At 37.5% G+C, this 113117-nt stretch overlaps 7 protein-coding genes, 1 long non-coding RNA gene, 2 other non-coding genes and 1 pseudogene across 15 annotated transcripts in view; 3 read left to right on the forward strand and 8 right to left on the reverse strand.

Moving 5' to 3' along the window:
* The window catches only part of LOC137723028 (uncharacterized), a 3473-nt gene extending 2861 nt beyond the window's left edge, over positions 1-612 (reverse strand). The window contains exon 1 of the mRNA XM_068462182.2: positions 96-612. Within this exon, the coding sequence (XP_068318283.2) occupies positions 96-332 (237 nt within the window). The 5' untranslated portion in view covers positions 333-612. The remainder of the gene's footprint in view (positions 1-95) is intronic.
* Positions 613-3650: 3038 nt separating this feature from the next.
* LOC148697556 (uncharacterized) lies at positions 3651-4814 on the reverse strand. The gene is made up of 2 exons (XR_015961702.1): positions 4496-4814; positions 3651-4054 (listed from the first exon to the last, which is right to left on the reverse strand). It is a non-coding gene; the product is annotated as an uncharacterized LOC148697556 (long non-coding RNA).
* A 3807-nt stretch (positions 4815-8621) lies between these two features.
* Positions 8622-10755, reverse strand: LOC148697557 (uncharacterized). Its single transcript, XM_088691953.1, has 4 exons — positions 10671-10755; positions 10008-10520; positions 9389-9531; positions 8622-9068 (listed from the first exon to the last, which is right to left on the reverse strand). The coding sequence occupies exons 1-4, from the start codon at positions 10753-10755 to the stop codon at positions 8622-8624; spliced, it is 1188 nt and encodes a 395-aa protein (XP_088548079.1).
* A 12150-nt stretch (positions 10756-22905) lies between these two features.
* Positions 22906-23465, forward strand: LOC148697558 (uncharacterized; annotated as a pseudogene).
* Positions 23466-31439: 7974 nt separating this feature from the next.
* On the reverse strand, positions 31440-36270 carry LOC137723587 (BEL1-like homeodomain protein 9). The gene is made up of 4 exons (XM_068462784.2): positions 34796-36270; positions 32492-32856; positions 32337-32397; positions 31440-32215 (listed from the first exon to the last, which is right to left on the reverse strand). Exons 1-4 carry the CDS (start codon positions 35678-35680, stop codon positions 31673-31675), a joined length of 1854 nt encoding a protein of 617 aa, XP_068318885.2. The 5' UTR covers positions 35681-36270; the 3' UTR covers positions 31440-31672.
* Positions 36271-48500: 12230 nt separating this feature from the next.
* On the reverse strand, positions 48501-57125 carry LOC137721792 (uncharacterized). 6 transcript variants are annotated; one of them, XR_015961703.1, is made up of 7 exons: positions 56991-57100; positions 56336-56435; positions 51740-51819; positions 51576-51630; positions 51280-51334; positions 50418-50463; positions 48501-49785 (listed from the first exon to the last, which is right to left on the reverse strand). XR_015961703.1 is itself a non-coding variant. In XM_088692682.1 (7 exons), exons 3-6 carry the CDS (start codon positions 53401-53403, stop codon positions 49734-49736), a joined length of 303 nt encoding a protein of 100 aa, XP_088548808.1. In that variant the 5' UTR covers positions 53404-55801; positions 56336-56435; positions 56978-57125; the 3' UTR covers positions 48501-49556; positions 49700-49733. The 6 variants fall into 6 exon arrangements, 3 of the variants coding, with proteins under 3 accessions (XP_088548808.1, XP_088548806.1, XP_088548807.1); XM_088692682.1 differs by lacking the exons at positions 51576-51630; positions 51740-51819 and adding an exon at positions 53254-55801 and having other exon boundaries at positions 48501-49556; positions 49700-49785; positions 56978-57125; XR_015961705.1 differs by lacking the exons at positions 50418-50463; positions 51280-51334 and having other exon boundaries at positions 48501-49556; positions 49700-49785.
* A 7832-nt stretch (positions 57126-64957) lies between these two features.
* LOC137722516 (glyoxal oxidase-related protein) lies at positions 64958-66883 on the forward strand. The gene has a single exon (XM_068461531.2). It carries the CDS (start codon positions 65181-65183, stop codon positions 66792-66794), a length of 1614 nt encoding a protein of 537 aa, XP_068317632.2. The 5' UTR covers positions 64958-65180; the 3' UTR covers positions 66795-66883.
* Positions 66884-69440: 2557 nt separating this feature from the next.
* LOC137723631 (protein NRT1/ PTR FAMILY 5.6) lies at positions 69441-73997 on the reverse strand. The gene is made up of 4 exons (XM_068462827.2): positions 73728-73997; positions 71505-71722; positions 70730-71274; positions 69441-70510 (listed from the first exon to the last, which is right to left on the reverse strand). The coding sequence occupies exons 1-4, from the start codon at positions 73867-73869 to the stop codon at positions 69646-69648; spliced, it is 1770 nt and encodes a 589-aa protein (XP_068318928.2). The 5' UTR covers positions 73870-73997; the 3' UTR covers positions 69441-69645.
* A 16645-nt stretch (positions 73998-90642) lies between these two features.
* Positions 90643-91581, reverse strand: LOC137733511 (uncharacterized). The gene is made up of 2 exons (XM_088691954.1): positions 91324-91581; positions 90643-91230 (listed from the first exon to the last, which is right to left on the reverse strand). Exons 1-2 carry the CDS (start codon positions 91579-91581, stop codon positions 90643-90645), a joined length of 846 nt encoding a protein of 281 aa, XP_088548080.1.
* A 6747-nt stretch (positions 91582-98328) lies between these two features.
* On the reverse strand, positions 98329-99770 carry LOC137723740 (uncharacterized). Its single transcript, XR_015961706.1, has one exon. It is a non-coding gene; the product is annotated as an uncharacterized LOC137723740 (transcript).
* Positions 99771-102877: 3107 nt separating this feature from the next.
* Positions 102878-102948, forward strand: TRNAG-GCC (transfer RNA glycine (anticodon GCC)). The gene has a single exon. It is a non-coding gene; the product is annotated as a tRNA-Gly (tRNA).
* Positions 102949-113117: the final 10169 nt, after the last annotated feature.

Raw genomic sequence — 113117 nt, forward strand, 5'->3', positions numbered from 1 at the left:
TCAATAATGCTTGAAAACACAAACCCAAAAAACCCAATATCACAAAACTATAATAATACCACCAAAAAATTCATTGAAATTAATAAGAACAGAACCTGAAAGAGGATGGTGAGGCGAGCAAGAGGTGCAGTGCAGGTTTTTCCAAAAGCACCGGCGATACCGCCGGCTAAGAGCTGGTTCACCGTCCCTATCTGGGACTGCTGATTCAGAGACTGCTTCGCCTGGCTCTGCTGCTGCAAGAATTTCCTGGCGCCCCCATCTACCACGCCTCCCTGCGCTAAATTGGAAGCTCTCTGCTTTCCTTCCACCACCACCCCAACTCGAGCTTCCATATCCAAAACTGTCTCTCTATCTTTCTCTTTCTGCCTCTCGAAAGCTTCAATCTTTTCCCAGTCTGCGAAACTGGGTCGGCCGAACTTGGCTGATCTCACATGGGTTTTGGCGGTTTGAAGAGAATCTTATAGAATCCGTGGAATTGGGTGAAACTATGCAGTCACGGAGTTGGAAAAATCAGGGAAGGAGTCCAGAGAGAGACCCTTTTGAGAAAAGCGGAAACCCTAACTAGGGGTTTGCGGACTTTTGGTTTGTGTTTACATAATAAATAGGTTATGTACGGATCCTTTAACGAGAGTATTTCCATTAAAAAAAAAATAAAGACATCATTTTGACCGTTAGATTTGATTTTAAAGAAATTGTATGGTTAGATTATGTGACTTGTGATTTAATCACAACCACACAATTTTATTAAAACAAATCCAACATTCAAGAAGGTATCCCTAATTTTTTTTGAAACCATTCAAAATGCAAGAAGAGTATGTGAAATTACAACGTGTGGGAATAGAAATTGCAATGTGACCAACATTCAAGTTACTTCTAGAAAGCTGAAATTCTCCCTCATGATTCATATGACCAAAGGAAATAAAATAAAAAAAAATAAAAAAAAAATCAAGAACAAAGAATCAAGGGTGTAGTCAAAAAATTTACGATTGAAGGGCTAGCTAAAAAGTATAAAAAATATATATTAAAAAAAAAATTATATTCACACAACTCAAATTAATTCTCTCATACTTTTTAAATTTTTTAATATTTTTCTATCAAGGGTTAGTGGTATGTAGAAAATATTAAAAAATTAAAAAAATGTGGAAGAAGTAATTTGGGGTATGTGAATATAATATCTCTTAAAAAAATGGCTCTACGATAATCTTACGAGTAATGCTAAGGAAACTTAATTTGAAGACTAAATTTTGAAAACTAAAGGACATAGAAATTGATAATTGGTTTATTACTTAAACGTTAATAATCGTGCTCATTTTTATTTGTAACACATCATTTAGTTTGCAATTTTAGTCTCTAAATTTAGTCTTCCTATCATTACTACAATCTTATAAGCAAAACTCATCCAATTATTCTATTTTAATCGACCTTTAACATGACAAATACATATAAAAATAAACATACAAAAAAATTTAATACACTGTAAAAGTTTTTGAAATTAATAAAATTTACGCATAAAATAATTTAAAATTTGAAACATGCAACGAGCTGCTTATGAAGGGAATTAAAAGTACAATTGAAGTAAGTAATTATTGTCGTGGTTAACCATAGATGGATAGATATGAAGTGTAAAATAGATTTGGTTATTTAGGAAATAGATAGTAAGTAAATAAATGAAAAAGATGCATAGGTGGAAAGGAATTGAGCTCTTGCATGACAGACTAAGTTCAAACCTCGTTGATGACTAATCAAATATCTAACAAAATCTATCATTTGACCAAAAAAAAAAAAAATAGTGAAATGCATATAAAAATAAATAAAATATCAGTGTAATTGGTTTGTATTCACAAGAGCTATCTAGACTATATTGGCTCCGCCCTTGCAAAGAATGTCCCTCGCGAGTCTTTTTCTCATATCATTTCCCCACTATTTGCTCTAAAATTTCCATTAACTTGACAAGCTTTCAATGTAAATCGAGCTCTTTCTTTGATTGAATCAAAGTCAAAGGTTTTCCTTCACATAAATTTTCAAGTTTTCAATGAGCTCTTTCCTTCAATGTGAATTTACCATTGTTGTCGGGCAACAATACCAAATATGTCGGGCAAACTTTCAAATTACCCCCACATTTTTCTCAAAAAATTAAATTTCCTCTGAATTAAAGGGTTTGCTTGATGAAATATTGTAAAATTGGTCGGGTAAAAACACTTTTCCAACATTTTTTTCGCTAAAAGTTAAAACTACGTGGACATTTCTATGCATATTTGCCCAACAAACGGGTTAGTTTGATTGATAAGTATATTTGGTCAAAATACACGTGTCACAATTTTAAAACCTTTGCCCGACGAATGGGTTCGTTAGGCATCTATCTAAAGTTTAAAATTAGGCCTAGAACCTTCTTCCTTGCAATGTTGTTATTCTGTGCTCTCTCTTTCTATGTGCTCTCTCTCTGCCCTCTCACCCTCTCCCTCAATTTGCCCTCTCGCTCACTTGCCTTCTCGCAGACTCCCTTCTCTCTATCATGTTCAACTTCCGAAATTACCACTCCTTGATTTATATGAGTAACATGTGGAAAATATTGGGTTTTGATGAAGGAAATTTGTGAAATTGGTAGGAAATTTATGAAATTTGTAGGAGATTTATGAAATTGGCAGGAAACATTTGTGAAATTTGTGAAATATTAGCAATTTATAGGAAATTTTTTAAATTTGTTAAATTTGAGAAAGTTGTAGGAAATATTTGTAGAGAATATTAAATATGTGTAACTTTACAAGAAATGCTAGAAACTTGTGGAAAATTTGTGAAAAAATTGTAGGAAATTTCTTAAGTTTGTGAAATTTGTAATTTTGTAAGAAATGTTACAATTTTGTAATTTTTATATGAAATTTATGAAATATTGTCATTTAACAATGTGATTTTGTATGAATTTTGAAATAATGTAATTTTGTAAATTAGTGTTAGCTTTATTGTGATTTTATTCAACGAATGTCATCGTGATTGTTCATAGTGGTCAGCGATTTGCCACTGGTCATAATGACTCGGCGGCAGAGATGGCTGATATTCCATTGTCAGGAACCAGCAGTACCCAGGTGGCCACGGCCGAGTCAGCGATCAAGTTCACTCCATTAGCTTTATCGGTCCGGGAACCCAGATCTGGCAGACGTATTCACCAGTCGGAAACAGCCTGGGGCTGTGCCAACCCAGCACCCGTTGGTGAAATGGTGGAGGCTAATGCCAATTCGGCGACCATGCCCCCGACAGAGACAAAGAACTCTCAACTGAGGACATCAACGAACGGACCTGAAAGCCAATAGTCTATTGACGCAAAATAGGGGCCATCATCCGCACCTATGAGCACAGGCTGGGCCAGGCTCAAATTTGGAGGAACCTGACCCTACTCGTTATAAATTGTAACGGGACGAACCGAGTAGAGAGATTTTGAATTTTGAAACTAGACCTAACCCAGCTCATTTCAAACGGGCAGGTCAGCCTGGGTCCACGGGTTCAAATCTTTTTTTTTTTCTTTCAAAAATACATTTTTATAAAACTGCATTGCAATGCACAGCAGCACAGACGTTTTCAAAAATTACAAGAGTTGTTTCAAGCTTCTGCACAGACAGATTAAGGAGCTATTCCAAATCCAAAAAAAAACATAAACATTAAAACCGAAATAACATTCGCATTAACATCTACAATGGCATCAAACTTCCAAAATGATGAGGTGATACATGATGATCAAAGAAGTTGCATTACCGAAAGGAGAACTGCAGTCTCAATTCCTTGTACATCTTTGAAGGTAACATATGCAATTTGGGACCGCTCAGTATCACTACATGAGCATTCAATAAGACAGATTCAGACAAAGATAATGAAAGACAATAAATCCATTAAACTAAATCAATCACCCAACCTCATCATTTCGACATAAAAAAAAACATCACCAGAAAAAGAAAAGAACTCATTTATGTCTCTCTCACTTGCACCCCAAGGAAAGATTGATGGCCTTGAAGGTTGTTACTTGCAACAGAATGATAACATGAATCTTTTATCCAAACATCCAACACTGAAAAACAACAAACTCGAAATGAATCAGATGGAAAAATTAACACACACGGCTAAAGATTAATTCTTTTAAGTAAAAGTGTAAAACTAATAGAGGAGTAGCTTGTTCTTATTTTGCATGTTGCATCAATTGTCTTTTACTGATGTAGCAGAGCAATGAAAGCCGCAAACACAGATTTCCAGTGATAAAGCTCTTTGTCCCGTCTATTGGATCTAAAATCCATACATAATCTGCATACTTCTCTTTACATCTCCACCCATTTTCTTCTCCATAACTCTATCATATCTTCTCCAATAGCACAAAATCTAAATATTCGAAATTCATACACTAGCACCAAACCAAATTCGAAAATCATACACAAGGAGCAAATCAAGAACCCAAAGTCCCAAAACCTAGAAAACCCTAATTTATTTTTCAATCCTAATCCCAAAAATTGAATACCTTTTGTGAGATAGACCGTCAGGTGGTGGTCAGAATTGAGAGGAGCTGGTGGTGGTGGTCAAGGTCGACTTCAAACGGGAAGGAACTCAGCTATCGAGATTCGAGAGGGAGTCTAAGAATCAAAAAGGAGGAGAGCCAATCAGTTTGAGAGAGAGAGAGAGAGAGAGAGAGAGAGAGAGAGATCGAGAAAAGGAGAGTCGCTAAGTCTGAGAATTGACGATCAAATTCGAAAGGGAGAACTGAGCTGTGGAGATTCAGTCCAGGAGGGAGAGATTAAGAACCGGAGAAGGTGAACTGACAGAATTGTGTGTGTGAATGGTTTGTGTATGCATGTGTGAGAATTAAACGGTGGATACTTAATCTCCACTATTTGACGGTGGATACGGTCCGGGTAGGGCCCCGTGTCCTCAGAAATTTGTACTCGCCCCTCCCCACCCCGTTTTTGTGTAAAAAATATATGGAACCGCCCCGAACCCAGATCGAACCGTTAGGACCTGCCCCGCCCCATCTGTCCAGGACCCGTTTGCCCACCCCTAGCACTAGGTGTCCCATGCTTGCCCTTATATGGAGGAATCTCGCCCCTAAGGTTCAGGAGGCGATGAAGAAAGAGATCTTGATAACTTTTTTTATGTTTGTTTAGTTTATTATTTTATTACTTTAGCTTGTTTTTTTTTTTTTTAACTATTTCAAGTCAACTTAGAGATTGACAAGGAAGTGCCGGATATGTCCTGGTACATAAACTGAGTATGGTTTGAGCAGTACAAGGAGTGGAAGTATGAGCTGCACATGTACTACCAGACTTACGCATCTCCAGTTGAAGCTCAACCGATTCACCCCAGAGTTTGCGAAAAGGATAGACGACTGGCACTGGCCTTACAGCCATTTTTAGAGCCCGAAATTTCTAGTAAGATTTTTTTTTTTTTTATATATAATTTCATTTCAATTTTCTGTTTTTTTTTAATCTATTTTGTTTTTAATTTAGACTGATTTATTTTATTCACAGCGAAAAGAGAAGGCAAATAAGGGTAACCAGGAAGCGAAGCAATATCTCCATTGTTCTCTATCCCTTACTTTCCGCATCGAGGAACGGTGTGAGAAGGGTTAGCTTTTCCAGGAAACCAAGACCTAAGGGAATACACGTGCCAATTATGGCAACTACGTGGTTGAAGACATTTATGTAAGTATTCCATTCAAAATTTTAATTTCAAATTTCATTACACCTAAAAAATTTTAAATTATGATTGATAATTTTAATTGGTTTACCTTTTTTTTTTTTTTTTTGTAGGCTTCTATGTCACTGAAGAAGGATGAGTACCTCACCAACCTCTCTTAGCAACAATCGAACACGCTAATGGAGCAATTGACACCTGATCCAAATGTGTATCTACAGTTGCTAGTAGATGGGCTTAGGCGACGAAAAGGCCGAGAGTTTCGCATCTTAGAAGCAGGTCGAGTTCGGGAGCTTAGGAAATATTTTTCATCTATCTCTCAGCCTCTAAGCAAGACGTCTTCTAGACTCCATCAAGTAGAAATGAAGTTAGAGGCCATGCACCAGCTAGATGAAGAAGCGCACCAGCGAGAAAAAGCTTGGGAAGAAGAGGAGGAGTTTCAACGATACATTGCTGTGATGGCGCATGCAGTGGCAACCTTTGGCATTTGCCTTCCTGATCCTCCGAGCTACCTTCAGCCACCCCCAAGAGTAGTTAGTTTAGGATCTTCTACATATAGCATTGATGACACACCCCGATCCAAAAATTGGGGTGTGTTGGCCGTCACGTGAGGTGACGTAGCCAAATGCGCAATGCGGAAGTAATAGAGTGAAAATACGAGAAAAATAAAGTCGACGAGATAATTTACAATAAAAAGATCAGTGAGTACAAGTGACAAACATTGAAGGAAAAATGCAAAGTAGAAGTTCAAGTATCCTAGGTGTAGTCCGGAATAAACAAACACTACACAAGGGATAACTAGAAAGTCCTACATAGAGGGTGCTCTGTCAGAAATGCCTCGATGCCTCCTTTGTCACCCACGTCCTCGCTAACTAAAACCTGGAAGGGTGCAAAACAAAAAACGTGAGTGGGCAAAAACAAAGTTTGTTTTTCAAACCATTTCAATATCAAGTAATAACCCCTATCTGTAAAACCCGTATACTTTCCAGAAAATATTTTACGTACTCGTATATCAAATCATGCTAAAACGATAAAGCTCAAATATGCCATGCCAGAATATGCCGCATCAGAATATCCAAACAAATAGTATAAACATCAAGCAAGTGAGATAAAACAAATCATACTATGCCAGTAATATCAGTACGTCAGCCGAAGTCACCTAAAGTGACCTGTACGACTAAAACTATAGTTCCTCAACCACTATCCTGCACATGAGTCGGAACCACCTATAGTGGTCTGTACGACAGGCTAGTGTATATAAATACGTTCAGTGCTACGATCACATGAAAGCTATGCAATATATTGCGGGTCACCTACGAGTTAGAACCACCTACAATGGTTTGTACGACAGGTTGGCACCTGCCTTGGATCCAATGTGAGCGTATGGTATGGGAGGTGAACAATCACGTGAAGGTTAGGCCCTACTCTGGCGGAAGACAATCACCGAGGTGCAGGAATATAAGCTATAATTCAATCTCATCAACACCACATTTATCACTAACAACATACTCACTTGAGTTACCTAAGCGTCCGCGGCACCAAAGCATAACCAACACAATCACAATAATAATAACGACAATATTCGGCATGGCATTTCAATTATAAAACCATTCAAACGTAATTTCTGGAAAGATACCAATCAATATATATATATCTATATCTATATATATATATATATATATATATATATATATATATATATACTGAAAACAAAAGCCCACTCACTGATACATAGAAGGGTCGTAAGCCCCGAGCCTTGTGTGGCTGCACTCATCCTCCGAATAGTCCTCACCTATATGCGAAACAACTATAAAAACGCACATAACCAATCTTAGATAATAACTTCTCATACATTGCTCAAATGGGGTGTTTGAATATACCAACAAGCTCTACTCAACCTCACGAACATCCCTATATTTTTAAAATAATTTTTCGAACTCCCACGCGTCGCCACGCGCCGGCTAAGGCACGACTAAACGCGCCGGCCACGCGTGGGCACGTGCCTGGCACGCGTGTGGAACCCTAACGGCGTTAAGGAATATTCCGTGGAATATTCTGTTAAAACCCTAACAGACGTTAACGGCCGTTACCTGACGCCGTTAGAATATTCCGTTAACTCTGACGGAATATTCTCCTCCTTCTCCGGTGAGCCTCGCCGGTCGCCGCCGTCAGCGCTGCCTTCTGCAATTTGAATTCTAGCCTGAAACTGGAAAAACTTCAAACCTTAATATTTTCTTCAATTCTCAACCAAATTCCATGAAATTTGTATCAAAATGAAGCTTACAACGAGTAGAACAAAACCTTACCATTTGGGGACTTAAAACCAATGGAATCTCGTTGGAGAAACATCGATAATCTGGCCAAACTGCAACTCGACGAACTCGAGCCTTCCGACATCCAAAACACTTCAAAATTACACCCCCAAGCTTCATGAAGACGTCCTAAAGCTCCCTATAACCTTAGAAACTTCTAAAAATCTCACGATCACATGTGCATAAACAATGCACCAAAACTAGGTTCTCAGGATTTCGAAGGTTTCAAGTCCAACTAACACCACCAATCGACTCATGAGCTTGAAAGGAGTCCAAAAACACCAACAATAAACACAATCCGTGCCAGAAATGGTTGGATAGAGGTTATCCGTACGATGAGGAAGAAAATGGAAGAAATCCGATAGAGAAGAGAAAGAGAGAGAGAGGTCCACAAGGGAAAGGATGGGTGTGTGTGAGTGTCAGTGTGGTCCAAATGGCAGCCCACCAACCAAAAACAAAACAAACTAAACACCCTACAACGCTAATTAACGTCCGGGGGTAAAATCGTCATTTCACACCTACGGTACAAATGATTCGGGATGGGCTGTCACAACTTACCCACCTGAAGAAAATTTCGTCCCCAAAATTACACAACAAAACAAACCACTAGTAATTATAAAACAAGCGGGGATGCAAATCTCTCATTCAATCCTCCGTCTCCCAAGTAGCCTCCTCCATTAAGTGATTCCTCCACAAAATCTTCACTAAGCGCACTGTCTTGCTCCTCAGAACCTTATCTTTCCAGTCAAGAATAGTCACCGGCTCCTCGTCGTAAGTTAAATCAGGATTAATTTCCAACGGCTGCGGGGGTAGTACATGCGATGGATCCGAGACATAGTGACGAAGTATCGAAACGTGAAATACATCGTGCACTCGAGACAACTCTGGAGGTAACTCAAGTCTATAAGTTACTTCGCCGATTTTCTCAATGATCACGTACGGTCTGATATATTTGGGACTCAATTTCCCTTTTTTCCCGAATTGTACAACACCCTTCCACACCGACAGCTTCAAGAATACCCAATCACCTGCTTTATAGGTCTGATCAGTGGCATGTCTGTCCGTTAAGCTCTTCTGATGATCCTGGGTCCCCTTCAGGTTAGACTTGATTACTTGAATATGTCAGGTAGTCTCATCCACTATCTATATGCCCTTCAAAACTCTTTCGCTTACCTCTGACCAACACAACGGTGTACGACGGGATTTACCATATAATGCCTAGAAAGGAGACATACCTAGGCTCGAATGGTAACTATTGTTGTAGACAAACTTCATCAAATCTAGACGTTTATGCCATGCATCGCCAAACTACAAAACAGATGATCTTAACATATCCTCCAGTGTCTGAATGGTCCTCTCAAATTGCCTGTCAGTTTGAGGATGATATGCCGTACTATACAGTAATCTCGAACCAAGAGCTTCTTGAAATGCGGTCCAGAATTTAGAAGTAAATCTTGGATCTCGATCAAAGATGATGCTGACTGGTACACATGGTATTTAACGATCTTCGACACAAAGAGCTCAGCTAACCGTTTCAGGGAAAACTTCTCTTGAACTGGAATAAAATACGTGGACTTGGTGAGTTAATCAACCACTACCCAAACACCATCATAACCATTCCGTGTACGGGGAAGCTTATACACGAAATCCATGGTAATATTTTCCCATTTCCACTGAGGAACGGGAAGTGGCTGCATTCGTCCAAGCGGCTTCTTTCTCCTGACTTTAACCTGTTAGCATACAATATATCTGCTAACATACTCGGCAATCTCTCTTTTCATACCCGGCCAATAGTAAAATGGTTGTATGGTATGATATATTTTAGTGCTTCCCGGATGCATAGCATATGTCGATACGTGTACCTTATCCAAAATATCCCTCTTTAACTTCGCGTTGTTCGGTACAAACATTCTACCTTCTAGCATGAGCATGCCGTCTGATTCTTGAATCCGAAGATCTCTCTTTTCCCCTCATTTCTTAGCCGAATCAGCTATTGAGTTTCGTCGTTATCCATATGTGCCTCGAGTATACGGTCGATCAAAATTGGCCTGACTTGAAAGTGAGCAAGTAAGGCTTCCTCTTGAGCTTCCACTTCTAACTTCACTCCAGTCGACCTCAAATCAGTAAGAAGAGGAACACAACTTGCATAAAAAACGTCAAATTTTCCTTGAGATTTCCAACTAAGTACATCAGCCACCACATTTGCACGTTCCGGGTGATACTCAATCGTGCAGTCGTAATCACTTAACAGCTCTATCCACCTCTGTTGGCGAAGGTTCAAATCTCGCTGAGTAAACAGGTATTGGAGACTCTTGTGATCTGTGAAGATCCTACATCTCTCACCAAAAAGATAGTGTCTCCAAATCTTCAATGCAAACACGATTGCTGCCAACTCAACATTATGAGCAGGATAGTTTACCTCATGAGGCTTCAATTGTCTCAAAGCATAAGCGATAACCCTACCGTGTTGCATTATTACGCAACCCAAACCATTCAACGACGCATCGCTGTAGATCTCAAAGTTACCATTATCATTTGGAAGTGCTAACACCAATGCATAAGTGAGACAGTACTTAAATTGTTGAAAACTCTGATCGCAACTATCGTCCCACTTGAATCTAATGTTTTTCCTGGTTAAACTCGTAAGTGGTAGCGCAATAACGGAAAAATCGTGAACAAATTGTCAATAATAACCTGCCAGACCAAAGAAACTCCGTACTTCAGAGACGGTTCGTGGCTGCTCCCAATTTTCCACTGCTGCAATTTTCTGGGAACCCATCTGAATACCCTAAGCTGAGATAACATGTCCCAAGAACACTACTTGATCTAGCCAAAACTAACATTTACTGAATTTAGCGTATAACCGATGGTCCCTCAGTTTCTTCAACACTAAAGTAAGATGTCGCACATGATCTGCTTTGGATTTGGAATAAATCAAAATTTCATCGATAAAAACAATGATAAACCTGTCCAAGTACTGCTTAAACACCCAGTTCATCCATAAAAGCAGCAGGTGCGTTAGTTAACCCGAATGGCATCACTAAAAACTCATAATGACCATATCGGGTTCTAAACGCCGTCTTAGGGACATCCTCAGTCTTAATCTTCAGCTGATAGTAGCCAGACCTTAAATCAATCTTTGAAAACACGCAAGCTTCTCGTAGCTAATCGAACAAATTGTTGATACGTGGCAACGGATAACGGTTCTTAATCGTCACCCGGTTCAGTTGTCGATAGTCTATACACAACCTTAAGGTACCATCCTTCTTTCGCACGAACAAGACTGGTGCTCCCCAAGGTGAAGTACTAGGTTGTATGAAACCTTTATCTAATAACTTCTGCAACTAAATTTTCAGCTCTCTCAACTCAGCAGGAGTCATCCGATAAGGAGTCAAGGATATAGGGTTTGTACCTGGCAACAAGTCGATAGTGAACTCTACATCACGATCTCTGCAATCCCGGTAGATCATTTGGAAACATGTCGGGAAAATGCCTGACCACTCTAATGTCCTCCACATGGCTAGAAACGTTATCGTTCAGTACAACATGTGCCAGATATCCCTAATAACCCTTCCGTAGCAACTTTTTGGCTCTCACTGCCGAAATAATGTCGTGTCTCAAGCCGCTACGCTCACCAACAAATGTAACCGTAGGTAGCCCCAGGCAATGAAACATAACTTTCTTCACATAACAATAAATATTGGCTCGATTAAAGTGTAGCCAATCAGTGCCCAAAATGACATCAAACTCAACAATATCCAATGGAATGAGGTTAGTTGGCATAACCTCATCCTCCACTAACACTGGGCACCCAGGGTACATCCAGCCCACTTGACACGTCTCTCCTTTAGGCATCGAAACTTCTAACTCAAACCCAAGAGGTGTGGGATTAGGTTGCGTTAATTGAGCAAATGTATGAGAAATAACTGAATGAGTAGCACCATAATCAATCAACACTCTAGCAAAGTGACCAAGGATATTTAACGCACCCAAGATCAAATCTGGGTTGTTCTGGGCATCCTGCACTGTGAGGTTATGAATACGGCCCTGAGGCTGTTGCCATCACCTCGTCCATTACTCGACTGACCACTACGTCTAGGTGTACCATGACCCTGACTAGTCTGACCAACCTATCTCGACGACCCTGCGCTGCTAGAGGCAACCTCTCTCTGCTGAGGTTGAACTCCCGAATACCACTATGATCCGCCGGCTGAATAAAGAGGATATGAGGCATACCCTCCATGGTATTGCTGATATCCGCTATGGTAGCCACTCGGATAATACAGATCTTAAGGATACAGGTACGGCGCTACTAAATAAGGGACAACATCTCCATGGTAATGGTAAGTACCCCCACGACTTGTCTGACCATAACCGCTCGACACTGAAGCCTACTAGGAACTGGTGGTGGTAAAGAAGGCATTTGGGGCCTATGCTGACCCTGCGGACAATTTGCTGCCCGATGTCCAACCTGTCCACAAGTAAAACATCCTCAACTGCCCTGTCTACACTCGCCAAAGTGCCGTCTATTACATCTCCGACAAAACGAAGCTCCTAAACCACCAAAACTGCCAGCATCTCGTTGCCTCTGAAAACGTGGACCTCCAGCAAACCTACCACCTCTACGTTAGCCCGTAGAACTCAGGCCTCCACTGGACGAACTAGAGCTAGCCCCACTTATTTTAAAACTCTGAGTCCTTCGAGGTCCCTTAAATGCTTGACCTTTACCTCTATCGTCTTTCTTTTGATTACCATCATTCTCTTCTTCTTCACTTTCACTAGGCATATTCTCAGAATCCTAAATCCTCAATAAAATCTCGTAGAACTCCTGATAAGTATCGCAAGGAGTAGTGGTTTCCATAGAACGCCACTTCTTCTTAGTACACAATCTGAAACGACGAAGCATCTTAACCGGATTAGCAGCAACTTCCAAATGATAACGGGACAAATAAGTGAATCTTCTGTAGTACTCATTCGCCGTCAACTTTCCCTGCTTCAAATCAGTAAATTCTTGCTTCTTGCGATCAATATACTCAGGGGGAACAAACCTTTTCCGAAACAACCATTTAAACACTTCCCAATCAGCAGCTTCCTCTAGGGTCAAATGACGAACCTCCTGTCCCCACCAGGATGCCAGATTCTTTACGTAAGAACCATAAATTCGTCTTTACCTACCTTTCAGACAGAAGATTCCCTTGACTTCGCAGCACTAGAAAAGTCTTTTCAATATGCTCAAGCCATCACTCAGCTCTCTCATAACCTTCATGACCCTCAAACTTATCCAGCTTTAGAATATACATGGTCTCCAAAGAAGTCCTCTGAGGAGGGCAGAGCGTAGACTGAATCGCATGAGCTATAGTTTCCCCCAACTGAGCTATATTGGGAAAACTAGGCTCAGTTGAGCAACGTGGTTCCCGACGAGGCGGCATAGTTCTGATAGAAAACACCAAGAATAATTAGAATACTCACAAATAATGTAGGACTACCAAACCTAGGCTTTGATACCAAACTGACACACCCCGATCCAAAAATTGGGATGTGCTGGCCGTCACGTGAGGTGACATAGCCAAGTGCGCAATGCGGAAGTAATAGAGTGAATATATGAGAAAAATAAAGTCGACGCGATAATTTACAATAAAAAGATCAGTGAGTATAAGTGACAAACATAGAAGGAAAAATGCAAAGTAGAAGTTCAAGTATCCTAGATGCAGTCCGAAATAAATAAACGCTACACAAAGGATAACTAGAAAGTCCTACATGGAGGGTGTTCTGTCAGAAATGCCTCGATGCCTCCTTCGTCACCCACGTCCTCACTACCTAAAACCTAGAGGGGCATAAAACAGAAAACGTGAGTGGGCAAAAACAAAGTTTGTTTTTCAAATCATTTCAATATCAAGTAATAACCCCTTTTTGTAAAACCCGTATACTTTCCAGAAAATATTATACACACTCGTATATCAAATCATGCTAAAATGATAAAGCTCAAATATGCCATGCTAGAATATGCCGCGTCAAAATATCCAAACAAATAGTATAAACATAAAGCAGGTGAGATAAAACAAACAAATCATACTATGCCAGTAATATCAGTACATCAACCGGAGTTACCTAAAGTGACCTGTATGGCTGAAACTATACCTCTTCAACCATTATCCTGCACACGAGTCGGAACCACCTATAGTGGTCTGTACAACAGGTTGGTGTATATAAATACGCTCAATGCTACGATCATGTGAAGGCTGTGCGATGTATCGTGGGTCACCTACGAGTCAGAACCACCTATAGTGATATGTACGACAGGCTGGCACCTGCCTTGGATCTAAGGTGGGTGTACGGTGCGAGAAGTGAACGATCACGTGAAGGTTAGGCCCTACTCTGGCGGAAGACAATCACCGAGGTGCACGAATATAAGCTATAATTCAATCTCATCAACACCACATCTATCACTAACAAAATACTCACCTGACTTACCTGAGTGTCCGCGACACCAAAGCATAACCAACACAATCACAAGAATAATAACGATGATATTGGACATGGCATTTTAATTATAAAACCATTAAAATGTAATTTCTGGAAAGATACCAATCAATATATATATATATATATATATATATACTAAAAACAAAAGCCCCCCCCGAGCCTTACATGGCTGCGCTCGTCCTCCGAATAGTCCTCACCTATATGCAAAACAACTATAAAAACGCACATAACCAACCTTAGATAATAACTTCTCATATATTGCTTAAATGGGGTGTTTGAATATACCAACAAGCTCTACTCAACCTCATGAAAATCCACATATTTTTAAAATAATTTTCCGACCTCCCATGCACCGGCTAAGGCATGGCCAGATGCACCGGCCACGCGCGAGCACGTGCCTGGCACTCGCGTGGAACCCTAACGGCGTTAGGGAATATTTCGTGGAATATTCTGTTAAAACCCTAACAGACATTAACGGCCATTACCTGACGCTATTAAAATAATCCGTTAATTCTGACGAAATATTCTCCTCCTTCTCCGGTGAGCCTCGCATGTCGTCGCCGTCTGAAACTCGAATTCTCGCCGAAAACTGGAAAAACTTCAAACATTAATATCTTCTTCAATTCTCAACCAAATTCCATAGAATTTGTACCAAAATAAAGCTTACAACGAGTAGAACAAAACCTTACCACTTTAGGGACCTAAAACCAACAGAATCTCGCTAGCGAAACCTCAATAATCTGGCCAAACCTACAACTTGACGAACTTGAGCTTCTCGACGTCCAAAACACTTCAAAATTACTCCACAAGCTTCGTAAAGACGTCTTAAAGCTCCATATAACCTTAGAAACTTCTAAACACCTCACGATCACGTGTGCATAAATAGTGCACCAAAACTGGGTTCTCGGGTTTTCGAAGGTTTCAAGTCCAACCAACACCACCAATCGACTCCTGAGTCCAAAAACACCAACAATAAACACGATCCGTGCCATAAATGGTTGGATGGAGGTTGTCTATACGATGAGGAAGAAAATGGAAGAAATCCGAGAGAGAAGAGAGAGAGAGGTCCACGGGGGAAAGGATGAGTGTGTGTGTGGTCCAAATGGCAGCCCACCAACCAAAAACAAAACAAACCAAACACCCTACAACGCTAATTAACGTCCAGGGGTAAAATTGTCATTTCACACCTACGATACAAATGATTTGGGACGGGGTGTCACAATTGAAGTTATTGAAGGCACCATAAATTACAAAAGAGAAGACAAAGAATCCACACTAAACAAAAAAGAAAAGAAATCCAACAAGAGAGTGAAGGTAAACTAGCCATCCCTCCCCTTAAGTATGGACTATATGATGATTTATACGGATATTTTAGGTTAATACTAGCATATGGGCACACACAAAGTGTGTGAGGATTTTTTTTTTTTTTTTTTTTTTTTTTTTTTTTTTTTTTTTTTTTTTTTTGAAAGAGAATGAGAGAGGAAGAAAGTGATAAAGAATGTGGGATTGGGAAGAATTTATTTTTTTTTTAATTAGAAATATGTTAGGATTACATGTAGGTGAGGCTTTGAAAAAAAAATAGCAAAATTTGATTGTGAAATTACATTTATTATTCATGTTTTGTTTTAATTAGAGGGTTAAACTCGTAATTTCATAGGATTTTGGTTGACAATGAGTGTTTTATTAATTAGTAGAGATAATTGAATAATTTATTTTAATATTATTATTTCTTTTAAGATTTGTTGATGCATAAAATCGGCGAGGACTTTGGTACAAAAGAAAGTGTCAAGTTTGTGACCTTCACTAGATTGCTCTGGTCATTAGTGTGGATAAGTATGTAAATGGATAGAGACAGGGAAGCAAACAACACAAGATGTACATGGTTCACCCAGATTGGCTACGTGCACGGAGAAGAAGAGTTCTTATTAGTTGTGAAGGGTTTACACAAATACATAGGTTCAAGCTCTCCTTTAGTGAGTTCTAGTGAATAGTTTAGTACAAATGACATTAAGGATTATTGTGGGAGAATGATCCCCTTTTATAAAAGAGAGTTTCTAGCTTTGTTCTGACATTGACACGTGTCATGCTGTGATTGGCCTCTGATATCAACACGTGTTGCGCTGTGATTGGCCTCTGATACCTACATGTGTCGCATTGTGATTGGCTTCCTGGTTGGAGGGAAAGTCTTATGGGTCATTGACGGTATACTGTTGACCAATGCTCGGTAGTTTCGGGATTGGTCAAGTATGGTACAAACAGTGCTCCCCTAAGTTCCCGAGTGAAGGAAGCTCCTCGGTTGGGGACTTGCAAGATCCAAGCCATTGAGTAATCACGAAACTTCTAAGTACCAAAATGTGATATCATTTTCATTTAACTCTGCCCTATAGGTAGACGTGGCCTCTTCTCTGCAAGTACTTTTCCTCCATCCAGGAATAGTATATTTAGCTGATGTTGATGCACAAGGTAATATATCATTTTCATTTGAAACTTACTTATAGTTTCAGGCTTGGTCAAGTGTGATACAAACCCTATAGTAGGAGTCTTCCAAGTCTCTGAGCGAGGAGATCTGTCGAAAGAGATGACAGACAAGGTAAGTAATCAGAGTTCCAAGCAATCAGCCTTAGATCGGAAGGTTGATCTTAGGTTCTGGCTGATTGTTCTTTTTCTTTTTGTCTCTCATTCACCATTAAGGATAAAGAAAATGACAGGGAGAAGAGCTGATATGAGATACTCTTGTTTTTGGAGAAGTAACGGATGAATCGGCACGTGCTTTGTTGTACTTGTTGACTTTCCACAGGTGTATTCTTGAACTGGGCTGGAGGGTTTTCTGATTTCCTCCAAAGGAGTGAGCCGACTCAAAATTTGAGAGTCCAAACAAGTCTGTCAAATATGGATTATGTTCGATCCTGATGATATGGAATATTTCTGTTGTTGACGAAGTAGTGGATGTGGTATGGCGAGGCTTTGTTCTTCGACGACGGTGCTAGCAAAAGGCTGTTGAGGCTTCTCGATCTCTTCAATTAGAGCAACAATGCTCAGCTTGGATTTGACTTAGACTCCTATGTCTGGATTGTGCAGTTCTACAAAAAGGGCGTCGTACTGTAGTGATCTGTTTCAGGTCACCGTTGAACCTTCTGCTTCAATCTTTTGTATAGCAGAAATGGTGCGTAACCTTTGCATTTAAATGGTCATTCAGAGCACTACTTTTCAGCGACTCATCCATGCTTGGCAGTTTCAGTGTAAATAGCCAATATCATCCCAACTGTTCTGAGGTATTTGCCGAAGGAATTCATGACCTTGACAACAGTTGAAGATGAGTATACGAGAGCAATGTTAGGCAAGCAACTAGGCAAAGGTTCCGAACAATCAGTCCCAAATTAAAAGTTTGATTTCTGGTTCTGACTAATTGCATTCTTTCTCCTTGTCCTCCAGGTAAGAGCAAGGGCAAAGAAAAAGACAGGGAAAAAACATGATATGAGATACTCTTGCTTTCAACCCTGATGATATAAGATATTCTTGCTTTGATGTGGTTGGTTGGCAGAGGTATTATCGAGGGAGAAGAAAACGGTGTATTTCGAGAGGCTAGATTGGGAATGCCCTTTCAGATGTGTGGAAAGGTTGAGCATTTTTTGGCAGGTCTGCCTAGCTGTGGAGGATGAAGGTCGATATATATAAGAATTGTCCCAACAATGAGTAGTAATATTGTTCCTTTACCCTTCTTGGTCAGAGCAACGTAGTGGCCGCTGCAAGATTCACGTGTTTTAACTTTGTCAGAGCACTTTGAAAAAGTGGTCTATGGTATCCAAAAAGCTGATGTTGCGTGTGAAGATTGTGGACAAATTTTATCCAAGGAAATCTGGCTCTCGAAGTTCAAAGAGCGGTGCCTCTTCGATTTCTGAGCAAGCAATCTTATCGGGAGTGCTTTCTCGGCTGTGAAGAAAGGTTGGGCATTTTTGCAAGTCTGCTTTGCCACGGGCATTTTTGCAAGTCTGATTTTCCAGTTATCAAACAATGATGATGTTCTTTTACCCTTGTGGATAATAATAGGGTAGCTGGACCTTTAAAATTTACTTGTCTTAACTTCGTTAGAGTTCTTTGGCAAAGTTATTCTTGGTATCTGAGGAACTGATGTCACTTGTGAAGATTGCTAATAAATCTTACTCAGGAAAATCTGCTTCTCGAAATTCGGAGAGTGGTGCCTCTTTGATTTTTGAACAAACGACCATATGGCCTTTTCTTTTATAGGGGCACCGTATGTTCAGAGAGTTACTACTTGTAGGAATTCCTCCCTTATTTTTATACTTATGAGATTTACTGTACTTCATTTTTTCTTCATCATTTCTGAAAATGTATGGCCCGTCCGACCGTCGTTTAGACTTGAATGCTGTGGAAGAGGTAACCATGTCTTCTCAGGATAACATATGGCGCCCATCATTCTTATCTCTTACTAGTCCCCTTACCATTGGGGACTTTGTGATGAAGAATGACATGACCGTTGCGGTGGTGGCCAAGAATCTTCTCACTCCCAAAGACAACAGACTACTTTCCAAACGGTCCAATGAGTTGGCTGTTAAGGATTCTCTAGCTCTCAATGTTCAATACGCAGGTTTAGTGTCTAATATGGCCTAATGCTTATTTGCTCGAACGTGCCAAGTTGAATCGTTGGCGGCTGAAGTGATAATTCTCAAATAGGAGATCAGAGGGCTTAAACATAAGAATAAACTGTTGCACATACTCGCACATAGCTATGCTACAAACATGAAGAGAAAGCTTGACCAGTTACAGGAATCCAAGGGTCAGATTTTAAGTGATCATCAGAGGTTTGTGACTTTGTTCGAAAGGCATCTATTGCCTTTGTCCTCTGGGGCTGTACCACGTACTGAAGCTCCAAATGATCAACCTCCGGTGCGTCATCTTTTTGGAGTTCTACCCAATACTGAGGCTCCAAATGATCACCCTTCGATGCCTTCTATTTCTGAGGCTTGACCAAGTGTTGGGACTTCTCCTGAGCAACCTTTGTGAAGGCTCCCTCCTATTTGTTTGTTTTGATTCATATGTATGCACGTATTTTTAATTTATCGAGGATATCAATAAATAAGCTTTACTTTATTCAACGTGTTGTGTTAAATACACTAAGGCATCCTTCATTAAGTTGTTTGAATTTTTTCTTTTGTTGAAGTTTGCATGTTGAAACTTCATGGGTGGATCATGTAGGTTGAAACAGTGTTCCCCTAATTTCCCGAGTGAGGAAAGCTTCTCGGTTGGGGACTTGAAAAATCTAAGTCACTGAGTAGTCGTGAACCTTCCGAGTACCGAGGTGCAGTAGCATACGGTAACAGTCCCCCAAGTCTCTGGTCGAGGGAGTTGACAAAGGAGGTGTCTTACTAGTAGCCAATTTTCCAAACAAAACTTCACCATTTTCCTTTCTAAATGGCTGCCTAAAACTCCTCCTTCATATATATTTGTTATGAAAGTTGTTATGCCCAAAGAAGGGGAGGCTTAGGCCTCTTTCTTTCTTTCCTTTTTTTTTTCCTCGAATTTTTGAATTTTCAAAAAATAATAATAATAATCTAATAGGTGAAGCTTTGATATTGAAGCTTTTGTATTGAAACTTTGTAGTTAAAGCCTTTGTGTTGAAGTTTTGTAGGTGAAGCTTTTGTATTGAAACCTTGTAGGTACAGCTTTGGTGTTGAAGCTTTCGTGTTGAAACTTTTGTATTGAAGCTTTGTAGGTGAAGCTTTCGTTGGGCACCATAAATTGATTTTGCTTCATACTATCTTGATCAAAAGTGTGTGAAGCTTTTGAGAATTGTAGTTGCTCTCCATTGATGAAGCTTTATTTGATGTTGAAGCTTTGTAGGTGAAGCTTTTGTGTTGGTCACCATAAATTGATTTTGCTTCACACTATCTTGATCAAGAGTGTGTGAAGCTTTTGAGAATTGTAGTTGCTCTCCATTGATGAAGCTTTGTTTAATGTTAAAGCTTTGTTGTTGAAATTTTTGTGTTGAAGCTTTGTATTGGTCACCATCAATTGATTTTGCTTGACACTATCTTGATCAAGAGTGTGTGAAGCTTTTGAGAATTGTAGTTGCTCTCCATTGATGAAGCTTTGTTTGATGTTGAAGCTTTATGGTCACCATAAATTGATTTTGCTTCACACTATCTTGATCAAGAGTGGGTGAAGCTTTTGAGAATTGTAGTTGCTTTCCATTGATGAAGCTTTGTTGTTGAAGCTTTTGTGTTGAAGCTTTGTGTTGGTCATCATAAATTGATTTTGCTTTACACTATCTTGATCAAGAGTGTGAAGCTTTTGAGATTTGTTGTTGTCCTTCATTTGTTGAAGTTGCTATGTTCCCCCTCCTTTTTTTTTTTTTTCTTTTTTTTGAGTGTGGGAACTGAAAATTTGAAGTTTGAAACTCCCTAGCTTGTGTGGAAGTTTGGAGACTTTCCATGTAGGGTTTTCTCATGGTTTGAATTTGAATTTTGAATTTCTTTGATCCTGTTGAACTTATATAAGAAGGATAAGTTTCCACTCTTTACCTTGCCTTCATTTACTCATTTTGTAGTAATTTTTTAAGGCAGCGTGTTCCCTAGTTGAGAGTGATTTCGGTATTGCTTTGCACCATCATCAGGTTGGTAGTCTTCTCCACTATATCGTATGCTTTCATTCTTGTTGAATTGTTTGAGTGTTCATGTATTTGGTTGAGAACATGATGAACTGGTTGAGCTTTTCTTCATGCCCTAGGAACTTCCTCATGTTTCGATCTTTCATGTAGTGATAGAGTTTGTTTCTGTTTGTTGTAGATGTCAGAGTCTGGAAGTCCTAGTGATGAGGGCTCCCATAGCTCTAGGTTTGAGCTTGCAATGTTGGAGGCTTCAGGGCCTTTGTTGGAGTCTTGTAAAAAAAAAAAAAACATTGGATGATCTTCGTAATTGTCAAACCTTAGCCAATATTGGTTCTTCCTTCTTCATGTCAGTGAGTGAGGGGGTTCTTTTTTACGCCATACCCATATTTCGCCCTGAGTTCATAGCAGACTATTTAGAGAAAAACTTGTTAGATAGCGAAAAGCAGCTTGAGACCCTAAGGCAGTCATGTAGTATCCCCCGCAGTGTAGGAATGCGTTTGGTACATCATGAAGAATTGCCCTCTAAACCACCCAAGGGTCATGTTATATTCTATACCCAAATATTATTAACCTTAGGAGTGAAGCAACCTTTGCACATGTGGTTGCAACGGATGCTATCTTTCATTGGATATGCGTCTGGGCAACTCAATCCTGGTTTTTGGGATACCTTGATCGAGTTTTATATTATTTGGATGGAATGTGGGTTGGGTGAGCCTTCCTTTCATCAATGGCGCTACTGCTATAAGATGCGCCCGATGAAAGCGTGCCCTGGGTATGCCGAGTGTGCATGTCGAAGTGAGAGAGAGCATATTGTCTTTAGTAAGAAAAATGCGTACTACACTTGGAAAAATCGTTGGTGCTTTCTTTATAATGATTGGAAACATGTTAGAGGTGTCACGCCTGAGCAACATGTTCTTACTCACTTCCAGACTGTAGGTTGTAATGTATCCATTGTTCACATTGTTTGCTATTTATTATGATTTCTTCTTGTGTCTAACATTTTCCTTTATGCAGTGACGCGACGCAACATCAAATTGTCCAGATGGGAGCTAGCTGATGTAGAGAAGGTGTTAAGGGTGCCTAAGGAAGATAGACATTTGGGCAAGCTACGGCTTTTGTTTTGAAAGTACGGTTTCCAGCCCCTAGTGTCGGAGTGCCAGAGACGAGCAAGTAAGTTGTATCCTTCATTTCACCCTTTCTTTCTTTTACGAAGTTGCATTCCTTACTTTGCTTTTTTCTTGTTCAGTGGAAAAAGTAAGCAAGAAAGGGGGGACCAGCACCAAGAAAGGGAAAACACCCATGTTAGTTCCCATAGACAACATTTGTTTTACAAGGGAGCTCGTAAGCACCAAGTAAGGCCAGCCCTTAGACCTAAGTCGCAAGAGGAGGTCCTCAAGATTAGTGCCTCAAAGAAGGCTGAAACTGAGGCCATCGGGTATGCTGCTACCATAGTTGCAGGGGAGGAGAGACGACTGTTGCCTCATCTTCCTACTATCGATCACATCTTTCCTCCAACCATGGAGGACACTGACTAAGAAGGTGATCCTAGCTCTAACCGTAAGAGGAAGTATAGGGAAGAGGTTAGCAGCATCCATTGGAAGGATTTGAAGGTTGCCATGCAGCCAAGTAGTTTTAGGTATGTCAATAATTACCTGGCAGGACACCGATCCACTGTTCACGAACTTGGCGAGCTGCTAGATGAGAACGAATCAGATCGTGACCGGATGATGAGGTTATCTTCTTATGTAAGTGTTTCTCTGTTATTTCTTTACTTTCTCTCCTCTTTTTCCTGGTAGTGATGGTCATCTTGTCATGTAGGTCATGACCAAGTGAGATGACAGATTACAAGAGGTCAAGCGGTACAAGGCAGAGTTTAAAGAGAATAAACAGCTTGTGAATGACGCCAGAAAAACAAGCAAAGTTTTGGCTGAGGCCATCCGCCTCAAGGATCAAAACTTCGAGAGTTTGAAGAGGCAAAATGGTGAGAACATGAGGCTTAAGAAACAATTGGAAGCGACTAAGAAACAGTTGGAGACAAATATCCTTGAAGTTTCCAATGTTAAAAGGGAGTTGGATAGTGCCTTGGTTGAGGTTTTTAGGCTGAAAATGAGTATCCCAACTGAAAGGAACGCTGCCGTGTAGGAGTTTTAGGTTCTCAGTCTTTTCATGATGCCTTCAAACCTCATTGCATCCAGGCGGCTAATTTTGAGAAAAGGAAATAGATGGCCATCCTTGAGTGTTACGATAATGGAAGCATTATCCGAAAGTACCGTGATGAGATGGATGAGTACCGACAAAGAGGTGAAGCCTTCGTCCTCGCAGTTGATCCTAGTAGTGAGGATGACTCTAATAATGAGGCTAGTGTCAGTGAGCAGTCTTAGGAGAATGAGAATGGTTCCGCAGATACCGCGGATGGTGGTAATGACGATACAGTTGAAACACAGAGTGATATTGTCAAGGGTTCGGCCTCAGATAAGGATGACTCATAGTGCCCTATTTTTCTGCATGTACTTTGAAGTACTAGTTTGTTGTTTGTGTGGCATGTGCCATGTACTCTGGATGTACTAGTTTGTTGTTTGTATGGCATGAGCCATGTTATAAGCCTAAGGGTTTTTTTTGTTTATGTATGTTTACAACCTTGTATTGTGCGCTTTGATGTTAATTGTCATGTATTTGTACTATCATTGATGAATATTTGTCTATGTTTGAATAGATCCCTTGTTTGGATATAAATCATGTTGACATATACTTAGACTTTATTTCATGTTGTAAGCATTCGTGTTGAAGCTTCAAACCTGAGCATTTCAGTGATAGGGATGTAAAAGAGTTATGACCAAGTTTTCTAAATCGTCTCTTTATTAAATTGATGTCAAATGACCTTCATTACATAGGATGCCGGATGACCGTAGCTCAACATTTGTACAGTGTGAGTTTACTTGTACTAGTACTTAAAGTGATCAGCATTCCATGGATGGCCAAGGGTCTTGCCATCGGAGCTCTTGAGCTTGTAGAAGCCAGGGCGACTGATGCCAATAACTTCAAACGGTCCATCCTAATTTGGGATGAGCATGCCTTCGCTCGGGACTCTATCCCAGGGTAGTCTTTTCTTCAATACCCAGTCCCCCACTTTGAAAGAGCGAGGTTTGACTCTTGAGTCGTAGTAGTTGGAGATGCACTGCTTGTAGGCGACATTCCTCAAGTAAGCCTGGTTTCTGTGTTCCTCGACTAGATCCAAGTTGAGGGTGAGTTGTTCGTCAATAAAACTTTGCATGTAGTTCTGGACTCATAATGTTGCTTGGTTAAGCTCAATTGGGACAACGGCTTCTGTACCAAAGGCAAATGAGAATAGATTTTCTCCTGTTGAAGTCTGATATGAAGTGCAGTATGACAAAAGAACTTGGGGTACAAATTCTGGCCAACAACCTTTAACCTTATCCAAGCTGGTTTTCAAAGTGCGCTTGATTATTTTGTTGATGGCCTCAACTTGTCCGTTAGACTAAGGATGAGTTGGAAAGGCAAAACATAAGTTGATGTTAAACTTAGAACAGAACATCCTGAACTTCTTGTTATCGAACTGTCTCCCATTATCCGTGACTATCGTATTGGGAATGCCAAATTTGCAAAGGATGTTCTTCTATACAAAGTTTTCTATTTTTGCCTCAGTAATGGTTGCCAAGGGTTCTACTTTGGCCCACTTTGTGAAGTAGTCAACTGCAACGATTGTATAGCGGACCTTGCCCTTCCCTGTAGGCATTGGGACAATCAAATCCCCATTGGACCAAAGGCCAAGGGCTGATCATAGGAGTAAGAGGCTCGGGAGGGGAATGATGGATATTTGCGTAGCGTTGACACTTATCACATAAGCAGGATATTCTGATGGCATCTTGGTAGAGTGTAGGCCAATAATATCCTTGCGAAAAGCCTTGTGTGCTAGGGATCGAGATCTAGCATGATCTCCGCATACTCCTTCATGTATTTCTTGAAGGACAATTTTCGCTTCCACAGGTGTGAGGCACCGTAAGTATGGTAGGTTAAAACCTCGCTTGCAAAGTTGGTCATTAATGATCAAGTAGCAGGTAGACTTGTATCGAATCTACTTAGCTTGGACTTTATCATTTAGGAGGGTGCCATGAGCAAGGAATTTATAAACGGGGTGATCCAGCTATCCCCATGTTGCAAGTTGCACACTTCTGCGACCATGGTGCTTGGTACTGCCAACAATTCGACATGAATTTTTCTCCCAATCTTGTCTTCCATTGCTGAGGCGAGGCGAGCCAAAGCGTCTGCATAACTGTTTGCCGCTCGAGGGACTTGGGTGATTTGGTCGTGGAAGTGCTTGAGCAAAAGCTGAGTTTACGCAAGATACGCTGCCATGAAGTTATCCGTAGTCTCAAAGTTGTTCGTGACCTGGTTAACCACCAATTAGGAGTCACTGAAGATATTAATTTGTTTAACCCCAAGATGTTTGGCCAAATGTAAGCCTGCTAAAAATGCCTCATACTCGGCCTCATTATTTGACGCCTTAAATTTGAAGCGAAGAGCATACTCTATTGCCACTTTGTCGGGGGTAGTCAGGACTAGTCCTGCTCCACAGCCATGTTGGTTGGATGAACCATCAATATATAAAGTCCATATTGGGAGTGTTAGTTCTACCTTCAGAGCTTCCGGGGGTAATGAAACCACTGCCTTAGGTGTAGGAGAAATGTCAAAAGGATAAGTGAATTCGGCGAAGAAATCTGCAACTGCTTCGCCCTTCTCAGCTGGCTTTGGGTCATAGGAGATGTCAAACTCACCCAATGCTATCGCCCATTTCATCATTCGCCCCGAAGTGTCAGGACTCTGAAGTATTTGTCGAAGAGGGTGATTGGTAAGCACAATGATAGAGTATGCTTGGAAGTAGAGGCGAAGTTTCCAAGCAGACATGACTAATACTATAGCTAATTTCTCAATATTAGAGTATCGTGTCTCCGCATCTTGTAGAGCTTTGCTAGCGTAGTAGACAGGTCGTTCAATACTACCATCCTTTCGAATGAGGACGGAACTAACTGTTGAAACTGAGACAGACAGATAGACAATTAGGGTGTCACCAACTTCAAGTTTGGAGAACAGATGGGCTTTACTCATGTACTCCTTGAGGTTCTTAAATGCTTTAGCACATTCATCAGTCCACGTAATGTACTTCTTACTTCCCTTAAGTGCTTTGAAAAAGGGAGTGCATTTGTCTTTGGATGCGTTTTGAAGTTACCAGTTCTTTTATGTCAATGATTGCTTTGATCTTCTCGGGGTTAGCTTCAATGCCTCGTTGGCTAATCATGAAGCCCAAGAATTTTTCAGAGCCCACACCGAAGGCGTATTTGTTGGGGTTCAACCTTATTCGATACTTCTTCAAGATAGAGAAGGTCTCAAACAAGTTGGTGATATGTTGGTCATTATGTTTGCTTTTTAATAACATATCATCGACATAAACTTTCATGCTCTTCCCAATCTGTTCAGCGAACATCAAATTGACTAATCTCTGGTAAGTCGCCCCTGCATTCTTTAGGCCGAATGGCATGACTTTATAGCAATATAGTCATCTGTCAGTAGTGAAAGTCGTGTGTTCTTGGTCCGAAAAGTTTATGGGGATTTAGTTGTACCCTGAGTATGCATCCATGAAGCTCAAGAGTTCACACCCTGCTGTAGAGTTTATAAGTCTATCAATGAGAGGAAGGGGAAAGCTATCCTTCGGGCATCCTTTGTTTAAGTCGATGTAGTCGACACACATTATCCAAAAGATCTTTTGAAGAAAGAGACTTTCTTTGGTCGGATTTTTCTTAACGAGGACCACATTTGCTACCCACGTTGGATAATTGACTTCACGGACGAAGCCTATGCTTTTGAGTTTTTCAATTTCTGCCTTCATTGCTTCGTATCGTTCAGCGTCATAAGATCTTCGCTTCTGTCCCACTAGCTTGGTCTTGGGATCAATACTCAAGCAATGACAGATGATATTGGGAGAGATGCCTGGCATGTCCTCGTATGACCAGGCGAAGACTTCAGTGTTCTTTTGCAAAAAAAAGATCAATGCCAACCGAATGGGTGGTGACAAAGTGATGCAAATTTTCACTATGCGGTCCAGATAATCTTTTGAGATAGAGACCTTCTCCAACTCTTTAACAGGTTGTGCTTGCTGGGTGAAAAAATCGTCTCGGGGATCGTCAGGTTGACTGTTACCACCGTGAAGATCCAAGTTGGCTTTGTTCAAGCTGGTCTTTATAACTTAGTCATGTATAGAAAGTATTTCTTTGGGCACAGGCAAGTGTTGTTGCTTGACTGAAGTGTTGTAACATGATTGTGCACTAAGTTGATCTCTTTTGATGTAACCATTGTCATAGGGGGTTGGAAATTTCATCAACAACGTATGTGTAGATACCATGGCCTTGAGATCATTGATGCCTATGTGCCCAAAAATGACATTGTATGTCGTCGGGCAATCAACCACCAGGAAGTTAGTAGTGATGGTGGCTGTGTATGGGCCTGTACCGATGGTGAAGGGTAAATGTATGCTCTATATAGGTTGCACGACATCATCAGAGAAACTTATCAGAGGAAAAATCGAGTGATCGAGCAAGTGTTCAGCTACATTAAGTGTTTTGAAAGCTTCAGCAAACTTGATATTGACTGACGCCCCCATGTCTACCAGGATTCGTCGTACTTCAAAGTTGGCTATGTGAGCCTCCGCAATCAATGGGTCGTTGTGAGGATAGATGATACCTTTTTTTTTCCTCAGGGTAGAAACATATTGGATCCCAGTTAGGCTTTGGATACTTGCCTCCCTTGATGTCTTCCACGTGAAACACTTGGTGGCTAAGCTTCAACGTTCGTTCATTGTTTTTCATGGCCTTGTTGGAAGATTCAGATATGTGTGTGCCATCGCTTATGGAATATATCACATTAACTTGGCGTTGGTTGCAGTTATCCCTTGGAGGGTGGAGGAGGAACTGATCAATTTTTCCTTCACATGCCAAAACTTCAATATGACCATGGAATGTAGTACACTTCTCGCCGTCATGGCCATTATACTCGTGGTAACCACAAAACATGCATGTGTTCTTCGTGGACTTGTAATCTGGCTCCTTCGGCCTTAGCTTAGGTATCAAGTGAGCTATACTGGGGTAAATGGTCGTGTATGTGGCGTTTAAAGGTATGTATGTCTCATACCTCAAGGTAAAACCCGTCTTGACAAGTGTTTGGCCCACTGCGTTAACTGCCTGAGGGCGAGCATTATCGTGGCGATACCCTTGTTATCGCGATAGTGCCCCTTACTCTTTTTATTAAAATGAGACTGGTGAGGATGGAAGTCTTTCCTTTTGCCTTGAGAATGATACGCCTGTTGACTTGGCGAGGCATTAGGTAGGGCAGGGGGAAGCGTCGCTGCAGTTTGGAAAGTTAAGGTCTTCTCATTTGGTTGGATCTGGCTTCCATTCCCCATTTGCTGATAAGTTTTCCAAGTGTTACCCTTGATATGTCTTTGATATGTCCTTGCCTCGGCAGAGGCATGGTTGTAAGCATGTGCCATCACCTGAGAGTAAGTCTTCCAAGTGTTGGCATCGATCATGTACTTGAAGAAACAGTCGCGTAGGCCTGCCGTGAAAGCTTTAAGGGCGGTCTTGGCATCTGCCTCTGCGTAGCAAAAATACTCATGGTTGAAGCGGCTGGCATACTTTTATAGTGACTCATCCAACTTCTAGCGAATAGTGTACAAGTCATCTGCAAAATGCAAGCGATCTGTCTGGAAGATATGTTGAGAGACAAACAATTTCCTCAGTTCCTCAAATAAGTCTACCGTCTCAGGGGGAAGACGGCAATACCAATTTAGAGCTCCACCAAAAAGGTAGAGGGGAAGAGAAGACATCGCTTTTCGTCAGTGTGCATACGATATGCCATGGTGGACAAAAAGAGGTTAAGGTGTTCAATCTGGTCCTCCCTTCCAGTGTAGAGTTGTAAGCCAAGCTTCTGCTTTGTCTTTGCTTGGAGGAGGCTGTCGATGATCCTCCTTGTAAGAGGGCCAAGCTTGGTTTGGTTTCAGTTAAGTATTTCGGCCTGACGTTCAGCCTTCAACTTGTTTACTTCCTGAATGAGTTGTAGGACAAGGGGGTCCTGAGTGGAGTCAGATACTGCTGGATCCTTCTTCCGTAAGTCTCTATCACCTCTTGGAAGTAGGAAAGCTTGATCAAGAGCATGAGATTTTTCTTTGAACTCACCGTACTGACTTCTAGGGTAAGCTTATTGAAACACCCTCGAGTCCTCCATACCTTCATATTCCTCTGGGACATATCGCTCCTTCCCTACGTTGGCAGCTGGCTTGGGACATGGGACAGGACCGAATCTTCAGAAACCCTTAGTTCATTGACCTTCAAGCTTATGTGGATGGGGTTCTCTCGACGTTGCCTTAGGAAGTCCCGACAGTAGCGATAAATAGCTTTCGATCCTTTCGCTCCTTTTGCAAGAATGTGCCTTCCTCCAATTCTTCTTCTTCTGGTCAAAGCAGCTGGGTCGAGAGAAGTCTTATGTTGATCAACACCTTGATGAGTAGCTCATTCCCCATTAGGGATATCCATGTTGAAGGCAGGTAATCCCCCGTGTTGGGGGGCACCCAGGTGGTGGTTGACTTCCACCGGGGCGATGAGTTCGTGTGTTTGAGTATGCCTAGCTTTATGGAGCATCCCAAAGAGCTTCTCATACTGCTCCTGGAGGATCTAATTCTTTATCGCTATCTTATTATTCTTAGCCTCTAGCTCATCGACTTTAGCCTGAAGAGCAAACTTCTTTCGTTCCTTCTTTCGTTGCTTCGCACTAAGTGCGAGGGGGTGTCATTTTACATGTTGTGGCTCCCTTCGCTCCCCATGTTGAAAAAGGGTGCATGGTCGAAAGAAAGTGTACGAATGATGGAAACCAGCTTGACAAAGCTAAAGAAAGTAAGAATAAGTGTGATTCCCACAGACGACGCCAAATGTTGATGCACAAAACCGGCGAGGACTTTGGTACAACAGAAAATGTCAAGTTTGTGACCTTCACTAGATTGCTCTGGTCATTAGTGTGGATAAGTATGTAAATGGATAGAGACAGGGAAGCAAACAACACAAGATGTACTTGGTTCACCCAGATTGGCTATGTCCACAGAGTAGAGGAGTTCTCATTAGTTGTGAAGGGTTTACACATACATAGATTCAAGCTCTCCTTTAGTGAGTTCTAGTGAATAGTTTAGTACAAATGACATTAGGGATTATTGTGGGAGAATGATCCCCTTTTATAGAAGAGAGTTTCTAGCTTTGTTCTGACATTGACACGTGTCGTGCTGTGATCGGCCTCTGATATCGACACGTGTTGCGCTATGATTGACCTCTGATACCGACACATGTCGCGTTGTGATTGGCTTCCTGGTTGGAGGGAAAGTCTTGTGGATCCTTAACGATATACTGTTGACCGATGCTCAGTAGTTTCGGGATTGATCAAGTATGGTATAAACAAGATTAAAATAATTAAAAATAAATAATTTAATTTAAATTACGAATTCAAAAAAATATTAAAGTATATGTCGAGCATGTATTTTTTTATATTTTTTTTATTTTTTTTTTTCTCTAAATTCCTTGCTCAATGACTGTTCCTTGCATGACGGAGTTCTATAATACGTTGGGCAAAAGTTTCAGCTACGACCTTTGCCCGACAAATTTTACCCCGATAAAATCTTGTCAGGCAAACCCTTTAACGACGAAATTCTTATTTAGCCCGACAAAATTCTTTCGTTTGTAGTTTGTAGTGCCCAATTGTCCTCGGTCCCATTTCACTAATTACATACAGAAAATTCCTCCTGGAAATATTTGTTCACGGAAATAATAATCAATATGCTGCATTGTTTTGTGATTGTTGTCGATCCACAAATACTACGAACACAAAGAAATGCCATAGCTTGGCCAGCCTGCCAACCCAAACTTAACCTTTCCAATCACCTGTAGGACGTACCAGTCGGTTTTTCAATATTTGTACCACAAATTATACCCTACTCACCATTATTATCTGCCATGTTTTGCAAACAAGAAAGTTAACAAGTGATGGATTACGCCCTGATTTGTTAAAGTTTCTCTCTTCAACTCACTAAGCTCCAAGTTCAAATTCTCTCCCTTCTTTCTAGAATAAAAGAATCGCTTGCATTAAAAAAGAATAGGTAAGTTGTAAATACTTGGGAGACTGTTGTTTTCGACGCATAACAACCCATGACAAGCCATCACATGATGACAAACCCTAGCTATAAGCTTAGGGCAACATTTCATTATTTTTTCCCCTCAATCAACATAAAATTTACCTTCGCCACACGATTTAACAGCAAAATTACAATTACGTTACAGTAACATTTTGAGAAGATATACAATATTACATGAGGGTGTGACATAATGATACCCACCTCTGCCTAACACCACAATAGGCTAACCATTCAACAATTCTTCAATTTCAACAGAGATTCTGGCTTGGTAAATGAACACATCTTATTGCATTTTTGTTCGTATATATTATCCAAATCAATCGAGTTCTGAGTATCACTTTTACACGTTTATCCAACAAAATCGTGCAAAAATTGCCCTCCCATGACATCCCTTCCAAAATGCCGATTTTGTGCTTCGAAACCACCCATTGCATAGTTCTCACTGCTGCCGTCAAGACCGAGGCCAAAACGTTGAGCTGCATTGATAGGAAAGGGATCTGAAAAACCATTGCCATTATTTTGGTGAAGTCCCAGGGTTAGAGACACACCACTACTACTCGCCCCTGCCATGTTCATACCAACATGACCTACATGCATATGGCTTGGAAAATTATTGTAAGATGCGTTTTGTTCAGTAGCCTCCATAGTGATATGATCATGAAGTTCTCTTCTGGTGCGCTTAGATGCGGTGTCTTGAACCCTATGGGTGGATGTGGATGGATTCTCGGATCCAATTGAGTTTGACGAAGGTAAATGATCATCACTTGACCTATTGGAACTTAAATCCACCCTCTGCGAATCTTTTTGGGCTTGCCGTGTTTCTAGCATGTGTATTTCTTCCACCATTGGTTTCCATAGCCTTACTCTTGCATTAATAAACCAATTTGAAACCTGTTTCAATTTAAAATAGGTTAACGCAATTGCCTGAACACCAAACTCAATTGTTTTGGAAATGGACAACTTTAAAAACTAATATAGTGATCGGGTTATATAGAGGATAGATGTCACATACCTGGCTTCGTGATAGACCAGTTTGTTTAGCCAACGTTAATTTATCCGAGTCGGTAGGATAACTGAAACATAAAGTATTAAAATTGAAGTAATGAAAGGCTCGTACCCATTGAAGAAAAGACTAACAAACTGTCAAGTAACTCAATAATTACTTACGGATGCAGGAAGTGTTCAAACAACCAGGCCCTAAGAACAGTAACGGCACGCTCAGGAAGACCCCTTTGTGGTCTCCACACAGGCTGGTGCTCCACAAACTCAGAGGTATGAAGGGACCTCTGGCCATATGCACTTCTGGTATGAAGCATTGGAATTCCATCTTTTTCATGTCTTAAATGAGTAGCATTCTGACTTCTAAATTGAAGCTGCTCGGTGATAGCATTCTTCAAACACTTAAAATGTCTAGCCATGGCTTTTATTGTTAAGTTTGCATAAGGAGCTGCATTTCCAAGCCCAGCAACATACTCAAATGACCTTGCCACTGCCTGCATCTGTTGATAGTATTGCTTGTACCTCCTATAAACCTAGAGGACACGCACAAAAAGTAGCCCTTAAAAATACCCTTAGTATATAAGATAAATATTGTACACAAACTAAGACAATATAGATGTTTGGACGTCAAAGTGTGCAATTTCTTAAGCTTTTGATCTTTATGAGATGTCAAGAAGTAGAATATCATTAACCAAAAAACTTAGCAGTGCTACTACCACCCCAAAGATGTAACCAAATTCATTCCTTGAGAAGTTGCCAGGTAAAAAAAATTAATCTCGCAGTACAAAGCCAGAAATTTTGAATCGCCAACCTACCCAATAATATAGTGTAATGAGCTCCTAGATGCATAAAATAGGAATCTTCATTGAATAACATTTAGGTTTGGATATAATTCTACATATCTTCTACTGCATTTTCCGTACTCTCTTTGCAACATAAACTAATAACGTCTCCTATGTGATACAGTGTGATATGCTTCCATCAAATTGTGCCTATATTTTCACCCCCACGCCTTTGATTGATTAATTGGTTTGGAAATTATTGTAAGATTGGCCTTAGTATATAACCTCGTTTAGTAACAAGTTCAATGGACCCTTCATTGATAAAACAGTACCAGTACTGAGTTTGACAATGATTTTGTTATGCCATCACGTTCACGCATAACAGCATATGCCTTGATAATGTAATAGGACGTTCAAAACATAAAGACCTAACAACCTTACCAATATTATGTAAACTTTGATGATTATAGTGTAACCTTACATTTATTGTAATTCCGATGTTGAATGTTAACGCTATACATATTGTAATTGTTGAACGTGAAGTTAGGAAACCCAAAAGTGAATGACGTTACAGATAATTTTCCCTCGTATAAAATGAATCAAGAATCAAGATCCATATATGCATCTGACTTGCCACATAATTGTAATGAATTCACTTTGATTTGTTCACTAAGCTCTCCAAAAGGTAATTGATCCACAACTAAACAAGGGGATGTGAGGTTAACTTCCTTAGGTTTCATACAGATTCTATTAACGACCAAAACTTTCAACCATGCATCACATATGTATACATTCAAGTTATGGTTAAATACACCATATCATACTGTCTCACTGCTATCCAGCCTTGACGAACACCACAAATAATCACAGCAGACCGAAAACCTACCTGGTCAGTTAGATATTAAATGGCCATTCACTCTACATATGCATGAAACCATTGAACCCATGTAGCATGAGACTGAACCTTCATCATTGCCCTCCACGGCTAAGCCAGTAAATGCAACCCCGACAGCAGGTTTAATTCCGACTCAGTTATTATCATGAAGACAAAGCTACATGCACTAAATAAATATCACATATGCACGTGAACGAATTATCACATTTTGAAAACAAAAATAAGTCATGTTTGAGTCTTTTTGTTATATTAATTAGAAGATTTCAAATCTCGTCGCAGCCTACTATTATCCATCATTCTGCATAAGATCTGAAATTATCATATTTGGTGGAAGAAATACACATGTCAGAATCTCAGTGCATATATCCCTCCCTACTCCAATCACCTTTTCTGTAAAGACGATATTTTGTTTTTACACTCACCAATCTCTCCTTCCTTTAATGCAAGAATCTCATTATCCACTATTAATTCTATAAACACAAATTAGTTGTAAATTAACCCTAATTAGTTCATGTTAATTAACAGTACCAAGTTAAGAACCGCATGTTTGTAATTTGACCAAAAACCAATGAACAATCAAATCATATAATGCACAACATACAGTAACAAACGTCTGTCCAAAATTATATCATAAAACAAATGTTAGGCAAAACAAAAACTGAAACGTGAAATAATTAAAATGTGAGTGGCAGTATGCTCTTCTCTGAGGTCGAATCTCTTTACGTAGTTTAAATAAATTTAATGAAAACCGCTTATAAAAAGTAAATTAAAAATGTAGTTAAACTAATTGGATACCTCGTCGAGCATGGAAAGTAGTCTGGAATTTTGCCTTCTACTCTCACCGCCGTCTCCCCCAGCCATCTGTAAGTCGTCGTCACCAAAGCTCTCAATAGGAGGGTCAAAAAAGGAGGAATCCTCCAGCGTCAAGACTTTCGCGCTGTAAATTTCACGACTGCCCACATCGCAAAACTCCTCCAGCAAATGCTGCGCCGGCTTTAAAAACCTAGATCCCTTCAGAATCGAAGCGTACCCCGTGAACGGTCCAAAAGGGACAAAAGCAACACTAACGCCAGAATTTAGTGAATCATAATTAATCCCAGGCGAAGAAAATCTCTGGAGATTGTTGTTGTCTGTGTTGTTCTGGGTTTGCTGGGTGTGCTGGGAGTGGTGGTTGGTGGGTTGGGAAGAAGAGAGGGACAAAGAGAGAGGCTCTGGTTTGAAGACGACTACTTGATTGTCGTAGGGAGGTTGCTGGTGGTCGAAATCTCTGAGGGGGTGGAGGTTTTGAGGGGGGTACAGAAATGGGTTGATTTCTTGAACGGCGGCGGTGGGAGTGAGAGGGAATTGTGGATCCATGTAGGGAGGGTGGTGGTTGTTGTGGCGAAAAGTAGAAGAGGAGGTGGAATTGGAAGCAAAACCCATCAAGTGGTCGATCACGTGATGATGACTACCCTCTTCTTTCACGGCGGGGTCGGCGCACGTGAGCAAACCTGAGGAAGAGGAGATGAAGGTGGTGGTGGGATCGTATGAAAGAGGGAGCAAAGCATGGTGGAGATGTGGAGGTGGAGGAGATGGTGATCCGGGTTGGAGGCAACCCGGGTGGGTTTGACCCGCCAGGACCCTGAGCTTGTCCCTTCTGCTCTGTTGAGGCACATGGTAGGGTTCGAAACCCTCAGCCATGAGTGGAAAAAGCTCTTTAGAGAGAGAGAGAGAGAGAGAGAGAGTTGGGTGTGGCTAATTTTTTTTTTTTTTTTTTTTTTTGATCTATGTGGCTATTAATCTTGTGGGTGGAGAGAAAATAGTGGAAAACGAGAGGCTAGGCTATCTTATCATGATGATGGAAGATGATGATCTTCATCTACTGAGCAGCAACAACATCAAAGCATGGCTTGCAGAAGAGGGGGAGAGAGAGAGTGAGACGTGGAATTGGGTTTTTGCTTCACTTCACGCATCCTCATATAAACGCAGAGATAGTTGAGTAAGTACAGCAGTCACTCACTCACACACAGATTTTGCACAATAACAAAATCTTGTTACAGTCCGTCTCTATTTCTCTCTAAAACTCTGCATTTCTGAGCACATAGAACGAGAGAGGGGGGGGAGGGGGAGCGGGAGGTCCTGCAGGAGCTGGAAGCATAGGGTTTCGAGAACCACCGGCTACTTCCGGTAATAATTGAACTAACTGTGGTGGCAGATATTTCTGACAGGTTTTTGGCTCTAGTCGTTTTCACTGATCTTATAATTTCCTCTTTCTTTTTGAAATTATTTGTGTTTAGAATCGAATATATTTCTTAAATATTTTGTATTCCGTAATTGGGTCGTGATGACGCACGTAAGAACGCGGGAACAGAGGACTATGTCACTGTGTATGTGATGAGGGAAAGGTTTTCTGAATTTATTTTGTTTTTGTTTTTGGCATTTTCCAGTCCATCCTCATCTTTTTCCTTCTTCACTTCTCGCTTTACGAGGTTTTCCTCCTTTATTCATTCTTCTATAATTATTATAACAGCCAATTGAAAATATGAGTACATAAACGAGAAAGAATCTTGTACTGTAATTTTTTTTTTTTATCTGTTGAGTAACACGGTATTGTAGATCAAATTTAATAATTAAATAATGTATCATTAATAAGAAATAAAAATATTTTTTAACATTTAAGTATTAATTTAATCATTAACTTTCATGTCATTAATAAAATTTAGTGTCCCTACCCTTCTTCTATTACCAAAAAGTAAAACATGTTCAATTTACAAATGTTACCAATGCGTGATTTTAATCCACAAATAACAAATCCTTTAAAAGAATGGATTCCCATTTTTTTTAAATGGGGATTAATTGTGAAACACACTTTACATCTAGCTTTAATGATTTGAACCGTCTATTTTTTATCTCTCCATTCATAGATCATCCTTGCAAAAATTGAATTCAATCTGAAACTATTTATCTATTTAATTATCAAATTTCATTGTCTCTTATAGAACAAAGTATTTGTCAATTTCTTTAAACTTAATTAGATATCTCAAACATTTTCGATTTAGACTAATATTTTGTAACGATAATCTAAGATGTGTAACTTGAAAAATAGAACGTTAAAGTTCGATGGAGTGTAGGCCCAACAAATTTCCCCCTTTTTTTTTTTAATAAAAAAGGCCTCCCCACGAATAACATGTAACATATATGTAAAGTTCGTAACCCTAAACGCTATATCATTATATTTGAATGTACAATTATGATTTTACAAAAGTTTCTACTGCTTACTTTCAATTTCTTCAATCGCTTAAAATTGGAACTTGACTTATTTTATATGTTAATCAAACACCTTGTTGTAAGAAAAATAAAAAAAAAAGTTCGGAATAATGTTAGGATAAAATTTGCTCCAATTAATTGTCAGATGAGGTAGGAAAAGAGGCAGATATGAATATAAATGAGACGGTTTTGAGTGTAGATAAAATATCATCACGTAGTGTTAAACAATGTAAACAAGGAAACTTGCGTTTTGTTTTCAAGTAAACCCTAAGTTTAATGAGAATAATAGACATCTAATTTCTCCTCTAATTTTCTCATCTCTTTATTTGTATAATTTTATTTCCAATACATGTATTTGTTTTTTACTACTGTACTCTAAAAATTTGACACATCAACTATGTCGTTTGCCAATTTAATAAGGCGTGAAGAAGTACAAAATCCGATAAGAATTGAAGATACACATTCAAATTTCCCGATTTTAAAGAGCATAAAATGGCCCGACAAAAAAAATCGCATAAAATGGTTGGTGGTTAGCATATCACAAGTGTCAATGTCATTAGCTACCGTTCGTTTGCATGCTTGGTATACAGTATTCCCACTGAGCAATGATGATATAAGGTGAATCCATTCTCACTATCGAGCTTTAAACCAGATCAATTGGCTCTGGAATTAGATCATTACCAACTGAATGACCTCCTTAGTTACCTAACATATTATTCTTTTTATTACACAAGGTGATTTACTACCCGTTTATTAGAGGCGAGACATACCTTATTAACGGGAGAGTTTAAGGTATTTAATTTGGCCTCAATATAGAGTAACAATAATCACATACCCACTTTGAGTCATCTAACTCTTATCTTTTTCTTTATTATGGGGTACGTTTTTCACCAATTGCTGATGTGGAGGGTAATTTTCAAACAAAAGCAAACTCCTTTAACTCTACTTTTAGATGGTTAATCAAAGGCAAGAAATATATAATCTTTACGTGCTTGATTTAAAGGGAAAAAGGTGTAACTAGGGATTCCAAAAGCATAATTAATCCAAAAGGAGGGTAGGCAATTATTTAAAGTTGTTCTGCTGTGCATGTCGATTAGGTTAAGATTACTGCTACATAACCAAACCAAACCATATGAGCAGCAAATGCCAATTTGGGCAAGGTGACATTTACGACAACCAGGAGGCACGAGCCAACTTCCCTATATATTCGACATTGAAGTATTCTTTTTAGTTTTCAATAACAATCCCATTGACCCCATTTTTTTGTTTAATAAGGAATTTTATTAGGTATTAGAGGTCTCATGATCTCCAAGTTAATGATGCATTCATAAAGCATTTTATACTGCATGTATAATCCTTATTTACAACGGGGAATTACATTCCTATTAGAAGTATAATAATTAATTAACTATAATTTGATGTGTGATTTTGGCTTTCAAGTTAAATGGTACGTTAAAACAGAGTTGGCAACCTAAAAGAATGCATTCATAAAAGTTTGAAGTTGAATTGAGAATTTCAAACATTTTCTCACTTTCCACTTGAGGCATTTACACCGTTACTTTTAAAAGACAAAGCACCATTTTGAATTTTTTGGGTTTATTAACAAAAGTGTAAATTCGATTTTTCTTTCCTAAAAGTGTTTATTCTGATTGACATCTCTTATTGAGCTTGGTTTAAGAAAAAACACTGTTGAAAAATAAGCATATATGTATCTCTGTCATTTCACTACACAGGCCCCTGACAGTATCCATGTATTGAGTCTTAATTTTGACAGGGCATATGGCGTGCGAGCTTGAGAGTACCCAAATTCTCCAATAATCTGTCGGACCACCAACGATTTCTCTAAATTGATAGGGATTTTCCAAAATAATATTTACTCCATAAGAATAATTCAGGTGGAGAACAAATGTGGTGGTAAAAACTAAAAAGTAAGAGGCCCAGCTGCACACAGATGTGACCAAACCTCCCTCGAGCTTCAGCAGCAGTATGCACCACCATATATAGCTACAATCCAACAGGCTCACATTTCTTCCTATTGACTAAAATACTGGAGGAATATATATCAATACCAATAATGTAGAGTTCATAAATAACAGCCAATACTAGTCTAATTAATTTAATTTACAAATTACTAGTAAATTTACAGTTTCGTCTTAAAATTATACATGAAAATTGACTAATAATAACAAACCCAACTACAGAGGTTGAGAGGTAATTCAACAAAGCAAGCCCCTAATTCTTTGTCAATATACGCATATCGAAACTGGAATTTGTAGATGTACGGGGCCTTGGGTCAGATTTATGTAAAGGAGATGTTTTCACCACTAATAATAAAAAATTATGTGTATAGGACTCTACTTGATATTGTGATATTTGGTAAGTAGATATGATATTTTCTTGCATAATTCACGGTTAGTATGATACAAAAATAAGAAATTTTGATTCAAGTTGTTACCGAATTGAGTCGTTATTAAGTTATTTGTTACTAAGTCGGATTGTTATCAGGTCACATGTCAAAAATCCGTTAAAATAATAGATATGACACTAATACGATCCGTTTTCTAGGTCTGTAATATTAAGCATGATAATTTTTTGCATAACCTGTTAATTCAAACAAAACGACACGAAAATAATAAATTTCGAATCAACTCGTTAATAAGTCAGGTCATTATCAAATCACATGTTAAGAAGCCATTAAAATAATTAATTTGACACAACACAATTTATTAAGATAACGAATTAGATATAAAAACAACTAATACAACGAACACGATTCGTTTTCCAAAGTCTAAATATATGACAGAAGCGGTTTCATAGAAGTGCCTCTACGGAGGTACGTAAGATTATAATTTATAATGAAGCTGCTCCCTAGCTAGCTAAGCTACTGCTCCCTAGCTCATATAGGAATCAAACATGGGTATATAAATTCATAGAAAGGGATCTCAGCAGATACCTTCCACCAAATTCACTATTAAAATTTAATCTAATGGTTAAAATTATTTTAACTTTTAAAGAAGTTTATGTTTTAATCATTGGATCAAATTTCAAATATCCGAATTAAAAAATTTGGTGGATTTGATGGAAGAAATCCGGATACCTCTTCTAAATTCATCAGTCGACATCGTCATGCCAACGTTTTCTGTCCTTCCACAGCTCTCAATGCCAAATCTTTTGCTTGGTCGAGAGACTAAACACGCAGGTAATACACAAGCACGTAATACAGACCTAGCGACGGATTCTGCTATACTCGATCTTCCTCGACGGAACGGAGTTTGAAGTAAAAAACCATGGCCTTTTGCTTCACACAGTGACAGAGTCTCCTCAGTCCGTACGTTACGCTGTACAGTACTTTATTTCTCTACTTCTATTACCATTTCCTCTTGTTACACTCTTCTTTTTGTCTTATTATCTATATAAAAATTTTAAAACAAGATATAAATATGACGTAATCACAATCGTTTAAATAAAAGAAGATAGAAAAAAAAAATTAAGAAAACAGAGAATCGTACTCCATTCAACAATCCTTATATACTGACCCACTCTCGCGTAATGCACAATGCCTAGTTAATCATGTCATAATGTTAACCCTACTAGTACATTAGCATTTATTAATTTATTTTCCTACTCTCACTCTCCGAGTTTACATTTTATTTTTCGTAAATAATAATATTATTTTTATTATCTAAATATATTGTAATTTCATATTATTTTACGTGGCATGTGTGGTGGATAAAAATGTTAATTAAAAAGAATCTTGTGGCAGTTGACTAGAAAATCACATAAAAACATCAGTTTATTTTCAAAGTAAGATATCAACCAAACCCTAGTTATAGGTGCTCCTTATGAAAAAAATTGGGGTTTTACTATAAAATCAATTGACAATATGAGAATTAGTTTAACCTCTTATAAATCATTGCAATGTTTCTCATTTCACCAATGTGAGACTTTTTTTACCTTCACGTTCTCACATGCCCCCTCAAGTGTGACTAATTTTCAAACTAAACACGTAGATAACACAAATTGGGTGATGAGGAGCACATGTGGCTTGGGTTTCACACGTGGGCCTGCTCTGATACTATGAACAAAGTTGATGTTCTACCATAAAACCAATTGACAATATAAAGAATAGTTCAACCTCTTATATGCATTTGCAAGATTTCTCATTTCACCAATGTGAAACTTTTTTACTTTCACATCTTCACACCTCATTCTATCCATCCTTCCGCTCCTTTGTCCATCGTCATTTTGCTTCTCAATATCTGTTTCTTCCATCCACATTATCTTGGGTAAAATTGTATATTCCCCTTTGTTAATTACTTTGATTTGTTTGGAAAATAATAATAATAATAATAATAAAAAGGATTTGAAAACTATGAGTTTGAATCAAAATGACAAAATAAATATATAAATAAATAGTATCAGGAGTGACTTTTTAAGCTCAAAATATTCTTAACGTTAAAAATAAACAGTATAAAAAATGTTTCGTTAAGATCCTCGGATAAAAAAAGGAAGAACTGAGAATGGCGCCAGCGATTGCCTGGAAGGCGAAATCATCACCATGCACTGTACTCTCATCTTAGAAAAAAGGAAAGCTACTCGATAATATATATAAGCATAAAAAAAAACCTCAGTCATGAATTAGTAACCTTGTTTTCTTCTTTTTCTTGTTGGTCAATAAAAAAATTTTGTTTGCTCCAATTGTATATGCGAGAAGGAAATGATACACACTCTATTTTTTTTTTTTCACTTGTCAAAGTCGTTCTAGTTATATATGAAATTCTTGATTAATACCAAGATCAGCAAATTTTGGGGGGAATTTCTATGAAATTCCACTCCTCAAAAGTAGTTACAGCCTTACAGTTTTGAAGCTTTGTGATAACAAAAAAGCAGAAGAAGGAAAGGAAGCCAGAGACAAAGCTTAGCTCTAAGTAAAGAAATAAATCGATAGTTTTCGTCATTACACAACTGAATACGAAGTTAAATTTATAGCACCACCACACTTACACTAATAACTGTTTCTAACAAATCTTGTTGATGTGGCATTTTCTTCAGTATACACATGACACATTGACACCTGAATATATTGGTAAAAAAAAGTCCACAAGAACGGATACACTTATATTTAATTATATTTGTTGTTTTTGTTAATATTATAATTAGAAATAATAAAAAAAATGCATAGAAGGCTAAAATGAGCATGTGAAAATGAAGTCATGAAAAACTCAAGTAAAAACTAATGAGTGTTTGAAAATCGACTTACATTAGAAGACTAAAAAAAATAAGAAAAAAAATAAAATCCAATGTGTTATTCATAAAGCACATTTCACAAAAACATAAAATTCATCCCTGTAATTTAACTCCTTGGGATGGACTTCTTACAGGCACAAGTAAAGATCAAGGATTTTTAGAGCAAAAAGGATAATGCTGCTATTAGAGCAATTCCACCTCTAAAGATTTTGCATCAGCACCCAGCCTATTTATCCACTTAATGAACAGTGATAGACCCCAATAAACAGTAATAGGCCAAATGCATCTCCACCCCTAACAAAAAATAGCATAGTCCATTTTATTAAAATATGATTAAATAAAATGAATCTCCAATTGGACCTTTAAAATAATAATTTTAATAGGTTTTAAAAACCTATTTCCTTACCTAATCATTTGACCGATTCACTCTCTTCTCTCTCTCTCTCTCTCTCTCTCTCTCTCTCTCTCTCTCTCTCTCTCTCTCTCTCTCTCTCTCTCTCTCTCTCTTCCAACTCACTCTCGTGAGCTCTCCTTCTCCTTCCTCTTCAAAACCTTCAACAAATCAAACACAAAATATTATTTTTGTAATCCCTGGAGCTTAAGGAACCCAACCATGGCCTTGCATGTGACATCGATGCATGGTGCGAGGTCCTACCATTGAAGCCGAGAGCTTGAGTTGACACGCCCCCATCCTGATGTCCTATTCCCAGAAACAAAACCGTGAGGGAGTGGTCGGGGCCCAAAGCGGACAATATCGTCCTACGGTGGAGTGGGGCCTAGGCCGGGATGTGACATGAGCTCTCCTCGGATCTCTCTCCCTTTGTTCACTTTTGCAAGTCCAAGGGTTTCTGTTCAGCTAAATCTCTCTCAGCAATTCGAATCCCTCTCTGGGTTCAAACGCTCTCTCTCTCTCTCTGCAGTGGACTCACACTTCATGGCTGCATCGTATCCGTAGATCCAAGTTATCGATTCTATCCCTGACGTCAACATCGCGTCATATGGGCTGGTCCTAAGGTCTGTCAATTTTGGGCTAGCCTGGAGACCAGCTTAGACTGGGTGCCAAGTAATCCAGTGGGCTGGAGAGACTTCTTTAGGTGCCAGGCCATTTTCTTAGCTGTGTGCCGGTCTATCTCACCCCTGGTGGAAGTGCTCTTAGATGACAGGCTTCTAGGGAAGGCCTCTACAAAATTATTTTGATGGATCTGTGGTGGGTGGTTCGGCTACAGCTGGTTTCATCATTAGAGATCATCACTCGTTTAACTTATTGTCGCTGAAACTAGTAAGCTTGGCCTAAACGTTATTACCTATGAAGCACGGATACTTCTGTTTAGTTCCGTATCTCGTATCTGATTCTTATTGGATACGATATTTGCCTGATACTCATCTGACACGTATTCTGGTTGATGGACATGAATTTGACATGATGGATACGTGTATCCTACATTTAAGATACGTGTATCCGGCTTTTAAGATACATTTACACTTTCAAAAAAAGTAATGAGAATGAGAAAATTAATAGGAGACATCTATAATTGAAAGTTGATTAATACAAAGAGCTTCTCTCTAATTAAAACCATGAATACAACTCTCACACTTCTTCTATTGTATAAAGAGGATTAGATTTCAAACTTTTCTTGTCTAACAACTCAAATGTACCTGAATTTGAATGATGAATTATGTTTTAAAATTTATATTTTTGTTACTATATACATTTTTATTTTCCGTATCCATAGCGTATCGTATCTTACTTTTTAGAAATTTTTCGTATCACCATGTCATGTCATATTGTATCGTCGTATCCGTATCCATGCTTCATAGGCTATTACATTGGCAGAGGCTTTGGCTTTCCATGATGCCTTTCTCTTTGCAAATAGAAAAATCTTCAAAATATCGTCGTACAAGGAGACTCGAAGATTGTCATTAACTCTATTAAAGGAAGATGTGCATCACCATGGAGATTCAGAATGATTATACAAGATATCAAATGGCTGACTGCTTTTTTTGACTTCGTTGTTTAGTAGCATGTATTTCGTGAAGCAAACTTTATAACTGATGCTATCACTTATATAGGTCACAATGTTAGTAGTATGTGCACTTAGGATAATGTGCTTCCTAGTGAAGCAAAACATGCATTTGTTTTTTATTGCCTACGCCTTGGGTGTACCTCGAGATTTTTCTTTTAATTAAGAGATGCTAAAGAAACTCTCTAAAAGTAGGACTTTCCATGAACTCTTTGTTACCTCACAGTTTAGTGTTAATTCTTATGCAAACATTATAAAATATTGTGCTAAAAATATAAGGTAACAGAAAGTTTATGGAGAGTCTCACTTTTGATAGTCTCTTTAGCAGTTCTTTAGAATTAATGTACTTCTTTCTCAAAAAAAAGAAAAAAAAACAAAAAAACAAAACAAAAAGGAGATAAAATTTTAACCCATACACTAGCCCTAGCTTTAGATGGGGTTGGTTGATGTGTCATCTTTTCCTTCTTATCCTTTTCTTCTCCTTCCATCTACTATTGATTCTCCTAATTTTTCAATTCGGCCTGTCCAATTCCTCAACCCATGTGGGTATTCCTCTTCCCAGCTCTAACTTGCTCCGATCTTCAGCCATGTTCTCTGTCGAGTTTGTGTAGAGTTCCGACGCTTTCACCAGCTCGGGTGTTTCCAACACTACCATATTCTCCTTAGTGTCTACCATTTTCGACGGTGTCGCTCGGGGATTTCCCTGAGCTTCACACGGGTGGTTGGATTATTTTGCTTGGGTGCCAACTATCTCTTGCTTATGCTGTGCACAGGAGGCGTCTAAAGAGGAGACGATCGGCGGTGGTTGGAGAATAGGATGGCTGGATGCTCCTCGAAGTGGCAATGGAGAAAGTAGTGGATGCTCCTCAAAAGTTTTGTTGTTTTTGGGCTCACTTTATGTTTCTGTTATTTTTTTTTCCTTTGTTTTTAGGCCTTTTTGTTTGTTTGTTTATAAGTGTAAGTTGGACCTTTGTTTGTTTATAAGTGTGTGTTTGGTGTTTAACAAATCACTCCCTTGACCAAAAAAGAGCTAACCTAATAAACCAGTCTTAGTGAAGTTTTTCTAATAGTATATATTTTCAGTTAGGGTAATGCTAAGAAGACTAAATTTTAAAATTAAATTTCTAAATTCAAATGATATGTCACCAATAGAAAATAATCATGTTAATAAATACTTAAGTAATAATATAATCATTAACAACTATATCTTTTAATTTACAAAATTTAATTTTCCCAATATTACTTTTTAAAATTTGAACTCTCTAATATTTACCTTTGGCTAACTAGCACTTTGATTTTCAAACGTAGGGACCGTTCCCATGTTCATCGAACTTTACGTTCAACCTTGATTAGCTCTCTAATTGCTGGGCGGCCCCACGGTATATGCAGGATCTAGGCAAGCACCTGTATCTCACTAGGCACATGTCAGCAAGGGAAGAAAGTGTTGGGTTACAATTACAATAATATTGAAGCCATCGAAATTAATTCTCTCCCGATTATTTTGATTATTAAATGATGCATACCTAAATGTGTACTGACCACTCAATTCCATGCATGAAGTATTCTACACTATAGTTACAAAAATTGATGTTGCATGATGGCTATTAGCAAAACTAATGGTCCAGACGTAATAGAGATGAACACAAAAGAATTTACAGTCGGGATGAACGATAATAGCTAAAAGAATTTATTATGCAAGAGAGACTTCAAATTCAATATGGTTGTTTTATAGTGATAATTTTTAAATTGGTTTTATATTTTTGTGATAAATGCCTTAAAAACACATGTTATTAGACAATCGTATCTATGCGTTTCTTGTACGATACTACTTAATATTTGGTATAGGCTCAGAGGTGATATTAATCATTTTACTTTCAACTGTAAGTCTGTAACTAGTTTTAAATTTGGATATATAGTGACATATATTCAAGTTCCATTGATATATGATGTTGTATGATGACACAGTTCCTTGAAACTTACTTGATATATGACGACAGATCACACGTACATGACAGTCACTGGAGATATTGACCAAAACTGGCAGCATGAACACTTATGAAGCCCTGGCTTTCCTCTTCGGTTATTATCTTATTTGGGAAAATCTTTCCGTAATTCCATACATGTTTTGGGTAATGATTTATTATCTTCTTAGATGTCTAGTTTAAGGATATGGCTTTGGAAATCGTAATTTGATTCATAATTGCCGAGATTTTTTTGTGGGTGCATGTAGCTGTGCAAGAAGAATCATATGGCTTGCCCTAATTTACAAAAAAAAAAAAAAAAAAAAAAAAAAAAAAAAAAAAAAAAAAAAAATCTGTTCAGTCACTGGAGTATTCTTTCTTGCAAGATTTTGTTTTGTTGAATAAGTAAAATACTTCATGAATTCTGTATGACTTCATGTTTTTTAATAATATTTTATAATGTTAGCACATAAATTGATACTAAACAGTAAGATGACAAAAAATCTATAAAGAATCTCACTTTAAGAGAGTCTCGTTAACTTTTCTCTAACATTACAAAGAAAATTCTCGAGGAATCCTTTGGACAAGGTTTTATTGTTTTTTTCCTAAATTTTCTGTTTTAGCATTATATCAGCTAATTAATCAAAGAAGACAAGGACACGGATAACGTTAAACAATCATGCATGCATTACTGATGACTTTGTTTCATGATCGAGCCAATTATCTCGACAAGGGAAAGCGATTGGTCTTCTGCTCTTCTTGCTAGTTGCTACCACTAACTAACGAGCCAATAATCTCATTCCATATATCATAGCCTAGGCCTAGCTAGAGACTACTCCATAACGCGTTCAACGACTTTGAATGAAATAATTAGCTACATATTTGGGTTATACTGAGTTTGTGTTGAGAATAAATCACATAAATCAAAGAATAGATCTTGTATGTGCTTATAAGTAAGTTGAATTACTCTTCATATTGTCAATTGACTTTATGGTGAAACCTCAACTTTCTTCATGATATTAGAACATGTTGTCCAACGTGTGAAGTACAACAGCACAAAATCAATAAATTCATGTTACAGTAATGCTCACTTAAGGTCCTCTTTCATTTAAATCTTTGAATTAATCTGATGATGGACTTACCAATAAGTTTATATTATTCATGTTACACCCTAACAAAATAATAATCTCGACTGAAGAAAAATTTTCACGCATGATACCCTTCCGTATTCTTCCCCTACTTGTCTCTCTCCCCCTCCCCCTCCCTCTCCGTATGAACTTTTTGCGCGAGCAACAGTGCAGATTATTGATTGCAGATTTTATTGAAGAAGAATTTGAAACAGAACATGTAGCCATAATGACCCAGGGAAAGCACATAACCTTTAAGCCAGATTGTTTCTGCGTTTGTAGTTGAGCACATCGTGTGTTTTATTTTCATCGAAGTTGACAAGCAATCTGATATTAATGAGGTGATATTTCCCTTGGATGTTATACAAAGTTGATCTTTTTATTAGTCAACACAGGAAAAGTTTCTTGTTTTCTTAATCTTAATATACTAATACTGCACTTTTTACTCGTCGAAAATCTCAGACCAAACGGAGGTCGAGGTGAGCATAGGTTAATTAGAACCCACAAATCTTTGACGGAGAAAGATCTCTACGTCGAGGGAGGTCTAGAAACTATCTCGACGAATCCGACTAGATTCCAACTGGAAACTCGTTGGTTGTCGTCAGAGACGACTAGGTTCATTGAAGAAAGACGACTGTAAGTCGTCAGCGGTGATCGTCGTTCGGCTCTGCCAGACGGCAGCCCAGTGAGGTTTGGGAAGACTGTGGGAGATCGGTTCCGTGGCTTCTCGGTGCGACTCATGGCTTCAAGCCGGGGCCTAAACAGCTCAGCGGCTCGGCACGAGCTCACGTCTTTTAGCCGTGGCCTAGTGTGATTTAGGTTTTACTAGAAATTGGTACCCGCGCATTGCTGCGGGATTGAAATATGTATGAAAAATTATGTTGAAAGATATAAGAGATTGTGTCACAAAGATTAACACTATTTACATTGAAAATGTTAGATGAATTGTTATGTACAAAAAAATTTGATCCACAGAGTCCACATAGGTAGTTCATGTTGCCTTGGATTGATAGTAATACTTGCTCAAAAGATATTAGAACTTTGTCCTACCTACATGCAAAAAAGATTACATTGACACATTCTACCTGGGTAGTTTTTGTGGTTTTGGATCGATAGTAATATTTACAGACAAAAGATTATGAAACATTATCCTATTTACATGCAAAAAGGATGACAAACTATTGTTATTTACATTAAAAAAAGATCATAAAAGTTGTTGACTGGAAGATGGTTTCCGTTGTGAATGCAGGTTTATTGGCTTCATTTAAACTGTGAATCAAGAGACTGAATTTATATTGTATATGAGATCCATGACATCAGATTTATAATGTAAAGAGAATAAGTGTATTATTTACATATGACAATAGCGTAAAGCCAATAGATTGATTTAAATTTCGAAGCAGCCTAATGGGCATTCTTATCTTTAAAATCAACTTACATGAAGGTAAGCCATTAAAATCAAGTGTGTTGAGGGATTCAGTAGAATACATTATATTAAAAATTCTCAAAATTTCCAGAAGATGGGCATAAAGAATCTGAACTTAATTTGACCATTTAACAAATTTAATGCATAATTATTTATTTCCGTTACAATATTAATTTTTGACGTAACAATAGCTCGTTCTCGTAAATATTCAACATTAGCAAAATGGTTTCCAAAATTTGGATAAGTTGCTAAAAGAAATAGAATGAATAAGATGAGTGTGTAAATGAATGAGTACGCCATACTGGTTCTTAGAGAGATGCCAGACTCAAATGTAATATCAATGAGAAAAAAGGAACACCTACTAAGTTCTATATGCAGGCAAGCTTAACCATATCTAAGCTACTTGGCCAGAATTTGTAGTGCCCCACGGAGACTGAGTGGCATACACTTTAATTGTAAAATCATGACCTTTAGCATGATTATTTTAGCAACAGCACCTCCATATGTGCCACGATATATATAACCATACTGCAAAAGTTATTTCAAACACACTATTGTTTATATCTGCACAACTAATAGAGCCATTAAAAGAAAAAAAGAAACTATCTTATTTGATGCTAATTACAAAACCTTGGCATATGTAGGCTTTGATTAAAAGGTTAAGTACTTACCAAATCATTCCAGTTTCAAAAATGCATGGAATATCTACAAAGTTCCCGATAAATCCAGAATTTTATTCTCTCTTCCTCCGTTTTCCCTGCACCCAAGAACCGAAAAACAATTTAGTGCCTAGTAATACCGACTAACCTAGCAAGCAAGTACATTTTAGACCATAGAATATAGAAGCAGTAGTCATAAAGTGTGAAATATGGATATTTTCAGACTAGTATCTAAATTCTTTTTTTTAATCAAATACGATTTCTTATTCGAATTGCAGTATTCTACATGTATCTGACAACCTATAAGTCACATTAGAATCATAGCTATCATGCAAACCATTTGATAACACATATTTGTAGAATTAGTCAGTTGTGTGCATTTGAATGAATGGTATCATATTTGATCTCAGGTGCAAAATTATATTCTATTGGAAGAAGTATACTGTCAGCAATTTTGTTAAATTAAATAAAATAGTTTAATATTGGAACAATGCCTTTAAACCATGAACATTTAATGTGGAGAAATTGGAAGTTGAAATCGGTGGAAAACGACGTAGGATAGAGGAAAATTTTCAAATAATGTTGTGATCAAAGTTGGAACTCCGTTTAGAGTTCAACAAAAAGATCAGTTGAAAATGCACTCACATACCAACTTCAAAGAAAATATAGTGTCAAATGATTGTGCCAGGAATAGAAAAAAGCAAACTTTATATGGAAAGTGAAAATTTACCTGCGGACCAACAGCAGCAAAAGCAAACGAAATACGTCGTGAGTTACTGCAAAAATGAGAGAGGGAAAGAGATAAAAGATGAGTGATTAGTTAAAGCTATAATTTTTTAAGCATGTTCTACAAATTGAATCCTTTAGCTATCACATTGACATGCTTGGAATGAACAGTATGCATAAACGTGGTTAAAAAACAAACAGAGATGCAATATCACCAAAATCATCTCTTTGTTATTTTGTATTGTGATAAGATTTATGCTAAACAATGTTTTCACCAAAATTTAATAATTAAAAGACCGCAGTAACATGAGAGAAAGAGTTGACTTCTACCCCAAAATCATAAAGTTAGAAAGAAAAAAAAAAAAAAAGGATTTTGATAACATTGTTATCTTAAGAAACCCCCAAATTTCGAGGGATAATTGCTTAATGAAATGATCTTAGTAAAATGTTCAGTTTATTGGTTCTTCTGCTTTATGTTACAACCATTTGACAATATAGTTGCAATGCAATATGCATCCAAGACCAAACCCATCACATTCGGAAAATTGTAAAATGAGAGAAGAAGAATAACTACTTTAACGTCTTTTTTCATTATGATGGCTTTATCAGACTTTACCATCCTAATTTCTACTCTATCTTTCCAAATTTCATTATCCAGAGAAGTCCATTTAAACTATTCCAATTGATTCCTTCCAATCTCTTTATTTTATGATCTCATTAGAAATCATATAAAGATAACTCCTATTTTTGTAAGCTATTTCTGCAAGTATTTTACGATTAAGAAACTACTATAAACACATAAAAACACAAAACAAAAAAACTAGACACTGTGTTAGTGTGTGTGGGCATGCATGTTTCTCCCGTACCTTTTATCAAATAGGTGGCGTGTGGTGCTACTACACAGGATTGAAGATTGAGTACCTGAAAATCATAAGACTCAAAAGTCATCTTTAAGAAGAAAGAAGAAGAATAAAATATGACATGAATACTCAGGGATAGGCAATCAAACTAAGTCCAGTGAACCCCCGCCTAAAATTAAGCCACCAGGAAACCCAAATGAAAAATAGAAAGAAGACCCAACTTTAATCTTAAGTAATGTATATGTTGGATTCTTCCATATTTTATGAAAATAGAAAATATGATATGAAACAAACTTTCTTGCCTGTAGTTTTGAGGATGTCTGGGGTTAATTCATGTTCTTGTGCCAAGGAAATAATCTGTCAAATTCAATCACAAATGAGGTTAAGATTATTGTCAATAGCTAATACAACATACATTAAGAAGGTTCTTGACAATGAATAAATAATCTCAAAAATCATACTCAACCTGCATTGTAGAAACGAACATTGTAGCTTTTATACATTCTCAATGTCCTCAGCATGTCCTCTCTCCAATGGCTCGGCAATCTACAAAAGGTTTTTAGGAGATTATAATATAAAAACTGAATCACATAAAATTTCTGAAATTAGGTTGCTTCTTACCGGCCTACTAACGCTCCGGTTCGAAGATACGACTACAGAACAGAGGTCTAAGGCCGAAGGGGTAGAGGAAGACCTAGAAAGACTTTGGAAGAGACTTTAAGAAAAGACTTAGAGTACTTGGATCTAATGGAAGATATGATACAGAACCGAGCCCAATGGCATTCTAGGATTCATATAGTTGACCCCACTTAGTAGGAAAAGGCTTTGTTGTTGTTGTTGTAGGTTGCTTCTTATCATAGTTCTTTTATTCTTCTTATTGGGTGTTTCAGCAAAACATTTCATTGACAAAGACTATACCATTGTTTCACAAAATGAAACAACAGGATCAACCTACAAACAAAAGCATTTCCATCAAGAAAAGAAGAAAATAAAATTTTACGTTCTTAAGGGGTGGAAAAGTTACTTTAAAAAGAAAAAAAACGTGAAGAGAGGATGAGGATTGGGAGCAAACAATTACCTTGACTTCTAATTCCAAATAAAGCTCTCTTAGGTCCTTCATTATTGAATCCAAGTAGAGTTCTCCTGTCCCTAATATCGTGTGCTCCCCAAACTCCTCAACTTTAGTGATTGCAGAGTATAACTCTTGCTTATCTTTCTTAGTCCTTCCACCATCTTTGGCAGCACACATGGATTTAGTGGCTGGGTTGCTTCCTAATTATCTCTTTGATTATTTTTTTTTTTTTGTTCTTTCTTGTTCTTTATCCTGTTTTAAACCTCATTTATAGATTTTATTTTTTATTTTTATAATCAACCTATATCACAGGTTAATTATATTTATCTACCTATATAACATATTTTTTTTTTTATAATCAAATAAGATTGATGTGTCTTGCTTGTAGATATATTATGTTTTTACTACCTTTTAGTTAAGTTTCATATCTTACTTATAGGTATGATATACATTCATATATTTGTTACTTGAGTTAGGGTAGAATGATTTGCAGATAGATTTACGTCAATATATTATTTTTTTTGTTATAAGATATTAATTATATTTTTTGGGGTTGAAAATTAATAATATTAGAAGATTTTAATTGATTTTTAATATTTTTAGAAAATATAAAATGAGCATTAAAAAAATAAATACATATAATTAGGTAATTGGATTCACTCCTAAAAACCATCTATGTTTTTGGACCTGGATCTAAAAGCCCGAAAAAAGAACACATCAACAATCCCAAATCACAAATTCTGATGCAATCAAATTAATCCCCTACTACCCTACTCATTTCTCAAAATCAAAACCCTAATAAAAAATTAATCTCCAAATCCCCAATTTGTAAATCCATAATTTGAACCCTAATTCAAAAGCTCTACATCGTAATCCCTCATTCGTTTTATAAAAATGAAATAGCTTACCCTAAATGGCTTGAACGCCGGAGATAAAGCAAAGAGGATTGTGGTGGACAGCGCGGTACATGGTGAGCCGGTGTTGGTACAGAAACAGCTCGGCGGAAGAAGAAACAACCCAAGTTTAAACATCATAGAAAAGAAATTGATATTTACCATAGAGTTTGATTTGGGGGTGTCTTTTTGTTGGAGATATGCCCTGAAAGTCAATCTTTAGAAGAAACTTTTTAGGACAATGTCTGTATGTATAGATAACTCTAATACAGCAAAGGGCAAAGTCACTCATTAAGACTATCTCAATAAACGATATACGTCCAAAATAGTGAATCCATGGACAATGGATCGATGGAAGAAGTAATCTAATGATGTTAGACTGCAGAGACCTTCTTCACATAACCATAATGTCCAAAAGGTTCCTGGTCATAGGATTGTCAGAGGGACACTAACAATACATAGACCAGTACATACTATGTCCCCTTCAAATGGGAAGGATGGAAAATCTCAAGCCATTCGTGTAATGACACTAAGACAAGTATGTAGGTGCTCATTAAATGAATGAGTTCACTAAACACAATTAAACGAGAGTACTTGCATGGAGGTCTACTCATATGTCAAGCAAGTAACTCTACTGGTTGGAATAATGTAAGTAATCCTTTGACCTGAGACATCATATTTGTCTTGGGGATACGTTGCTGATCATTTGATAATGAGACGTGACCGCATCTCATCTTTGATGCATTGTTGAGGTCAGTGATTTATTCTCAGAGGCATGTGAATGATCAACAAGGAATCTTTAATCCTCAGTACGAGAGAAAGAATACTCTAAGATATGATTCGGGAATCTTGGTCGAAGTATCGAGCGTAATGATGGAAGGCATTCCTATACGACTCAATTGAATCATATGACATAGTTTAATCACATTAAGGGTTTGACATAAAGTATATGTACCCTAGTAATGTGATTAAGAGTATTGATTTAGAGAAGGATCAAATTACATTGTAATTCCAACTGAATAGGTTCTCTGACCAAATTCTACATTAGCTTGGGTAGCCATGATATATGGTTAGATGTCACTCATGGCTTGTGGGTCCTTCTTGATAATTGAATAAGTAATCATCAAAGAAGAAGGAGAATTAAAAGTAAGTTTTAATTCACTAAGTGATTGGATAAATATTAATCAATTGGATTGGTATCAATCATTTCACTGCCTCGCTAATTAGAACCTAAAACGATTGTACACCAATACACTTTTGTGGTGAGACAACTAAACGATGATGGAATTAATTAATTGGATTAATTAAGTGTTATGATTAATTAGAAAGTCTAAAGAAACCATATAAGCAATGAAAGATTGTTTCGGGCTTAAAGAAAGTTTTGGGTTCATTCGGGCCCACTGGGCCGAAATCCATTGGGTCCTTTATTCAAGCATAGGATGACTTGAAATGATAAAAACCCAAAGTCCAAACCAACACTAACTGGCCGGCCAAAGATGAAGAAAGAAGAGAGAGAGAGAAATAGTCAATTAGTTGACTTACTTCTTTTACCTTTATAAAAGTAGTTTAATGAAAAAGTTTCATTAGGGCTTTTGTGTGTTCTTTCAACAAGAGAAAAACAAGTCTCTCTCTCTCTCTCTACAGACACATAGCTGGCCACCAACAGGAGAAAATAGCTAATCATATCTTCTCCTTTTGGTTATTCCAACATCCATCTCACTACACTAGTGGGTGTGGATCTTTAGAGGTCTTCTACCTTGGAGACTATAGGAGAAACAAAGGAGTTCCAAACCTATCAAGGTGGAGGAAGCAAGGAGGGAGGCTAGGCTTAAGAACTTCCAAGAGGAGAGGTCTTGGAGGTGGTCACTTATTGGACTCAAGTCAAGGTCCAAAGGTAAAACACATTTCTCCTTAAACTTGTTTTTCAATAAGTTTCTTAGATGCAACCAATATGAATCTATGCTTCTTGACGGGGATTTGCATGACTATAGCTTTGATAATATGCTTCCGTTGCTTATGTATGTTAATTTTGAATTGAATATGCATGCTAGTCACCTGAAATCCCACTTAAATCTCAATTTTTCCCTTCACTTTTCTTGTTAGACTAAACATATAAACCAAGAACGTGTAACATGAATCACAACCATCCAAACACAAACTGTAGTTCATAACTATTGTACAGAGTAGAACTCGTACCTGCAAATCCAGCTTTACACAAACACATAACCTCCCCAAAACCAAAAATAAGGAACGTAGGATTTTAGAACAAACAATAAAACTTTGGAGGCCAATTTCGTGAATATTTTGCGAAATAAAGTACGAAGGATTTGAGGGGACCGCAATGAGTCAAATGAATCCAACTCTACAAAGTCTGTGCAATGAGTCAAATGCACTGCACCATATGATACGATCAAATCCACAATCTGGTTTTGAAATTGCTCATAGATGACCAAGTCAGTTTTCTCTTCACATATTCCCATTTGTTGTCACGCAGGAATTACTCCCATGACTCACAGCTCCATCAGTAGATTGCCCGTTTTGCTGTGGCTTCGGCGTTTTCTTTCTACCAAATTTGGCATCACAAAACAATTTAAAATCTTAAAAATATAAATAATTTTAGATGAGATAAATCCATGAATTCTTTATACAATCCTATCCATCATATCAAGATTCGCAACTGTACAATCTGTTCAACCAAGATTTAATCCAAATCTACTAAACTCTAAGCATGTAATCAATCCCAAAACAAAAATTATATTAAAATAAATTTGAAAACAGAAGCAAGCAAGAAAAAATAAAAAAAATAAAAAAACAAACGCAAATAGAAGGTTTGATTTTGTTTGCATATAAAATTAAAAAGGTGCATGCATTCAACATCCACGTTAAGAAGCTAAGAATTGGATTGAGTTCATATCAGCCACATCGTACCCTTATCTCAATCATTACTCTGTCTAAATCCTAAATTTGTAGAAAATGCATCGAAATAACATAGTACATTGTGTTGGTGCAATTCTATAGACACATTATCATTGACATCCCAAAGTTTTCGTGTATACATTTTAAAAAATGAAAGGAGAAAAAAGTTTACAACAAATACCTATCAGGAGCGATATCAGAAATTTCGATGGGAGCCCAAGACATCAACATACTTCTAATACAAGGCAAGCTTCCTTCATAGTACACACCATTCTTTGCACCTTCACCAGCAAAAATGGAAGAATTGTAATAATTAGTGCTTAAAGTGAAATTAATAAAAAATTAATTAAGGAGTAGGAAAGTACCCCCAAATTGGGCTGGAAATCAACCAAAATTTCGGACAGAAATTGAAAATCCCAGATGGAGAAAAAAAGAAAAAAAAAAGAAAAGACAAACACAACAAATTGTTTTCCCAAAATCCACCCAGCCTTCGCTCGAAAGAAACAACGATCAGCAAAGGGAAACACAAAGACTCTAATTCAAGTAAAATAAAACATTCAAACAACTCAAATCAAACGTTCAAAACAAAGTATACTGTCGAGATAAAACTCAGCAGGAAACCCTAGCTTTTCTGGGTAACATTTTCTTCGAATTAAACTGAAAATTTGAAGAAGGTGACAATCGTGACAGAGAGTGAGAGAGAGAAATGAAAGCAAAAAAAAAAACGGAAAAGAACTGGAAGCAGGAGCTCCAATGATGATTGAAATTCGGTCCCGAATTGAAAAAAAATATGTGAAAGAAAGAGAGAGAGCGGGAGACAAACTTGATTCGCTTACGGAGGCTAGGGTTCCAGGCTTGAGAGAAAGCTCGAGAAATCTATGGAAGCAAATGGAAGAGCTCTGGTTTTCCACCTTTCTTCTTTTCCCAGATGACTAAAATGCGTAAATTCAGCCTCCTTCCCTTACCAACACGCGTCTACCATGGGCAAAATCGGCAATGCAATTTACTGCAAGATCCAAAAGAATGCTAAAAGTTGTGAAGAAAGTGAGGGGGCAAATCCGTCCCCACACTATAGATCAATAGTGCCATCCTAAAACTCAGTTTTAGTATATATAAATTTTCCTTTTTTCTTCCTTTTGTTTTCTTTATTCACACATATACAATTCATCACAATTATAATAGTAATAATAAATATAATTGCAAATAATAATTAAGTTTAATATATAATTTGGTAATTGAAAATTAGTGTTCATGCTCAATGATGAACGTTCATACAATCAGGTTGAGAAAATATTGACCATTAAGACCATATTTTAGTATAATCTAGATTATGATGATGAATCTTCTGAAATAGTTTGTAGTAGAATTTTATCAGTGCAACGTTAGAAGCATTTTGATAACGTATTATGGCTTATAGGTCTAAGGGGTGAGGCAAAGAGAGAAACAACAACAACAACAACAACAAAACAGTTTCCCACTAAGTGAGGTCGGCTATATAAATCCTAGAACGTCATTGCGCTCGGTTCAGTGTCGCTTCTTCTGTTAGATCCAAGTACTCTAAGTCTTTTCTTAGAGTTTCTTCCAAAGTCTTCCTAGGTCTTCCTCTACCCCTTCGACCCGAAACCTCTATCCCGTAATCGCATCTTCTATCTGAAGCGTCAGTAGGCCTTCGTTTCACATGTCCAAATCTTCGTAACCAATTTTCTTTCATATTTCCTTCAATTGTGGCAAAGAGAGAAAGAGAATTGAAAATTTGTAGGATGTTTATTTCTCATTGTTTATGTCTTTATTTATAGTAAACCATGAGGAAAGAGAATTGAAAATTTGTTTTAATATCTTATAATGTTAATTGTTACATTCCAAAATCATAGCCCAAAATCCATGTTCCATAATATAGAAAAAACAATCAAATACAAATGCTCAGCTTCTGGGTGGGCAAACTATGATTCGTTAAGTTCATTTTTCAGGATCTAAATGGGTAGATACCCACCCTTGCCATACCATAGATCTGCCCCTACTCCTAGAAATTATGTCACATCCTGGTCCGGGGAGGATCACTTCCCGGGCCCGGTCCACCACCGTAGCACGATATTGTCCGCTTTGGGCTTACCATTCCCTCACGGTTTTGTTTTTGGGAACTCACGAGCAACTTCCCAAGGGGTCACCCATCATGGGATTGCTCTAGCCTCCTTCTCGCTTAACTTCGGAGTTCCTACGAAACCCGAAGCCAGTGAGCTCCCAAAAGGCCTCGTGCTAGGTAGGGATGGGAATAAACATATAAGGATCACCCCCCTGGGCGATGTGGGATGTCACAATCCACCCCCCTTAGGAGCCTGACGTCCTCGTCGGCACACACGCGACCAGGGTTAGGCTCTGATACCAAATTGTCACATCCCCGCCCGGGGCGAAACCACTTCCCGGGCCCGCTCCACCACCGTAGCACGATATTGTCCGCTTTGGGCTTACCATTCCCTCACGGTTTTGTTTTTGGGGACTCACGAGCAACTTCCCAGTGGGTCACCCATCATGGGATTGCTCTAGCCTCCTTTTCGCTTAACTTCAGAGTTCCTACGGAACCCGAAGCCAGTGAGCTCCCAAAAGGCCTCGTGCTAGGTAGGGATGGGAATATACATATAAGGATCACACCCCTGGGCGATGTGAGATGTCACAAATTAGTTGCCCCCATCATTTCCTTTGTTAGTCCACTCCAATATCTCAATAATACGAGAATGATATAATAACACAATAACATGTAATTAGTTGTATTGGGAACAACAAATTGTTAAGGAAACACTTTATAAATAGGACAATGCTTAGGTATTGAACAATCAGTACCTAATTTCACTGACCATCTGTCACATCCCGACCCGGGGCGGAACCACTTCCCGGACCCGCTCCACCACCGTAGCACGATATTGTCCGCTTTGGGCTTACCATTCCCTCACGGTTTTGTTTTTGGGAATTCACGAGCAACTTCCCAGTGGGTCACCCATCATGGGATTGCTCTAGCCCTCTTCTCGCTTAACTTCAGAGTTCCTACGGAACCCGAAGCCAGTGAGCTCCCAAAAAGCCTCGCGCTAGGTAGGGATGGGAATATACATTTAAGGATCACTCCCCTGGGCGATGTGGGATGTCACAATCCACCCCTCTTAGGGGCCCGACGTCCTCGTCGGCACACACGCGACCAGGGTTAGGCTCTGATACCAAATTGTCACATCCCGGCCCGGGGCGGAACCACTTCCCGGGCCCGCTCCACCACCGTAGCACGATATTGTCCGCTTTGGGCTTACCATTCCCTCACGGTTTTGTTTTTGGGAACTCACGAGCAACTTCCCAGTGGGTCACCCATCATGGGATTGCTCTAGCCCTCTTCTCGCTTAACTTCGGAGTTTCTACGAAACCCGAAGCCAGTGAGCTCCCAAAAGGCCTCGCGCTAGGTAGGGATGGGAATATACATTTAATGATCACTCTCCTGGACGATGTGGGATGTCACACCATCTATGTGGCCTAATAAGAGCAACTCCACCGTTGTAAAGGCCCCCTAGGGCAAGTCACTATTGAATAGTCTCCAATGAACAGTAACTGCTTTTTGCATTTCCACCTTTACACCGAATAGCCCTGACAATAGGCAACAAAATATTAGTATTTTTTATTTTATAAAATAATACAAAATAATTTTATTTGTAATTTCATATATGATTTTTAATCGGTCTCGTTGTACCACATGTCATTAAATAAGAAATTACAACCTAAAGTATTTGAGAAAATATAAAATTATGTTGTAAGTTGGAAGATAATGATAATATATTTATAGAAAAATTAAATCATTTTTTAAATTTTTTTCTGATTTTTTTATTAATTTAAAAAAATTTAAAATTTTTACTTTTTTTTAATTAATTTTTTACATTTTTTAACAATATTTTATATTTTTATTAATTTTATATTATGGTTGACGTCATCCTAACGTCAGCCTTCGTCACCTAACCTTCGAGCCCTCGGGCTGGCTACTCATGCTGGACCTCTCCCTCAAGCCTGCTCGGGCTCAATCGCCAGCAAACGCTGGACCTCCTTGCTTGGGTGTTTTGGCCCTATTTCATAGGCAGTCCATCGGGCTACAAGCCCCGCTAGAGCTGCTCTAAGTTTGAACAATCTGTCAATCCAAGGACCTTGCCATCTCTGTAACCAAACAAAAATCCATGATTTAAACCCGTGACCAAACAATGGTCCTCCTCATCTCCAACAAGTCTGCAAGATCTTCACAACCGGCCACCGTGAACTCCTCGACTTCGCCATTTCAAGACTTCACCAATCTTGTCCTCCACAGCCACGTCGAGCTCAATAATCGGCCACTCGTAATCCTTGTCCTCGTAAGTTGGCGGCATCCACGTCAAACCCGCATAGCTGCGTCGCCGTCAATCTCATTGCAACAGTGGAATCAACGGTTAGATGAGGGATTGGGACGGGCGGGGGGAGAAGATGGGCTGAAGAAGAAACCATAGCCATGGCATGGAGATTAGCAGACATCGGGGAAGAAGAGTCCTGTTTGGTATTGGGTTTAAAGGGGTTGGTTTGCGTTTGGTTACGAGAATAGCAAAATTGAAATTAACATGTCTTAAATTTATTGGGCCACGTAGATGGTCAGTGAAATTGGCTACTGACTGTTCAGTGCCCAAGTATTATCCTTACAAATAAGTGAAAATCAAGCACACATTATGGGTTGCAACTTCAGTCAAATCTCTCCACGGTCAGCTTGTAAATCAATACAAATGCTATGACTTATGCAGCACGCAGGATAGATGGGGCGAAATTAGAGCATGTTCATAATGTGTTGGCTACCTAGCTAGGCGATCATGTTGGGATCTCTTTTTTTTTTTTTTTTTTCCTCTCTTGTTAATTCATTTTGAATTCTTTTTCTATTATCTCCCATCTCTTCGCATTTTTTTCCGATCTTTTCATTGTTAAATTATAAGTCGTTGCAAGGTTTTAGATTCTTTTATTTTCACATTCTCACGCATTTCTTTACATGTGAAAACTTTTTACGTCAAACGCGTAAACAACACAACACATGGAGCACGGGTGAGTGATGCGTAGCCCATGTGGCACTTGGAATTTAGACATGGGCCAATCTAATCTAGTACTATAAAAAAAGTTAAGGTTCCAATCCATAATAAACAAATTACCATTATAAAAGAAACACCCTTACAAGCCCTTGTAAGGTTATTTCTTTCTCAGATATGATACTCTTTTATCTTTATATTCTCACAACAGAGACTAATTATATTTCAGCACGTACTATATATCTACAATTTTATCAAAACACAATGGGTCAGTTTACCATATGAGCTGCAAGTGCAAGGATTTGAAGAAAGTTGAGATTCCACATAAAACCAAATGACAATATGTGGAGTAGCTCAATTTACTTATAAACACATGCAAAGTCTCTCCTCCCATCAATGTGAGAATCATTCTCAACATGCATCCTCATGTGTGACTAATATTTCCAAACCTAACAAGTGGACGATATAACAGGATGACGTGGAGTGCGTGTAGCCATTTGATTTCACACGTGAGATAACCTACTCTGATACCATGAAAAAAATTGAGATTTCACTATAAAACCAATTGATAATATGTGGAGTAGCTCAACTTACACACATAAAATTCTTCCTTCCATCAATATGAGATTCATTTTTGTGTTGATCCGATAGAAGGTTTTGCATTAATATGATTTTCTTTTTCTTTTTCTCTGGGGCTCAGACCAAGAATTTTAATATATAAAGCACCAACTTTCGACAGAAGCTGCCCCATTCACCAAGCACCATATAGAATATGATTCCCAGCGAAACTACCTTGGTGCAGCTGCTGTCAAAGCGATCATAAAGCATCTTTTTTTTTCACTTATTTTTTCGTTGATTCCACGATTCCATCAATCGCCACTCAAAGTTTCAAATATATACTTAAATATAGACACACACACACACACACACATGTATATATAATTCTGTTCCTCTAATGATCATTAAGCTTTTTTTTAGGTCGAAGATCATTCTGCTATGTTCTTAATCTAATTCAATTGGAGGATGATGAAATATATGATCCAGCCTATGTCGGTGTCAAAAGGATCATAGCCACTCATAAAGCTTCTTTCCTAGCAATCATCACATATTTATAGCCTTTATTTATTTATTTATCAATCATCTCTATAGTTAATTATAATTTTTTTTTCTCTATATAATAAGGTACGTTCTTATTATATACGTGTTTGGTAAACGTAATTTTAGAAACGTATATAAGCAGTTAATTCAAGTGGTTAGAAAGAATATAGTAATGAGTTAGAATTATAATAAGTTAAAAGTTCAATTACTCGTTATGTAAATCAAAGAAAGACATGGTCCTCACTCTTTTGGGAGAGGATAGGTGTCTTGCCCGTGATTATTGGTGAATAGAAAATCTCACCTTATCTTTCTCCATTTGAAAAAAAAAAAAAAAAAAAAAAAAAGACAAAGAAAGACACAAACCCACTGCTGGTGTGAAAGTTAAACTTGTGGCCAGGGGTAAACTGAAATACCTCTATGAGTCTTCCTAGACCCCGAAAGAGGTGGATAACAGTAATTTGCCACCAATTCTTCCCTTTTTTTAAAAAAAAAAAAGAAAAAAAAAAGAAATGAAAGAAAGACACAAATAAAACCCATACATATGAGCATTAATATCTTCATTTCTACTAATACCTGATTAAAATTGACTTAATCAATCTCCTCCTAATGTACTTATTAGAAGAAATATTTATTTTTTCTTTTTGTCAAGATAAGGGTAGGCAAATGCCATCATCAACTTGAATAATTGGATCTTTGGCTTGGGCAGCATGTCATTTCGAATAACATGTTCTAGTAGGACAATAATTTGTCACTTATTAAGACAGTTTTTGTTGGATTTATATGCACTATGGTATTCGTGGCTGCTAAGGATCTTATCACTAGAAAGGCCCCAAGTAAGTGCCATCCTCTCATTGGAGGATGGATAACGTAATATGTTCTAGTCAATAATCACAGTGTACCAATTCTATAAGTTATTTCCAGTGACTATTGAAGATTTAGCCAGATTAGGAGAATTAAGAGCTTGTAGCTCAGCTAGTTAAAGCATTCATTCTACGTCTGATGTCTTGAGTTTAATTCTCCATCTTTCTAGTCTCATTCCTACTAAAACACATGTAAATCATTTCGACATATATAGAGTTGGATTATTTAGACCCCATGCCTAGGCTTTTAACCAAAACGATTCATGAAATTAGCATAACTCATCATTTGGGTCTATGAGATTTAAAATCAATAGAACTCCCTGAGTTTGTTCAACATCAATCATTTTGGTTTTTCCGTGAAAAATCTCCCTTAAACAAGGATAAAATGAGAAAAATATCCTCAATTTTTGTCAAATAATTTGGCCCATTGTTTATTAAATTGATAATATGTTTGTCATTTTAGTCATTATTTAATAGAGATTTTTCACACAATGATCAAAATGATTGATGATGGACAAACTCAAATATCACTTTTATCAATTTCAAATCATAAGAGCTAAAGTGAAGAGTTATATCAATTTCAGAATAATTTTAACTAAATACCAAAAATAAATAAATAAATCAGGCGTTGGTCCACTGAGGTGATATACTTGGATTTATTGTATTAATTTATACTATTGCAACGTGTTCACTGTTCATGTATTTGATTTCTAGCTAAAAATTAAATGACCTCAGTCATTCATTGTAATTGATAAAATCTTATGGCAATACTAGGGTTTAGGGTTCATAATACCGTCAATAATTAACATGATAAAACATTTTGAGTCGGTTACCGAATTAGCACTACAACTAATCGTATCATTACTAGAGATTTTACTGCTTAATTCATTATATTTGCTAATTAATTAAAATTAGCAACCGACATTCGACATCGGATACGACAAGGGAAGAAGCATGGAAGTGAAAGTACAGTGTTGCAGACTGGTGTGAAAACAAGAGATGGAAGGAGGCAAGGGTCCGCAAGGAGACACACCCAGCACGTGGTGGTCCCACTTTGGACCCCACTCGTATCCTTGCCATTCTCTCTTCTGGTGAAACATACGTCATTGGGTCATCATCTTTCGACAGGTAAGAAATCCAAGCATGCCAATGCCAACGTGTCATCTTAAGGGAACCATACTTCTTACGGTTACCTTTTAAGTCAGAGTATCTGGCAGTTACAAGTCCCAAACGCCAAATCTGAGAAAATTATTTGTCTGAGAGAGTCTTTGTCACGATATAATGAAGGTTGATTGTCTGCTCTTTTATTTAGATGTTTTTTTTTTTTTTTTATGTTTTTCTATTTTATGCGATCATTGATAAAACACGTAAATATTTTATAATAATTTTTTTTATAAATGTAATAAGATAAAAAGTAATAGGAATATAAAATGTTGACGTGACTTAATTGTGACCTAAATAAGAAGAGATAGAAAGAGCATCCAAACAGGAGGACAGACAATCTGCTTTCCAATATAATTTCATGGAAGTTCTTCTCCGTTATTTCATTAATAGGATTGTCATCTACTACTTCGACCTAGCGAGCTTTACAAGGGAAGTTTAATGAAAAGTTTTTTGTATGGTTCATTTTAATAAAAAAAACCATATTTTACATTAAAAAGTCAATCATGATAGTAATCACTTTATCTTTTATTTTGTTCTCATCGTTAAAACTTAAAATTTTCTAATCATTTTCATTAATTTTCCTTTATTTTTAGTGATAGTAATATCAATACAATATAAAAAAAAAGAGAGTATATTTTAATATCAAATTATCAACATTATAAGCAACACATCAACGGTTGATAATGTTACAACATTAGGCGGTCGGACAGATTACGTGAAATCTATGATCGAGGGGACCATATTCAGTGCATTCTTTGTTTGTTCTGCACCTTGCTGTAGCAAAGCACTTCCTTCATTGCTTTAAGTACACGCTCTCACTACTTTTTATCATCCACTGTCTTTCACCATGCCTTCTGTTTCTCAGCAATGGCTGCTACTGCTACTGCTTCTAATAACCACAGTACTAACAGTCTTCGCACGTGCGGACTTACCAGGCACGTGGGAGCTCCTCGTGGAGAACGCCGGCGTAGCCTCCATGCATACCGCCGTCACACGCTTCAATACCGTGGTGCTCCTCGACCGCACCAGCATCGGCCCTTCCCGCAAAATGCTCCGCAGGGGCCATTGCCGCAACGACCCCTACGACGCGGTTCTCAAGCGCGACTGCTACGCCCACTCCGTGCTCTTCGACCTCCAGACAAAGCAAATCCGCCCGCTCATGATCCAGACCGACACGTGGTGCTCATCCGGGCAGTTCCTCCCGGACGGCACGTTATTACAAACGGGTGGTGACCTGGACGGGGTGAAAAAGATCCGAAAATTCGTCCCGTGCGAGGCAACCGGGTCGTGCGACTGGGTGGAGCTTGCTGACGTGGAATTGGCCAACGGGAGGTGGTACGCCACGAATCAGATTCTGCCGGACGGGTCGGTGGCTATAGTCGGCGGGAGAGCGGCCAACACGGTGGAGTATTACCCGCCGAGAAAAGGCGCCGTTGCGCTCAATTTCCTTGCTGACGTGGAGGACAATCAAATGGACAATTTATACCCGTACGTGCATCTCCTCCCCAACGGCCACCTCTTCATCTTTGCTAACAACAAAGCGGTGTCGTACGATCACAACGTGGATAAAATCGTGAGGGAATATCCACCGTTGGATGGCGGCCCACGTAATTACCCGTCCGCCGGATCATCCGCAATGCTGGCGTTAGAAGGCGACTACTCAACGGCTGTGATTTTGGTTTGCGGCGGGGCTCCCTACGGCGCTTTCATCGCGAGGATGACCGACACCCCGGCGCACGGTAGCTGCGGGCGCATCGTAGCGACGTCGCCCGACCCGGTTTGGGAAATGGAGGACATGCCGTTCGGGAGGATTATGGGGGACATGGTCATGCTCCCAAGCGGCGACGTTTTGGTCATCAACGGAGCGCAAGCTGGGACCCAGGGCTTCGAGGCGGCATCTAACCCGTGCTTGTACCCGCTTCTTTACCGATCCGACCAGCCGGTCGGCTTGCGGTTCATGACTTTGAACCCGGGAACCGTGCCCCGATTGTACCACTCCACCGCAAATCTCTTACCCGACGGGCGGCTATTAATCGCCGGAAGCAACCCGCATTATTTCTATAGATTCGACGCCGAGTTTCCCACGGAGTTACGAATCGAAGCGTTTTCACCCGAGTATTTGAGTCCGGACCGGGCGAATCTCCGACCCATTATCGAGGGGATACCCGAAACGGTGCGCTACGGCGAGAGTTTTGACGTTTCGGTGTCGGTTCAGCTGTCCGTGGTGGGGGTTGTGGAGGTTAATTTGGGGAACGCGCCTTTTGCCACGCATTCGTTTTCGCAGGGTCAGCGGCTGGTCAAACTGGCCGTTACGCCGTCGGTGCCGGACGGTGAGGGGCGTTACAGGATTAGCTGTGTGGCGCCGCCGAATGGAATGGTTGCTCCGCCAGGTTATTACATGGCATTTGCGGTCAATCAGGGCGTGCCAAGTGTTGCGCGCTGGATACATCTGGTGTCTTGATGTATGATTTTAATTTTTGGTTAGAAAGTTCGTTAATGAATTAAATGTGGATAAGAACCGTAAAGCATTAATTGATATTTTGCTTCCTTTGGGCTGGTTGTTGGTAATTTGCTTGGATTTCAGAGTTGCTGGTAAGAAGATAAATGGAAATAGACTAGTTGGACCTATAGAGATAAGAAGCGGGAGAACACTATATACAGGTAAAATAAAATTATAAATTGAGAGCCTCTTAAATTAGGAGTTTTGCGCGGTGGCATCACTTGCACATGATTGAAGTCGGCATTGAGAAAAAAATTTGAACCCCTTTAATATAACAACGTAAGCGATTAGATTCCAAAGTGAAACAAGGAAGTTTGGTGGTGTCTAATCCATTCATCAGCAAAGGAATAAATCAATGGAAAACGATATTTCTTTTTCCCATCGTGGTTGTGAGTCCACTTGTGGCAGATATGAAAATGAGACTGTAGTTCTTTTTCTTTTTTGGGTAATCAAAAGTTTAGGTGGCGGAGAGACTACCCAATCATAGGGTTATAATATACTATAAGTTTCTTCAAGGATTTACAAAAACGGTCTTAAGTCTTCTTTTTTTTTTTTGTTTTTTTTTTGAAAATTTTTATTTGAATCCATACAACCTCACTTTACATCCAACTTAAATCTTAATTGTGAATTGTCTTCTTAGCCCTGTTGTGTAATTACCATCAAATACAAGATGAAATAAACACAAAAATCAAAATTTACCAATAAACACACATTCAATAATAACACCCTTACAATCACGCAATAATTTTTTTACGTTCTCTTTTGGTTAAAACCCTAAGACATTGTCAAAGATAAAAATAAGCTCTTTTTGACGGATAGATAATAATTTGAAATTTTAGATTCTCTAAAGAAAGTATGAATCAATTTATGTTAATTTTTTATTTGATTCAATTCTTTATTTTTAGGCTTTAGTAGCAGTGTTATACTGCCTGCAAATAGGCTTGAAATCAAGGATATTAAAGGTGGATGATGCATTTTCTGGTATTTTGTATCTCTGCCACCACATGTTCTAGTTTTTTCAAAGATCCATATATATATATATGGCTAATCATCCATATATATATATATATTTATGTTAATTTTTTATTTGATTCAATTCTTTATTTTTAGGCTTTAGTAGCAGTGTTATACTGCCTGCAAATAGGCTTGAAATCAAGGATATTAAAGGTGGATGATGCATTTTCTGGTATTTTATATCTCTGCCACCACATGTTCTAGTTTTTTCAAAGATCCATATATATATATATATATATATATATATGGCTAATCATCTTTACCAAGGATAACGTTGGAGACAAGTTTTAGCGGTAGTGTCCCGATAAATATATGTCAGAACTGAATCTTTCTTGTTAAGAGGGAATAGCCATCACTTGAAGAGAAAATTGAAATCAAGGATTATTGAAATCAAATAATTGAATTGGGTAATTATACTTGGTAAAATCTCATTGAAACAGTAATTTGCTCAGAGCATCACGTGTAAAAGAAACCCACACGATAACCCAATCCAATTTTCTCACAATTCTCCAGTAATTCAACCTCTAAATCACTGCACTCTATACGATTGGAAAATTGTAAATTTCTGCAAACTAAAAAATATTTTGAATACATCAACGCTTGGGTTGGTTAGGTGAAGAAAACGGGCAATGCAAAATATGCAACAAAAGAAGGATTAAACACGAGACAAATATGTAAGATCTATTGTTCTCTTTATGTTTGAATGAGTTGTAGAAAACTGACTTTGCGTTTTTATTTATTAATGGGTGTAAAGATAAACTTACCTATTAAATTGGGTTTGTGAGGGTAGTTTAAGGAATACATTTGGGTTTAGAGAGATATTGATGGTTTAATTAAAATTTATATGGGTGTAAAGAGTAAGTTGGGTGTAGAAATAAGTCATATGGCTTCAAATAAAATTTCCCTTTTTGTTTTTACAGATTGCCCACTAAAAGAGATCGCCGACAACGAGATTCGAACCTAGGCCTTAGTTTAAAAAAGACAACGATTCTTATCAACTCAACCAACCCTTTTTGACTCAAGAGACTTCAATTCTTAGTTGTGCTTGTAACCATTGAAAAAGACACAAAAAAGAGCATCAAATTTTGTCACTCTAGTGGTATAGAATAGTTGGGACACCATTTTATGTGTCTTTCTGGTGACACATTATAATCATCTTTGGCAGGACGCTTAATAATTATTAATATTAATAAGACAAAGATAAGTCCTAAGAATGCTACTGTGCACACTTTCATTGTGCAATGTAAGGCAAATATTTTAGAACCCAACTCTCTTATCTCATTCACCTACCAATCTTTGTTTTAGTAGTTGTTATTTCCACTTAGATCAGAGGAAGTCTCAGAGATCCACATGAATACAATTATAATACGTATTTACATTGTGTTTGATACTTAATTATAATTACGAATTTAAACGTATCTTGAGAAAAAATAAGTTGTATTTGTTTTGATCAACTATTATATGAGATGGTTACATAATGCGAGCGAAATGCCTATGTCATTGTTCTCTCTTTCTCTTTCTTAATTATCAAGCAACTCATTACGCTATGCGAAAATATAGAGAGATTGATAATATACACCGATTCCAAGTGAGTTTAAATTGGAATTGGATGGCACCATTTTGTATGCCTTGATATTTCTTTAAATACTGAAATTCAAGCCTTTACAAATTAATTTCAAGCACGATTTCACAACCGGTAGTACTTCAAACTTAGAAAGTAGATTATTTTTGGACTTACTAAACGATGGTTCAGTCAATATTGCTGATATTAAACTACACTATATGTGTATATATAATTTCATGGGATCGGGCCTCCATTTTCCGGTTCATCTTCATAGCTATCAGCCACAGCCACCTTCTGCACACTCTTGTAAGAATAACGCTGAGCCACGAAAACATAAACACACAGATTTGCAGCAGCCACGCAAGCCAGGAGCCAATAAAACCTGTCTAATCGACTGCTGTTCAAATCCTTCCCGAACCAACTCTTCCCGACATTGTCCGTGATGTGATCAACGGCCGTGATCAAAAGGCTGCTAAGGAAGTTCCCAGCTCCGATCACACTGAGGTATAAAGCAATGCCTAAGCTTCTCATGGAGTCCGGAACTTGGTCGTAAAAATACTCCTGCAACCCCACAAGAGTAAACCCATCTCCAAACCCAATGATCAAAAATTGTGGTGCCAACCACAATACGCTCATGGAATGCGAACCTTTTATTGGGTCAATTTTGACAAGCCCTAGTCGTTTCTTCTCCACCAATGCAGCTGCTATCATTGTAGCGACGGAGAAAATCATTCCGATTCCAATCCTTTGGAGGATGTTGATTCCTCTTTCGTTTCCGGTTGTCCTTCTTAGAATCGGGACGAGGAGTTTTTCGTATAATGTGACAGAGACGATCATTCCAATGGCAGCGATTGCATAGATTGAGGCAGGGGGGACCTCAAAACCATTTGCAAACTCTCTGTTCATGGTGGCACCTTGTTTGATGAAGAATGTAGAGGTTTGTGCTACACAAAGTCCAAATGGAAGAGTTGCTAGCCAAATGGGGATCAAGTTTAGAACAAGTTTCATCTCCTCCACCTTGGTCACAGTTACTAGTCTCCAAGGACTTGGCTTCTCGGTCAAGTTTTGCGCATTTATGATTGCCGCCTTGTCAAGAAATCTGAAACACGTGATGCCAAGAAAATCTTGTTCATATAATATTTTTTGCAGTGATTATATTGTACAAAAATAATAGTTTGATAATATAACATGTCAAATTTGACAACATAACATGTCATATTAACATATTAGATATGTCACATGTGAACGTTACCCTTATCATATATAAACAAGGAACATATTGTGTTACGTAAAGAAAGGATATCATCACTTCGCTTACTTGAGCTTCTCGGTGTGGCACAGAAGCCTCCCATTGACCTTTTCCGATTTGGAGATTTCATACAATTGAGCAGGGTCAGAAGGGTGAGGCAGACTTCTCTTAGCAATGGCAGCTACAAGAACCTGCAACATTGGTGTCAAGGGGCTTCCGGTTGGTTTCCGATAACGGTAATTCCGCCTTCCAATTATGAAGATAGCAAGTGATACAGCCATGACTGCAGTCAGAACAATATCACCAACACCCCAACTCACATGGTCTTGCACATACACAACCACAGTTACCCCAAGTAAAAGCCCACAACAAAGCCCAAAATTCCACCAATTGAAAAAGGACATCTTTTGCTTCCTTTCTTCACGGTGATCGTCATCGAATTGGTCAGCTCCGAAGCTTTCCAGGGCAGGCTTATGACCCCCAGTCCCTATAGAAACTAAGTAGATTGCAAGGAAGAACACAACTTCATGTATTTTTCTGGGTTCATGACATGTTTTTGTATCACAAGGCCTCAAGCTGGGTAAGAACCAGGACATGCACAGAAGAATCAAACCCTAAAACAACAGAACAGTCATATTCTTAGTAAATTAATAGTTTATAACAAATTAATTTGTTTCAACTGGGCGATGCTATTTGGCACACAAAACGGAGACACTCTCTAATACAAGTGAGGCGCACATGCCAGTCGGGATTACATATATTAGAGATCGAATATGTCAGTAAGTGTTTTAATTTTGTGTGTTCAAATAGTTTAATTGTTCAAACTGTAAACGAAATTAACTACCATGAGGTAAATGATGGATGAAAAGAGAACTGTTTTGAAGCGCCCCAAGTAAGCATCAGCTATGAAGCCTCCAAATAGCGGAATCAGTGTGGTGACACCAGACCAGTAATTGACACTTTTTGCTGCGGTCTTGAGGTCGTCATGCAGTACTCTGGTGAGGTAAAGAATTAAGCTAGTTGCTATTCCAAAGTAGCTCAACCTCTCACTGAACTCGATTGCTACACACACAGAGGATGATCACATACAGTTAAAATTGGAGAAGTCAACTAATTGTTAATTATCAGATAAAATTCAGCTGAAGAATTTGAACCAAAGAAAGAAAACTGGTTCATATAATTTTGTGCCTTTTCATCTGTGACAGTAGCACAGTATTATCCTGATCATATTGGACTGTGATGATTAAAGTTGTATATAATAAAGCTACAAGGATGGAAAATGGACAAGGATTGTCTGCTCTTCCACTTCTCGTGCCCTCCTGTTTGTGTGGTCACGGTTAAGTCACGATAACATTTTATATTACTATTTATTAGCCACGTAAACATTTTATATTACTATTTATTTTTGTCTTATTATCTCTATAAAAAAACTGACGTGGCTTAACCGTAACCACACAAAACAGGAGGGCACGAGAGGGGCACCGGAAGTGGGAGGGTAGACAATCCTTGTCCATGGAAAATATGGATAAAATGGCCATTCAAAAGGTAAGAAAAAGATGGATTATGTAGCTTTGGAGTCTCGTACCACTACAGGTATGGCCCTTCGAAAACCTTATCTGGTTTACTTCCCTCTCTAAATTTCATTAAACCAAAGCTATACCAAGGCTATCATGCATAAAAAAACATAATAGCAAAAGCTATTTCTATACATGCTTAAGTTCTTGTGTTTCTTTACATATATATGTCTTATTGAGGGGAAAGATTTTTCCGCTACATAATATCTCGTACCAATGATAGAATGTTATGCATAAGATTTTCTTAACATATATATCATTGCATTATTACAAAGTAACCATGACTCATGCCATCTAATATATTGTTTCCTCCTGTTAACCTGAAATGGCTGGTAGGCCTTATTTATCAGGGTTTAGGATTTAGCTAGGGAGCCAGTATATAATTTTAGAATTATTAAGATATACCACATGATCTTGAGCATAAAATAGACCCGCATATATATATAAAGTTTGTTCTAATTTGATATGTTAGGTCATTAAATTATGAATTAAATATGAGCCACTAATTACATAGGATAGTGCTATTTATATACCTATTCTTACTTTTCATACACCCTTGTTAATTTTTGGTTATTCATCTTCTTTAATTCATTCGATCTGTTGTCAGAAAATGGAGAGAGATGTGTAAGAAATAAAAATGAATGTGTGGATAGCACTACTCATTCTATATGAGTGAACTTAGAAGTATTTGTGGCTCTAATTAACTGAATTTTCCAAAATATTTGCGAGCACAAAAGCTCTAATTCGTGGCTTGGTGACCTTTTTCAGCACTATGTCGATTACTTGTGTTAATCGGGTAGGATGGCCACTAACCCTAAACGCTATTTACACACACACAGAGTAAGTGTGCTGAGGCTCCGGTCCCTCACCACAGGCACTCTTAGCTCATATGACATATATATTCACGGCCTACATATATATATATGTATATATATATATGTATGTATATATATATATATATGTATATATCCACCTTCCGTGGTTCTGCACAAAGAAAGTGATAATACAATACAAGACAGCAAAGCAACATAAAAGAATACAATATTCGTTTTGTGGACGATATTTTCGTCAACAAGTTATATATTCCTACGATGAAAATATATGTATTTCAATTTCCATTGTACATGAACTGTTTATCATGATCTTCCACGGCTAAAACTTGACAAAAATAATTAAGCCAAAAAAAGAAAAATCTTGCAGAGCATATGACAGAAGCAGCATAAAATATAGGGGTGTGCTATCCATACACCCCAAATTACTTCTCACACACCTCTTGTTCATTTCTATCCGTTGATCTTCTTCAATTCATTCGATCTAACGGCCGAAAATTAGAAGACTGTGTGAGAAGTAACATGGGGTGTGTGGATATCACACCCCAAAATATAATTGCTCAAGCAAAGTAGCATGAAATTATAGACTTTATTTTTGGCAATCAAGAGAAACTTACGTATTACGGCTATATTTAGTAGTTTGGCATAAATATTATTTCTTACCAACAATAAAGAGAGAGGCTTTCCAAACACCAGTTGAAGCTCGGATGGGAATGTTTCCTTTATGATCCAGGGAAGAATCATAAACCCATTTCTCCTCATCTTCAATAACTTTGCTCGACTTTGCTCCCCTTCTTTCTTCCATCTTCACTAAGAAATTGAACTTCTTGTACTAATATCACTTCCAAAGAAGGAAGCAAAAGTATTTAGGTCAAGGCTGTGTGATTCCTAACAAGATGGAAATCTGGTATAGATTTATATGCGCGTTGGTGCAAGGAGCATTGACTTTGGTTCTCTTTATATAGGGGAGGGAGGACACTCACTTTTCACATGTTTCTCTTTTCGAAATTCTTCAAGTTACCGTATGACCGATACGTGTCAGTATCGAGACCATATATTTAGTGCATTAATTTATTCAGATTTTGTTAAATTTTAGAGTATCGTCAAATGAGATATCAAAATTACCACGTAAACACATAATAGTGAAAAGTGGCAGCAAGCTCCATCCAACCAGTTTGCAGTTTCTTACGTGGTGCTAAGTCAATTGAAGACAAAGCCTTTTGTTGTCAAATTTGGCAGCAGCAGTCAAATTTATTTAATTTATTTAATAGATGTGATGCAATATATAATAAATATTATTGTGTGTTTCAAATATTTGATTAATTGTCTCAATAATTGATCTGATAAAAAGATGAAAAATTCTAAATATTTGATTGGTTATCTCAGTAATTGACCCCACAAAGAGATGAAAAAAAATTATAAAATGACATTATTATTTACCCTATTAGGTGGAGCAAAAAGTTGTACAAAATATCAAATTGCCATAAGTCATTAAGTATATCTTAATGTTTGAAATTTGATATCTCCCTGATGATGCTCTTAGTTGTTACGAGAATTTGATTGCATAAAACACTTAGCAAGCTTATTAGCCCTTTTTTATTCATTTTTTTTTCTCTATCGACCTAATGTTATACTTAAGTTGCTTCGAGCCTACTTTGCTAATGAAGTCAAAATATAGAGACTCGAGATTTATTATGTTTTTAATTTTAACAATAAAAGAATAATAAAGAATTATTCGGGTTGATCTACACGTAAAAGTTGGTGCAAGTTCTATAATATAAGTATAGAGTAAAACGTAAATAGTAGTACCAATTATTCTCCCACTTTTTCCATTACATCTTTAGTTAACTTGGGAATCTCTCTCAATTTTTTTTTTGGATCAATGGGAATCTCTCTCAATTATGAATTTTATTTTCATCTTGTTTTGGCAAGATTTTTTTTATACATTTTTGGCAATAGCTATGAAAGAGGAAATGTCATTTCAATTAAGTGTTTGGAACAACAGGTGCTACTATATAAATGGTGAGATATTTATGTTAGAATAATAAATTTAAGTTTGACAACCTATGTGCCACTTTGATTTTTTTTTTTTTTTGAATAAACGATATTATCTACATTAAAAGGGAGGGGATGAACTTAGTCTCACAATGTACTAGCAACAATGTGGTTCAAACTCATGTTTGGCGAGAATCGAATCTAAAATCTCTCACTTACAAATGATGAGGAATATTACTAGATCGTTATACTAAGTGATTACATCTTTTAAACTATTATTTTATTACATAATCTTTGTTTTATATTTTAAATTATATATTTATACACACACACTTCATAATAAAATTCATATTAATTAATAATGGAATACCAGAGGCTGTAAAGAAGACGATACACGCCACCAATAAGCCTGACGCAAGGTCTATTGTCGGTGCTACCCTGAAGGTTATCCATAGCAGAATAACGGAGAAGCCAGAAGTTCATGGTGCTGCACGTGAAGCTGCCCTTCGTCAAATCAAGATAAGAATCAAGAAGACCAAGGATGAAAAGAATGCCAAGAAGGCAGAAGTACTGAAATCTCAGAAGACTCAAGGCAAGGGCAACATTCCCAAGGGAGGTGCACCCAAGGGACCAGAGCATGGCGATCGTGGTGGCAAGCGTTAGCCACCGTTCTGTTGTGCACTTGCTGCGGTGTAGAGTAATAGATAAGACGTGTTTGTTAGTTTGAAGATTTTGTAAGGATTGCAATGGTCACATCAATTAACAATTAATTATAGTAAATATTTTAAAACAATACAAAAATTAATAAAATGCATTTAGTAATAAATTAAAAATTATTTGAAGCATTAAATAACATCAGCTTCAAATAATTTTTAATTCATAATTAAATGCATTTTATTTATTCTTTTAAAACATCTACTATAATTAATTGTAAGATCACACATCGTCTAAGAGAGTGGATCATGTAAGCCTTATATGTATATTCTCATCTCTACCTAGCATGAGGCCTTTTGGGAGCTCACTGATGTCGGGTTCCGTAGGAACTCTGAAATTAAGCGAGAAAGGGGTCAGAGCATTCCCAGGATGGGTGATCCATTGAAAAATTCTGCTCGCGTGAGTTCCCAGAAACAAAACCGTGAGGGCGTGGTTGGGGCCCAAAGCGGACAATATCGTGCTATGGTGGAATCGAGCCCCCATATTTTAATAATTTGATCTCAATTCTGTAAGACTTGAAAATTCTTTACCGAAACATTGCCTTTATAGTTAGATGAAAAAATAATAATTATAACAATAAATAGAAGAAAAACAAAAGTATATGAAGAAATTATTGGAATAGTTGCACAAAATTCCTTAACACTATGTTTGGATGAGGATAATAAATTTGAAATTTAGACAAGATAGAAAATTTATAAATTGATATGTACTAATTCTCTTGTTTGAATTCATAAGCCTAGAAACTTAGAATTTTCTCGGAAAAAAAAAAAAAAAAAAAAACCTTAAAATTTAGGACTTCTAATTTCCAAGTTTAAATTTTATGCAAATATGTGTTATTTTCAAATTTTTACGAGTGATAGTTGAAAAATAAAAAAATACAAAAACCTCAACCATGAGGCCACCACCATCACATGTCACACCCACCACCATCACATGTCACACCCACGCCCCGGCCCCCCCCTCCCGCCCCCCCCCCCCCCCCCCAAACCACCATCATGGCAGCCGCTGCCGCCAGATACCATTGTGGCCCTCGCCATTGTCTCCACCACCACTAGCACATTTTCTATCTATTTTCTCTCATTTATATATTAATGACTCAATACAACAATAAATTCCGTATTTAATTATATTCCATTATTCTTTAGGTTACCTTGTCATTTATATTTGGGTGCTTTAGATTTTGGCCCTTACAATTCATTATTTCTAGATAAAAACCCATCTATCTTTAAAGATCCAGTTTAAGCCCAAATTTAAAATTTGCAAACATATAGGAACACTATTGACATATTAATATAATTTATTTACACTCATGCCACTCATACTTTATGGTCCCTTTTCCAAATTCCTAAATTTATGCCAAATTAAAAGTAGTAGAAAAAGTGAAATAAAATGAAAAAAGTGTTTGCATTAACCGTATCTATGTCAAACTAGAAAAGTAGTTTTTTTTTTTTTTTTTTTTTTTTTTTGTGATATATTTTGTAGCAATTTTATCCATATTAATTGGTAGGTAAATTAGTTTGTTCCAATTATTTAAAAAAAAAATACTACACCTATATTATATATTTTGAATCAAATAACATTCCTCTAACTTGTAGGTAAATTATTTTCTATGTATTGTTATATATGTTAGACATGTTTTGTTGTTGTATAAACATGAGTGGAACATAATATTGTTGATTTTATACATCAAACTGCATTTCTTTTGTTATAGGTAAATTATTTTCCATGTACAAGTACTTATGTTAGGCAAGTTTTGTTGTTGGTACATACAATATTTTGTATCATTGTGAAGAAAGATGTTACATTACACCCATGGTATAATTGTTGTAGGTAAATTATTGGAAATTAATTTGTAGTTAGGTAATGAACATTTTGCATCATTGGAAATGAACATTTCAAAGAGTAGGTAGGTAAATTAATTTGTTCTAATTATATAAAAAAAAATTACACTATACCTAGCTATACTTAATTTTTCCAATTATTAAAAAAATTTATACTACACCCAACCAAATAACATTTCTCTAACTTGTAGGTAAATTATTTTTCATGTATTGTTAGACATGTTAGGCACATTTTGTTGTTGTATAAACATGGGTGTAACATAGTATTTTTAATACTATACATCGAACTACATTTCTTCTTAATATAGGTAAATTATTTCTTCTTTTTAATATACATCGAACTACATTTCTTCTTAATATACATCGAATTACACCCATGGTATAATTGTTCGTAGGTAAATTAATGTGCATGTAGATAATGAAATACAATGTTCTAATATATTAATAAAAAAAGGATAAATTCAAAAGTATTCAAGAGTAGGGTGAAAAAACTGAATCGAATAGTTTTATGAAAATTCAATACCTTTCTAAAAAATTAATATGCAATAAATTTTTAACATTAATGTCTTTTTCTTCTTGTTGCAAAACATTTACTATTTCCTTACAATTAATTGTCTACATCAAGTATGTAATAGGGGTATTTTAGGCATGTGAAAAATGTAAAATGTGTGAATTAATATGAAGTTAATGAATTTGCTTATGTGGATCCTAGTCATTGGGTTTTCTTTGAGTAAAAAAGTTTTGTAGGGTTTTATATAAAGAAAATTAAGTTTAAATGGCTAAAGTCATATTATGTCTTTATATTTTATCAATCAAACACAATGTAAAGCTCGAATTAAGCTGCTTTTCATCACTCAAGTTCCTTTACTTGCGAATCTTCAACAAAGTTTATCAACTCAAGTCACATTTTACTTTTGTTATCGGTCCCTCACTAGACTTTTCCCTTTTATCTTTTTATTTATTTATTTATTTTTATTTTTATGTTTTTTTGTCTTACAAAGCCCAAGCAGCAACTAACTAAAGATGAGAGGAGGAGGTGACTGAAGTGAGAGGATAGATTTTACACATGGATAAAGAAAGAAGAGAACCACCACATAGGGTGGAAAATCCATCACTACTAAGGATGGAAGAGCCATAAAAATGATGGAGGAAAGAAGAAATAAGAGGTGCCGCCCCGTAGGGCGGCGGAAAAACCAGAGCGAGTTTTGGGGTTTTTTAGAAGAATTTTTCCGATATATTTATAACGTGGCAATCATGAGGTCAGTCCATTCTATGGCGTATGAGCTATGGCTCGACTGTGCGTAGGAGAAATATTTCTGTCTTTGTTTAATCTTGACCAATTAGCTCAAATCATAATAGATAATAGCTTAATGGACCACTTTAATCTATTTACTAATCCCCACTCCACCGCTAATGGATCCATTTATCCACGTGACTTTATTAACTGATATTTTAGACAATTAGATGAGTTGCTAAAATTCTGACGTTCTTAAATTGGCCTTGCCGATTCACGATGTGAGTTTCACCGGATCAAACTCCACTCATCAAGAAAGTTGAAGTTGCTTTGTTCTTACATGTATCAAATGGCCACTTGTCTGTTGTCATGCGTGTAATTCATATCCAAGCCGTTGATATGTTAGAGGCGTTGTTTGCCTTACTTGCTATATATCATGGATGTGTAACATCATCTCTCATCATATCATGCATCTCATCATCAAAACAATATTAAATTATAAATAATAACAACAAATTATCACAATCATATTCTACCAAATTGCACATCAAATCAAGTTAAAGCATTTCCAATGAGGGGCTCTATATGGGGTTAGAAAAGTGGTGAATAGAGCTCATTTTAGAGCTCCGATAAATCTTTAGGGCTTTATAAAAGAATCTCTCCCAATGATGGACTATATTTTTTGGGCTTTATATGAGGCTATATATATTTATTTATGTAGTAAGTTGATTAAGTGATGATTTATTTTTATTTTTATTTTTTGTGTTGGTTTTTCTTAAGTTGATTTTTGGACGTGTTATCTTAAATACTTTATGAACCCTTCAGCCTAAAAGGTTCAAATTGTGACAAAATTAGATTTCATCACTTATGAATCGTTTGTTGGATTAGATTCCTTGATCTCAATCTCATCCGTTGAAAGAAACAAACTCTCACTTCACCCTCTGAAATAATTTGATTTTCACATATAACACAATTTACCTAGCACCAATTGGTAAAATAGTATCGTACAATTTTGAAAAAAAAAGTATTTGAAAATTTCACCCATCAATGCCCATGAACGTTAAATCAATTTGAAATTTTAATTCTTATGGAATTTAAAACAATCATTAATTAGCCAAAATTGCAAGAAAAATAAGTAAGAAAAAAGAATTAAAAATAATAATAAAAGGAGAGTATAAGTGTATTCGCAAGTGGGGGATGAGAGAGAACTTTGCTTAAATGGGTTGCTACTTTTTTGGTGGGACTCACTGTTTTTTAGGGCTAGATGTAGCCCGATTTCATGTTACCCAATAAAGAAAGTTGTTAGCCCTAGTGGTGTATCTAGCCCCATTTTCCGACTCATTGGGGACTCGCTAAGGCTGGAAATATGAAAGCCTCATGAAGGATAAAGCCCCCATTAAGAATGCTCTTATACATGTTTAGCTAGTCCAGTCTCCTCCATATCAAACATGGCCGACGGGAATATATAAAGATTCGGCACTTCAGAACTATAGTGGCATGCAATACCAACAAACAAGTGGTCAGAGCATGTGAAAGTACATATGGCTACATGATTTCGATTTAAAATCAGGCTTAACCTTTCAAAAAGCAAACGTTCCGTTAAAATATTGAAAATAAAAATCAGTCTAAATTTTATTTTCAATATTTTAGCAGAATATGTAAAAATTTAACTTAAAATCTAATAAATTTCTATCTTTCGGGAAAAAAAAAAATCCAGCTTCCTTGGCAACCTTAGAAATGTCAATAAAGCTGCCAACTTTTGCCCCATGATGCAAAGAATCGAACCAACACACTCACAACAGTGCAGTGACTCTACTGAGAATATTTTGCTAGCAACAGTTGTATACAACAATAGTGAATCTAGTGAAATATTTTGCTAGCAACAGTTGTATACATGTGTTTAACACGACTGTGTTTAGCTTAGCTCATCTTATTAGAGAAATAGACTAGTATATATCCAACTTTTTAATGAATGATTGGACTACTAATGCAGTTGCAGAAATATTCGACTTTCTTTCCTATCCAAATCGTATAAGAATCTTATTAATTAGTGCTCTAAATTTTCATCCCTTTGATGGGTTGAACTAAACCTTTTGTATATCCAGAAAAGAAACCACGAATGACATCAGTTGGAGTTGTTGGAAACATCACAATCCCATATTATAAAATGCTAATTAGAGAGACTAAATTTATAAACTAAATGATGTGTTACTAATAAAAATGAGCACGTTTATCAACGCTTAAGTAATAAACCAATCATCAACTTTTATGTCTTTTAGTTTCTAAAATTTAGTCTGCAAATTTAGTCTTTCTAATATTACTCAAAATAAAAATATGAAATGTGAACTTTTATACTTTAAAATTTTCTAAATCAGCTATTATTTTAGTGAAGCTGTTTTGTTAAATCTGGAATAAAAACACATGAGATGTTGATGACATTTTACTTTTTATTTTTATTTTTATGAAGAACTAGAGAGTAATTCCATTTAAACAAACTCAAATACATCACAATGAGGACCTTCTGAATAATGTCATGAGGAGTACTCAAACCAAATTAAATTAGTGGTAACTCCTTAGTCTAGTTAATTTACTCTATTTGGATAGTTGTATTTTTTCTTGTATTTATATTTATTACTCTTGCAGCACTATTTATTTTTTCGACCCCAAAAAAAAACATATCAGTCTTGCAAGAGTAATAAATATATCGTAATGTAGTTGTCGTAGCAAAATGTCTTGCGAGATACAAAATATATAGTCATTCACTAAATATTGTATTTCCTTTTTTCTCTATACTTTTTCTTCCATCACTAAGTAGTGAATTGCTCCGGTGGTTAGGGCATTCATCTTCAACCCACTATATTCGAGACCGTCCTTGACACACCCTGACCGAAATCAGGGCATGCTGGCCGTCACGTGGAAGTGACGTAACCATGTGCATAGTGCGGAAGCTAAAAAATAATAATAAAAGTACGAATAAATAAAAACCAGCTTTACACATCGTAAGAACATACATGTGCAAGCGTAAGTGTGAAAAACAAAGTTCAGAGCTCAAAGACCTAATGCAGTCCGGGAGAAATAACGCTACAAAAACACACCCAAAGGTGGTCCTACACTGGTAATAATCTGTCAGATATGCCGGGGAAATCCTCTGGGAAGCCACCAAAAGTGTTAGCCAACTAGAACCTGGAGGGGCGTAAAACAAAAAGTGTGAGTGGGCAAAAACAAAACTTTTCGAAAACCATTTCATAAACAAAGTTCTAACCCCTCGCCGTAAAACCTGTATACCTCCCAGAAAATAGAGTATACATATATCTATAAAAGTCATGCTCAGAAATATGCCATGCCAAAAGCCTCGAAGTAAAATGCAAGTGCTCAGGTAATGTCAAATCAATGCCATGTAATCTGTCAGCCGGAGTCACCTAACGTGACCTATACGGCTGAATCTAGAGCTTAAATCTCCATCTCACTAACTATACCTGCACACGAGTCGGAACAACCTAAAGTGGTATGTACGACAGGACTGGGTGTAATATAAGTACGCTCAAGTGCTACGATCACGTGAAGGCTGGGCGAATAATCGCGGGTCACCTACGAGTCGGAACCACCTAAAGTGCTCTGTACGACAGGACTGTGCACCTAACTTAGATCCAAGATGAGCGTGTGGTGCGGGAGGTGAACATCACGTGAAGGACTGTGCCCGACTCTAGGTGGGAGCACTAACACCAGAGGTGTAGGTTATGAGCTCTCTATGCATCTCAAATCACTACTGAACATAAACATAAATCATAACTCACCTGGCACTTACATGTACGTCCGCAGCACCAAACATATATATACATATGCAACTAATAATGTGTAAATAAATGGCAAACAATAAGCATGGCATATAAACGTAAAAACGTTTCCAATCACTTCTGGGAAAAACGCAAGTATATAGGTATATAGGGAAAACAAAAGTCCACTCACTGGTATGTAGAAGGGTCGTAATCCCCTTGCCTCGAGTGACCACGCTCGTCCTCGGGATAGGTCTCACCTATATGCGAAACAACTATAAAAACGTTAATTTTAAAGCACATAACCAACATCACGAACTAACTTCTCATACAATGCTCAAATGGGGTGTATGAATACACCAACGTGATCTACTTAACCTCAGGAACATCCCCATATTTTTAGAAAAATTTTCCATCGCCGCATGCGCCCCCACAAGCCGGCCAAGGCACGGCCACACACTCCAGCCACGCGTAGTCACGTGCCTGGCACACTGACGGCGTCAGTTAACGCTGTCAGGAATATTCCGTTAACTTTAACGGATTCCGTTAACGCCGTTAGGAATATTCCGTCCAAACTGACGGAATATTCCGTTATCTTCTCTGACGAAGCTCCGGCATCAGAAAACCGGGAAAACTTCAAAACCTTGTATCTCACTCGTTTTTCAACCAAATTTCACAAAATTGGTACCAAAATGAAGCTTACAACGAGAGGAACAAATCTATACCACTTTCAAGTACTAAAACACACGGAATCTCGCCGAGAAAACACCACCAACTCCGGCCAACCTTGTAACTCACGATCCCGATGCCCAAAACCATTAAACGAACCACCCCGAGACTCCTAAGGACCTCACCAAACTTCCTACAAGCTTGAAATTCCCAAAAACACAAGAATTAACGTGTGCATGAACAGTGACCAAATCGGGGTATCACCAGTTCAACGTGAAAACGAAGGTATCCTTACCTGAAGTGGGTATGGTTGAACTCCCAAGGACCTCACGAGCATGAATATGTAATTTGTTTCCTCGATCAGTGAAGGTTTGGATGGTTTTTGGGTGTGTCCGTACAAGAAGGATAGAAATAGGAGAAAGAAAGGGCTCGGGACAAGGATGCAGGACAGGGGAAAGGGTGAGAGGGTGTGGGAGAGTGTGTGTGTGGTCCAAAACTTGCCAAAAAAATCCAAAAACAACCACACAACGAAATAACCACACTAGGGGCAAAAACGTCATTTCACCCCTACAGTTCGAAAATCCAGAACGGGCTGTCACAGTCCTTCCTCCCCTTGGCCCAACTCCAATGGTTGGGTTAAAACCTAAAATTTAGGCCCACCATTACGTGTGGATGCGCCAGACTCAAACTCACTCTCAACGCACTAACACACCAACACCCTTGCACACGACCCGTGCGACAGGCCAGTTAGCGTTAGGACCCAGTGGACTGACACTTATTGGTCACTTGCATAAGCCCAATGACTTTTTTTGTGATTGAATGACTGAAAATAATGGGCCGTTGGTTGATCCGATTGTCCAGATTCAAACTTATTTTGTTTAATTTTAATTTATAAGTTCATTGAATTCAACGGTTGAGATCGAATATTATTAAATATAGCGGTAGAAGAAAATCCAATGGCCCAAAATTAAATTGAAAGGCTTAAACAATTAAAAACTGTTTTTGAGGTAGGTTTAGTGAATTTTCATTGTTTACCAAAATGTAAATATTTTTAGGTTACAATGTTAATAATAATAAATTAATATAATTTACATAATTTTTTTTTAAAAGGTTACCGAAAAGAAATTAGCTTAAATTCATTATTTAATAGTCTCAGACTAAAATCTTAAGCTAAAATCATTGAAAGAGAAAACCTATTTTTAAGTTAAATCTAAATTTTTTAGGCTAAAATGATTTTAACGGCTACCATTAGAATTGGTCTCAGTAGAGATTAGTGTAGAAGAATCACTGGTAATGGAAAAAGTATTTCCTCCCACCAAAAAGTTAAAAGAACAGAAAGTAACACCACCGAGATTTTGTGGTCTACAAGACCACAACTAGTCTTCTCTCCATACCCGTTTTGAATCACTAAATGCAAAGGAGAAAGTTTGCCGACAATGATTAAGTCTGTAAACAAACTTAACCACAAATCAAACTTAATTAATTAGTGTATGGTTCAAGTCAACTGCAGCTCATTGGATTCAAATTGGTGGTCATAGCACGTCCATATCATCATAATTCGCACCCCAGAAACAATAAAATGAATGGCAATTTTAAAACATTTTGGGGACAAACCAGTGCTTGCCCCAATTAGCACAGTAATCTTCCTTCTTCTGTTTGTATGTGTGCTCAGATTAGAGGATCGTGCGAGATAAGATACGATGGAAATTGTTTTTTTTTTGGTTAAAGATATGATGGAAAATTAAACCAGCCTGGTTCAATGCACCATGTGTTTTTGTTTGTTTTGTTGTCATTTTCTGTTCTTTAATTTCTTTCTACCCTTTTTGCAGCTGACCAATGATCAAATCATACTTTAATTGGTAAGCGATAAACTTCGGAGGCAGATTGTCTGTCCTCTTGGATGTTATTTTCATTCTTTTCTATGTTGTGCGATTATGGTTACGCCATTTTAATATTTTATATTAATTTTTTAATAGATATAATAAAATAAAAAATAATAAGAATATAAAATATTGACGTGACTTAACTGTGATCGCACAAATAAGAGAAGATGGGAAAAGCATCCAAACAAGAGGTAAACAATCTGCCTCCATAAACTTTATGGTCATATCGTAGTCCACCACTAACATCAAACGTCCAATGTCACACGGGAAAACAATTCTCATATTGCGAACTAGTCAGGTTATTATACTGGCTGGTACTAACGTAACTTTTCAAGGGTGCAGTCAACATTCATTTACTAGAACCCACACAATGTTTCAAATGCTCAGCCATTCATTATACTTAAATTAGAGTTAGCGCAATTTTTCGAAAATTCAACTTAAAAACGCAAATTTGAACTGAGTAAATCGGCCCATCACTTTCGAAAGAATCACATTCAAAATAATAATATGCTCTAATATCATGATAAACTTTATAGCCCAACATGGTCCACCACCAACATCATGTATATTGTCTCAGTTTAACCACATATTGCTAAGTGTTAAATTTTAACATAAAATGCCTTAGTGATATTAGTTGAAGAAACTCTCATGTATTAATTATACATTATTTTGTTATATACCAGACGTGGAATTCTATTTTCCAACGAAAAACAACTAGTTTTTTACCTACCTTCTAATTTTTGTATTTGTCCATTATTCTCCATCATATTCCTTCTGAAACTAACTAGTTTAATACAGAGTTGATATCATATTATTGTTTTGCATGTTTCTGCATGTTCTTTTCAAAAAGGAACTTGAGCTACTAGTGGTACAACATTCGACTTCTGTGAATATATTCGATGGTCCTTGGAAAATCACAGCTCAAGCACATGAACAATATGCATGTGTAATATATATACCCCCTTTTTCTTGAAATTAACACGTTCACGTTGCTAGTGGGATGAATTTTGGCTTCATGAAAGAGACAACAGTGTAAAGACGTGAGCTTTGCATTTATCAGAGTGTTTCAGTTCAACTACGATTCTTGTATAGTTTGACTATACGAACTGCAGAATTTGTACAGAATCGGCACTAAACCAAATTTTGGGTTAGTGTAAAACGTGTTTGACATGTTTCTTTCTTGGTATCTAATTTCTGTGATTGGTCCCTCGATGGGCGGAGGCTTCCCCGCTTTGTATTGCAACATAGATCATCTCACCTATTTCTTATTTATATTTTCAACAAAAATAAATAAGTTTGTTGTATTGAGCCAAAGTGGATGTCTTTTTGTGCCAATCAATGGTTTTGTATATTTTATGGGTGTTTTTATTAACACCTAATACGTAATTGAATACGGTTGTGGGTCTGCTTTTTCCGTACTTCGTGTTTCTTGTTTAAAAAATAGATGCAAGATACATTGAGTGTTATATAAAACAACACTCCCTTATAATCTTCGATAACACCTTTATGAATACGCCCCAGGCCCATCCATGGCCACCTACCAGATGATAAATCTTTGCATGGTGACCATTAAATTTAAAAAAAATTAATGAAAAAAATTTAAAAACTTTGAGTTTTAATGATAAAAATAAAATAAAGAATAACATGAATAGTATCATGATTAACTTTTTAGTGTAAAAATATGGTTTTTCATTAAAGTGAACAGTACCATAAATATTTTGTTAAAGTTCCTTTAGATTTATCATCATCAAAATATATGACAACTGCTAGTACACTTCAGTCATTAAAAATGATAAATGGCACTTTTTAAGGCTCTTACACACCCTTAATTAATCATGTATGTTATTGAATTTTGAATGTCTATATTTGTATTGTGTGAAATTGTATGAAACCAATTACAAGGAAAGCTCATATAAATGAGCAAGGAAAAGAAACGGGAGGAGCCGAAAACAAGGAAAAGCAAAACATAAAAAAAGAAAAAACAAAGCATGAAACATGGAAGCATAAAACATGGAAGGAAACATGGAAAAGTAAAAGTATGCTTTCTTCCAATACTCCCCCTCAAGCTGGATCAAGGGGATTAATTGATCCAAGCTTGAACAAAAGACGTTGAAAATCAGCAGAGGGTAATCCTTTTGTGAAAATATCCGCAAATTGATCATGACTGCGCGTGTAGTGAGTGTCGATCACCTTGGACTGAACTTGATTTCTGACGTAGTGACAATCAACTTCAAAATGTTTAGTTCGCTCATGGAATACAGGATTCGATGCAATGTGCATCGCGGCCTGATTATCACAGTGTAGGGACATGGGTTGTTGATGAGGAAAACCTAAAGTCAATAGAAGGCTTTTGAGCCAAATAAGTTCACAAGCAGTGGACGCCATAGCACGATACTCTGCCTCTGCATTAGAGCGTGCAACAACACTTTGTTTCTTGCTTTTCCAGGTAACTAGGTTGCCTCCCACAAACGTACAAAACCCAGTGGTAGACTTGCGATCGAGAGAATTGCCTGCCCAGTCAGCATCGGTATAGCCTGAGATCTGAGTGTAACTATTGTTGCGCATAAGAATTCCTCTACCAATGGAACCCTTAAGATAACGTAGCACATGATGAACAATCTTCAAATGATCCATGCTTGGAGAGTGCATAAACTGGCTAACAATGCTGACATCATATGATATATCAGGACGTGTGATAGTCAGATAAATGAGTTTGCCAACCATTCTTTGATAGTAACTTAAATTGGGAACTGGATCACCGTGAGTTTTTAGCTTCAAGTTGCTATCCAAGGGGGTACGAGCAGGCTTGCAATCTGTCATTTTTGCTTCGTGAAGAAGATCCATGACATACTTGCGTTGGTTGAGGAAGAAACCCTTGTGAGAGTGTGCCATCTCGATGCCCAGAAAGTATTTGAGAGTGCCAAGATCCTTGATAGCAAACTTGTTGTTGAGATACTGTTTAAGAGCATTAATCTCTGACATATTATCACCTGTCACAATTAGATCATCAACATAAATGAGCACAACTAGTTTACCCACTAAGCTGGAACGAACAAATAGGGAAGAATCCGCAATACTTCGACAAAAACCAACCCTTTCCAGAACATGACTGAGCTTGGCATACCATGCACGTGGACTTTGCTTGAGACCATAAATGGATTTATGGAGTTTGCACACCATTTCTGGATTGTTTGATTGAGGATGACCTGGGGGTAGCTTCATGTAAACCTCTTCTTCAAGTTCACCATGCAGGAAAGCATTTTTAACATCCATTTGAAAGAGAGGCCATGCATTGTTAATTGCAACCGACAACAATACTCTAACAGTGTTCATTTTTGCCACCGGAGCAAATGTCTCTTTATAATCGACGCCATAGGTTTGTGTAAAACCTCGAGCAACCAAGCGAGCCTTATTCCTTTCGATTGTGCCATCTGAATGAAACTTAGTTTTGTACACCCAACGACTCCCTACTGCCTTCTTTCCTTTTGGAAGTTTCACTATAGTCCATGTGTTATTTTCATGGAGAGCTTGAAGCTCCTCTGCCATAACATTTCTCCACTCACTGTAAAGATTGGCTTCTTGAAAACTTTGAGGTTCTCGAGCTTCATTAATGGCACTTAGGAATGTAGCAAAAGAAGATGAGACTTTGCTATAATCAATAACATCAGTCACGGGATACCTGGCAGTGTAGGTCACATAATCATGCAACTTGGATGGAAGTTTCCTCTCTCGTGCAGGATTGCGACGAACTGTAGGAGATTGAACTACAGGTATTTGAACAACATCATGGTTGGAAGGATCACTGGAGGGTGCAGTGTGAATCTCTGATGAGGAAGGGTTTTCATCTTCAAGATGTTCCACCGAGTGAAGGTTAACATCATCCGGCACATGATCACTAGGAGTGCATGTTGCATCTTCTCCGTTTGGATATGGAAAAGGAAATAAGTCCATCAAATGCTCCCCCTGTCTAGAGTAATCCAGTGATTGTGAAAAGTAAGGAACATGTTCTTCAAATTTAACATCCCTTGAAACAACCATTTTTCTAGTTGTTGAATTATAGCACTTGTAACCTTTTTGGGTAGATGAATAACCTAGAAAGACACATTTGGCAGCCCTTGGGTCTAGCTTGTCACGATTTTGAGTTTGAATGTGAACAAAGCATGTACACCCAAAGACTCTCAAATGGGAAAAGTTGATCTTTCTATTTTTCAAGACCTCATAAGGTGATTTAAAATTCAACACTTTACTAGGCAATCTATTGATGAGATATGTCGCAGTAAGGACTCATTGAGACCAAAACTTCTTAGGCACATTCATGTGAAACATAAGAGCTCTAGTCTTCTCAAGTAGATCTCTATTCTTCCTCTCGGCCACCCCATTTTGTTGAGGTGTTCCAACACAGCTTGTTTGGTGTAATATACCATGCGTGCTCAAGTAGTGTGACATGTTATGAGACATATATTCTGTGTCGTTATCTGATCGTAAAATATGAATTTTTGAAGCAAATTGGGTGGCCACAAGTCTATGAAAATCTTGAAAAACTTCCATCACTTCACTTTTAAATTTCAAAAGATACAACCAAGTAATCCTTGTGAAATCATCCACAAAAGTTACAAAATATTTGTATCCATCAAAAGACTCTATAGTTGGTCCCCAAACATCGGAATGCACAATTTCAAAAGGGTTACTAGCCCTAGACAAAGAGGAAGTAAATGGTAATCTAGTAAACTTAGAAAAATGACAAACATCACAAGGACTTGTAACTTTGCACATATTTGGGAACAAGGTGGATAAAACTTTTTCAGAAGGATGTGCTAGACGTTGGTGCCAAAGTTGTTGTTCTTGAGCTAAGCTTGAAGTGACTTGAAAAACCTTGGGAACTTGAATATGCTTGGAAAGATAGTAGAGACCATTTAAGAAAAATCCTTCACCAATCGTCTTCTTGGTGACTACATCCTGAAAGATCACATTTTTGGGAGAGAAAATGGCAAGACAATTTAATGAGTTTGTGATCTTGCTAACAGATAAAAGTTGAAAAGGGAATGAGGGAACATAAAGAGCCTCAGACTCGACATCACTTGAGATCAAATGTATTTTTCCTTTTCCCACAACCATAGCATTTTTTCCATTGGCAACTGACACTTGGGATGGAAAAGAAAATTTTTCAAATTTATGCAAGTTTGTAGACTTGTTAGTCATATGATCAGTGGCTCCAGAATCTATAATCCAATAATCATGCACATTACCAATGTTGAGAGCAGTTGAGAAGGAGTGTAAGATACCTGGGATGTCCCTTTGTACCACGCCTTCATTTCCAGCCAGGAAGTCAGCAAACTGTCCTAGTAGTGCAGTTTGATTGTTGTCACACTGATTTAGTGGTCCTTCACTATCTCCAAGACCTTGTTTCTTGTGAAGAAACATAGCAAACTCGTTAATCAGTGCAGCTGGATTAGTGGTGAACTTCAGTGCTCAATCAGAAGAAGTTGTGGCAACATGATTTGCCTTGTAAGAAGGGTTGTACGAGCCTTTCGAGACACCTTTGTTATCCCTAGGAAACTTTGGTTTTAATTCTGGATGAAGAATCCAGCATCGGTTTCTTGAGTGCCCACCAGCATCACAATGGCTACATTTTAAGCCAGTTTTCTTTCCTTTGTAGCCTCTCTCCTCACCAAGTTTTTGGTTAGAGAAGTAAGCCCTAGCTTCTGGTATATTTGCCTTCATGTCCAAGGTCATGACTTTCCTTCGAACCTCTTCTCTTTGAATTGTGGCACACACACTTGAAAAAGAAGGCAGGTCGGGATTCATGAGGATATGGCTTCGAAGATCTTCGAATTCAGGGCTCAGGCTTGCTAGGAGTTGGAATATTTTGTCTTCCTCGGCTCTTTTAGTTAGCACAGCAGCGTCGATGGTGTGTGGTCGATACACATTCAGCTCGTTCCACATAGTGGTCAGCTTTCCAAGATGTTGCACAAATGGCTTCCCTTCCTGTTGCAAACCAGGAATGTCCTTCTTTAACTGAAACACTCTAGCCGCATTGTTCTGATTTCCATACATTTCCTTGAGATTTTTCCAAAGAGTCATGGAGGATTCAGCATAGCTAAAAATTTCTGCAATCTTACGATCCATGGAATTGAGTAGCCACGACATGACCAACTGGTCTTTGCATAGCCAAGCATCATACTCCGGTGAGGTAGTCTCAGGCATTGGAATAGCACCATTAACATAACCAAGCTTTGATCGTCCTCCCAGAGCAAGAGAAACTGCTCTCTCCCATGGAAGATAGTTAAACTCATTTAGCAAGACAGAACTAAGACGTTGATTTGGGTTGATATCAATATCTGAGTGTGTTGATGGTGGAGTAGCATGAAAGCCGTCTCCTTCCGAATTTACTAAGCTTTCTTCAGCCATGATTGAAGGACAAGAAGCTCACAAATCTCTCAAGAGAACACCACAGAGACAGGCCGGTTAGGGTCACTGCTCTGATACCATATTGAATTTTGAATGTCTATATTTGTATTGTGTGAAATTGTATGAAACCAATTACAAGGAAAGCTCATATAAATGAGCAAGGAAAAGAAACGGGAGGAGCCGAAAACAAGGAAAAGCAAAACATAAAAAAGGAAAAAACAAAGCATGAAACATGGAAGCATAAAACATGGAAGGAAACATGGAAAAGTAAACATGGAAGGAAACATGGAAAAGTAAAAGTATGCTTTCTTCCAATATATGTTTATTTTTGTTTAATTGATTTAATTTGATAACAAAAAATAAATAGAAGCGTGTGAGAAGCTAAAAAGAATGTGAAAATCACATCTCCTATCATTATTAAAAGGTTGGACTGACGGAGAGGCCAATGGTGCAAAAATTTCAATTATAATCTTATTTTTGTCAATTTATAAACGATAAAGTGTAATTGATCTAATTTATGGATCACAATAGATATTCTAAACTAAAAGGAATGAAGAGAATTTGAACTCAGTACACAATGAGTTAAAATATAAGGCATTTTCACTAGGACGATCCGCCACTTGTGAATTGATCTTATTTAACTATGAATTTTGTAGACCATTAAGTTCAAGCTTTATCAAATTCAACCAGTCAGTGATTAGCTAAAATTAAAAGGAGAGTGACAAACGGTTGATTTATTCAGATTTTTTTTTTATTTGAAATATTGTCAGTCCCTTGATAAAAGTTAATTGCTAAAAAATAGTATGCATAATTTAAACATGTTGTAAAGCAACTGGCTGAGGAGTCATTGTCCCTTTGAATGCTTCCAAGTTCCAACATACATTAGCAATATGGCAACATTACTCCAAGATCTTTTTGGCAACTTCTCACGTAGATAAAAAATTTAAATTAAATTTACAAAATAAATAATACATTGTGGCGACTTGGACAGTGGCTGGCCAGTTTGTGGCTACAGCGGCGGCAGCACTACTCGTCCATCAGCAGGGGTTCTTTCGTTTTTGTGTTCTCTGGTTTTAGAGTTTTGTGTGGGCCCTTGAGGTGTCCCTGTGGAGAAAAGCTTGTATGGGATTTGGTTTGCCATTAGATTTCATTGAATGGCACTACAATCCACTTAAAACTTACCACGTGGCAAGTCTTAAATATATTATTTTATCATTCTTTTATATTTATAATTTTTTAACTAATTAATATATTATATATATTAATGTTATGTTTCCTTTTTTATTTCTTTCCCCCTATTTTTTTTCTTCCCAAATCCCCCCCCTTCCCACACTTTTGTTTTGCCGTAGGTCATAGGACTCCCTCCCCTTTCTTTCTTTCCCAGTTTCATTTCTTTCTTTCTTTAAATAAAATAAAAAAAAGTTATGCACCCACTCCAAATTTATCATGGAAAGTAACCAAGTATCTGTAAGCTTCAGCGTCTGAATGCACCACCATTCCGATTTTGTCGTAGATCTTAGGTTTCAGTACTCTCTCCCCTTTCTTTCTTTCCCAGTTTCGTTTCTTTCTTTCTTTTTTTTTTTAAAAAAAAAGAAATAAAGTTCTACACCCACTCCAATTTTATCATGGAAAGAAACTAAGAATCTGCAAGTTTTTTTTCTTTCTTTATACAATAGTTGCTTTGATCATGTGACATGAATAATCCACATATATAGATGTAGTAGGGTTATTTTCTTTTCTTTTAATTGGGGGTTTTTGGGTTCGGGTGAGGTTTTTTGGATTTTTTATATTTATAATATGAATTAGGGTATCAGAATGGTGGTGCATTCAAACGCTGAAGCTTACAGATACTTGGTTGCTTTCCATGATAAACTTGGAGTGGGTGCATAACTTTTTTTTATTTTATTTAAAGAAAGAAAGAAATGAAAATGGGAAAGAAAGAAAGGGGAGGGAGTCCTATGACCTACGGCAAAACAAAAGTGTGGGAAGGGGGGGGGGGATTTGGGAAGAAAAAAAATAGGGGGAAAAAAAATAAAAAAGGAAACATAACATTAATATATATAATATATTAATTAATTAAAAAAATAATTATAAAAATTTTAAATATAAAAGAATGATAAAAGAATATATTTAAGACTTGCCACGTGGCAAGTTTTAAGTGGATTGTAGTGCCATTCAGCGAAGTCTAGTGGCAAGCCAAGCCCCATACAAGTTTTTCTCGTCCCTGTGGACCTCCATTAAGAGTAATATTATTTTTCACATAGTTTTACCAAAAAAATAATATACCCACATAATTTTTAATATATTTTTAAAAATAACTATTGATATATTTAAAACATAAAAAAATAAATATAATCAGCATGGGTACATTCACAAAAAAAAAAAGTGTACAAATTAAATAACAAATATGAGTATATATTAAAATTCAGAATTATGAGTAAAAAAAAAAACTAAAAAGAATATTCGACAAAATAAAAAACTAAAAAGAATATTGGTAGAAATTAAAAAAAAAAGTTACAAATTATAAACAGAAATATATGAAAAAATACTAAAAATTGAATTTGGAAATAATTAATAAGTTTTTTATTTTTAATATTAACACATGATGACTTGTAAATAATTTAATATTCAAATAATAACATGAAGAAAAGTCAAGAGAATTTGATCAGAAAATGAAAAAGAAATAAAGTTTCACTTAATGAGAAAGAAATGAGGGATGGAAACCTAATTTATTTTTAAATTTATCACAATTCAAATATTTTAGCAGGAAGTATAGTTTGAAATATATGACCTCTGTTAGTACACTTCAGCAATTAAAGAAAGGATAAACTAACACTTTTTTATGCTCTTACACGTCCTTAATTAAACATGTCTGTTTGTTTTTGTTTGATTTATTTAATTTGATGATAAAAAATAAGTAAAAGTGTGAAAATTACCTCCCCAATCAATATTAAAAGGTAGACTGATGGGGAGGCCAATGGTGCAAAATTTTAATTATAATGTTATTTTTGACAATTTATAAACGAAAAAGTCTAAGTTGACCTAATTTGTTGATTACAATATATATTTTACATCAAGAGAATGGAGAAAGTTTGAACTGAGGACGCAATAAGTCAAAAAAAAAAAAAAAAAAGACTTAACCACTAGGACGATCCACCTCGTGTGAATTGACCTTATTTAACTGAGGTTTAGTGGTATTCCTGTTCACTTGTAAGTGAGAGGTTTTAGGTTCGATTCTCGCCAAATGCGAATTTAAACTACATTATTATTAGTCAATTGTAAGGCTAAACCCAACCCATCATTCCTTAATGTAGATAATATTATTTGTTAAAAAAAACAAAAAAAATAAGAAAAGAAAAAAAACCAATGAATTTGTAGAAGCTTTATCAAATTCAACTAGACAGTGATTAAAGTAAAATTAAAAGGAGAGTGACTAAAGGTGGATTTATTCAGACAATTTGCTTTTTTTTTTTTTTTTTTTTTTTTTTTTGTTAATTTGAAACGTATTGTCAGTGTCTTCATAAAAGTTGATTGCTAAGAAATAGTATGCATATTTTAAACATGTTGTCAAGTTTTGATTGAGGAGTCATCGTCTCTTTGAATGCTTCCAAGTTCCAACATACATTACCTATACGCCAACATTACTCCAAGCTCTTTTTGGCAGCTTTCCCCAATGGTAGGTAGACTAAAATTTTAAATTAATTTTACAAATTAAATGATGTGTCATTAATAAAAAATAAATACGGTAATCAACACTTAAGTAATAATTTAATCATCAACAACCACATTATTTAGTTTACAAAATTTAGTCTCTCTAATGTTGGTCCTAATAAGCATGTAATTATCAAATCAGAACCGAAACTAGATATATATTTCATTTCAATGAATTCAATATAAATTTGTATAAACAGTTCAACAATCTTAAAACATACTTGATAAACTATTTAATTGATAATGTCGTCAGTATTTGATCAATGGTAATGTAGGAAGACCAAATTTCTAAACTGAATTTTATAAGCCAAATGATGTGGATTTTAATGATTGGATTAGTACTTAGGTATTAATTAACGTGCTAATTCTCTATTGGTGACGCATAATTTGGTTTGCAAATTTGGTCTCCCCATCATTTTGCTTTGATTAATATGTCACCGTTATATGATTATAACCAATTCAACAATTGAGATTCATTGTGGCGACCTGGACGGTGGCTGGCCAGTTTCCGTTGTGGCTACCGGCGCAGCGGCGGGGTTCTTTCTTTTTTGTCTTCCCTGGTTTTAGAGTTTTGTATGGGCCTTTGGGGTGTCCCTGTGGACCTCCTTTTAAGCGTTGTTAGTTTTGTGTTCTCATTTCAGTTTTCATTTGAATTTATCTGAACAAACTCAAACGTTTCCAAAACAGGCGTGGAGAAATGAAGTTAACATCAAAGTAAAAGAACAGACGCAATCACGACTCAGTTACGTCGATTTCTTATCTGCAAACTACAAACTAAACACCAAAAGTCAGCAAACTAATCCTCAATTATTCCATCATCCAAATCAGATCTTCACATTAATGATTACAGAATTTCACTAATAAGATAGAATCCACTAAAGACGGATTCGAGGGTATAATGTGTGGAGGTTGACCGCGTTAGGCAAGTGGTGCTTCTAGACATGATTGCTAAATCTGACCTTTGTTATATTGAAAACTTTGAATGCTTGAGGAGATTTCAGGCATCAACTTATGGGTGGAGCTATATCTAACATTCCCAGAAAGTATGGATTGTGACTGAACGTACAGATCAGGATGGATAAGGACGACGCTCCTGATAAAATTGATGCATCCTGGTAAGCGTTCAACTATACACGCATCGATGGGAATAATATGACAGAGAATTTAATCAACTACAATGTAAGGTATGACAGAAAGTAAATCCACAGAGAACATCGATAGGTGATAACATAGTATATGCACAAACCTTTCAAGCTCTGTGACAAGGTAAATGTGACGTAAAAACTCATCAAGCTTCGAGAAATCTTAGAACCCTGGAGTATCTGTATTTCTCTTTCAGTTTTCAAGCCTACCGTCTTTCTCAAATGCAATTGTGACCCAAGAAATAGAAAATACAATTGTGACCAATGTATTAAAAGCATGAGACGTGGGCGAGGCGTTTGAGGGATAGCCCAGCCTAGGCGCCTCACAAGACCTAAATTTTTTAATATATACACTGAGTGTATACATATATTACATTAAAACACCCTTAGCACACAAATATATTACAAATACATATACACATATATACATATATTATATTATATTTTATATATAATAGAGGATGAAAAGCACAATGAGCACACATATAACAATGAACACATACAGCACACACATCCATTATATAAAATAAAAAAAATTAGAAAAAAAAAAATGCAGAGAGATGATAGTGCAAGGAAGAGGTACGAGACAGTTAAAACCCTACCCAAAATATGGGTTTGGGAGTAAAAAAAAACACAAAAATAAATAAATAAATAAAATTAAAAAAAAAAATAAAATCCCCTAAGGCACGCCTTCTGGCAGCTCTGGTGATGCCTTCCGCCCACTCCCTCAAAACAGAGGCAGCAACACTCAAGCCCAGCCTCACAGAGCGCCTAGGCGTGCCCTGCAGCAAGCCTTTTAAAACATTGATTGTGACTTCCAGATGTATTTACTAGCATCATGTGGGAAAACCAGGAAGCAATGGGGTACATATTCAAATAAACTACAAATAAACATTTCAAATGCATCATCATTTCCAGCACCAGCATCATCCTTTCAAATGTGTCAACAGTTCTGTAGGTACTCTCTTCATTGAATACCTATTTGTACCACCCACCTAGTCCACTAGACAACCGCAGGCAAATGATCGATTCCAAAGTGGCTCTATCATCTAAAGTAATCAATTAAATCAACATTGACTAAATTATCCAGAAGGGAACTCGACATGAGAAAAACAATGGGCAAAAAGAACTGGTGTGGCCCAAAATCATGAGAAGCCTATTCATATCCATGTCAAACCCAAAATCATGAGAAGCCTATTCATATCCATGTCAAAAAATGTTCTCCCATGATTAAAAGAGGACATAAACCTCAAATAAAAACTACTTTACAATGAAATCATCACGGTTTCAGTGCTCTGAGATATCCTTTGAGCCAAATATATGGTTGGGATAACCATATCTTCATACTGAACAATATTCTTTATGCAATATGTCCACCAATAGACAATTTGTCAATTTTAATGGTTTAACTGTGGTCAATCTGTGGTGACGATATCTGTAGGCTTCAGATTCCACGAAAATAAGGAAGAGAAATGCTAATATCTACCACCTGTGTGGTTCATCAATCATCACTCGTAACATGTCATAACATTCTTTCTTTTTCTAAAGAGCACATCAATCTTCTTAAAATGTAACATTGAACTGCAGTTCTAAATAAGCTGCCATTGGGTTTATTGAGAAATCATGTATAACAAGCATCATGTAGACTAAAGAGAAAAAAAAAACAAACATCTCTAGCATGTTAGTGGGTGTTATTGTGTGGGTGCGGGTGGTACAATTGCTGAGCATGTAAATGAAATACGCACATCAACTCATCAAGTGAGCATCGAACATCATCTATATGAGAAATTTATTTAATATGACCGAGTGACGCATGGTTAAGTTTAAAGTTTCCTTCTGGCTTAAGTTTCAAGTATTGTACCAATAAGAGCATCCACCGAAAATATCAACCAAATCATGTGAAAACAAACCAATATAATGCTTAGGCACATTACAATCGATTTATAGATAAGGTATTGTTATATACTTTGACTAAAATTAGATTGTTATTCAACTAATTCAGCATAAGATAACTGCAGAACATAAATATACACTAATATACATACAGTTTGGGAGACTGATGCCCTTTTCCTGAATCACGATCTTTCATCAAACGCTAACGCAAACAAGAGATATACATGATCACCAAAACTGATTCTTCTATGTCATTTTACAAGTTCTTAGGATCATCCAGTTGACACTCAATTAATTCTATGCAGATGGCTCTTGCCAGACCAACTTATGAGCATAAAATTCATGGTTTGCCGTTATGCTCTCTAAGTTCATAGCTTCCATCTTGCTCCAAGCTCATATCAAAAAATTCAGATACTGAACCATTTCGCTTACTACTCCGAGTCTTTCTTGTTGGACTCTGTCCTCTCTGTTTCCTATCAGAACCAGCTTCTGCACCGCGCATTGTGGGACTACTTAGAATTTCTCCTATTCCTCCCCTTCTTCACCACTCTGCCATCGTAAGCATGTTTCAGATTCAAACCCTCCCCATTTGATTCCTCTAAATCGAACGACCCACTTCCCAATTTCCCCTTACCCTTAAACCCATCTCCCAATTCCTCAGCTCCTCCAAATCCTTCATCTTCAAGCTCCAAACTCTCCAATTCCTCCGGCCCAGAAATCCTTTTATACGGCCTCACACTAAGAACAACCCCTTTGGGGAAAAACCTCGCGGAGGGTAAGTCCTCCATGGTATGAAACAGCTGCGGGCCGTCCCTCTCCGTCCACAAATCGAACCCACCAGGCTTCTGAAACCTATCCGCCAAGACCTTGACTTGCTCGTCGGCGCTGACAGAGAACAAGTTCGGAGCTTTCTCAACAACCTCCCATGGCCGCTCGAGCTCGTACACGGCGGCTTTGAGCTCGGCCCTCTTTCGCATCTCGTAGATTTGGCGCTCGCGGCAGAGGCGCGCCTTGAGGAGCTGCTTGGCTTTTTTCGCCTGCATGCGCTTCCACTGCCACTTGGATACGCCGCCGGGGAAGGTTCTGGGCCCGCCGCCCATCCGGATTATCATGGGTTTGGGTATTAGAGTTAGGGATTGGAGGGAGAGGTGGGAGAGCTCCGTGTGGAGGAAGAGAGGGGTTGGGGACGTTAAGGCATTGGAGAACGAGAGGCGCTGCTTTTGGGAAACGAATTAGGGATTGAGTGGAGAAATAGGGGGAAATTGGAGAATTGAAGTTAGGGTTTGCAGAGATTGGAACGCAGGAAGAAGATGGCGGGAAGTGAGGGCAGCGGAGCCACTGTGTTCCACTGTGGAGTGGAGTTTCCAAATTTGTGGCGGTTGGTTTTCTTAGCATTTTGGACGAGGGAGTAGGGAAACAACCCGACCCGGACCGGCTCATCGATAAATCTTGGGCTTATCTTTCGGGCCCTTAACAATCTGTGGGCCGGTAATATATTGAAATTTAGCTCACTTTTTTTCACGCTGTTGTGTTTTGAAAAAAAACTGTTTCTGTTGTGTTATGAGAATAAACTCATTTTTGTTACTTCATGTTTTTAGTTTTTTTTTTACCCAAAACTATGAGAATAAGCTGTTTTTCAGTGTTTACCAAACACTTTTTTGAGTTTAGTTTTTTTTTATATTTACTTTTTATAAAATCATCTCAGTACCAAACCGGTACTTAATTAAATCTTGAAGTACGATAATTAGGATTAAGCAGTAAAGCAAAAGAACTTTTCCCGGAAATCTCATGGGATTATAAAATTGTTGTTGTATATTCTAACATTAATTGTTGGTACATTTCAAAAATTTATTGGTGTACTCGTCACAAAGTGCTATTCATCAGTCTGTCCATGTACTATAATATGAGTAGATGAACAAAATTGATATATGAGAAAGATATGGTAAAATTAATAAATAGATACAAATATTGCTGGCGTATACGTTGGAAGTGATGAGGTTGGGTGAGGCGTAGAAATAGGCCAAGTCCAGCACTCAGAATCTTCAATGTTACAAATGCAAAATTGGATACAAATATTGCATTAGTGAATTGGTAGTAACGCATCGCATCATAACGCTCACACCAAGAAATCTTGAACTTGAATGTTGAACCAAAAATCAAGAGTTTGATCTTGTGCAAGAGGTGTCGAAGGTTGATCCCATATGATCATCTCCAATCCAAATTGTTAACTATTAAAATTTAGGGTAAATTACATTTCACCCTTCATATTTGGGTGTAATTGTAATCTCATACAATATCTTTAAAACATTTCAATCTCATACATTAGCTATTATTTTGTTTCAATTTTATACAATCGTTAAAAAATCTGTTAAATTAGTTGTTTTCTTTTCCAATTCGCCAATCCCACGCCGTTCTTCCTCTCCTTGATTTTTTTTTTTTTCTATCTACTTTTCTTTTCCAATTCCTCCCAAAGATTTGAAATCCACAAAATGCTAACAAAAACCAAAATTGTAGAGTTCACTATTATCACGTCATCACTTAACGGCTAACTTAATAGATTTTTTAACGGTTGTATGAAATTAAAATAAAATGATAACTAATGTAAAAATGATAACTAATGTATGAGATTGAAATGTTTTAAAGATGTTGTATGAGGTTATTATTGAACCCAAACTTGAGGGTGTAAAATGTAATTTATCCTAAAATTTAGGTATATTTGTCAATTTGCCTTCCGAACTTGTATGGAACTGAAATTGGTAGTTCTATACAAGTTTAGAGTGCAAATCGACAAGTACCTCTAAAATTTATAGTTCCAAAATCAAATTTTAGCATATGTTTTTTTCCCAACTAAAATTTAGCATCTCAACTATATGAATTGTCGAACAATTGTTTTAGCCTCAATTTCTTTTCAATTTTCTTATCGGAAATATATATATTATATATATTAATCTCAATCATCTTCAACGATAATCCAACTGAATCGAATTTCTCTTTTCAATTAAACATCAAATAAAAAAAAGAATAAATAACATTATGCACCCTCAATTTTTAGTGTAATTGCAAAATTAACACCCTAAAAAGAAATACTCGTCTAATAGAATCAATTCGAGTCATTCTCTTGTTTTACAACAAAAGAAAAGAATATTGCAACAACTAAAAGATCATGGCTCACTCCTATTGAATGTTGCAAAAATTAAAAGATCATGGCTCACTCCTATTAACTATTTGTTCAAATTGATCTTGTCGTGTGGTTGGTGAGCAAGTGCTAGCATGGTGCAAAAATGTTGGGAGAAGAAATAGTGCTAAAAAACAAATATGGAAATTTACCATTGCGAGTTGAAGATGGTCTAGATGGTCATGCATATACACTATAGCTAACACCCCTTGATTAACTACCATTGCTTAGAAAGAAGAGGTAATGTAGCCAAAGGAACTAGGAGATAATTAAAGTAAAGCCAAATTGAACAATTTCGGTATCATCCACCATCTCATGATGTGCAGTTCGGTTGAGCAAGACATGAGAAGAAGGTGGAGTCGAGGAAATGCGACCAGGATTAGTTATCAAAAGTAATATCCTGTGTATAAGAAAGAAAAAGAGAATTACATAAGGAGACTAGATCAGTTTAAAACTGAATGACTACTTCTAACAATCATTAATAACCATCGTTGTTTCAAAAAAGTTAAACATGAATTTGATAGTTCCACAAGAAAACTCTCGTCATCAATTTTTTGTGATTGGTAATTTGGTAATCATGGAAGATGAAGAAGGAAAACTTCCATGCTCATTTGAGTCATTTCAATTTTCATGACTCCGAGAGGATAATTAATAATGAGTTATCTAATAACTTTTATTTTGACGGTATGGATGAACACTACTTGGCTGCTTCTATCCAATCACATACGAACATGTATCCAAATAATTAAAATTATAAACATTTGGATAATGTCCTTATGTGATTAAGTTAAAAGTAGGAGTTGCTGCTGAATTTGTAGCAGCCAAATAGTGTTTTTGTTTTTTTTTGTTTATGAAAAAACTTAAGGGAGAGTTAGATACGTAGAGGGATCTTTTACAAAAAAATAAAAATAAAATAAAAGAAGCTATTATTTGGCAGTTGGATTAACAATATTTTACACTTTTCAAGTTTAGAGTGAATTTAAAATAAGGAAAACTAATGAAAAGTGCTTGAAAACTTTGAGTTTTAATGATAAAGACAAAATACAGGGTAAAGTGAATAGTACTAGAATTGACTTTTTAATGTAAAAATGTTGTTTTTCGTTAAGATGAACAGTACCATGGGCTTTTTGTTAAAACACTCCTTATATAAGTCGCTAAGTTTTAATTTTCTCACATTATACACAAAGATGGTTTGAAATCATATCAAGTTATGTTTTGTCTATTTAATCGTATGGTCTTTCGTTAAATTGAGAAAATTGCAACTGTGGACAGAAGCCACACTTGTATCACCTTAATTCTGAAGGTAGTTATATATGAAATTACTTCGTAGTAGTTAACAACTAATAGTGACAAATCCTAACCTTCATAACACGAAGCACCAGTGGTCTAGTGGTAGAATAGTACCCTGCCACGGTACAGACCCGGGTTCGATTCCCGGCTGGTGCACTTCCCTTTTTAACCTTTTTCTAGATCCGTCTTGGTTTTTTTGGCACTTTCCAACTAAGATTTCTGATCGAACAAAGTTGCATCCAGATTTAGCAACCAACTCAATCTGCCTGGCTCGAGAGTTGAAGCCTGGAGGCACGTGTGTTCCTGACAGTGAGGAGCCTCTGCGCACGTGAAACTCCCTACTAGGGTTTGACCATCACCATTCACCAGTCGATCGATGAGCTGACTTATAAAAATGAAGGCAAGCAACCCTAATCCAATCACACACCCTCCGTGCACAGACAGTGACTTACAATTTGACATAAACATTGTAATTCATATGTGTTGGAACCCCCAGTCCCACATCGGACAGAGGGAGAAGAGAAGAGTGCTTTAAATAGAAATACCCCTCTCTAATTAACACCGAGGCCTTTTGTGATAAAACCCCACACCTGAGGATTGTGCAGGTGGTTAAGTGGGGACAGTATCGGTGTTATTGGAGTAGGCCCTCGGCCCGTCGACCTGAAAATTTCCACATGGTATCAGAGCAAGGGGACGGGCCCGTACTGCCACGTGATTGGGTGGGTCCCCATTGGCCCCGCGTGATTGTCCACGTAGGCCAAAGATGCGTGTTTGGGTGGGTCCCCATTGGCCCCGCGTGATTGGGTGAGTCTCGACATGGCTCCACGTGGTTGCCGATGTGTGGAAATTCACGTGTGACCCATAAGTGGGGTCTCACGTGCGGGGGAGTGTTGGAACCCCCAGTCCCACATCGGACAGAGGGAGAAGAGAAAAGTGCTTTAAATAGAAATACCCCTCTCTAATTAACACCGAGGCCTTTTGTGATAAAACCCCACACCTGAGGATTGTGCAGGTGGTTAAGTGGGGACAGTATCGGTGTTGTTGGAGTGGGCCATCGGCCCGTCGACCTGAAAATTTCCACAATATGAGACACACCGTGCTGCGGTCTCAAGTTGTCCAAAACAGTTGTTTCCCGCAATGTGACTTTGGGCGACGAAATTTTGTGCCACGAAAAATGTTTCGTCGCGCAAAGTGACCTTGTGCGACGAAAATTTAAACTTTGTCACGCAAAGTCTTTACTAAAATAAAAAAAATTATTTTTTAAAATCTTTGCGCGACGTAATTCAAATATTTCGTCACCTAAACCAATTTATTTTCATTTTTTATTTTGTACCCATAATACTTAAGAAATTGAACAGTATATATATTTATTAAGTAGCTTTAAATTTATTATTGTAGTTCGGATTGGGTTTTTGTTAGAAAAATATATTATTGTAGTTCGATTCAAATTTTTGTTAGAAAATATATTTTAAATTGAAGATCGAATTAGTTCATTGTATTCATATAGGGTCAAGGAGTGTAGCTGTAAAAAATCATCAAAATCGGAGTTGAAATAACCGTTAAATCGTGATTTTTTGTTTATGGTTGAAAAGTTTTGTGCCATTACTTGATCTCTGAACGTTTTTTTTTTTTTTGGTGATTTTTGGCGTATATGATCTCGAAGTATATACAAACAAGTTTGACGGTTGGATTGTTGAAACGAGTTTCGTAGAATGCGTATCCCATCAAAACAATAGAATCACTAACACTTAAAGAGTTTATTTATATTTTCATCAAGTATAACATAAGATTTTGTGGTATCCACGAGTGTAAATATTTTAAATTGAAGATCGAATTCAGTAATTGTATTCATATAAAATCAAGAAGTGTAGCTGTAAAAAATCATCAAAATCGGAGTTAAAATAACTGTTAAATCATGATTTTTCGTTTATAACCGTTGAAAAGTTTTGTCTCGTTACTTGATCTCTGAATAATTGTTTTTTGCGATTTTTGGCGTATACGATCTCTAAGTATATACAAACAAGTTTGACGATTGGATCGTTAAATGGGGTGTGTGTGTGTGTGTGTGTGTGTGTATATACTAAGTAGCTTTAAATTTATTTATTTTGTACGTATAACGTTTAAGAAATTGAATGATATATATATATATATATATATATTTATTATGTAGCTTTAAATTTATTATTGTAGTACGAATTGGGTTTTTGTTAGAAAAATATATTATTGTGGGTTTTATGTAAAAAAAAATTGAATTTGAAGGGAGTAAAGTCACAATTTCAGTAAATTTTATTATTTTCTTTTTTATTATTTATAAAAATTATTTTTATAAATTTTGCGTGACAAGCCAATAATTCGTTGCGCAAAATCCTTAAATTTGGACGGGAGCCAAAAATGGGACGCGAGAAATTTTTTTTAAGACTTTGGGCAACCAAACTCTAAAAATTTGGGTGGCCATAAAAAATGGGATGCAGGAAATTTTTTTTAAATTTTTTTCAAGTGGTCGCACAAAACTTTGCATGACCACACTTCGTCGCCCAAAACTCTAAAAATTTGGGCGGGCACCAAAAATGCCCTACGGGAATTTAAAATTTTATTTTTTTAGTGGTCGCGCAACATTTTGCACGACCAATTTTTCGTTGCTCAAAACTTTGCGCGATTAATACTTCGTCGCTCAAAACTCTAAAAATTTGGGCGAGCAAAAAAATGGGATGCGGGAATTTTTTAAAATTTTTTTTTTTAAGACTTTGCACGATCAATATTTCGTCGCACATCCTTCGTTGCGCAAAGTGATACAATTTTTAAAACCAAAATAACTTCTCCATAATTTTCTCAATGTCTTTCTCTACTCTTACCTCTCTTGTGATAGCCCGTTCCAAAAATATTTACCTTTAGCACGAGAATGCCTTTTTTGCCCTTACTCGTTAGTGGTTGCGGGTGCGCGAATGGACTATGTTTTGGGTTGGCTTTTGGGATTATTTTAAACCTACACACACACATCCACACATGCACACATGCACCCTTTTTTTTTTTTCTTGGTTCTGTCTCTCTCCACCTTCTCGACGTTTCTTCCATTTTCTTCCATTTGTACATACAGCTTCACATCTCATAGTTTTGGCACGGATCGAGGTTCCAAATACCTTCTTCATGCTCCTTGTGGCCTAACCAACACACCCATACCCTTGGTTTGGCTTGGAACCCTCGAAAACCCGTAGAATCCACGGACTCTGTCGATGGTACTGTTCATTTGCTCATGATCGTGGAGGTTTTATCGAGTTTTGAGATCACTGGGAGTCTTAAAACCTTCTCACGAAGCTCGGAGGACAAGTTTGAAGGATTTTGGACGTCGAGATAACAAGTTCTATGGTTGGCCAGATTTTGTGAGATTTCTCCGGCGAGATTCCGGCATTTTTGGTGCTTCAAAGTGGTATAAACTTCTTCTCCTTGTCCTAAGCTTCATTTTGACGTAAATTTTGTGAAGTTTGGTTGAGAATTGAGTGAGAAAAGTGAGTTTAAAGTTTTTCTAGAATCCGGCTCCGGAGCGGCGGCAGGTGCCGGATTCCGGCAACCTGAGATAAGGGACGACGGAATATTCCGTCAAAGTTGACGGAATATTCCTAACGGAGACTAACGATGTCAGGTTAAAGTTAACAGAATATTCTGGTAAATTGACGAAATATTCCCTAATGGCGTTAGGGATTTCGTCCGTGCGCCAAGCACGTGCCTGCGCGTGGGAGGCGATTGTGGCAGTGCCTTGGCCGGCACGTGGGGGCGCGTGAGGCTTCTGAAATTTTTTCTAAAAATATGGGGTGTTCGTGGGATTGAGTAGAGCATGTTGGTATATTCAAACACCCTAATTGAGCAATGTATGAGAAGTTATTACCTAAGGATGGTTATGTGCGTTAAATTGAAGGTTTTATTGTTGTTTCACATATAGGTAAGGACTATCTTGAGGACGAGCGCAGCCACGCGAGGCTCGGGGCCTACGATCCTTCTACGTATTAGTGAGTGAGCTTTTGTTTTCAGTATATATATATATATATATATATATATATATATATATATTTTTTTTTATTGGTATCTTTCCAGAAATTACGTTTTAATGGTTTTACAATTAAAATGCCATGTCAAATATCGTCGATATTATTATTGTGATTGTGTTGGTTATGCTTTGGTACCGCGGACGCTCAGGTAAGTCAGGTGAATATGTTTGTTAGTGATAGATGTGGTGATGACGAGATTGAGTTATAGCTTATATTCCTGCACCTCGGTGATTGTGCTTCGCCAAAGTAGGGCCTGACCTTCATGTGATCATTCACCTCCCGCACCGTAAGCTCACCTTGGATCCAAGGCAAGTGCCAGCCTGTCATACAAACCACTATAGGTGGTTCCGACTCGTAGGTGACTTGTGATACATCGCACAACCTTCACATGATCGTAGCACTGAGCGTATTTATATACACCAGCCTATCGTACAGGCCACTATAGGTGGTTTCGACTTGTGTGCCGGATAGTGGTTGAGGAGCTATAGATTCAGTCATACAGGTCACTTTAGGTGACTCCGGCTGATGTATTGATATTACATGCATATTATGATTTGTTTTATCTCACCTGCTTGATGCTTATACTATTTGTTTGGATATTCTAACACGGCATATTTCTGGTATGGCATATTTGAGTTTTATCGTTTTTAGCATGATTTGATATACGAGTACGTATAATATTTTCTGGAAAGTATACGGGTTTTACAGAGAGGGGTTATTACTTGATATTGAAATGGTTTGGAAAACTTTGTTTTTGTCCACTCACGTTTTCTGTTTTGTGCCCCTCCAGGTTTTAGGTAGCGAGGACGTGGGTGACGAACGAGGCATCGAGGCAATTTTGACAGAGCACCCTCTATGTAGGATTTTCTAGTTATCGCTTGTGTAGTATTGTTTATTCTGGACTACACCTAGGATACTTGAACTTTTACTTTGCATTTCTCATTCCATGTTTGTCACTATCACTCACTGATCGTTTTATTGTAAATTATCTCGTCGACTTTATTTCCTCGTACTTTCACTCTTCTACTTTCGCATTGCGCACTTGGCTACGTTACCCTCACGTGACGGCCAGCACGTTCCAACTTTTTGATCGGGGTGTGTCATCTCCCCTCTCTTTCCCTCTCCCCAAATCTGACCCTCTCTCTCACACTCACTCCTCTCACTTAATCTCTCTTCTCTCTTCACTATCTCTCACTCTCACTCACTCTCTCTCTTTCTCTCTCTCTCTCTCTCACTATCTCCTCTAATTCTCTCACACTTACTCCTCCCTCTCATTCTCACTCACTCTCAATCTTCCCAAAAGGTATATTCTCCCCAAATTTTAATTTTTTTCATAAATATGTGTTTTTGGAGTTAGTTTTGAGTTTGGTGCGGGGTTTGGGGTCAAGTATAGGATGAGGAGTGGAGTTTGGGGTCGGATTTGGGGTATACCAATTTTAGGGGAGATTATGCCAATTTTTTGTTATTTGACCATATGTATATATTTTTTTGTAGGGAATTGTCGAGACTTTGATGGCTAAAGTTGAGAATTAGGACGCTATCGAAACATATCCCCCCACCACTATCACCAAAATAGACTTGTATTAGGATTTTATTATTGTACTTTGTTTATTTTTGTGTACATTTTGAATATATTATAAATATTGGATAATTTGATCACTATTTTTCATATGTAATTTTATTTTGAACATGTCAATTTAAATTAAAGTATTTAAAAAAATAAAATCATACAATAAAATTAAATTAAAAAGTAAAAATTCGAAAAATCTTGCACTGCCAAATATTTCGTTGCGTAAACAATTAATATAATTAAATTAATATAAGAGAAATAATAAAACAAAAAGTCAAAACCTTGCGCGACAAAATATTTCGTCGCACAAAATATTTAATTAATTTATTAGAATTTAAAATATTTAAAAACAAAATTTAAAAATTTAAAAACAAAATATAAAAATTTAAAATATTTCATTGCGCAAAGAAAACTACTTTGTCGCACAAAACCATTTTGCGCGACAAATTACTTTGTCGCACAAAAATACTTTGTATGACAAATTAATTCGTCGCGCAAACCTTATCGTCACGAGCTTTGCGAGATGAACCATGCACGACTAAAATTTCGTCGCGCAAGGTTTTGCACGACGAAATTGTACTTTGCACAACAAACTTATTTCGTCGCGCAAAATGTTTTTTGTAGTAGTGATTGAAGAAATTAGAGAATGGTGTCATCTAGTAAGTTGCTACCTAGACCTATTGCTTAAGGGCATGGTCACTGATCACCATATGAGCTGTTGCCATCCCAAGCAATATATTGATATGATCGATATGAAAAAACACCGACCAAAATTTATATAGCTACTTCTGACCATCTTCCATTCTTTAGTTATAGATCTATGGGAACCAGAGCCTTCCATTTAATTTATTTTTCTTCTGTTTATTTGCATATACAACTTGACAAATAAACATGTTACTGATCTTGTTCCCTTGATTCAAATATTAGTTGTATTTATGATATTCTAATGATTACACGTGTAATCTTCTTGCATTTCCCCCTTCACAGACAACCCCATTAATTCAAAGTACAGGAACGAATAGATTATTCCTAGAATCCGACAAATCGAACTTTCCATCTAATTAGTAATTAACCACACAATTATAGGGTCTGCATGCACTCTTCTGCTCACATGCAAACCAATATAATATACACACACACACACACACACATATATTGCTCTTAAAGAATCCATCTATTCATCCTCCTCATCCACTCCAAACATCCAACACCCATTTTCCTAAGTTTTCTCAGGAGAAAAAAAAAACACTCCATTTCGTAAAAAGATGGCTCAATCTCAATGGCTTCTGCTTTGCTTGATCTCAGCAGCTGCTTATGTGAGTGTAACCATGGCTGATGAAAATGCTCATCAAACCCTAGGGCAGTCTTCTTCAGCTTCAATCGCAAGCACTCCAGCTCCAAGTCCATCTCCACTTGTAATTAGGAAACTGGGAATGCACAACCCTAGTAAGGCCAATTCCAAGTCTTCTGACGCACCAGCTTTAAGCCCGAGCAGTGCACCTGCAGCTTCTACAAGTGAAGCGCCGGAGACTGAAGAGAGTCTGAGCATCCCAGAGCAAGAGATCCACCTCAAAAAGCACCACCATTCGATGGATAAGTCGGTTGCCGGAGGCGGTGTGATCCTCGGAGGACTTGCCACCACCTTTTTGGTGGCAGTTTTCAGTTACATTAGAGCCACTGCAAGACATAAAGCTTCAGAGACTAGTATTACTGGTTCTCAAATTGCTAGTCCGTAGTTTTGTCGTATGTATGTTAATGGGTGTGTTAATTTGATGTTATGTGGCTGTAAAGAAATTAATACGAAGTAAAATATGATATTGAAGCCACGTCGGGGCCTTGAACATTTCAACTATTGTTGATAGAAATTGGACGACCACATAATTTGATCACGAATTCATTTGATATTTCAAATCAATTAGGCAAGAGTAATGCTATTTAAACATATAAATTTAACCTCGTAGCTGACATACATTCGAACAAGACATGAGTCAAGTACAATAGCGTGGCACCGCCCTTAAACAGTGTGTCAATTATGAGATCATTCTTGTCTTGTTTAAGGTAAGAATCTCAGATTCAATTCAAAACCATAAAGAGACAAAGAGTTGGAACGGTGAAAGGTTTTCCGCAAAACAACGTCGCTCATTACATCTAGTGCTTTCTCAAACCAACAACAAACAATAGCAGACAAAATACCAAAACGGATGAGACGTTGCGCAACACTTTTAAATAAGCATCAGGGCTTTCGAGTGTTCCACGATGACCAAAATGTGACACATATATAGACTAGGTATGCAAGGCTGCAATAATCTGCGGGAATTGCTATCCATGATTACATTACGCCACCAGTAATCCACATTCACCCTTTTAGCTTCTCATTTGCCGCTCTTTATTTATAACCATCAAATTAAATAAATCAAATAAAATCAATGGTAAAGATTAAGGGACGTTTTGATATAGGTGCTTCGTTATTCGATTTTCTAAAGAAATATGATAGCTGAATTTCTTCTTGTTATTGAAAGAACTAGGGTTACAACATTATATAGAGTCGCACACTAATATGGATCCTATACTAAAGCCTATAAACAAGGCAGTCAAAATACAAAAACAAGTAAGTAAATAATTAATTAACAATTTACAATATTTACTTAATCAATTCTATGATTCCTTCCTTAATACTCCTCCTCAAGTTGGAGTGTATGTTAATGACACCCAACTTGCTAAGTAGTGTTTCAAATTGTGTTGAACTCAATGGCTTGGTAAAAATGTCAGCTGGTTGATCAGATGTCCGTATGTAGACTGTACGAACCATTCCTTCTTGAATCTTCTCTCTTACCAAATGACAATCAATTTCTATGTGTTTCGTCCGTTCATGAAATACCGGATTCGAAGCAATGTACATGGCTGCTTGATTGTCACAAAATAAAGTGACTGGTTGTGGATGATTCACCTTCAAATCTTTTAAAATGTTCTTCAACCATGTAATCTCACAGCATGTAGTGGCCATGGAACGGTATTCTGCCTCTGCACTGGAGCGAGATACAGTAGTTTGTTTCTTTGTTTTCCAAGAAATCGGTGCTTGACCAAGCTGAATGCAATAACCCGTTATTGATCTCCTCGTATCCTTGCATTTAGCCCAGTCAGCATCACAAAATGCCCTTAATTGCAATGATCCTGTAGAGGGTAGAAAAATACCTTGTCCAGGTGCACTTTTGATATACTTGAGAACTTTGTGTGCTGCTTCAAGGTGTGGTTGTCTAGGCTTTTCCATGAATTGACTTAGCATGTGGACGGCATATGCTAGGTCCGGCCTTGTTATAGTCAAGTAGATTAATCTTCCTACAAGCCTTCTGTATGGTGATGCATCAACTAATAGCTTTCTTTCTGTCTGTGTGAGAGAAATGTTTTGCTCTACAGGAAATCTTGAAGGTTTGGCACCTAAGAATCCCGCATCATCTAATATATCCAATGCATATTTTCTTTGGCACAAGGTTATGCCATGCTTAGACCGCGCAACCTCTATCCCCAAGAAATATTTGAGTTTGCCCAAGTCTTTCAATTTAAATTGTTACGAGAGAAACTGCTTTGTATCCTCAATTTCTTGCAAATTATTTCCGGCCAGTATTACATCATCAACATAAACTAGCAAAGCAATGAAGTTACCTTGACGATTTCGGACGAATAGTGAGTAGTTAGACCATGATTGGTGAAAACCAGCAGCCTTGAGAGCACTGGAAAGTTTAAGGAACCATTGCCTCGAGGCTTGTTTTAGGCCATATAAGGATTTATTTAACTTGCATACTCGAGTCTCCCCCTTTCGGCCGAAACCAGGAGGCAAGCACATGTAAACTTCTTCGTCAAGGTCACCATGCAAAAAGGCGTTATTAACGTCGAGTTGATGTAAGTGCCATCCACGGACAGCAGCCATACTAAGGAGGACACGAACAGTGGTCAATTTGGCAACAAGAGCAAAAGTCTCTCTGTAATCGACACCTTCGATCTGACTGTAACCTTTCGCAACCAAGCGTGCTTTATAACGCTCGATAGTCCCATCAGGTTTCAGTTTCACCTTATAGACCCATTTGCAACCGATGGGGCGTTTGTGTTGGGGTAGAGGGACGAGAGACCAAGTGTTGTTGGCCTGAAGAGCCTCAATTTTGTGCTTCATGGCAGCACGCCAATTTGGATTTTGGACAGCCTGCAAAAATGTGGTAGGTTCTTGGATGGCTGTGATGTTAGCAACAAAAGTTCTGTGGGGTGAAGAGAGACGGTGGTAAGATAAGAAGTGAGAGAGAGGGTGAGAGGTACCTGTTGACGTGACCACATTCGTGGAAGATGAAGGAGCAGGTCTGGACGGGAGAGATGTCTCGACGTGAAAGTCCTGCAAAAATGTGGAGATTTTGGTAGGGCGTGTGCCACGTCGTGGTGCAGGTGGTATAGCAGCCACGGGGCAAATGGGGTTGGGGTTAAGAGGTGGGATTGGTGACGCGGGGTGGTTGTCCAGAGGGTTAGAGGACGGTGTCGGTGTAGTGGATGGTGAGTCGGTGGAAAGTGGGGTATCGGTGGAAGTATGAGGATGCATGGGAACAAGGTGGGAATTATGATGATGCATGGGAGCAGGGTCGGTGGGCGGTGCAGTAAGCATATCCAGTGAATGGGGTAGGATAGGAGACGTGTCATAAGACAAAGAGGGAGGTGGGACATCCATATCACACGGT

The sequence above is a fragment of the Pyrus communis genome, chromosome 4 (assembly GCF_041283825.1).
Source record: "Pyrus communis isolate YQ-2024b chromosome 4, ASM4128382v1, whole genome shotgun sequence".
NCBI lineage: Eukaryota > Viridiplantae > Streptophyta > Magnoliopsida > Rosales > Rosaceae > Pyrus > Pyrus communis.

What these genes read in the sequence shown, in the direction of transcription:
- LOC148697557 (XM_088691953.1), bottom strand. Translation starts at nt 10,755, where the DNA reads ATGGGTTCCCAGAAAATTGCAGCAGTGGAAAATTGGGAGCAGCCACGA. An exon ending in GAGTTTCTTTGGTCTGGCAG is followed by an intron (nt 10,521 to 10,670) that starts GTTATTATTGAC and finishes CATTGGTGTTAG; the next exon opens with CACTTCCAAATGATAATGGT. An exon ending in CGCATTTCAAGAAGCTCTTG is followed by an intron (nt 9,069 to 9,388) that starts GTTCGAGATTAC and finishes TCTAACCTGAAG; the next exon opens with GGGACCCAGGATCATCAGAA.
- LOC137723587 (XM_068462784.2), bottom strand. Translation starts at nt 35,680, where the DNA reads ATGGCTGAGGGTTTCGAACCCTACCATGTGCCTCAACAGAGCAGAAGG. An exon ending in TACTTTCCATGCTCGACGAG is followed by an intron (nt 32,857 to 34,795) that starts GTATCCAATTAG and finishes CGTGTCCTCTAG; the next exon opens with GTTTATAGGAGGTACAAGCA. An exon ending in TTTGAACACTTCCTGCATCC is followed by an intron (nt 32,398 to 32,491) that starts GTAAGTAATTAT and finishes TTTATGTTTCAG; the next exon opens with TTATCCTACCGACTCGGATA.
- LOC137721792 (XM_088692682.1), bottom strand. Translation starts at nt 53,403, where the DNA reads ATGGTAAATATCAATTTCTTTTCTATGATGTTTAAACTTGGGTTGTTT. An exon ending in CGGCGTTCAAGCCATTTAGG is followed by an intron (nt 51,335 to 53,253) that starts GTAAGCTATTTC and finishes TATGATTTTCAG; the next exon opens with GTACTCAATCTTCAATCCTG. An exon ending in CGCCACCTATTTGATAAAAG is followed by an intron (nt 50,464 to 51,279) that starts GTACGGGAGAAA and finishes TCATTTTTGCAG; the next exon opens with TAACTCACGACGTATTTCGT.
- LOC137722516 (XM_068461531.2), top strand. Translation starts at nt 65,181, where the DNA reads ATGCCTTCTGTTTCTCAGCAATGGCTGCTACTGCTACTGCTTCTAATA.
- LOC137723631 (XM_068462827.2), bottom strand. Translation starts at nt 73,869, where the DNA reads ATGGAAGAAAGAAGGGGAGCAAAGTCGAGCAAAGTTATTGAAGATGAG. An exon ending in CATCCATCATTTACCTCATG is followed by an intron (nt 71,275 to 71,504) that starts GTAGTTAATTTC and finishes CTGTTGTTTTAG; the next exon opens with GGTTTGATTCTTCTGTGCAT. An exon ending in TGCCACACCGAGAAGCTCAA is followed by an intron (nt 70,511 to 70,729) that starts GTAAGCGAAGTG and finishes CACGTGTTTCAG; the next exon opens with ATTTCTTGACAAGGCGGCAA.
- LOC137733511 (XM_088691954.1), bottom strand. Translation starts at nt 91,581, where the DNA reads ATGGCTGAAGAAAGCTTAGTAAATTCGGAAGGAGACGGCTTTCATGCT. An exon ending in GGCTATGCAAAGACCAGTTG is followed by an intron (nt 91,231 to 91,323) that starts GTCATGTCGTGG and finishes AAAAATCTCAAG; the next exon opens with GAAATGTATGGAAATCAGAA.